Genomic DNA, 105,397 nt, shown 5'->3' with positions numbered 1-105,397 from the left:
TGCTGTTCTACCTGATACTTTTCCCCAGCTCAAGCATCAGCTGTCACCTCTGCAGAGGTGGTACTCCTGACCATTAAGTTACTGCCTCCTCTTCATATTCTATCACATTTTTTTTAATTAAATTTTTTTTGTTGTTTTGCTTTTTTCTTGGTGGGGGGAGGAGATAATTAGGTTTATTTATTTATTTTAATGGAGGTACTGGGGATTGAACCTGGGACCTCATGTATGCTAAGCATGTGCTCTACCACTGAGCTATCCCCTCCCCCACAATAACATTTTAAAACTTTCATAAAACTACCATTATTTGAAAGAATCTTACTGATTTATTATCTGTCTTCTCCACCAGACTAAAAGTACCATGAGAACAGGGGCCTTATTTGTCCTCTTCATTGCCGTATTCCTCAGTTCCCCATAAGTGTGCTTGGCATATAATAGGACCTAGATAAATATTATGAATGCTCAATCAATTCTAAGTCAGATGACTGGGGGAGTGGGCATTTGTACCTCTCCTCCAAGACTGAACAACAGGTCAGTACTGCAGAGACTGCAAAAAACACAGCATGTGGCTCCTGCTTCCCAACTGCAAAGGCAAGGCAAACTATGACCAGGCGCTAGATGTGAGGCACAGAACCAGCGGCCAGAGACACAGGTGGTGGCTGGAACAGAGCTTGAGTGCAGGGATCATCCTACTCATCTTCCTGTGTCAGCACCTAACTTGGCAGCTGTAGAGCAGGTGCTCTGTGAGTGGCTGTTGAATTGCACTGAGTAGACAGCCCACCAGAAAGTGTAGATTGGCTGAGATACAGATAATTTGTGTTTAACTTGCTATCTTGGTTTGCAAATATTCCTACTCAGTAAGTTTTCAATCTATGTGTGTGTTAAGAGAGTCTCTTAAATTTAAACTATTTAAAGATAGACACACATACAACAAGATAATGTTTTGGCTAAAATCCATGTCATTTATTTATTCAACAAAAAAAAACTGAGTATCTTCTATATTCTAGCTGTGTTCCTTGGTGCTGGGAATGGAGATAAACCCTGGCCCTCAAGGAGCTCACAGTTTAGTGGGGACAAAAGATACAGAAATAAATAAGTAGAATGTAGAGTATGTAGAGGGGACCACTATGGGAGGCAAAGAGCACAGGAACGTACTTTATGGTTAATGTCCACAGGGAAGAGCCCTGGCTAGCAGCTACGTTTGGTGAAGAATAGATAAGGCATTGGTTCTTAAAGTGTGGCGGGCTAATTACCTACATCAGAATCATCTGGAGCACATATTAAAATGTAGGTTCCCAGCATCTTCTGCAAAGATTATGATTCAGCAGGTTGTGGTTTGAGACCTGGGAGTCTGCATTTTGAAGTGCTCTTGGTAATTCTACTGCAACTGAAAGTTAGAGGACCTGTGAGATAAGGTTTGCTCTTAAACTGGAAGGAAAAGTGATCTGCACATCTGAAATGCTTATCTGTGCTGGCCTTTAGGTTAGCGGCAGGGGAAGCAGAGAAGAGGAAGGGAGCTGACATTTACTAAGCTCTAACATAGTCTATATATAAGCTGATTTAATTCTGACAACAATCCTATGAGGTAGATACATTCCTCATTTTATAGATGAAGAAACAGAATTAGAGAGTTTAAATAATCTGTTTAACATTATAGAGCTAATGAATTTCAACACTGAACCCAGATTCACTGATCTCTAAAGCCTGTCCACTTTCTATGACACGTTGTTGCGCCAGGGGACTGATGTTAAATTTTCTTTTTTTTCTTTCCCAGATCTTGCTAAGTAAATATAAAGAACAGCCAGATAGTACTCTGATCACGTCCAGTGTGACTGTTCATGGACACATCCTTCTCTGGCTGGTGGGGATTTAGAGCAAAGCTGAGAGGAACAATAAAATGAGGAGCCAGTTCTGATTTCCTTACCCATCATATTCTCATCTGCTGGTGTAGGTGTTATGAAATGTACTATGGCTAAAGACTGGGTCCATCTGGAGGGGAAAGCAAACATATCCATGAAAGTAACTCTACCTGATGTCAAAGATTCCTGGGCCTCAAAACACCCAGACTCAAGTTTCTTAAAAAAATGAGCCATCAGGACCAGAGGCCTGAGTCTGCCTTAGGAAACAGCTCAATCTTTAGAGAAATTGTGGAAGACCAGCAACTTTTCCAGTTTAAACAAACACTATCTGGCTCTCTCTACACAGACTCAGAAGTACAACAAAACAGACACAGCTCAGAAAATAATGGGAAGTTCAATGCCGTTGAAAGAATCTGCCAAGCCCAATCTATAAAAGGTTTCCTGTAATAATGAAAACACACACACAAACCACAAATCCTGGTTAGATTCCACTCACCGTACTTAGTGTCATTCGCCAGGTCATGGCAGGAGTGCAAAGGGGAGCAAGCAGATGGAGAAAAGGAAAGGCGTTATAATAAAGGTGGTCTACAACAACACTGGGGGACTCTGGGCCTCAAGTTCAGAAGGCTGGTGTGTAACCACCGCCCTCTTCTATCACTCAGCCTGGAGTCACAGTGACGTGACAAACCAAATCTGAGTTTCCAGCACTGGAGAGCTTCTTTCTTATTTTTGGCATTTCAAGAAACTGCAGATGAATTTTGATGAAATCAGCCCACAGCACTGACACTATGGACAGCACAGAGCTTAGAATTCACTATTTAGTGTAACAAAGAGTGTAAGCCAGACTCTATTTTATTGCTGCATTTTCCCCACACCCAATATGGGAACATTTGCTTGCACCCACTTTTACTATAATACTGGCATGGTTTAGAGTTAAAAAAAAATGCAAATCTGGATTGATCCTCTCTTTACAAAAGTGTTGATTTATTTACACTGCACTGATTCAGCACCTCTAGATATACAGCTTGCAACAGGCAGAGTTAGAGAAGCAGGTGCCACAAACTATGGTTTAAAAACATGCAGGCACTGTACACGTATGTTTAACTATACCTGAAATCTACTAATACTCCAAACTACACTGAAGGCAAGTCTGGGCACATCTGGATGAAGCCTTAATCCTGATCGCAATACCTGGTTGTTACAGAGTTTAAACAGGCTATCTGGGTTATACGTTTGGCCAGCCAAATGGAACGAGTATGTAACGCCCACATCTAACTACAACAGGCCTTCAAGCTTCTTATCCCATCACAGTTTATAAAGATGAGGAACCAATCACTTGGGAGCTATGCAGTCAAAATGGCCAGAATACAAATGTACTATTACACTGTGTAAAATCAAGTCAACCACCTTGCGGATCCTTGGCGGTCTCTGCTTACGACCTCAAACACCTAAAAAGGATGCTGGGAGATAATTATCAGAATGTTTGGGTACCTTCATTCCTGAATATCAAGTAATAGGGCTCAACTCCATGTTACTTCTTGCAATAAGCACACAGAGCAGCTCACAAGAGACTGCTCACTATAGATGCTGAGCTCCTGAGAGTTCAAGGGGTGGGTGGGCTCAGGACTGTCCAGGGCTGAGAAGACTCTGTAAGCCAACTGTGTAGCTTAAGTCTTATCCTGGTTTTGAGCACATTTCAGTTCTGCTCCAAGTCCGCTTTGCTCCAATTCCGCGATGACAGACATATATTTGAACTCATTTGGTCTGAAGTTAAAGGTCTCCACTAACCCGTAGGTCTCTTTCCGATCAGTGGCATAGAAGAGCTGGACTTGGTTGGCAATGCACTGTGCCTCAACAACATTCTGAAAGGTAAAAAGAACAGTGAGGTCCTTTCCGGCCCAGGGCCACAACGCTCTGTGTCTGAGTCCTGTGGCAGGTGGGAGCCCTCACCCAGGAGCCACTGCTTCCAGAGATTCTCTGACTCCCTGACATCCCAAGTCTAGGTGAGGTGCCCCTTCTCTGTGTACCCAAGTTGCCCTATGCTTCCTATAACATAGTATGTATCATACTGTATTGTATCTATCCTTTTTCCCCTCTTTTTCTTTTCTGTCTATCTTCCCTTGTATGAATTCCTCAAAGTATGTGCTTGTTTTACATCCCTGCACATAGTGAAATCTGGTGAATGTTTGCTAACAAATTAATGCATAGGTTAAAAATTTCCCTCTTCATCCCGTTCCTTAGTAACTGTTAAGTATATCTCAAGGGGAAAAAAAGAGCAATAGTTACCCAGCTCCAAGAACCAGTTTGTGACTAAGTTTTTGACTAACCAGACATACTCCCCAAAAACACCTGTTCCTGATACCACCTCAGTCAGAAAACTAGTGCCAAAGCCAGCTGAGTAGTTTTACAACTTGTCCACAAATTCTGTGACACTCTTTCTTCCCTGAGATGGAGCCTTGTCTCTCTTTTCTTGAGTGTTGGCTATACTTAGTGACTTGCTTCTAACAAATGGACTATGGTGGAATGATGAAAATGACTTCTGCTAGTTCATCACAGAAGACATTGCAGCTTCTGTCCTGCTATCTCTCTTGACTCACTTGCTGTGGGGAAAGTCAGCTGCCATGTCATGAGGACATTCAAGCAGCCTACAGAGAAGCCTGTGTGGCAAGGGAATGAGGCCTCCTGCCAACAGCCATGCGAGTGGGGTCAGAGGTGGACGGTCAAACCCAATCAATCTTCAAACAACGGGAGCCCTAGCTAACATCTTGACAGCAACTTCATGACAGACTCTGAGGCAGAAGCACCCAGCTGTGCTGCTCTTGAACTCCTGACACATAGAAACTGTGAAGTAATAAATACTTGTTGTTTTAAGCCACTAAGTTTTGGAGTAGTAATTTGCTATACAGTCATTTCTAACTAATCCACCAGCAAAGCCCCAGGGGCCACCATCTCCAAAGCCTAGTAGCAGGGAAATGGTGACCAGACCACTCTACGTAACAGAAGTGGGGTCAGAACACAGGCTACACTCTTGAAACCTTACAAAAGAATTACCTCAAAAACTCTTACTTCTGTTTCCTGTACATTCTCTAGGTCTAGCTGATCAGAGGCACTTTATTCACGATTACGACGTTCACACAGCCAAAACCCAACCCCAAAAAGTAATGGAAAATTCCCACTAAAACTGTCAAAAGTGTACTATGTCTAGCTACAGAGTGATGACTACAGGTTTATAAAAACCACAGGCTGCTTCACCTCCATTCTCTCCCATGGGCCTTTCAGGTCATTTCTCACAAGCAGGGACTAACCTCTGAGACTGGATCTTCAATCAAAAGCCATTTTCCAAAATGCTGGATATTTTGAATTAATAGAATTTTAGAGCTGGAAGGGGCCTCAGAGTTCACCCAGTCCTCATTTGCTGGACCAGGAAAACTAGAGCAGAGGGGTCAGGGATGGGCCCAAGGTCACGTGACTAACAAGTGGCAGAGCCAGGACCCGAACTCTGGACTCCCAGGCTGGTACTTCCTCCACTTCACCCTTATACTATTCCTGGTGGGGCAAAATAATTAAGATCGATCAAGGTCGATAACTACTTCATCAATTTTACCTTCCTTATATTCAGACATGCCTCAAGAACAAACTGTTTCTAAAGCAAGGGTGTCATCTGAGGCAGGTATCCCCACTCTCTGAGGCCCTAAACCATACAGCCTCTGACAGTCAACTTTTATTTGTGGCTTAGGATGGTGGAGGTAAGGGTAATTTTACTTGTGTTCATTCTAGAACAAACTGCAGAGTCCCAGGGGCTCTGTGAAGGTGCCGCAGGTCCCCTCACCTTTCTCTCAGCTGTTATGTCCTAGGGCTTTATGTAACAAGATTTTATTTGGATAAAGGGCTCTGACCACTGGTTTGAAGAGCACTAGAATGGTGGGTGGAGAGTTAAGACACGGAGATATGTGCCAGTGTCTCTCATGGAGGGTTATGGAAAGCTCCCCTGCACCCCCCACTTCTGCCCACTTATTCGCCTCCTGACTTTTATTCTCTTAACTCTCAACATGACACATCATCTCTTCCCCTTTCAAGACCCAAGAAGAAAAACATTAATAATTCCCTATGTTGCTCAGCAAGGAGGTATATTAACAAACCTGATTCCTCCCTCTTTTCAATCTTCATAGCTAAAATCAAATTACCAAGTCTTGGCCATTTTATTCCGTATGTATTTCTGAGGTCATTCTCCTCCATCCCTCCTACCACTGCTCTAGTTTAGGTCTTTACTACCTCTTGCCCAGACTATTGAAACTATTCTAAATGGTCGCACTGAAAAAATATTTAGGAAGCAAATAATTAAGATTAATGGTCTCAAAATCCAATTCTTTATGGGTCAATCCCCATTCAAAATCCTCTAATGATCCTTTTGTGCTTTCAGGATAAAGCCAATCCTCTAAATACAACACACCAAACCTTCTTTTTTAATATACAAGTGACAGCAAACTGTAATACCCCAATTCATTTTATGCCTCCTGGCAATTACGTATTCTATTCCCATTGTCTGGAACATTCCCCTCCCCGCTTTACCCTGCTAAACTCCTGCTCCTGGATCTTTCCACTGGCATAGATATAGTATCATGTTTCTCTCATTTAAAACAAAAAACATTCTTAACCCCACTTCTTACGCCGATTCTCTTTCCCTTCACAGAAACATCCCTTGAAAGATGTGTTTATGCCTACTCTTTCTAATTTCTCTTCCCATCCTCTCTTAAATGTGCACCAATCATACATTTATCCTACCATTCCTTTGAAACTGCCCTTATAAAGGTCCCCAAATGACTTCCATGTTGTGAACTCTAGTAAATTCTCAGTCCTCATCTCATTTGCCCGATCAGCAAGCGAGATTTGGTTAGTTGAACACTCCTATTCCTTGAAACATTTTATCTTAGCTTCCAGGGCATCCTAACATCTTAGTTTTCCTCCTACCTCACTGACTCTTCCTTTTTAATCTTCTTTGCTAATGATTCCTCATCTCTCCAGGGCTCAGTTCTTAGACCTCTTCTCTTTTCTATCTTCATTAACTCCCTTGGTCATTTCATTCGGTCTCATGGCTTTAAATAACAATCTGCATGCTGACAATTCCCATATTTATCTCTCCAGCTGGGACCTCTCCCCTGAACTCCAGGCTCATAAACCTAACTTTCCTTGGATATCTAATAGGCATCTCAGATTTAATGTGCACAAAATTGAGCTCCTGATCTTCCTTCTAAACCTAGTCCTCCTGCAGTCTTGTCTGTCTCAGTTAATGGCAACTCCGTTCTTCTGGAGAGAACTTTGGGTGACTTCCAGTTGAATGTGATGGGTAAAAGGAAGAATGTGAGAAATGGGACTGAACATTTATAGGAATAATAGACAGGGAAGTAGAGTCTCAGTCAAGTCCTAGGCTTGGGGGCTTATTGCTAGTATGAGATACTAGCTGAGTACCATCATTTTTCCCTTCTTTGTATGTAGCTGGTAAGAGAGAGAGAGGAAAATTAAGTGGGTATTGTGATAAAAAACCTCAGGAGGAAGAGGCACTAAAGTGCCCACTATCTTGAGGACATCCTGAACTTAAACCCTGCCAGATAAATGACACTGAATGAGCGAAAACTAGACAAACAGGCTGAATGGTAATCATAAAACTGCTCCTGGCCCTGCATAAGCAGAGAACAAACACAATGGACATCATTACCAGGGGGCATATGGTCAATGCTCTATTCCAAGAAATGGGAAAAGGAAGAATGAAAATCACTATGTATGATGAATGCTGTACATGTGAATAGTGTGGAGGAAGATAAAAGATTAAGAACTATTCTAGACTTTGAACTCTTCTCTAAGAAGCCATTTACTTGTCCACGGTCTCTTCACTGAAACCCCTAGGGTCAGATGTGTCTTGGAGTCAGTTGTTGGATTTTAGAAAGGTAATAAGTGCAGACACCATACAAGCTTATTATGTAACTCCCCATAATCAAATACATTAATACTTCTCTAGTAAAATACATCAATATTTCACACCAAGTAGGATTAATAAGGACTATAAGCAGCCTCACATCAGTTTAAGTGAAGATTTAGCTATCAAATAAGTTCAAATCAGATAAGGTTTTGTGACCAAAGGAATTATGAAAAAACTCTGCTGTCAGAGTTTTGGACTTTCAAACTGTGAATAAATAAATGAGAATTTGTACCAATTTCAATTTGGAAGAGCTTGAGCAAGACAAGATTATTATCAGCTTAAATAAGAAACAGGTAAATAATGTAGGTCTCTGGAATTACACCTCTCGTGAGTTTTGGCAGAAGAATAATACTTTCAGGGCCATCAGGTAATTCCAAAAAGGCAAAAGTTGATTCTTACCAGAAATGTGGAATCCATTTCTGCTGTCATCAGTACTATGCCCTTTTCTTCCTTAAGTTCAGGGTAATGATATAAAACCAGCTGGCTGGCTGCAGCTTCCCCTCGGGTCTGAAAGGAGGAACACTTATCAAGGCTCAATAAGGTACCAGCACAACAAAACTGCAATTTCAGAGCAATAGAGAGTCTGGAAGAAATTCTGCCTCTTAACAGCCCCTTGGGTGGCTAGTGAGTTGGAGGACTTGTATGTGGGGGTGGTCAGGTCTGCCAAGGCACAGCGAAACTGACAGTTTGCACAGTGTTATTTGTGTCTTCAATTGAAAAAGGTTTGGCTTTTTTCCCAGAAAATGTTTACAGTAGGCAGTGAATCCTTCATCACGGCCATATATTTAAAAACAAAATGGCACAAGTAGCTACCAAATCAAGTTCTAAAGAAAGCAATATGCCTGTGTAATTGCCACTTTTATGGACTAGTGCATTTCACAGTTGAAATCTACTCCCCTTGGCTGGCTCTGAAGACCAAGCTCTTTTAAGCTGTAGCAAACAGCTGGAGAGTTTGCACATGGGCCAGATTTGTAATGTTCAGTTTTAAAATATAATCTGAGTGGGAGGTAGTGGGGAAAGAAGAATGGGAACATCATAATTTCATGAAGAATGGACAGGGCAGTGGTTACTAGACCTCAGTCCAGACTAGGAAGAGAGACTGGGTTCAAAGCTAAAGCCCTCACATAGTGTAGGAGGAAACAACTATACATTCAACAGAGTTCTGGGTTTCATCTTTAAAATTTCAGCAGAAGTCCTTTTAATTATCAATACCTAACTATTGCTAGGGTACTCTTAGTAGTTCAGCCTCTCAGTTCTGCCGAACATACTTCAAATATACTATCATTTTGATCATAATTATGTTTCTGGATCTTTTTACTATACTTGTATATGAGCTTCACGAGGGCAGGGACCCTCATAGATCCCCAAGCCCTAACACAGTTTCCAACACAAGAGCATAATGGCTAAGTTCAGAGACTTTGGAGTCAATAACCTGGAATCAATGAAACCCAGCTCTACCACTTATCAGCAGTGTGAACTAACTTCTCTACCCCCACTTCTTGTGTGTAAACAGAAATAATATTAGTAACTATCTCGAGATACGTGTGAGGATTAAATGACATAATGTATATAAAACATTTGGCACATAGTAAGTACATCAAATGTTGGTTATTACAGTATATGCCCAATAAATGATTATTGAATTACAGTAGTAAAGTGAAAGCTACCCCCTTATTCTTGTTCTTTTTTTTTTCTTTAACAAATCATATAATTTTTGGATGCAATCATAAGGGATAGTCATGAGCAAATCCTCATTCTATTTTGTGCTCCCTTTACCTCAACTTCAAAGCCGTTATAATACATTCCTGCTTTTGTCAGATTTGGCCTCCAAATATAGTATGTCAATCCTAGTGATGACCTCATTTAAAATAAATTATTTTTTTTGGAGGGCGGAGGTCATTAGGTCTATTTATTTATTATTAGGTTTTTTTTTTAAATGGAGGTACTGGGGATTGAACCCAGGACCTCATGCATGCTGAGCATGCATTCTACCACTTAAGTTATATCCTATCTCCCATTATTTAAAATATTTTTATTTTAAAAGCTTCAAATGCTTTGCTATAGATGTCTAGAGAAGAGTGAGGAGAGAGCCAGAAATAGTCAGAGAACGTGTTTTGGGGTCTTTCTAACTTCTAGGTATTGAGTAGGGCCTAAAAAGCTAGCCCAATGTACAAAGTATGACAATCAATCAATGCTACAGCAAATACTGCTGGGAGTTAGTACTTATTCTGTGTCCTCAAGCCTCAGCAAGGACTCATAGTCCCACAAAGGGGTAGGCCTCTTTCATCTAGGGGATGGGCACAAGCCACCTACCTGAATATTTATAAGTGCAGTGAAGTGGAGTTCAGTACCTGTCCACTGTCCGACAAAAAACTCATAACCTTCCCTTCTTGGTAGTGCACACAGAAACTGTGGGAAACAAATACAAAAGGAGACAGATGAACAAATAAAATCATTTGCTCTATGTCCAATCACCTGTGTCATTCACACCATTTCTTCAGTGTTTGGTTTTTAAAACTTTTTTAAATTATGTAATTCATATGTGATAACAAATACTCATACACTTCCCAAACCACTTAAGAAATAAAGCATCAGACATTCAGTCGAAACTCTCTCTGTAAATCCATTCTAATTCATTTCAGAGTAACAGCTAACCTGCATTTGGTGTCTGTCATTCCCTTTCAGAGTTTTATAATGTATAGGTATATATCCATAAACAAGTAACAGTACTGTTTCCATGTTTAAAAACTTAAATCTTATCAAACTGTATGTATAATTTTGCAACTCACTTTTTTAACTTCACATCATATTTCTGAGATTTATTCATGTTGATAAATATAACTCTTAATTCATTGTTTTCACTGTCCTATGGAATTCGACTCTAGAAATTTACCACAATTTTATTGATTCTTCTATAGATAAACTTTTGGGTCTTTTTCAATTTCTAAACTTTCTAATGCTGCTACATTAATTTTTGTTACAATTATTATAATCAATTCATATTTTATCATCTGAGGTTGATTCTGAAGCAAGGCTCTAACCACCAAGAAATAATTAGTTTATAATTAGCTTCATGCTCAAGATGAGTTGGGGAGCAGTGCTGGAGAACAGAATGGTGCCAGAACAAAACAAAGTATAATCAGCCCAATATGCATTAGTCATGGAATCGTCTCCTTACTGCCAACCACTCAGGCTCTGTTTTATTATTATTAGATGAGATAACCTCGGTGTCAACCTAATGGGGAAAAGTGTAAAAAAGCTTTATTGAAGTATATTTGAAATACAACAAGTTACACTTATTTAAAGTGTATAATTAGAATGGTTTTAATTATATATACTGTGAACCACTGCCAAAATCAGCATAATGAACAGATCTATTATCTCCAAAAGTTTCTCCAAAAATCCTTTTGTAATTCTTACCTTTCTCTCCCCAGTTGTTCCTAAGCAACCACTGATTTGGTTTCTGTCACTACCGATCAGTCTGCATTTTCTAGAGTTTTGTATAAAGGGAACCACCGAATCTATAATTTTTGGTTTGGCTTCTTTCACTCAGCATAATTGTTTTGTGATCTTTCTATGTTGGTGCATATATCAATAGTTCATTCCTCCTTATTGTTGAATCTTATTCCGTCATATATATATATATATATATATGTGTGTATATATATATATACACACACACACACACAAACACACACAATTTATTTATTTATCCACCTGTGACAGATTTGGATTTTTTCAGTATTTGGTTATTACAAATAAAGCTACTATGAACATTTGTGTACCAGTTACTGTACGAATATATGCTTTCTGTTCTCTTGGGAAAACATCCAGGAGTAGAATGGCTGGGCAGTATGGGAGGTAGATTAACCTCTTCTTTTTTTTAAGATTAACTTTTAAAGAAACTGCTAGACTCTTTTCTAAAGTGGCTGTACCTTTTACATTATTACCAGCAGTGTATGAGAGTTCCAGTTGCTTTGTACCCTTACTAACACTTGGTATGGTCAGTCTTTTTAACTTTAGTCATTTAAGTGGTATCTTACTGTAGTTTTAATTTGTATTCCCATTTATGACTAAGATGTTGAACATCTTTTCAGGTGCTTATCTTCCATTCCACTTCACTGATGAATTGTTTGAATCTTTTGCTTCATTTTTTAATTTAGTTGCCTGTCCTTGTAATAAGTTGTAACAGTTTTTAGAATACTCTAGATACAAGTCACTTGTTAATATATGTCTTGCAAGTATTTTTTCCTAGTGTGTGGCTTATCTTTCCATTTTCATAGCAATGTCTTTTGAAAAGTAGAAATTAAAAATGTTTTATTGTGGTAAAATATATAAAACATTACAGTTAAAATTAACCATTTTTTAATGCACAGTTCAGTGGCATTAAGTACATTCATACTGTTGTGAAACCATTAACACCATTCATCTCTGGAACTTTTTTCATCTTTCCAAACTGAAACTCCATAATCATTAAACAGTAACTCCCCACCCCACCTTCCCCGCATCCCCTGGCAACCACTGTTCTACTTTCTGTCTATGAGATTGTCTTTGAATTTGACTACTCTAGATACCTCATATAAGTGGAATCATACAGCATTTGTCCTTTTGTGACTGGTTTATTTCACTTAGCATAATGTCTTTAAGGTTCATGAATGCTGAATGTCAGAACTTCGTTCCTTTATATGGCTGAATAATATTCTATTGCATGTAGATAGCACATTTTGTTTATCCACTTATCTATCAGCGGATACTTGGGTTGCTTCTACCTTTTGGCTACTGTGACTATTGCTGCTATGAACACGGGCATACAAACAGAAAATTTTAATTTTGATGAAATCTAATTTTTTTTTCTTTTATAGTTTGTGCTTTTGGTGACATAGTTAAGAAATCTTTGCCAAACCAAGATCACTAAGATTCAATCTAAGATCATTTTTTCTAGAAGTTACATTTACATCTTTGATCTATCATGAGTTAATTTTTGGATACAGTGTGAGGTAAGAGTAGAGATTGTTTTTTTGTATATGGATATCCAAACTGTTTCCACGATTTGTTGAACATTTGTTGAAAAGATTATCCTTTCCCCATTTAATTACTATGGCACCTTCATTGAAAAACAATTGACCAGGCATATGTTGATTTATTTCTGAATTCTATATTCTGTTCCATTGATCTATTTGTCTAACTTTATGCTATTACCATACTGTCTTCATTAATGTAGCTTTATGAAATCATAGCCATCATATAACGTAAGTCCTCTAACTTTGTTTTTCTTTTTAAAAAGTGTTTTGTTATTCTAGGTCCAAATAAATTTTATCTAAATAAATTTTTCAATCAGTTTGTCAATTTCTCAAAACAAAACAAAACAAACAAAAGCCTGATTGGGATTACATTTTATCTAGAGATCAATTCAGAAAGAAATGACAGTAATATTGAGTCATCTAATCCATGAACATGGTATATCTCTCCATTTACTTAGATGTTTTTAATATTCTCTCAGCAATGTTTCAAAAAAACTTCTGAGAATCCCAGAAATTATTACAGACACCAAGTTAGCTGATCCACCTCACCTATTCCCTTTCTCTTAGGTCTCTGGCAGCCCATTACTTCAGCAAAAACTTCGTAACTCCTTTTAGGCATATATAATCCAGAAAGCATGGCCCAAACTGAAAAGAAACTGCCAATTAAACAGAAACTTAAAGGAGGTTGAAAAGATTAAGGTCTCAGGTATTCTCTCTAATATTCACTTATACTGATAGATTAGGATCAACATCAGAAAGGGCTGAGATGTTTCAGAGAACAAAAAAGCCAGAGACTTATTGGGCCAAACCCACATAATTTCATAAGGCTGAAAATCTCATTTATCAGTACAATCAACATGTGAGCATCTTTGTTAAATAACAGAGCATTATAACATGGTAAGATACTATGGAGTATGAAGAGATGGTTGGAAAACATCCTTGTTTGGCGCTACTAATAAGCAATTCTCATATGGTCACCAGAAACTTACTGTTGGACAAGACTGAGCCCGATTCCAGATCAAGTCAAACTTCTCTTTCTGTAGGTTAGAAAAGAAAAAAAATTCAAAAACAAGAAAACATAAGAGGCCACAATCACATTTAAATTCACAAAGACTGAACTAAAATACAACTAAAACAATGTCAAGTTCCATCATTTATAAATCTCTCTTATGACAGAGAGGATTTCCTATTCAATATCAGAATTACGTGTGAAGAATGGATACTCCAAATGTTCCAAACACTTTAGGGGACTCTGCCAAGTGTCAGAGACATCAGGTCATTAAGTCTGTCCAAGGGAGAGCTAAGAAGGCCTGTTCAAACAATGAGTCAGCATTAGAAATCTAAAATATCATGATCCGTTTGGCTGTTGAACTCATGAAAGGCAAAGGTATATATTTATAAGAGGGAGGGGGAAAAAAAAGATAGCAATGCTCTCACAACAACCAAAAGGCCTGGCTTTATTTTTCCATCTATAAGTTTTCCTCCTTAAACTTACACATGTAAGTTCAGTATATATTTGTGTATTTGATATGAACTTAACCTAAGCTATTTCCTCTTCAGAGAAGAACAATTAAAATAACCAGCTGATAACCCATTACACCAAATGTGTTCTTCTGGTAGAAGTCAGCAGGACATTAAACCAGAAGAAGTCAGCAGCATTCCTTTCCAGTCACAAATCTTAATGGTCAAGCAGTGGCCTGTGACTATCTCCAAGACAGCACTTTTGAGAAGGGAAAAAAACAAGACAATGCATCTTGCTAAGGGGAAATGCCAGAAAAAGACTAGGAGAAGGCTCCAAGTCAGCTCAGGTATAGGTCACTTATAGACAAAAAGGGAAGAAAGCTAGGCCAGAGGCCCTGTCCTCAATTCCAACAGCTTGGCTTGAAAACACCAAAAAGAAATAGAAGACATTTGGAATTGCTCAGCAACATAAACTTGTACCATACTCCCTTGTCAGAGACTTGACTCAAAGAGACATTTCTAAACCAGGAAGAGGAAAAACAAGAACCATAAATATACCATATGGAGCTTCCAATCTTTGGTGCTCAGGGCATAATAAAAAACCTCAGAGCTATAAATGTAAGTTCTCAAGAGGCAATAAACATAGGGAAAGTAAAGGCAACTGCCTGCTAAGGTTAGAGCCCTGAACTTCACCCTATAACACTTTGATTTTCCCCTCCAAACTACTTACAGGAATAACTGCGTAGACTGTATCTTTTGCTGCAAAATACTGCTGCCAGATCTGTACAAAAAAGAGAGGGTGTCGTGACATGTGGGTAATCTTTTCAACCTGCACCAAGAAGTGGTGACAGCTTTCATTGCTCAAAGTAATATGCCATTTGATAACAGGGAGAAAAACCCAACATAATGTTTTTATTACTAGTACATGATTACAAAAGAGATTTAATATCATCTACTCTTCTAGATGATTAAACTGTAACTCTTAATAACAAATTCCTGTCAGAGAAATGGATTTTAGGAAATTGTTAATCATTTCTCCTAAGATGTGCCTTGTGTATAATAGACAAGCTCTTCTTTTCATATTTTCTCTCTTCTCTCCCAAAACCCATACTGCCCAGCCAGCTGTGGGCTTTCTCAGAGTCAGGACATCAGTCACTCAGAACCCAGGGTCTGAAGTCAGGCAGATCTGGATGCAAATCCCAGCTCCTATCTTTTGCTGGCTATGCTACTTTGGGCAAATTACGGAGTGCAGTAACATCAATATAATCATCAATAAAATAACAATACCAACCTCATAGGATTATTGTGGAAACTAGTTACAATAATGTTTGAGCTTAGCACAACAGAATTACAATGCAAACCAGAGCCAAGGTGCTCTGAGGGCAACAAAGAGCACTAAACTCATGTTAGGGAACAAGCATCATAGGAAGGGAAGCTTTAAGCTGTATCCTAAAGAATGATGAGGAGTTAGCCAGGTGAACGGGGAGTCTGGGAAGATAAACAGGTAGGACAGAAGAGAAGAGACACACTCTAAGCAGAGAATGACAGCATTAGCAGAGGCACAGAAGGTGGGGAAGGCATCATTGCCAAGGTGACACCTGAGTGAGCTGGTGTTGAAGAATGGGTCACCCTCCTTTAGAGCTGCTCTGTCAACATTCCCGTTAAAATGGGGGGCCCCAACTGAAGATACTAATCAAAGTGGGATCTCACCAACACAAAGCACAGAATGACTATTACTTCCTAGGACCTGGGCAAATCACTTAATCAATGCAGCCTAAGGTTGCTCTGCCCTTTTTTTTTTAACATGTCAAATACTCTCCTTATTTTAAGGAGAGCATACCCTGCTTGTTTTTATTCAATTTATATTAGTATATCAATACTGAAATTTATGAGACTGATAGATTTTTTTCTAACATAGCTGACCTTGGTTACACAAAACTATTTTATATATATATATTTTTATTGAAGTATAGTCAGTTTACAATGCTGTGTTAATTTCTGGTGTACAGCATAATGCTTCAGTCACACATAAACATACATATATTTGTTTCAAAAGTATTTAATGAACACAAATTTGTGTATAAAAATATAGGTCTAAATGATATTTGTCATATGATGATCAAGTCTCCTAGGCCTAACTTCTCTCTCCCCTAAAGCACATACTTGGTGTCCACTGTCTATTGGCATTTCTTCCCAAATGTAGTTTGAGGTCTCCTTGAGACTTTGCATTAAGCCTCTATTAACAGAAGTTAGACCTCTGCGCTATTCTCTTTTTTTGATTTGTGTCTGTCTTTCCACTAGGCTAAAACTCCCTGAGAGTAAGAGATTCTCTCATTTATTTCTATGTCTGGCACAGAGGCTGACATTTAATAGGTGTTCAACAAATGCAATAAATAAATTCAATAAATGTGAAATGAATGACACAGCACCCAAAGGAAACCCACAGCAATTGGCACAACTTTATGTAAGGGAATGTGATGCAGAGTCAAACAAACATGGTTTTGAGTCCTAGCTCGACCACTGAGTTACTTCACCTCTAGGTTACAGTTTCCTCAGTGTAAATTGGGAATAATAGCACCAACTTTACAAGGGGGTTATGAGAATATAATGAAATAATGCACATAAAGCATTAAGCACAGTATCTGACACACAGTACACTATCTTTATTGTTATTTTGATTCTCTCAATATAACAAAAATACAATTCATGGAACTATAAGGAATATCAATAAATAGCTTATTATAGTCTAATTAGAGAGAAAAGAATCAGATGTGAAAATGTAAATAGCAATGCAAATCAAGATATACAGAATAACTAAACAAGATCATAAGTGCTTGGAAGGAAGGTGTCCAGGAAGCTTCCTACAGAATGTCCTATAGTAATGGAAGACTCTGAATGTCAGACAAAGGAATATGGAAGTCACAAAACATTTAACAGCATGCTACTAACGAAGTATTTATTTTTACTCATTTATTTAAAAACATAAATATAGCACTTACTCTGTGCCAGGCACTGTTATAAGTACTTAACAAATATGAACTTGTTCAATTCCCCAAATAACTCCATGAGGTAAGTACTATTGTTATATCCACTTTACAGATAGGGAAACTGAGGCCCAGAGAGGTCAACTAACTTATCAAAGTCATTCAGCTAAGGAGACAGAGCTAGGACTTAAAACTGGCAGTTTGGTACTAGACTGTGTGTTCCTAACAAACATACTATGCGAAGCAGAACTTTAGGAAGATTCAACTGGGTAGAATATGATAGGGAGATTGGGAGGGGGGAAATGAGAGCAAGGAAACCTATTTAGAAAGGTAGTACAGACATCCAGGTATAGAGTAGTGATAATTTTAAATAAAGATGTGGACAAGAGGAATGACAAAGAAAGGGGAAATTAAGTTGATTAGATATACAGGAGTGAGTCCCCGAAGAACAAGTTTTCTTATGCACTATCTTTCATGTAATACATCACTTTTGCTTTCAATGACTGCCTTTCATTTTGGCTAGAAAGAGATGTCAGGAAATGTATGCTTCTTTCTACTCTCAGATTTGGTTCACGGAGCATACATTTTCATAAAGTATACCAACTCATTTTCATTCACTACCTGTTTTATTTCTTCTGCAGTTTTGTCTTTTACCATCTCAATGTTAAAGATTGAACTGAGAGTCTGAAAGAGAAAATAAAAGGCAATTAACAACCATAATTAAAAAAAATAAAACAGCTTAACTCTATCTGTAAGTGTTGCTGGAGGCAACCTGCAGGACAGTAAAGCAGATCTTCAATAAATGGAGAATGAGTACAAGAAAACCCGCATGCGCAGAGAAGGCAGCCCTCAAGCCCAGGCAGGTTTTCACAGTTCTTTTTCCAGGGAGTACCTACAGGTACTTTCCAAATGCTTCACGCTCAGAAATCAGCACTGCAACACTTTGTAGCTGGTAAGAGGAGACAGTCTGGTTGTTACCTTTAACTGCTATTCTACCAGGAGTGAGTGGCTCATTTGCAAATTAAATGACAGAGTGAACATGTTTTTATTTGATTTTTTAAAATTATGTCCTACAGAAAGGAAGGGTGTCACTACCTTTCCTGCACATCTTCTCTAGCACCCCCAGGACTCACACATGCTAGGAGTCATATCAAAGTCATAACAAAAACAAAACAAAGTCATAACAAAAATTCATAGAACTACTTCCCATTTCCACAGTCACAAAATCACTGAGTCACAGTAAATATGTTCAAATTTGCAGCCTCTTGTTCCATATGACTTCAGACTTGGATATTTAATTAGAAACCTACCTTATCCTTAGTGAATCCTCTGCTCATAGGCTGTTTCCCCAATGTGTCTGTCTGAAATACATGATGGCACAGGATATTAACCTCTACTTGAATTCTTAAGCAAAAGACCACCCAGCTAGGTGAAGTGCTCAATATCTCATTTAGTGATGCTGCATCTAAAAACTCAATTCTCTCCACTCAATACAGCAAATGTACACATTGTTTTACAAGTTATTGTTTGTGAGACAACTTTTCTTTGACTGGTTCTGAGATACAGAGATGAGAAAGGAGTTCCTTATGAGTAACCACCATCTACTAGTACCGAGAGTCCTTTCCATCCCTGTCACTGTGGATGGGTTCCTTCCCAGAATGAGCCTGCTTAGGTTTCTGTGCTCTGCTCCCCAGTGAGCCACAGAGGAGGTAAGAAATGGAAGGATGTATTTCCCAAGCTGCTTCTTATCCGTGGCAGCACTTCTGAAGGCAGGCATCCTCAACAGACTGTTGGGTCTTTTCTAGTACTCAGTCTTGATATTCCCTCCCTCAAATTAGACTCCCTCTCAGAACAGGCCAAGAACAACTAAAAGTGAATATTTTCTCTCCTAGCCCACTCTCAGATAAAGGCCATGGCCAGGAAGTCTTATTTTAAGTTATTTCTGACAGTAGGGATGGGCTGTTCTGAGTCTTCCATTTTCAGTTTCTCAGCTCACAACTATGCCTTGCAGAGAGAACAATCTATAGCTGGGATTCTGAAGCTGAAAAACACTTTCTGCATAAAGCTCTGTTTTTCATTACTCTATGCTTTAATGAATCCAAACCTTTCATAAATGATGTCCATAGAACCAGTGTCCACAAATTAGACAAAAGCCTAGTACAGAAAAACCTACTGGATATACCCTGGTCTTTTTGCTTACATCCTTATACATTGGCAAAATCCTAATGCAGTCTTCGTTTCATATGAAAACGGCCCCTCAAAAGAACTGACTTCATTTTTATACATTCACCTTCAGGTGCTATGTGAAAAAAGAACAAAACAAGCAAAGCCCTCCATGTGCACTGCCTTCAACATGTCAGTCACTAAGCCCAGTGTATTCTTTTTCCACAATGTCTCTCCTATCCATTCTTCATTTCCATTTTTACTTACAGAAATAAAAAAATAAAGCTTCAAGTATAAGCTTTATTGCATTTTACCTAAGATATCATGGATCTTAAGAAGCATCATTATTTTATGTATTGGAAGGTGATGCCAATTAAATGATAACACAATACTTTGATATCACATCAATTTGAAAACAACTTCAGAGATGTTGAAATGTAAAAAAAAAAGTGGGCTTTTAGAACAACTGAAAAATATTTAAAATTATAGTTGAAACTATGTGCCAAAAGTCTCAAGAATAATTAATAAAATATTTAAATGGATACTTTACTGCTCTAGTACAGATGCTGTGGAAATCTGTGGGTACTTGTTTGTTTTTTGTTATCACAACAATTGGATGGTTACACTAGAAGTTATGGGAGGGCCAGTGGTACCAAATGAGCTGCAATTTTGTAGATGAATTCTACACAGTGAAGAATTTTCCCTCATCCTGTACAACTTTTTAATGTCTAGCCAGACATCCTTGTAGGGGAAAAAGCTCATTATAATTGGGCCTAGAATCCAACTCTGTTTTGCCTTGCTTTCTTTCTTCCTTCTTTTAAAAACAGTTTTAATAAATACTAAATTTTTCAGAAATACAACTACTATATAACTTGAGAGGAGACTGTACATTGTGTAATCTCATGAGGGTCCAGGACAACAACACTGCTTACAGTTTGGGAGTTTTTATAATTACCAACACAACATCCCTGTACCAGTTAGCATTTGCTGCTTATGTAATCATCGTGATTTCACATATAGGTGAACTCACAAGTTGTGAAATCAATTTAGTGGATTGTGACCAAAGTCTTTTAAAAAATGAAAATAAAAAGACTGCACTGCATGTAGTAAAAGTAAGCATTGTTCTGTAAAAATTTTGTTTCAGTTATAATCATATACGGATGTGTGTAATGAATTATAATATAAAAGATATTTCTTAATGTGGGTCATGGTCAAACAGTTTGAGAAGCACTGTATTAGATTAATTTTCCTATACAGTTGTCCCTTGGTATCAGTGAGGGATTGGTTCTAGGACCCCTGACTATACCAGAATCTGGATGCTGAAGTTCCTTATATAAAATGGTGTGGTGTTTGCATATAACCTATGTACATCTTTCCAGACGCTTTAAATCATTTCTAGATTATTTATGATACCTAATACGATGTAAATGCTATGTAAATAGTTGTAAGTACAATAAATACTATGTAAATAGGTGCCTGCCAGTGGCAAACTCTTTAAGTTTTGCTTTTTGGAACTTTCTAGAGTTTTTATTCCCTGAAAATTTTCTACCCGAGGTTGGCTGAATCCAGATGCAGAATCTGTGGATGCGGATTCTGCAGATAGGGAGGGCTGACTGTACAGTTTTCAATGTGCCTTTCCCCAGCTGATTCTTGCTTAAGGAGAATAAGCGCTAATATGTATTAAGCACTTTTTGCTCCCTGACTCCTACCACCCACTGTCATGTGTGTCTTGCCTTGACCACTCGACTGTACCCCTGGGAGCAGAGACTACCCTTTTCATCCCCTTATATCCCCACCATGACCACAGTACCTTGCCAGGAAGAGCAGAATACCATTTATGGGTGGAGACTGAGCTGAGTAGAGAGGGTCCATGTTCAGTTTATCCAGCTGACCCCTCAATAAGCCTACTCCCTGGATAAGGGTCAGGGGTGGAGATGCAGATCACTGGTGAGCCAACAGCACAAAAAGGGGGTCTTACCTTCTGTTCCACACATTTGATAAAATCACCTTGCTTGGAGTGCCCCACAGGCTGCTTCCGAAACTCACTGCGCTTTTCTAGTCGGGACTCAAACGCAGCTGGATCAGACCTGAGCAAACGTAAACCAAAGGTTAAGCCACCAGGGCCATTTTGGATGTTAAAATAACAAAGTAACATGTTTTACTTCCACAGAGAGAGGACACAGGCATTCAGAGGCTGAAGGATTTGTCTTCACTTAGGCCTGAGGACAGGCATACAAACCAAGAAAGCAGAAAAAGAAATCCACTTATTCAAATAGTGTTAATCTTCAAGGGGCCTGTGTAACATTCTTCTCCTGCAGGATACTCCCTAGGATGACACAGGGCTTGGTCCCTCAGGTACTTTGATTCTGGGAACTTGGAAATTGAATCCTTAAAATGGGAAGGGTACTCTGGACATCTTGCTGGGTCACCTCCTTAGGCAGGAATCCTGGGTGACAAGCTTGTACTGGAACACATCTAGTTCGAAGACATCTCCCCTCCCTTCCTGACCAGGGTAAATCTGTTTATTCAGATCGGGGCGATTCAGAGGCTTCAGGTAGCCTATTTTGCAGAAGATTTAGCACCTGAGTTCTTCCTGGCCCTCTGTCCGAAGAACTTGCTCCTGCAGATGCAACACCAGAATTTATCCTTTATGTCAAAATGGGGGTGGGTCTTCAGGCCTGAAGTCCAGGTTGGGGCTGCCACCTGTTAAGACTGCTCCAGGCTGTGTAGCTGACAGTATTTGGCTGCTACACTTTGGTGAAGACATCATCCAGGGACTCCAGCTCCTGGGCCATGAAACCTATAGTGTCATGGGTGAGCTCTGCAGGATCCAAGGCCATCTTGGTCAACCCTCTCATAGAGTCCTTCTTGATCAAGGCAGGGTAGGGCACTCCTTTGCCATACAACTCCTTTCTAGAGGTGACATCAAACACTACTTACTTCACTGCCACGTACTTGGGCAGATCTTCCTCCCCTCCATTGTGGGCCAGCTCCTTGATGAAGAATTGCATCCCACTTGGCAGGGTGTGGCGCCTCCTTGGCCAGGGCTCTAAGTACCAGGACCAAGTCCAGGACCAAGGTCAGTGCTGCCAGCAGCAACGGCGGCTCCTGGACCTGCCACGTGAGCGGATGGAGACGGCAAGGGTGGCCTAGGCAGCAGAGTCCCGTGAACTCCCAACTTGGACATCTTTTATTATTAAGATGTTTCAAGTCTAAGTCTAACTGTATCTTTCACCCCTCAAGGAACAAGAGAAAATGTCTAATTCTTTTTATTAGAGTATCTGAAAACTGCACTTACATCATCTCCTGAGTTTCTCTTCTCTAGGTTAAATTTCCTCAGTTTTTTTGGTCCTTCTTCACATATGTGATTTGTAAATCTTTCCTTACTGTGGACTACCTTGTTTGTGCACAGTCTGGATACAGTGGGCCTAAAGCTAGATCAAATCCTCCCAACTCACCAGTACAGTGTGTGAGGCAAAAACTCAGATACTGGACTGGAATGGGGCAGCAGGGCACACAGCCTTGTCCTGCTGTTGGCTCACACTGAGCTTGTGGCTAGTGCTCCAAGAGCCCAGGTTTCAGTGAGTGTGCCCCATCACTCACCAGACAGGACTGTAATTCCTTTTAAAACATCTCATGATATCCTGTCCTGTTTGATCCTGGGCCCCATGGCCAGGCTCTGTCTTGCCTCTTCCCTTAACTTGGCCTAGGTTCTACTGACCCTTTTTTTTGGTCCTGCTTTCATTTCATCTCTCCTTTTTCTTCTGCCTCCTGTTTTCTTTTTTGTAGCCACACAGGTTTCCCTCCCATCTCATTCAGTTTCCTCTAGGACTTATCCCTTCCTCTCTCCTTTTCACTCATTCAACAAAATTTACTTGTTATCTCTTAGCTGTTGGTTAACTTGCTGGGCTTAGGGGATACAGAAATAAATCAGAAAAATGTCCCTAATTCAAGGAGCTTATCATCTGGTGGGACAGAAAGACATGCAAACAAGTACATTAGAGTGCTACAGGTATTATGATGAAAATCTGATCAAATATTCCCAAATGGCTGAGATGATTTCATGCCTCTGTACCTCTGTTTATGCTGTTGCTCCTCTTACCTGGAACATCATCCTCCAATATCAGTCCTTTATTCCTTCATGCTAGACCACAGAACTCAAAAAGTTTTGATATTAGATAAAGCAAGGGAGACTGGCAGGGACTAGAGCATGAGGGCCTTGTATGGAGTACTAAAGATGTGGACATCACCCAGGGGTCTGGGGTGCCTTGGAAAGCCACTTTTCAGGAGACAGGAGTATGTGTAAATGTTGACAGAAATGATCTAGTTGGGGAGGAAAATGAAACCAGTCTTTCATTTGCTTGTGAATAAGAATGAACAGGAGCTGGGAAGTATTCAGAGTATGAGTGGACCACTCTTCTGAGATGCTTGTCTGTGAAAGGGGACAATGAGAAAAGGCTGGAGGAGAAGGTAGGTCAAGAAAAGGTTTTTAAGATGACAAATACTTGAGTATAACTGAATGCTGTCATAAGGAGAGCAAAAATATTCATTTAGTTTATCATTCTTTCAAAGAAAGATCACTATACTAGTAGTGAGATGGATTGGGGATGGAGAGGTCCAAGACTGGAAGTGAGGAAGACTAGTTAGAGAATGATTGCAATAGTCTAGGTGAAGATGATGCAGTAAATTAAGGCTGTGGCAGTAGAGATGGGATAGAACCCCAAGAAGTTACAGCCCTCAGTCTTAGGTTTCCTTTCATAAGACAACTGCCTGCCCACCCTGCCTGATTCTCTCCCTTTAATTTTCCCTTTTTAACTCCTTCAGCTCTTCCCACTTAAACTCTTCAGATCAAATAAGGCCCCCAATACCCACCTCAACCCCCTCTAATCTCCAAGTCCTTCCCTCTGGAAGGTGAAGGGTAGTATCAGGAATCCTGGATTCCAAGTCAGACAAATCCCAACCAGCTATGTGATCTTTGGCAGGTCTCTTATGCTCTCTGATCCTCAGTTTCCTCATCTTAATAACAGGGTTCAATTGAGAGCCAACCGTGACACTATTAACCTTTGATGCCCTGCTCCCACCCCAATCTCCTTTCCTAGGAGTCTGGGAACCCGAGTTCCAGGACAGGCCTCAGCTGACTCAATATGTGACCTTCAGCAAGTCAAGTCCTTTCTCTGGAAGGCTTCATTTTCCTATTTCCATAATGAGAACAGGTCTCTCTGAGCTGCCTGCCTCTTAAGGGCTGCCGTAAGAGTCGACCTCAGCGTTTTGAGAACGAAAGCAGAAAGAAAAACTGAAGCTTCTCAGAGACTCCTGGCTCTCACACTAGCTGTGTGATCTTAGGCAGGTGACCATGCCTCTCTGAGCCTAGATACCCATCTGTAGAATGGGGACAGAAACAGTGGTCCTCTGAGAGAGCTGCTGGAAGGAGTGAAAGTGCCAGATGCAGATACACCAGAAGCGCGGGCCGCGCACCGCCCCTCCACCCCGCCCGCCGCCGCCGCCGCCGCCGCCGGCTGGGCCCGCACCTGCGCAGCTGCTGAATCTTGTCGCGGTAGCGGTCGTAGAAGGGGTTGGCCTCGAGCTCGGCCCCAGCCCCGCTGTCGTCGGCGCCCCCCGTGGGCCGGCCAGAGCTGCGGCGCACGGGGAACACGCGCAGCTGCGCAGGTGACACGAGCCCCAGGCCCAGGGCGCGGCTGCGCACCGCGCACAGGCCCCGGTAGAGGCCGGCCACCTGTAGGACGGCCGGGCCCGCGCCACCCGCTGCAGCCACCACCGCAGCCATGGCCGCCCCCGCCTCCCCCTCCCCGGGCGAGTCGGCCTCGGCCGGTGGCTCGCGCGCACGCTCCATCGCCCTCCGGGTCCGCCGCGCCCGCGCTGTGGCAGCGAGGTTCCGTGCGCCCAAGGTTCCGGGCTCCGGGGAAGGGCGCGGTGCCGAGCAGGGGCTCGCCGCTCCCGCCCCGCCCCCGGCTCCCGCCCCGCGTGCTCTGCGGCTCTAGCGCCCCCGGCCGCCTGCTCCCGGAGCCTGCCCGCATTCACGCTCCCCAGCCCTGGACCAGCGGCCTCTGCGCGCCCAGTCTCCTCCTGAAAGTTGCCTGGCCCTGCTGGTCCTCACCGAGTTTGCTTCCTTTTAAATTCTCTAAGCACTCGCTCAAGTAATAGTCCTTCAGCAGGCTTCATCAGCTGTACTCCACAGCAGCAGCTTCTCTTTCCTGACCCTTTTTTACGTACAGGACAGTATCTGCTTCATACCATGTGAGGCCGGTTTTTATCCCCATGTTAGAGAAGAGGAAACTGAGGCTGAGAGTCATTAAGAGACTTGTCCAAGGGCTGAATTCTTTCCAAGATGCCAGCTGTCTTCGAAGCTTTGTTTTCCTCTGCTTCCTGACATCCACCTTGAATTCCAGCCAAACTGAACTACTCTTCTCTCCAAAGAGACACCTGGATTCGTCCTTGACAAGTCTTTGTTTGGGATAAAGCACCTGGAATGCTCTCTCTCCCTCTCCACCCGATGCTACCATCTTCTTCACCCTCCGAGCCAGGTGTGAGTGAGCTCCTGGGGTCAAGGACAGTGACGTCAACATCTGTACCTCATCTGCTCCCAGCACAGGGCCACCCTGGAGCAGGCTCTCTGTGATGGCACTAATCAGTCTGCCTTCATGAAAGTCTTCCTATCTGGGTCTTACCTGATAGAAACTCCTCTTGAATGATGGACCTCTCAGAGGCAAGGACAGAGCCTTCAACTCTGCTCAGTCCAACCTACAGTTAGGGAGATGGCCTTAGGCCCTGTGCTGGGAGTAGTGTGGTGAGCTGTAAGACTAGTAAGTCTTTTAAGTATGCCAGCCTGTATCTGCCTTAGCATCATTGTACTGGCTGATGCCTTTGCACATTGCTCATCATTTAGGGCTCAGTTCACAAGTCAGCACCTCAAAGGGACTTTTCCTTTCTTCCTTCCTTCCTTCCCTCCCACCTTCCTTCCTTCCTTCCTTCCTTCCTTCCTTCCTTCCTTCCTTCCTTCCTTCCTTCCTTCCTTCGTTCCTTCTTTCCCTTTCTTCTTTCCCTCCTTTCTTCCTTTCTTTCTCTCTCCCTCCCTTTTTCTTCCTTTCTTATGGAGGTGTTGGGGACTAAATCCAGGACCTCATTCATGCTAAACATGCACTCTACCACTGAGCTATACCCTCCCCAAAGGTACTTTTCTTGATGCATGCCCCCCTCCCTCTATATTCTTTATCTAACTACCTTATTTTATTTTCTTCATAGCAGCTGTGACTATCTGAACTTCTTAGATATTTATTTCCTTGTTTACATTAATTCATGGCACTTACACTAGTGGGGTGAAACACAAATAAAGAAATATATATATTTATATATAAAATATATATATATATAAAATGTTAGGTTTGATACATGTTGTGCAGAAAATAAAGTGGGCTAAGAAACACAGAGAGAAGGGGACACTTGAGTAGAGACCTGAAGGAAATGGTGTGTATGGATATCTGGGGGAAGAGCCTTCCAGATAGAGGGATATTGCTTGCCCTGCTTGTGGAACAGGAAGGAAGTTATTGTGCCAAGAAGGCATGGGGAGGGGAGTTAGATGGCTCACGTCTTTGGAAGCTTTGGTAAGGACTTTGGTTTTACTTTTTATTTTTTTTATTTTTAAAAATTTTAAATTGAAGTACAGTCAATTACAATGTGTCAATCTCTGGTATATAGCACAATGAAGGACTTCGGTTTTAAATCTGAGTGAGATGGGGAGTCCCTGTAGGTTTTGAGTAGAGAAGTGCCACTATGTATGTATGTATGTATGTATGTATGTGCATACTCTGTGTGTGTGTATATATATAGTTGAAGTATAGTCAATTTAGAGAAGTGCCACTTTAAAAAAGACTCATTCTGACTGCTGGTGGAAGATAGGACATGGGGAACAAGGATGGAAATTCTCCCAAGGGTGATTAATTTGTCTTGGTTCATGTGAGACTTTCCTGGTTTTAGCATCGAAAGTCCTGTGTCCTGGAAACCCCCTCAGTCCCAGGCAAACGGGCATGCTTGGTCACTCTACAGGGAGACCAAGTGAGAGACGGTGGTACTTAGACTAAAATGGCAGTAATGGAAAAGTGGTCAGATTCTGGGAATGTTTTGAAAGCAAAGCCTAAAGGTTGTGCTGATGGAGTAAATGTGGGAGTGAGAGAATGAAGGGCGTTAAGGATGACTGTCAGCTTTTTGGCCTGAAGAGGTGGCAGGAGAGAGTTGCCATGTACAGAGAGGAGGAAAAGGCTGGAATAGGTTTTGGAAGATGGATGATCAGTTTGGTTTTTGACGTGGTAGTTCGAGATAACTTAATAGACTGGCAAGGAGGGGCATCAACCAGGCTTTGTGGGTGTATGAGCCTCAAGTTCTGAGGAACAGTCTGGGCTGTAGGTAAAGCTGACAGTTGTCAGTGTAGATATTTGAAGCCACGAGTCTGGGTGAGATCACTGAGGAATGGAAAGTAGACAGGGGGCCAAGGACTGAGCCCTAGGGCACCTGACATTTAGAGGTCATGGAAGAGGAGAAACTAGCAAAGGAGACTGAAAAGCAGGAGGCAGTGAGGCAGAGCCAGTGAGGAGAGCCCAGCGTAAGTGCAATTGGAGAGAAATCTGTGCTAAACAATGCCCTGAGCCACATGCTGGGGGCTTAAAGAGGGAAATAAGTAAATGATGCCAACAAGCCGAGTTAGGCCTAGAGGTACAACCTACAGGGAGGCTGATTTGGGCTTAATTAGGGAAGGGCTTTCTAACTGAGCTGCCCATAAACGGAGCAAGCTGCCTTGGGAGGTGTGAGCAAGTCCCTGACCCAAGCGAGTCTCCAGGGATTAGTGCTGGGTAAGAGAGAGCCACCTTGAGGGCTCAAGTATCTGACAGGATTTGGACTAGACAAGTGCCTTCCAACTGGAGATGGTGTGATTCTGGGAAGCCAGCTGAAACAACTGTTTGTCACAGAGTAGAGGGGGCTGAGCTAAGCCTTGAAGGATAAGCAGGTGTTCAGTGCGGGGAACAGTTGGGGAGGCACTCCTAGGTGGAAGAACAATGTGAGCAAAAGTGCAGAGATGTGAATAAGCAGGGTCTGTAAGGGAATCTGGCCTGGTCAGATGGGAAAGGTGTGTGAAGGATGGGGAGGAAGGTGAGGCTGGAAAGAGATATAGGGCCAGATGGTGGGGAGCTCCCATAGGGCCTGATGCCTGGGAAACACTTGCTAACACTGGTTGAAGGAAGGTAATGGAACAGAAGAGAGATTATAAGAGCCAAGGAAGGAGGCATTGACCATATAGTTCCCTTGAGTGGGTTGACTCCTGACAACTTGGCCATAGATGACTTGAGGTGCTCCCTACCCCAGTCCCCAACAGGGACAGGTATCCATTAACTGTCCCTTAAAGCTAAGTGACAAGATAAGCCCTTTACTGGGGGCTGCTCTGTGGGTCAGGGGTAGGGGGCTGACAGTTCAGAGGGTGAGTCAGTCCCTGGTAGAAGCAGCAGAGATGCACTGTGCTCAGGAGATACCACTGATGGAGTCCCTTTCCATTAGCCTTCCCAAGCGCTGCCCCTAGATGCTCAGTGCTCAGAACTCAGTGACCAGCCTTTAGGGAACAATGGGGACTGGGCATTCTGGGGACTCCTATTGGCCAGACAGATGGGTAGGTGAGCTTCCTCTCCCCAGAGCCATTGGCTGGGTACCAAGGCTTGACTTCATGGATTCCCAACAGGAGGACCTCAGCCTCTCTGATGGTAAATGCCCCCCTAATCCCCACCCCTTGCTTTGTGCTCTTAGGCTTGAGGGCAGACACGCAGGGAAGATCTTTTGCATGGATGGCGTGATGGCTGCCTGCATGGAGGAGTGCTAAGACTTAGGGCATGGGTTCCTCTCGAAAACTACGGATTTCTTGAGGGCAGAGGCCATGTCTCTCTGCTCACCCAAGGTGGGTACTATGAATCCCCCAGGACCATCATAGTGAACAGCCAGAAGTGTGGTGGAATGGGGTGGGACACTGGTCAACTGGTAAACTTACTTTCTCGATGAGCTTTGCCTTTAGAGAGGCTTCTCAGTCTGATGGATTGGATGCATCCAGGGTTGCGAGCCAGAGGCTTGATTAAGCCTGGGCAGGTCGTGCCTCTCCAGACCTAGCTTTCCTTTCTGTGAAGGGCTAGAAGTGGCCTCTTAAGCTCCCTGGAAATCCTGCTTTGACTGAATAAAAGAATGATGAGGCTAGTCAATGAGGAGAAAAGGAAGGAATGGAGAGAGTGGCCAAGTGGATGGAACGATTGATGAACGGGTTAGGAGGGGAATGAGAAAGAGCACAAGTCCCAAGCTAGAGCTATCAGCCAGCTCGCTTTCTTCTTTCTTCTTTCTCCTTGCCTTCCTTAGTGTGGGTGTCACTGTACTTTGGATTCCTGGGGCTGTGTTCTTTGGTAGCCGGCAGCTGCATTCTCTTCCTGCACTGGAGGAAGAACCTGCGGCGGGAAGAGCGTGCCCAGGAGTGGGTGGAGGTGATGAGAGCTGCTACGTTCACCTACAGCCCGCTGCTGTACTGGATTAACAAGCGACGGCACTATGGCATGGACACAGTCATCAACACGGGCCCTCCCCCTGCTGCCACCAAGACTGAGACGGACGCTCAGAATCCAGACCATCTGTGGGAGTTGGACACCCCTGAGAACAGGGACCATGCTGCCCAAGACAGTAGCCCCAAGGTGGAGGCCCCCATCCCCTCACTACCTGAAGTGCAGCTGGTCCCACAGCAGCCCCTAACTTCCCCAATGCCACGGCCCCAGGCCAGCTCCCCACTCCCAATTCCCACCTTTCAGGAGGTGCCCTTTGTCCTCTCCCTGTGTAACCTACCCCCGATGCTCAACCACTCGGTCTCCTACCCTTTGGCCACCTGTCCTGAAAGGAACATCCACTTCCAGTCTCTCCCCACGCTGGCCCAGGGGGACCACTGCTTAAATGCCAGGTCGTTTACTTCAGAATTGTAGCCTCCTCTCACTGAGGATGGGAGCTGGAGGTATCGGGGGGCAGAGCAGGAAACAGAGCTGACCTCAGAAAGGTGGTATTGACAAAGAGGCCAGGGCCCATCTGGATGTCACATAATAAAAGATTAAAAAAGTCCAAGGCTTCCTTGTGTTTCACTTATGGTTAGGAGGGTAGTGTCTGATGGAGGCAAGCTGCAGGTCACCGAGTCTCACCAACCCAATGGGAACTGTGGGTTGGCTGTGGGGAGACACACTGAACAAGTACTTCTGATGGGCTCAACATCCCTCTATCCACTATTTAAGACCAAAAACGTGTGCCAGACCCTGGGCTAGGCACCCAAAGGCACTGCCATTCTATGGGACGTTAAGCACAGTTGTGACAAGAATGATAGCCACTGAGGATGCATGAGTGGTGATTCGTAGTGGCCATGTTGTGGGCAAAACAAGTTAGTGTGAAATCCGTGAGCCACACTGCACTGCTGCTCAAATTGCATTCTTTGTTAACGTCTGTGATGTACCGCGTTATGTAGTTGTCTCTCCATTATTTCTAACACAAGAACCGTGCCAAATGGATATCATGACCCTCTTCTTATAGATGAAGAGAGTTTCTGAGGGCATTTGCTATGTTGTTTTCATGTTGCAGAACAAGTTCTCAAATTTGTCTGCCTGGCATCAAAGTTCCTGACCTTTCCACAGTACACCATGGTGTCCCTTCCCTAATGATGTCTTGTTTGAAAACATTTAGAAAATGATTTATAGTGTGTGTAGGATGTACTTAACTTAGTTCATGGATTGGCTTGGGGGAAGGGCTGGTCCGTGAACCCCCTAATTAATCATAGAAATGTATCCATAGTTTATTTTTCCTTTAAACTTTCTCAAAGAGATTCACGGCCCCTCCAAAAGTTAAGATCCACAGTATGGAAATATTATTTTTGTACCTTCAGGAAACTATCCTAAAAGGAGAGATAATACTGGCTATTTGGTCCCAGTTTAATGTAAGAAAACCCAGCTCTGCTGCAGGATACAAAAATTTCCCTTTCATTTGGAAATGAGGAAATCATCTTACCATGTTTGTAAATGAGCAAAGCTTTATGTAGTCTTTCCTGTGGGGAAAGGCTACCCAGATTGTGTGCGTGTGTGCTTGTAATCTCAGAATCTAGCAACCATGCAGAGCTAATATGTAATTTTTTTTGTGTGTGTGTGAAAAAAGCTCCAGCCCCTTCCTATATGACCCTTATCTTGCAATGGATTTCAAGTTTGTTTGTTTGTTTCTTTCTCTTTCTTTTTAAAAGACATTGGAACATTTCCTGTAAACATGCTCTTATACTGAATCTCAAAATTAAAAATAGACTTATGTGAACTTTTCTGGTTGATACAGAGGCAGGCGCTCACTCTTCCCTCATCTTGCCCCTTCCCATCCTGCAGGTGTCAGAGGAGAAGACTTCACTTCTTCAGGCCAAATTCAGCAGTTCTTCAGGCAAATTCTTCAGCATGACTTTATGTCCACCATCTGTTAGGCTTTGTGTTCAAAAGAAGGAAGGAGTCCATAAAAATAGGGATCAAAGCAGATTTTTTTTTCTTAAGTAATAGGGGCTGTGGGGAAGAAATCTGTAATAATAGACGCAGTGGGAGAAAAAAGAAATGTTTTATTTAGATAAATTAAAATGGTTATATTACTGATGTGAAATAAGCAAAGCCCAATTCAAGTTAAGGAAACCTTGAATTCATTCCCTAAACAGAACCAAAATTGCTTAAACATTACCAAAATAGCTCCACTAAAGCAAAGTAGATTTACATTTCTTAATATGAGAAAACAACAAGGTAGGTTAGGTTCGTATAACAAACAATACACGCTCTATAAAGTCTCAGGAACACCCAAATGTGTTCTGGTTTGGATATGAAAGAAGGGGCCACATCTAGCTGGTGCTGGTAAGCAAGTCAATGAGGTGTGTAGCAAACAAAAGCTGTCACTAAAAACAACTCAACAGCAGGCCATTATAAGTATGAGCCCATCACAGTCAAAATCTTCAACTGTGACCGGCAAGGCCAAGACCAGCGGAGTGGGGCGGGGCAGATGGGGTGGCATCCAGCAATGCAAAGAGGGCACGGCAGCGGGAGGGAAAGTAGCCGGCAGCAGGTGAAGGGTGTCCAATCTTCAGCTTTGCTGTATCAGACACAATCCTAAGTGCCAGGCCCCTGCCCTAAAGACGGCACTACAGTCATCCCTAAGCCAAGCTCTCTCTTCCTGTTGGTTCTTCTCTTCCTATGATACCTTCTTGCCTCTCTGATTTACAGAGGGAGGCTCTCAAGGTGAACATTATACCAGATAGAAGGCAGAAGAAAAAGAGGGCCAAGAAGCAGTGTTTTCAGTAACTTAGGAAAGCAGCAGTAGGAGCTGCCAGGCTGAAAAGGTGAAGGTAAAAGCACCTGAAACAAAAACCAACATCAAACTCACCACCACTACCCAGCCTTCCTCTCGGGGCTGAGATGTGGCAGGTGAGGCTTGATTATAGATCAACACAAATCACAGGCTGGGTAAGTTAAGACAATTTTTAAGTAAAAACCCCAAATTCATACCGAATAATAGGTTTATGGGAATTCTTTTTTAAAGCCACAAGTGTGCTCAATTTAGGACAAGGAAGTTTAAGATGTCCCAGTTTCTCCTGAGAGACATGGCACTTTCCCCGGTGGTGTGAGAGGGTCACACAGGTCTGCGAGTGCAGAGGAGCACCTCTGCCAAATTTGGTAGGAGAGAGGATGGTACTATCCATCTGGTCCAGGGATGGCGGCAGGCAGACAAGCTTCAGGTGGGAGTAACAGAGGATAAATGACAAAACACAACTGTCTTCTCCAAGTATAGCCATCAGATGCAAAAGAAGAGTACATACAAAGAGTTAAGGTGCCCTCAAAGTATCTGCCTATGAATAAGAATTTGAAACGAAAAAGGACAAGCTACATTACCCTCAAGTATATTTCATATAAATCGGTTCTCAAAAAAATACCTTCCAGGTAGTCATACTATTTACGGTACAGTATATACAAATATAGCAGTATAATTCAATTTATTGCTAGAATTTTATTTGGTTGTTACAAAATCTGCAAGGGCATATATATTAAAAAAAGGGAGGGGGGCATGAAAGGCAGCCAGAAGAGTAAGTCATCTAAGTCATCTTCAAGTTACCTAAAGTGCCAGGCTAATTTTGTACTATATTTAAACCTTTCCAAGAAAGTAAAATAGCTCGGATAGGCAAAGGAAATGTTTGAGAGGGAGACAGAAGCATGAGCCATAATGAGGTAAGCAGACACATTCATAGGGAGAGACTTCATCCCGCTTTAACTAAATTTTAATATTTCTAGAAAAAAATCAAGGTTAGTCAATACCAAGCTAAACAACATATAAAGAAAAAACTCAGCCCTTAAATATTTAAGGGTGCTCAACTGCATCCATGGCTAACAGGGCAACCTGGACAAAGTTAAAATGGAAGCAAGCTCTATTAAAGTCTATGCCCTGAAAGCTTCTTGAGTTTCTCCCTGACTTGGCCTACAGACCAGTTAAGTTTTGCAGAGAGTTTTCCTTTTGTGTTGCCTGAAGATTGCTTCTAAGATCAACACAACACACACATAGGTGACATGGAGGAATAATTTCTTCTGGTCCAGGGACCTTTAGTACTAGGCCCTCAGAAGTACTTAAAAGGGAGAAGTATTGCACTTGCTTGTATCAGATTTGAAAAAAACTTGCTGCCACCACACGAAGCCCCCTGCTCTGGGCCTGCCTGCTGTTTGGCATCCTCTGGACAGAAAGCCGCTAGCTACTTCTGAAATATAATTGTAAGGAAACCTAATATGATTTCAGGTGTTTTGTTTCACATCCTTTTGGCCTTAGCCCACAGAGGAACACGTTAGGTTCTTGCTTAGCCCCTAGGTAAAATCTTAAGAAATTTCCTGGATCAAAATGAGAGGCATAGCTCTCCTCTAAAGCTCCTGGGTAGCCAGGCTGAGACAGCGGCAAAGGAACTTCAGCCCTGCCGTTCAGAATGGAGACAGTATCAGAGGTGGAAGTCAGTTACAACTTAAAGGTAGACCTGAGTGGGTGGGTGGGGGAAGATAATCTAGTTCACTTAGAGGGGAAAATGTAGCTCCCACTGGATACCTTTTTATGCTCATAAACCCTGAAAGAGGATTAAAAACAAGAAAATCCTCAACAAGACTTCTCTGGTTCACAGGTCGGGATGAGCTGAGAGGACAGGAACAAAGAGTCCAAATCTTACTTCCTGAGCCTGGAGGGAGCACTGTCTCCACAGTGTCTACTTCCCAAGTCTGTTCCCCCAGCACCAGGCCAAACCCCATGGCAGCACCTAAAGAAGATGTCTTAAGGAGATGTGGACATAGCTTCAGCTGCTATCAGATGAGATTAGCAATTTTTAATAACAAGTCATTTGCTCATATCCTGTTTCAAACCATTCTTCCTACTTCCCACAAACTATGCGCAGCTCTTTAAGTATTTACAAACAGAAAAGGTCTATCTGTTAAAGAAAAGACATTTTCTGAGTCTGTATAAAGTGCAGCTAATTTAAGGCAAATTTATGTGAAATATAAAAGGTGGCTTATTCTCTCTATATACACATTTTCCAGTTTTAAAAAGCTAAGGTCTCCTCCCCTCAAAAAAAGGAAAGAGAAAAAAAGAGGGCTTGACTTTTTTTCCTGGCAATTTTAAAATTAAGATCTTACTGGTTTCAGGGAATCATAGATTTCTGAATATTACATTATAAGTAAAATGGTCTTCTTTTTTAAAAAAATAACTATTATATAGCTTTTTCAAACAAGTCAAAAGGTGGCAATGTGTCTGCTACAGTAGTTTGGAGGACTGGAGGACTGATGGGTAGGTAAAAGGGTTGTTTCTGTTAGGTAAGTAGATATTAGGTAGTCCAAGGTATATATCCATTTCTAAAGTAAGCCTGATGAGGCTAGACACCTAAAGCTACTCTTAGCTCCAGGAATGAGTATCTTCCATCTCCATCAGAATCAAACTCTCTCAGACGCTCTGGATCTGGCACAGCAGAACCTAAGGAGTTCCAGATTTCCTGGTAGGTCAGCTTCCCATCCAAGTCCTGGCCAGTCTGGTGGAATAAATCCTGAAGATCTGTTAAAAAGGAGTTATAAAAAATGTATATGTCTACGTAGAGCTAAATTTAGTTAACAATTTAAAAAGTAGTCTCACGTTTTTCACATAATTAGAACAAATAATCCTAAAATTTATATGAAATCACAGAAGACCCAGAATTGCCAAAGCAATACTGAGGAAAAAGAACCATGCTGGATCCAGGCATAACTCTCCCTGACTTCAGACAATACTGCAGAGCTACAATAATCAAACAGTGTGGTATTGGCACAAAAGCAGACATATGGATCAGTGGAACAGAACAGAGAGCCCACACACCTATGGTCAATTAATCTTCAACAAAAGAGGCAAGAGATACAATGGAGAAAAGACAGTCTCTCCGACAAGCTGTGTTGGGAAACCTGGACCACATGTAAATCAATGAAATTAGAACAGTCCCTCATACCATACACAAAATTGAATTCAAAATGGCTTAAAGACTTAAACATAAGACAGAACATCATAAATCTCCTAGAAGAGAACATAGGCAAAACATTCTCTGGCACAAATGGCAGCAATGTTTTCCTAGGTCAGTCTCCCAAGGCAATAGAAATAAAAGCAAAAAGAAACAAACAAACAAAAAGGAACCCAATCAAACCTACATATCTTTGCACAGCAAATGAAACCATAAACAAAATGAAAAGACAACCTACAGATTGGGAGAAAATATCTGCAAACGATGTGACTGACAAGGGCTTAACCTCCAGAATATATCAACAGCTCATATAACTTAATAACAAAAAACCAAACAACCCATTCAAAAAATGGGCAGAAGGCCTAAACAGACATTTCTCCAAAGAAAACACACATATAGCCAACAGGTACATGAAAGGATGCTCAATATTGCTAATTTTCAGAGAAATGCAAATCAAAACTACAATGAGGTATCACCTCACACCAGTCAGAATAGCCATCATTAAAACGTCCACAAATGATAAATGCTGGAGAGGGTGTGGAAAAAAGGGACCTTCTTACATTGTTGGTGGGAATATAATCTGGTGCAGCCACTATGGAAAACAGTATGGAGATTCCTTAAAAAACTAAAAATAAGAGTTACTGTATGATCCAGCAATCCCACTCCTAGGCATATATCTGGAGAAGACTCTAATCCGAAAAGATACATGCACCTCAGTGTTCACAGCAGCAGTATTTACAACAGCCAAGACATAGAAGCAAACTTAAATGTCCACTGACAAATGACTGGATAAAGAAGTTATGGTATACATACAATAGAATACTATTCAGCCATAAAAAAGGAAATGTCATTCACAGCAACATGGATGGACCTAGAGATGATCAAACTAAGTGAAGACAAATATCATATGATATCACTTATATGCGGAATCTTAAAAATGATACAAATAAACTTATTTACAAAACAGAAACAGACCCATAGACATAGAAAGAAACTATGGTTACTAAAGCCGAGGGGGAAGGAGGGAGATAAATCAGGAGTTTGGGATTAGCAGACACAAATTACTGTATATAAAACAGATAAATAAAGTCCTACTGTACAGCAAAGGGAACTATATTCAATATCTTGTAATAACCTATAATGAAAAAAAAATACACATACACACACATATATATAACTGCATCACTATGCTATACACCAGAAACTAACATTCTAAATCAATCATATTTCAATTAAAAAAAAAAGTAGTCTCAATTGAATTTGAAGCATTAAAAGAAAAGCTACTTTGCAGACTCTTCTTCGAAAAAGTAAAGTTTACGATCTCACTAAATCAGAAAGACAAATTCTTGATCTTTTAAGAATGAGAGGAATACTGTAGGACACTACCCTCCCAAAATAGAAGCAGTGACAGATAATCACAGGAGAAACGAATGGACTGGCTTATTCTCTGTCCAGGGCCTTCCTTTCAGACTTTCCAGATTTTATTCTTACGTTGAAAGGGTGAAAAGGACTGCAGAGGCCTAAAGAACGAACTGATAGTAGCTGAGCCTCTAAAACAGACTATGGCAGGTTGCTGGTTGAACAATTATGACCCAGCAATTTCATTCCTAGTATATGCTCAAGAGAAATGGAAACATGTGTCAACACAAAAACTTGTATACAAATGTTCAGAGCTTCATTGTTCTTAATGGCCAAAAACTGGAAACAAACCCAAATGTCCATCAACTAATGAATAGATAATAACATGTAGTATATCCACACAATGGAATACTATTCAGTCATAAAAAGGAATGAAATATTGCTACATGCTACAACATGGATAAACCTTGAAAACATCATGCCAAATGAAAGGAGCATATTGAAAGAAAGAAGCATACAAAAGGCTATGTATTGTTTGGTTCCATTTATATGAAATACCCAGAATAGGCAAATCTAAAGAGATAGTGGTTGAGAGATAAATGGTTGTCAGGGATGGGGATGGGGGATAATCGGGTGTGACTGTTCTCTCTCTGTGCCCCATCCCATCCCCAGCTAAGAGAGGGCCCCATAATGAACACCTAGGAGGGCCAATTATCTACGTAACATTTAGAAAGGGCTTGATTGACTGAGTAACCTAGTAGATTCAGTCTCTAATACCAGAGAACAGTCAATGAAGCTAAAGGATCTTCCTAAATTCCTTTCCTTTTTTCACTCATTCAACTCCACATCTAGATTCAATAGGCTTCCTGCTGTTTGGTACTTAGGAAGAATGGAAATGACCTGAATCAGGGCGGGGAAACAGTCACAGTGCAAGATTCAGTCCATCAAGCAGTTTTGCAGACAAGCTTTTGTACAGTCCCTACTCTCAGTCCCGAGAGAGCCCCAGCAATGCAGCTAAGGGAAGCCTGAAAAGCTCTCTGAAAGCCAGCAAAGCAGTGAGACACTTGTTCTCAATGCCTGCCACCAAATGGCTAGCTGGAAAATGTTTTTGTGTGTGTATATGGGGCATGGGTTTATAGAATGTGCTATGCACTTGTAGCACTATTCAAATAAAAATCTCATTGCTGCCTCAAGTCATTTAAAAAGTGTAGTCAATCAAAAGTGTGTAAAGGCCTATGTTAGAGATTAAAGTATAAATGTTAAGATGGCTATTTCTTTATTTGCTCTAACAGTTCATTTATTCTCATCAATTCTTGATGTAATAACAAAGAGCAGGGGGAGGCAACTTGTGTGCCAATAAACACTTAACACTCCCCTATCTCCCCAGAAAACAGAAAGAAAAGAAATTGGGGATGGGGGGAAAAAGTAATTGGATTTAAATGGCAATACAAATTTAAGTCTTCTATGCTTTAATCATTAATTGTAGCCTGCATATAACGCATTCACTTAACAAATATTCATGTACACTAGGCACTAGGCTAGGGGCTGGGAGTGAAGTTAAATTTTGTATCTCCCCAGGAAATTGCAACCGAGTGACATGTGCTAAACGGATGCAAACACAAGATAGTATGAGTGCACACACAGGAGGAATCTAATCTAGTACTGGAGGGTAAGACAATGTTTCTTGGTGGAAAGGTATCTAAACTGAGGTGAAGAGCCAGGCAAAGGTAGGATGACAAGAATGGGTGATTTTTCAGGCAGTTAGCAAATGTAAAATCAGGAGACTAAATATCACAATGAGAACTGGAACACACACTGTTGGAAGCAAGGCAAACACACTTTTTTGTGAATCATATCCTTTCTGCTAATGTTTATCTTGCTGTTTTTCAGCCAAAGGACCCCTTATTTTGGAGGGCTCTGACAAGAGGGTCAACTCCTACTTTATTTTGCTAATCTCACAGTATTGTGTTTGCTTGTCTTCTCCACTAGACTGTTACAGCCATAAGGAAAGTGAGACTGTATCTTATACTGTATTCTCACTGCTTATAGTAGGTCTATCTATGCACTTACTGGCTGAAGACTAAAAAACATTTAGAGGGGGAGGGTATAGTTCAAGTGGTAGAGTGCATGTTTAGCATGCATGAGGTTCTGGGTTCAATCCCTGGTGCCTCCTCTAAGAATAAATAATAAATCAACCTAATTACCTCCCCCTACCAAACAAAAACACACACACATTCAGAGAGATAATACAGCGCAATGGATAAGAGTGCAGACTTTGGTGTCAGACTGCCTTGGTATGAATTCTGCCTGAATCACTAATTGCTGTGTGGACTTAGGCAGTTTTCCTATCAGTAAAATGGGTGTAATACATGAATATTTATGTTTCCAGGACTGTTACCAGGATTATATGGTATACTGCATATCAGGTATTTGGCCCATAGGAGTGCTCAATCAATGTTAAGATATAATTCTTTACCTTACACAAGTTAAAAAAATTAGAGAGCTGTAACTTTGAGCATTTCTCGTATTACTCCATAATATAAAGTTTACCTTTGATGTTATAAATTCCTGGTAGGGAGATAGGTCTTAGCTGGGCAGCTCTCTCAGTCTGGCCTCCAAGAGAGCGTGAGAATTTTGGCAATGCTGATGGCTTTGATGTGAAATTCTGTACTTGCTCTGTAAGAAACAATATACGGTTTTAGTATTTCCTAATCTGACACCAAATTAAACCAGTATTGAAGGCCATCTTTTAGGGCAATTTTATTATGTACGTAAGAGAAATAGCTGAAAATTAAGTAACATAGTGACTATGTGAAGTTAAAGGCATGGATTGAGATGTTCTGTGGGTAAGCGAAAAATCAATCAGTACTATGTAACATTCAGGTTTGTGGTCTCAGTGCATGCTCTTATAGTATAAGTTAGCATTATGCATGTTTAGAGGTTAAGAGTTTTAGCTGCAAGTGACAAAAGCATTGGATATCTGGCATCCTAGGAGCCGTGCTATAAGCCCCATCTGGGGGCATGTGCCATCAGACCAGCAGGTGCAGAGCGTGTACTGCTATACCATTATGTAGCACAATGTTAGGACAAGGCCTCCCATTGTAGTTTACCTCTCACTTAAAAGAGAATAAGAGAAGTTGCACTGCTTTCCCCAAAATGAAAAATAGTTGTGGGTGGGTAGGGGTCCAAAACAACATAATCCAGTGCCCTGGATAGAGCTTATACCATAGAGGTTGATGCATCTGCTACTATTAACTACGTACATCCCTACCTAAAGCCAAGGGCTCCTCCAACCCAATGATCCCATCATTATTTGTTAATAGTTTTTCAGAAGGACTAATACTTATTTTTAAGTAAATTTTATGCACTTACAGAAATGAAGACTCCCCTAACTGACATTTAGGGCTGGTTTAATATACACTATGACAGTAACATTTTTGCCTATAATTGGATGCAGACAGCATGGAAAAGTCTATTTCCAGCTAAACATTACCCATTCTTCCCTTAATAGACTGGAGTACAAATCATGTGCAAAATGGGCTTTTTCTAAATGAAAGCAAAGTGCAGCAGCTTCATCTCGGTGCGCTCAGGCATCATTCACTCAGTTCGATCAGTCTTGCTGTAACACCTTTCCCCGCTCCTTGTGCGGGAGGCAAGCTGCCCAAGCCTGCGTGAAATATTCAAAAGCCAACCCTGAGTATCTCACCTTCACCAGCAGTCTCCGGAGGCCTGCTGCTCTCAGGTTTGTTTGTGAGCGCACTGATCAGCTGCAGTTTCTCTCTGAGCTTGGATACCTGAGAATCTGAACTATCTTCTTTCTGCCCAAAACAAAGATCACAAATGGTTGAAGGTGGAAGGAAGACGCATCTGATTCTCCATGACACTCCCAGAGCCTGTTCAGCCTGTAGTGCTTGACCCCCAGCAGGCCGCCTCTAAGAGCAATGAAGGGACGAATCAACAATGACCGGAGAATCTTCAGTGCTCAGTGTCAATGAGGGTCTGGCTGGATTTGAGCCCACACCATTAAGGGAACATTATGCGGCAGATGATCTGATTCTCTGTGTGCAGTCGGCTGACGGGGAAGGCATGCATGTGTCAGCAGTAAAGGAAATGTACGCTTTCTCAGGTGCCGATGTGACACTCATTTCCTAAATGAGTAGGAAATTGTTTCCTAGGAACTATTTCACAGCAACTGAATAATTTCCCTGAATATCTTACTGCACTCCTTGTGACGAGATCACTTTAGGCAGAGTTTTATGCTCTTACCACCTTAAAAAAAAAAAAAAAGCGACCAAACCACAAGTATTCTCCTGATCTTCCTTTGTACCCCACCATGGTAATGATTCAACTGGTGGCAGGAATTGTTAGGAACATGAAGGAACGATAGTATTTCCAATTCAAGGCCTTACTTACATCTTAAAAAAAATTTCCCCCCTAAACCTTCCTCATTCCGAGGATAATCTAGTGGCATATAAAAAAATACAATTAATTATAAAAAGAGAAAAGTCTGGTTTCAGTGAGGTCAGTATCTAACTGCTTAGGCTAGTGTGAAAGACCCTGATTCTATGTTTCATTAGAATACTGACCACTACATGTCTCTTTTAGTCAATATGTATTTACTCATTTCTCTTCTATCCTTATTCTACCCTAACAGTTACTGTACAGTAGACCACACTCAGTTTATTTAGGGAGCTAAAACAGCTAAAACTAGGTACTAAATGCTTGAATAATTCACGACAAGGAGAAATTACATTTGGTTAGGATGCTTAGATGAGGAAGGACAAAGGGACTAATACACTGGGATAACAGTTAGAAACACAAAGTGTCTGAAAGTAATGCCAAAAAACTCAGGTGAAAATGTGTACTAGCTCTATTTTATGCTGATATTTACTGTCAAAATCTGAACTGTTGCTGAAATCACTACTATTTTCCAACAGTAACCACCTGTTGCTTTTTTTGTGCTCAACATTTTTATCTGGATCTTAAATTTTTCCTGCCATTCTCTAAGTGAAGTTAAATTTTTTTTTTTGCAGAAGCAGTTATAAAACTCAACAAAAGCCTAGCTTATAAAGCATTAAAATATTGTATATGTGACTTTTACCTAGACAACACAAAACTGTTAAGGAAGAACAAATACAGATGGAAAGCACTACACTGAACACTGCCTGTACTATGGTTCATTCCCAAGTTCATTTCCTGTGAACCTCATATCCTTGAACTCAAATGCAATGTGCCTCTGAAATACTTCAGTCACTGAGTCACAATCTTCCTGGCTTTTCCTGGTCTTATAATATTAAACAACACTCTAGTCACAGAAAATGCTGCAAACTTTCTTTCCTGGGATATCAAAGAGTATCACAGATTGCTTATGTTACCGTAACAATATATCTGGGAAGAACAAAAAAACGGGGAGGTATAAGGTGAAGGGAACTGGCTGAAGTTGAAAGGCACTGTGTATGTATTGAGACTGCAATCTCCCCTCCATCCCCCAGGAGACCACAATCTTGAAAATAAGAAATAATTTTTAGTTTAGACACCATTTTTAGGTTATCTATGCCTCTGTTCCCCATCGTGAGCACAGATAACTTTATTTTAGCTTAAAATTCACTTCCTTAGGAAAGCCTTCCTGTTCTCTATCAATGCTCTGTTATGCCCTATACCTTTCCTCTGTAGCACCTATCATGCTCGTGATTATCTCTTCAATTACGTATTAATGATTTTCTGACTGATGGACTTTGAACTCCACCAGAATAGGTGTCACGTGTCTATCCTGCGCACTGGGCACGGGGCAGGTGCTTGATAAGGTATTTACTTATTTACTAATACACTAATTACGTTGTCTTACGGTTTCAGCAAAACAGACTGGAGTGTATCCTTTGAGAAAGAAGCAGAAGCACTTACTCCAGAGTAAGCCTCCTATTATTTACCTTTACGCTCTGGGATTTTACTGAATCTGTTCTGTTGGTCACTTGATGCAAAGACTCTCTTTTCAAAGTGGCAGCTCTATCATTCATCTTAAAGGGTAAAATGAACAAAACAAGAGAGGATTAAAGGCAAACATCAACACTTAAACAACATCTAGCACTTTTTAAGCAAATTGGCCAAACTTATTTAAAGGGTCTCAACACTATCAATAGAAATACCAGCAGGAGAATGAGAGGAGAGAGGGAGAGAGGCCCCAGAGAGACAAAGCTGAAACTGGTGCTTCTGGTTGTTTCCAACACAAACTGTAAAACGCTAAAGTATAAAAGGTGAGAGAACTTTTACCCAGAAGCAGAACCAGGCTGGGTATGATGCTGTTGGAAGGAACAGTAGGACAGATGGTACTATTAACAATTTCTTCTTCTGGAGTAAAAATTAAAGTGGGAATGGGAGGGACAGTATGGGGAGTTTGGGGGCTGGTATGTTTTCACAATAAGCCTTGAAAACCAACCTTCAAGCCTAATACTCATCAAATCATCCAAAATTCCTCGCTTCTACTGTACTTAGTTTAGCTAAGTTCAAAGGGACTTTTAAAAATAGGGCTCCTTTAATCTTCACAGCTTAGCAATAAATTATATGCCCCTGTAAAGTAGGAGGAGGGACAGGTCTTCTTACTTCACCCTCAAAGCCAAGTCCAGGCAACTTGCCAAGACTGTTCAACTGAGCCAGTTCAAACACTGCTGTCTTTGTGCCAGAGCTTGACTTTATGCGTGGGCTTGCTTCCAGCTTTGGCAGTTACTTGATTTATGGGACAATTTCCTGTATTTAGTTTCCATTTCTATATATGCCCGTGTCTTTGATGCATGACATCTTTAAGGGTGGAGCTTCTAGCTATTAAAAAATAATCCATAAGGATCCTAGCACAATGTATACATGTGAAAGGTGACTAAAAAAAAAAAAAAACCACCACATTTTATTCGAGATAACGTGAAAACCAGTAAACCTACTGTCCGTCGGCATCGCTGATTTAGGATGTCATTCAGGTTCCTCCATGTAAAATGAGAAGAAGGACTCAATGATCTCTTAAGGTGAGCAGCTGGTCTGCCCTGATCTGCTTTATTTTATTTTTAAATTAATTAAGTTTTTAAAATTGAAGTATAGTCAGTTTACAATGTTGTGTCAATTTTTTGACCTGATCTGTTTTAAATAGCTTTCTTGAGATAATCTGCAAGGGGACTCCCCCTCAAATGCAGATGAAAGGGAATAAATCTGAAAGTCTAGTTTGGGCTTAAAAAAATGACAAAAGACTCTCTAGTTATTGTCATTGTCATTACCCTCACCCTTAATAACTTGAAAAAGGCACGATCAAGAAGACCTCACTTGGAAATATGTGCCAGAGCTCCCCTACTGGATGAGTCACTGGTAACATAAAAGGAGGCTTGTCATCTCTGCCAACAACTTGCGGTGAGGCCTTGGCAAGCAAACGAACCTCTCTACACCTCCCTTCTAAATCAGGACTGACACTGCCCGTGCCATGCACATCACAGAGCTAGTGTAAGGATTAAAGGAGTTGAGGATTAAGCACCATACAAATACGTAACCTCTCAAATATGCCAGAAGGCAGTGTCTCAGAAGGAACTGCGGAATGTCATCCATGTACAGACAAAACACGCTGCAACACAGAACATGTCACAGAGGACGTGAAGAGGCTTACCAAGCTGAAGGACAGGTTTGCTCACTTGTCTACCTTGCTCAGAACAACCAGATCTCTTTCTATCAAGTTGACTCTCTGGGTAAGATTACTGACTGTCTCATTCATCCCCTCGAGTTTAAGGTCATTCTGTCTCTGGTACCCCACCAGGGCACTGTTTACTTCCTCTAAAAAGTTGTGGAGGTATATTGGATATCCTGGAGTGGAAATAAATCAAGCTGTGGAATCCAGCTAAAGACATGTACTGGACAAACAGGCCAGCAGCACTGAACACCATTATTATGTCAAGTTACTGAAGTAAACTCCTTTTCCTGCTTTAGACCATCGATCTCCCGACTCTGCTTTGTCCCTCTACTGTGAATTGCTCCCAGTTTACTCCCTCTGGAATTGTCTGACCTCAGTTAGACAGGAGGGGGAAAGAGGGAAGAGATGACCACCATGATTCACTCTCTGGTCCCAGAGAGCTGAGAGCTTGAGAATTGATTTCCCGATGTTTACCTCACCTGCTGGTGGGAAAGCTCGCTGGGTTATTAACTGAAATGCTCATTAACCTAATTCATCAGAACAAAACTACCTTAGGAACAATACCAATTACTGAATCGGCTCATGTAGCAAAACCATAACAAGTAGTGCATCATTCAGTACAAGATTCAATTATTTTTATTGACATCCTCTAGAACTGATTGCTACTTAAAAAGGAATGATGATTATAGATTTTAAAGGGCATTAAACTAAGGACAGGAATTCTTCTTAGTGAAGATTTCTTTTATTCTCTTTAATGTGTTTCTGAACTCAAAATCCTTTTTCCTCCTCTTGGCTTTAGTCTTTAAAAAATCTTGATTTTCAAGGATATGCTTTCTAATGTTCTTAGTATTTACTGTGGCTCAAAATAGCCATCACTCTGAATTAATCTGCTGTCCATCCATCTTTACCTTGCCCAGATTGCTATTTTTCATAGATAGTTTCAGGATAATCTGGTCATTCTAAGCCTCTCAAGCTGTGAAAAGGAACAGACTGTACTGACCATCATGCAGGGAGAGAAGGCAGAGTGCCAAAGGAGAGACAGGGCAGTCTTGGGTCCCTGACAGAGCCATACACACTCCTCTCTGCTCAGCTCTCAGGCAGGCAAATATATGCACATGGTGTCATGGTGTCTGCTGAGGCACCACAACACTGGGCCCACACTGCTCAGGCCACCTCCAGAGTCCACTGTGGTCACAGGGAGTTAAGCCAGAAGTAAAAGTACCTGTTTAAAATTCTCACTGTGGGTTTTATTGTCAAGTTCGGATGTAGCCGAAGGTGATGGAATGATCTCGCTGCTTCCACTGATCTCCTTCAAGGCATGCTGATTCTGTCAACAGGAATAGAGGTTAGTATAGGTAATAAGTAATAACTAGGTCTAGTTAACCAATTGGGATGGTCCCAGAACATTCCAGCTTCTTGTAGGGGGCATCCACTGATTAATCAACAATTATTTTCCAGGAGCCTACAGTGTAACCAGTCCTGTGCTAGGCCCAAGGGTACCAGGTAATTCTGGGGATGCCCAGTCTGAAGCCTAGACTGGATCAGCAGCACCCAGACTACATCAGAGAACTGAGATCCTTAGTCTCTGAGTGGAATGTACTCCCTAGAAACCAGCCCTCCTCTCCCTGTTACCTGTACTCCCAGAGAAACTACAGAATCACTGTCCCTTCTAGGACCAATTCAGTCTGAACACAGTGTCATCATTTCCCCAAGACTAAACAGATTTGTACATTCAAAGAAGAGCTGGTTATGGAACCACTGGCTTTGGGCATTGAGCACAACAACCATACACGTGATTAGTTTTTCAGTTTGTACAGCACGTGCCAGGATTTATGTCTCAGGGTTGCCTTTCCTCTTCCATTCCCTTCCCACTGCTCAAGTCTCTCTTTGCAGAGACTAAAGTATAACATGCTTATATACACTTTTTCCCTCCAGTGGAAAACCTCTATATGGCTTAATCTTTCAGAGCCCCTAACTATGACCTATTCAGTATAAAGTGTGCCAGTAGGAGGATTACCATTGGCAACCATGGAAGTTTAAAAAAGACGGATTTAATAATAATAGAATATGTAATTGATGAAAATAAATTATTTTCCTTGAAATTTGAAAGCCTAGACAGGTCAGGTCAGCCCTGCTTTTATAAGAAACAAAAGGTAACAATAAGGAGAAAAGAAGGAGGAGAAAAAAAAAGAAAAAAACCCCTCATGGTTCTATAAAGTATGAATTTTTGAGTTAGCAAAAAGTATTTTAGAAAATAATTACTCTGAGAAAATCCTCAAGATATTAAAACAGTGATAACAATGATGATGATATAATGATAATAAAAGAATTATTGAGTTAGATACATCTTTATTATTATGGACCACACAGTTACTTAGTGGTAGAGCTGGAATTGGAATCCAGGGTGTCTGGATACCTAGATCAATGCCTTTTCTTCTGGGTCAGCCCCGCTAAATAAAAGTTAGGCGTACTTGTTCTGAAGAAAATGAAAAACCCTCTCTCTAGCCCTCTTACATGGTACAAACTGCCCAGTTTAAACTGGAAACTCCATAGCTTGAAAAGAGCATGTGGGGCAGATCTAGAAATTAGTGGAGAAGCTAGGGAACTTTTGTGTACTTTGAATAGTCCTGATTTCATGTACATATAACTCATCTCCTCAGCAAGACAGTGAGAGCTGTGTCATCCTTTTTCACCCTTCATAAATCTTCCATGGAGCTGAGTACACATTAGGAGATTAATTAAGGCCTCTGAATGACTACAGACAGCTTACATTTGCACAGCATTAAGAGACGACTGAAAACAATTCCTAAGTACTGCAGGGGTTTGCTTCTGTCTCAGAAATCTGTTGTTGCATAACAAATCATCCCAAAACTTAGTGGCTGAAAGCAACAATTTATTGTTTCTCATGACTCTGTGGGCTGACTGGGCTCAGTTGGGGTGGGGTGTTCTCCTGTTCCACATGCCGCAGGCTGACGTCACACACACATACAACTGCATTCGACTGGGAGACTGGCTAAAGCTGGAACATCCAAGACGGTCTTGCATCCTCTAGAGCTCCTCGTTGCTTGGCCTCTAATTATTCCACAGAATGCCCAAATTCCTAATCCACAGAACAGTGAGAAATAATAAACTGTAGTTTTAAGCGACTAAGTTCTGGGGTGATTTGTTATGTAGCAATAAGTAACGAAGACACTTCCCCACTCCCCTTTCCTTCTTTTTCATTTTCCTTCCTACCCATTTCACTCTCAGGATGGTGTCTTATCACTGTATCTCTTCCAGTACGTTTGCAAGAGACAGCTTTTAATCCTATCTACCCCAGTTTCCAGACTGTAGAAAAATCAATACACACTGCTTTACTGTATCTTTTTAAAAGGTGCATAGTAGGATCTGTTTAGATAAGCGAAAAGTTGATATCACATGATTACACAGAAAAGGGTAGGGAGAAGTATGCTGACTTTCTGTAGCATTTGTAGATTTCCTTACCACATCACTTTGCAGTAACTCCATGGTTTTCTTGTGTTCGTCCACAGTTTTCTGTATTGCCTCCACAGCAAGATGGACGCTGTTTAAAGTATTGCCAATGGAAGCTACACTCTGAACAGAAACATGTAGTAGGGTCAGGGCTTTATCCTTTTTAAAAAACTTTAAACAGCTTTATTAAGAAATAACTGATATACAATAAACTGCATACATTTAAAACATGTAACTTGATAAGTTTTGACATATACATACCTGTGAATCCATTACCACAGTCATGACAACAAACATCCATCACCCTCAAGTTTCCTCCTGCCCACTTTGTAATTCTTCCCTCTCTGTTCCCAGGCAAGCACTGATATACTTTCTGTCACTATATATCACTACATATATATCAGTTTGCATTTTCTAGAATTTTATATAAATAGAACCAGTGAGGATGTATATATATATATATATTTTGCCATGGTTTCTTCCACTCAGCATAATTATTCTGAGATTTATTCATGTTGTAGCTACTACTCAGCATGTTGCATGTGCAGCATGTCCATTGTATGGACATATCACAGTTTATCTCTTGACCTGTTGATGGGCATTTAGGTTGCTTTCAGCATTTGATTATTACAAATAAAGCTGCTATGAATATTCATGTATAAGCCTTTATGAGGGTACATGCTTTCATTTCTCTTCATCAAATGCTTTCTTGTCATCGCAACACCTAAGAGGTAAATGGCTGATCATATGGTAGATGTATGCTTAACTTTAAAAACTACCAAACTGGGTTCTAAAATGGTTATATCACTTCATATCTCCACTAGCAGTGTATGAGAGTTCCAGTTACTCTATCTTCTCATCAATACTGCTATCCTCAGTTTTTTCAATGTTAGCCATTCTAGTGGGAGTGCAATGGTACATAATTGTGATCTTATTTTACATTAAACACTGACCTGATGAAGGATTACTTCAAATATCCTCTAACTATGAATTCAATGTAGCTTATACTGACACAATTAACAGGAAACTACACACACAGAGGAAAACCAAGTCTCTCCTGAAAAAAACTACTAGTTTATAAATCTGGGACCCCCAGATAAAGTTCTCCCACAAACTGCCTCTAGCAAGCCCTGTAGGCAGATGGCTGGAGCTAACACTGCGGACTGTGTCAGGAGCAAATGATGACTTTTGAGTAAAAGTGTGTGGAAGCATTTTTGGTTTTGGGAAACCCAGCACAGTAGAGAAGAAGGGAAAATTCCATTTGGCAGCATGTATTCTCCTGCTTCACAAAACCATCAGAACTGCTGAGTAGATGAGGTATGGGTAATAGCTTACTTGCTTTCATTAGGCCTAAGGAGCCCACATGGACTGGAGATTTAGGAATATAATTCAGAAACTATCTTTTAAGAAAGGCCTGTCTTAAGGGAATATCCAAAAAAGCATTACTATTTGGTGTGTTTTGGTCTTTCATAAGCTATAATGATAATTTTATAGTGTCTCATTAGTATTTTTAACCAAGGGTGTTTTTTATTATACTGATAGCCAATAATCTAAGAGAACAGGAAATATTTTCAACATTAAAAAAAAAAGTACATGAGATACACTGAAGATAGGTATCTGAGATGACCTATCACTTCAAAACTGAGCCACGTGTAATGAAAGTAGGACTGACATTATAAACGCACAGATTTGCAAAGAGAGTACACATTGGGTAGAAGTCTCTAAGCTGGGATGTTATCTCTGCAAGCTCTGTTGTTACAGAAGCTACAAACAGTCACAGATATCTACTGTTAGAGAATCCTCACTGACTGGATGTATGAGCCCATCAGGATGCAAGAAGATAGTAAGCTCTTGTTTAAGATTTTTTTTTTTGAAAGAAAGCAGCTGACAGAGCCATGTGAACTCTAGAGCAAAACCCTGAAAATCCAACTGCAGAGTGCCTGGCACGTACTGGAAGCTCCACATATGTTTACTGAATTAATGAATGTAAGAATAAACCAACTTCTTTTTCAAATGCAAGCCTGCCAGAGTTGCTTCTGTATTAAAAGTTACAGATGCCTACCTTTTACTCATTTGGCCCTTGGGAACAACAGCAAAAAGAATTATTTTTTAAAGTTGTAAGCGGATGATCATATTGGACAAACAGCAGACTGTTGAGACTGAGCACACACAGGTGGTGTGGCTATAAAATAGCAAGTTTTGTTTCTGGCTTAGGAATTTCTCACTCCTTTGTGGAAACAATTTATATGTTTATAGAGCCTGGCAGTATAATCAAATCAAACTCATCACACACTAACTTCTAAAAGTCAAAGATTCCAGATTTGATACCCAGTGTTTGGGGTTCCCAGAATCCCTTCTTCCACTTCCTGCTGCAGGGGCTGATGCTGCTTGTGTTTCCATTAGGCACCCTCTTCTCCTCCCATCCCCTATAAACTCTCCCCCACCAGCTCTGAAGATCCCTCAATATTTTTCATCTAGGTGGTCACTGTCTTCTGCTCTAGGTTTGAATCCTAGGGATCAAGTAAACAGAAATTTCAAATTATTGTTTGCCTAGGCTCTACAGTCTAAGGTAAATACCTACAAGTGAACAGCTTAGAGGATGTATCCCTTTACCTTTATAAAGTAATATACATTGTTTTCCAAAATGTTTTTCACCAATTTACACTCTCGGCAGGAGTGTGTGAAAGTTTCTTTTGCTCCACATCCTTGCCAACACTTACCATAGCCTGAATTTCTAATTTTTGCATTTCCCCAAACTATCTTTTGTTAAAAGAACAAACCAAACAAGTAAAAACAAACAAACAAAAATCCTCTTTCTCAACCAAGGAAAATAATAGCAATCTGAGCAACTTTCACGTATAGTTGGTTTGCTCTCATAAAGACATAGTCGATGATGAGCTGAGAAGGCAAGTAATGAAGAGCAAACCCACATATGTTAACATAAGGGTCTCATCAGAGCAATTCTCAGACTTGGAGAGACAAATAAAAAGTGCACCTATGTAAACCACAGCTAAAGTCACCTGCTGCAAATTAAAGGCAAAACTAACCAGACCAAAAGAGAGTTCTGAACTCTTTAGAACAGTAATATGCTCTATGACTATCGTCCTGGAGCAGCTGATTTCAAATGCCAGGCTTTCAGAGAAAATTTGTGAGAAGCTAGAATTACAGTAAGTTAATCGCAGTGCCCATACACAGCACGTACCTTCTGAAGTCCCTCTACAGTGGCAGGCAGGCTAATTAGGTCTGCAGCTGACTTGACATTGGCTTTGAGGTGGTTTACTGCAGAAGTCAGCAGAGAAATCTGAAAGGCAAAGAGTAACAAACAATGAAAACGGAATTTGTAGTGATGCTTCCTTCACACACTCTACAGGTGGTGATGACGCTGAGGTACATTTGGATGTCATGTGATCCTGTGACCCAGGCATTCCACCCTGTCAGTTCCCAGGCCCAGAAGAACGCCACAGAGCCCCTGGATAGACCTGAGATCTGGAAGGTGGCAATAACACCCCTCCTCTCCCTGCCCAATTTAAACAGCAGTGCCAAAGAGGGAAAGGCAGGTATTATTCTTTACCCCACTCCTGGCAGCTACAAGATCCCCAAATCTTAAATTACCCAAAAGATGCAGTGACTACAATGCAATCCTTCAACAACTGAACAGGAAGAAAGCTAATGATCAAGGAACTCTGAAAGATTTCATTTTGGTAAAAAATACCACCTCAGTTATTTACTGAACTTCTGTTCCTACCCAAGTGGGAACATATATCATAAAGTAAAAGCCCATCATCACAAAATACAGTCGACAGGAACTGAACCCTGACAACCTGAATGGCACTTTCAACTACTTGGGGATTTAGTTTTGGTTTAACAATGTGATTAATATTTCAAACTCAATAGCTCAACCAAAGCACTACTTTGTACCCTGAAGGGGCTCAATAAATACCTACTGACTTGCTGGCTGACTGATATACTGAACGTATTAAAATAGGAATTGAATCAAAATAAAATGTATCTTCCCTTCTGCTCTTTAGGGGTAGAATTCTAAATAGCTGGACTTCTCTCTTGAATGGGGACTGGGGGAACCTGTATAATACTCAATTTCAGGCTGCAGAGATCATATTCTAACAACCTACAATGTGGCTGCAAACTTAGTTCCACGCTGCTTTCCCACCCCAAGGATGGGATGAGGATGAGGACACAGATCTACCAATAGCAGTTATATTCAGAGTGGCCTCACAGGGTAACCACGAAAGTTTCTGGGCACTTGTTACACACCTAACCCTGGGGAAGGCATCAGACGGATATAAGATGAAGTAAAGCCGATACCCTATTCTTTTCTTCAACAAGTGTTTGGCACCTTCTCTGTGGTCTGCACTATGGAGAAAGTGGCAAACAGGACTGTGAGATTTTGCTTTCATGAAGCTTCCATGCTAGCAGGAAGTGGAGAGAAAAACAAAGAAGAAAAGTATTAGATAGTAATGGGTACTATGCATAGAATTTAAACAGCTCCTGGAGTGAGTGGTACGTGCTCTGAACAAGGGAGTGCAGCGAGGAGCCCGGGAACTCTTTGACCTCTCCTTCTATGGGGACTGTGTTCAGGGGAGTCAGACCATTTTCTTTTATACAGTCAGCCATTCATTCATTCCTACAACAAATATTTACTGAGCCCAAGTTTACACCAGTGGTGAACAGTATAGATGTTAGTGATCTTTTGGTATTTACATTTTAGTGCAAAGAGACAGACAATCTTATGTGAGAAAAAAAATAGGAGACACTAGAAGAAAATTAAAATAAGGCAATTTGATGAGTGACTGGGTAGTTACTTTAGACTGGACTGTCAGAGAAGGCCTTGAAAAGGAGATGAAATTTAAACTGAGGTCTAAATAATAAGGAATCAACCAGACAGAGATCAAAAGAAGTATATTTCAGGGCAGAGGGAACTGCTAGGGCAAAGGTCCCAGTGTGGGGAAGAGCTTGGGATATTTGAAGAATAGACAGAAGGTATGGGGACAGGAGCATAATATGAGAGTGAAAAAAGGAAAAGGGGAGGGAGAGGGGAAGTGGAGGAGGAGGAGGGAGAGACAGAGGAAGGAAGGAGGGAGGTAAAAGCAGATAGTTAACATTAAAGAAACTAGTACTAAATGTGACACTGAATAAAATTCTGAGAAAGGGTTATTGGTGCAGGTTGAAATAAACAGGCTTCACTGAAGTAGGACTCAAATTAGACTCTGGTAGAGAAGTAAGAGTTTTATATATAGAAATAAATCAGGTATTCTTTCTAGGTTAGAAGGGTAAGCGGGGCATCGGGGAATAGGCAGGGAACAACAGCAAGAATAGGCCCAGGAATACTTTTCCTTCATAGTATTTCTCAAAGTGACAATGATTTATTTCTGTGTTTGATTTCTGATTAAGGTTTCTCTCTTCCACTAACTGTCTGCTCCTGTCATCAAGGATCATGTCTGGTTTATTTTCCATAAGCCTGGCGCAAAGACAGGCATTCAGTAAGTATTTACCAAAGGAATGAATGAATGAACTAAGAATGAATGAGCTAAGAATGAACACTGTATCTGGGAGGGACACTGAGAAGGCTAGCCCAAGCGGAGAGGATTGTAGGGGCTGGGATGTAGGCAATAAGGCTATATAAGTAGTGAACTCATTTTCCTCACTGGTAGAATGGTATAATCACCACCATCCTGTAGGGCTGTGTGATAGTTTAAAAATATGTCCACAAATTCTTCGACAGTCCTTCTTTCAAGAAATTTTGAAAATTAACTGTTTCCCTTAGTGTGGCCTGTGCTTAGTGACTCACTTTTAGTCCACAGAATAAAGTGCAAGTGACAATGGGCAACTTTGGAAACCAGGTCATAAAAAAGCACTGTCTTCCTTTCTGTTCTCTCTTGGACCACTCACTCTGGGCACGCCAGCTGCCATGTTGTGAAAACACTCAAGCAGCCCCATGGAGAAACCTATGTTGGGGCAAACTGAGACCTCCGGTCAATAGTCATGTGAGTAAGGATCCTCCAGTCCCACTCAAGCCTTCAGATGATGCAGCCTTGGCCTATATCTTAGTTGCAACCTTAGAGAGATCCTAGCCAGAACAACTCATCTAAGCTGCTTCTAAATTTCTGACCCAGAGAAACTGTGAGATAGTAAGGGTTTGCTGTTTTAAGTCATTAAAATTAAGTTTTGGGACAAGTGTAACACAGCAACAGATAACTAATACAGACTATGAGGATTAAATGAGATACATACCTAGAGCTCTAAGCACAGTACCTGATACAAACAAAATACCAAATAAGTGTTAGCTCTTTAATAATGAAATTTAATAAGCATGTAAACATGCAATTCTCCGTAAATGCTCAAAAATATTCAGACTAATCAACATTTCAACTCTATCCACTTAAAAATCAAATGACTGAGAAGCCTCAGCCCCAGAGATACTCCCAACAAACTGTAAACCTCTCAAGAGTAGCAATTACATCAAGGAAGTTTTAACCCATGCCTTAAAAAAAAAATAATATTGAGGTTAGAAGAGCACACAAGGAAGCAGGCATTCTCATGCATTGTTAATGGGAATGTAAATTGGAGAAGACTTGTTAGATGGTTATCTAAGAGTATCTGTCAAAATTTGAAATGTTCATATTCTTTAATTTGGCAATTTCATGTCTAGAAATCTATCCTAAAGATTACTTGCTCAATTAAAAAGATTAAAACACCTAATAAATCTAACTAAGGACATAAAAGATCTGTACTCAGAAAACTGTAAGACATTGATGAAAGAAATTGAAGACAACACAGATGGAAAGATATGCTGTGTTAATTAATTGGAAGAATTAATATTGTTAAAACAACCATACTACCCAAGGCAATCTACAGATTCAATGCAATCCATATTAAAATACCAATGGCATTTTTCACAGAACGAGACCAAATAATTCTAAAATTTGTATGGAAACACAAAATAGCCAAATAGCCAAAACAATCTTGAGAAAGAACAAAAAAACTATAGGTATCAAGGTCCCTGATTTCAAACCACACTACAAAGCTACAGTAATCAAAACAGCACAGGACTGGTACAAAAACAGACACACATATCAATGGAACAGAATAGAGAGCCCAGAAATGAACCCACACTTATTTGGGCAATTAAGCTATGACAAAGGAGGCAAGAATATACAATGGGGAAAAGACAGTCTGTTCAATAAATGGTGCTGGGAAAACTGGACAACTACATGCAAAAGAATCAAACTGGACTACTCTCTCACACTATGCACAAAAATAAATTCAAAATGGATTAAAGACTTAAATGTAAGACCATAAAAAAACCATAAAAATTCTACAAGAAAACACAGGTGGTAAGCTCTTTGACACTGGTCTTAGTAATATTTGTTTGGACATGTCTCCTTTAGGCAAGAAAAACAAAAGCAAAAATAAACAAATGGGACTTCATCAAACTGAAATGCTTTTACACAGTGAAGGAAACTATCAACAAAATGAAAAGGGATCCTATTGAATAGAAGAAGATATTTGCAAATGATATATCTGATAAGGGGTTAGTATCCAAAATATGCAAAGAGCTCATACAACTCAAAATCTCAAAAATAAACAACTCAATTAAAAAATGGGCAGAGGATCTGAACAGACTTTTTTTTTTTTTACAACAACGACAGGTACTTTGCAAAGATGTTCAACATCACTAATCATCAGGGAAATACAAATAAAGAGTGCAATGAGCTATCGCCTCACGCCTGTCAGAATGGCTATCATCGAAGACAGCAAATAAGTGCTGGTGAGGATGTGGAGAAAAGGGAAACCTTGTGCACTGTTGCTAGAAATGTAAACTGGTGCAGCTGCTATGGAAAGCAGTATGGAGACTCCTCAAAAAAATAAAAAATAGAACTACCATATAATTCAGTAATTCCATTCCTGGGTATTTATCTGAAGAAAATGAAAACACTAATTAAAAAGATATACTCACCCCTACATTCATTGTAGCATTATTTACAATAAAAAAGATATGGAAGCAATCTTAGTGCTCATCAATAGATGAATGGATAAAGAAGATGTGGTGCATATATATAGGTACACATATACATGATGGGATATTTTTCAGCCATAAGAAACAATGGATCCAGAGGGTATTATGCTAAGTCAGACAGAGAAAGAGAAATACTGTATGATGTCATTTACGTGTAGAATCTAAAAACCAAACAAATAAACATAACAAAACAGAAACAGTTACAGACAGAGAACACACAGGTGGTTGCCAAAGGGGAGGCGCATGAAGGAAGGAAAGAACTAAGTGAGGGAGATTAAAAGGTACAAACTTCTAGTTGCAAAATAAGTGAGTTAGGGGCATGAAATGTACCATGTGGGAAATACAGTCAATAACTAATGTTATGTCTTTGTACGGTCACATACGTAAGGAGACTTACTGGGGTGATCATTTTGAAATGTATAGAAATATCAAACTGCTATGTTGTATAACAGGAAATAAGTGCTATAGGTCAATTATACATCAAAAACAAACAAACAAACAAACTTATGAGATTAGATTTACGGTTACCAAAGGTTGAGGGGGGAAGCAGAGGGGGAACTGGAGGAAAATAAGTCAAAAGGTACAAACTTCTCGTTATAAGATAAATAATGTACAATATGATAAAAATAACACTGCTATATGTTATATATGAAAGTTGTTAAGAGGGAATAAATCCTAAGTGTTCTCATCACAAGAAAAAAAAATATTTTTCTATTTCTTTAACTTTATATCTATATGAAATGATGGATACTCACTAAATGTATTGTGATAATCATTTCATGATGTATGTAAGTCAAAATTATTATGCTGTACACTTTAAATTTATACAGTGCTGTATATTATCTCAATAAAACTGGAAGAAAAAAATTAAAAAAGATGATTTGCTCATGTGCATAAAGATGTGCATACAAGACTACTCCCTGCTTTCTTGTAATAGCAAGATGCTAGAGACAATGTAAATGTCTATCACTAAGGATATAGATCTACTGAATGAACAAAGTTGTAGACCAATATATACCTAGTGACTCCATTTAATTACACTCACATGCAGGTGCACACGCACACACACACAAACCTATAAGCTAATTCATATTAAAAGCTATTATGATTTTGTAAGTGAATATAAAGGGGATGGAAGAATGCAGCCCAGACTATTGACAGTGAACAACTAAGGGGACAGAGAATGTGTGTGTGTATGTGTATGTCTGTGTGTGATGGAGCGCATACAGAGATGGGGGTGAAGGGGTATCTTCATGAAAGTTCTATATTTAACTATTTAAATCTCATATAAGAATACATTCACATACTACTAATGAAATTTTAAAGACAAAAATGGGAGGGGGTGGAGAGCATAGCTCAGTGGTAGAGTGCGCGCTTAGCATGCATGAGGTACTGGGTTGAATCCCAAGTACCTCCGTTAAAAAATAAATTAAATAAATAAATAAACCTAATCACCATACCCCCAAAAAAATAGATGGGAAAGAGATATACATAAAGGAAAAAGAAATCACAAAACTTTGGAAGGGGTGTGACAGACTTCCTTGGCTGCCTTTCTTCTCTGGGCCTTCCAAGACAATCTTAACATGCTGAATCATAAAGTACTCAGAAGGGATCCTCCAGGTGTGTTTTACTCAGTGCCCCAAAGCACGTACACAACTGACTCTACACCAACTTGATAAGCAAGTATATGATTTTCCACCTGAGGGAACACTGACAACTGGTCAGATCTTAAAGGAATAAAAAGCTGTGTTCTGGGTGGAACAATCTGGTAGAAACTATTCTCCCAGGTACTGCATTATCCTGAGGCTGTGGCAGAACTTGATGCTAGTCAGGAATAGTATCTTAAAAATGGTAATGGCCTCACAAATGGCCAGTGTGGCTGGCTGGCAGCTACCGTTTCACCTAAAACCAGAGAAGCAGCTGAAAGCCAATGCAATGTAAGGTGAGGTGATGTTCCATTTCTCCCCATGCCCTGAACACTCTAGGCCAAGGGTATCAGCTCCCTCACCGAAAGAGTACGCTCTGGAGAGCTGACCATTAACTCTCCAATTACCAAACAACACCTAGGACTTCTTACTCACTTGTAAGAGCTAGACCACACACTGGTAATCAGGACTTAGCTACAGTTCCATGAACTACAGACCTTTCAACATTCCTCTCGAGTGGAGTAACGCCAAAATCTATGGAAAACTACAGCAAAGCTACATGTGTAACCAAAATAGAGAGACAAGGGGCATTCTCCCATTATTGCTATCTAGGACTGCTCTGGTCTCTGTTAGACACATTCTGGAACATCACATTGGATTCACACATTATAGAACTTATCTCTAAAAGTCACACATTGCAACTCAAACAATCTAAAAAGTTAAATTACATACAAACCATTAAGGAAAAAAACCCCCAAAAAACCCACACTCTAGCCAAAAGATGAGTCATGACTTCCATGCATATTACCCGACTTTTCATTAGCGAAATCAAAAATAGCTACTGTAGACCATTTGCTTATTAGACCATTTTATACTATAAAGTCTGATATGTTGCTTTGGGTTTAAAATTAAGTGTTCTTTAAATAGTAAGTAAAAAAGTTACTAAAACAATCAACAGTGATGAATGACTATGAGCCCTGGTAGGGACTTGCCTTCACATCCTTTCAGCTTTATCTACTAAGCACCTATTGCATCCTTTAGAAGACACAAAGACAGAAGGTAGAATGGAAAACGGGAAAAAAAACGGGCTCCTACAACCTGAATATTTTATTAGCACTAACACACAGCTGTGTGACCTTGGGCAAACTACTTTACCTCTCTGAGCCTCAGTTTTCTTATCTGTAAAATGGAGACAGCACCTCATACTGCATAGAGCTATAAAAAAAGGAGATCTCATCCTCAGTATATCTAACAGAGGCCTGCATAAGGAAAGCACTGAATGAGTGGCCATTATCTTAAGTGCCATCATCACCATCATCATGCTCAAAGCTCAGAATACAATATATAACCTTCCATAATTGATGCCTCAGTGGTGAACTCCATGACTGGTTACTAGAAAGAATCCACAGTTTGCCCCAGAGAGATGCTAACTATCTCTCAGTACTTCATGAGTGGTTTACTTTCACTTGATGGACTCTGGCCAAACAGCTCAACCGCTTTGTGAAAACAAGCAAGGCCACAATTTACTTTATTCTTCTTGTAAAAAAGGAGTACCTGCTTTCCTCTTATAACTGAGGGTCTAAGGATAAATGATAACTAGTAAATAATAGGTGCTGCAACCCCTCGATTATTTCATGAATAATTTTTAAAAATGAAAGAGATGAATAAAAAATATCATAAAGCAGCATAATATTAAGGGCAAGTGATTGTTCTCAGAATCTTTTATTTCAGTTACATACACGTATGTATGTGTTTACCGGGTAATGATGTAAAACGTTTTTTACTGTAGGTTCCAGATAAAAATCTGAAAGCCACTGCTCCAGGCCACTGACCTCTGGTTCTAAGTACTGAACTGCCCCTACTCCCAAAACTACAGCTGAAAGGAGAGGGTAGCTTCAAAAACACTGGCAAGCACTTTATCCTAGCACAGTGCCAGCTCCCTGCCACTAGCTGACTCTGAATCTGTGACTCCACTTTGAAGAACAGAATATCCTCTTAGCCACAACAGGGGTGACATCTATTTTTAGGCACTATGTGGGTGTACCATTCACTTGGTACTTGAGTTTTCTTTTCAATGCACATGTCTTTCTTAACTAAACCACTGAAACTGAGGACATGGGGCTATAGTTACCAAATGGCAACTGTAGCACCTTATACATATGAGATACTCCATCAACACTGTTTGAATATTTTCTTTTCCTCTGGCAAAGTCCCTCTTTTGGAATCAATGTGAGATCTGGCCAATTTAGGGACTGGGAAGTTTTGGCTCTAGGCCTGCTTTTCTGGTCAAGGTATTTAACTACCTCTGCCACTTCTTCCTACGCCATTCTAGAATAATTTTCATTAGCTGCTGATAGTTTCCAGCTTTGTTTTAGTATAGCAGGTAGCACTACACCCCAAGGCTGCGTCTCTAAGTTTGTAAACTCTATTAAACAAAATAAGCTCTCATTAACTAATAAATAAGCTATCCAATTCTCTCAGGGGTTAGATGATACTGTTTTTAAATTTAATACCTACACTGCTCCTTAGGAAAAGCTGACTCAAAAATGTCTAACTTCCTCTAAACTGCTCTACTTAGTAAAACTCTGTTCTTTTGCAGAACAGGTTAACATTTTAATATTTGGTAAATGCCTAACTATTACCTGACTTTGATGTGTTCGGTCATAGTATGCAAAACACTGTATCAAAAAGTAAAACAATTTGAAGAGAGTTCATTATATTTACAGATGTATACTAAACAAAATGAAACATTTATAGCTTACACAGAAATAAAAATTACACTTTTGCTACCTGCTTATTCATTTCCGTGATGTTTATCCAGACTTTGTTCAAGCCCAGCTCTCCAGATTCAATCTTCTCAAGTTGTTTTTGTTTGCTGAGTAGTTCTTCATTAAGTTTGGGAATTTCTTGGAATGAACTTTTCTGATTAGATTCCACTAAAAGCAAAAATAAGAACAATCATAAATAACCATTAAGTTCTCTCCTGGCTCCAAGATGCAAAAATGATCATACAGCTGGAAAGAAGATAGATTAATAATAGATAATTCTGGGAGGATATTGACAGAATTCATATCTATCAACTTTATTGTTCTTTTTTTATGTAAATGTTGATCTTTAACACTAAAGCTCCATTTTAACTGGGGTTATTTTATTACTGGCAATATAGCTTTTAAAAATCAGGTGGCTGAAAATGATAACACACAACATCAGTATGAAGAGTTGGATTTGAATTTCAACTCTGTAACTTACTGTGATCTTGAGCAAATTACTCAAATTTTTTGAGCTCAGTTTCCTCATCGGTAATACAGAGATAATTCTCACCTTCCTGTGAAGTATATTTTCTTTTTCTTTTTCTTTAATGGGGGGAGATTATTAAGTTTATTTATTTATTAATTTTAATTTTATTTTTTTAAATGGAGGTACTGGGGATTGAATGAAGGACCTCGTGCACGCTAAGCATGCACTCTACCACTGAGATATACCCTCCCCCCAAAGTATATTTTTAGTGAAAAATGGCTGCAAAGCACTACACACAGCTGGCCAGGCATACAATAAATGATAAATAAATGGTTAAGTACTGACCAGCTCAATTCAGGAGATTTGGGATTGTTCAATGAAGATTTATAAAGCTTACTCCATTAATGCTCAAGGTGACATGGTAAATTATATCTCTAAATGTTGAAATCTTTTTTTTCCTATCTTAAATTGGTCACATGCAAGACAGGTTCTTACCACCTTTCAAGAACTTCTATGAGAATTAGGATTTTAAATCTTTTTCATAAATAGCAAATAGTGTTTTCTTAAATCTTAAATCAACCCAGAAGCTCAAAGTGAAATAGTAAGATAAAGGAAAATGTTACACGTAATATGGGGTATTATTTGGCTTTTCTTTTGGGAAACACCTGGATGGTTTAGAGATTTGCCAGTCTGAAGGCAGAGGCCTGAAAGAGTGCTTTCTTTTCTTTCTTCACAGAATATTTTTTCCTTTTCATGGAAAATAAAATATTGATAATGGCTGGTCCTACAGAATAAAACCTACATCTTCCTTTTAAAGCCACAGACTGCCTGATTAGCTAGTACATGCTTCTTTAAAACCAAAAACTTGCATAAAGGACAGATATAAAACAATTACTAAAATATAAGCTCCAAGACTTTTTCTGTTCGTTTCTGTATGGTCAGCATTAGAATACACCTGGCACATTTCAGGCACTCAGTATTACTGACTGAATACATCTGGCCTTTGCTTACCTCCCAACAGTATTTCTCATCACTTTAGCTACCACTTCAAACTACTTCCTAGTTAAGCTGATTTTCCTGACACACCAACCTCTTTAAGCCTCAGTGACTTTGCACACACTATTTTTTTCTGCCTAGGTGCCCTTGGCTTGCCCCTTCTTCATTTCCGTTGCCTTATCCTAGTTAATTCCTTTCAAGATTCAGCACAAACAGCTGGCCCCGAACTTGGAACACCATTACCTCTTTACCACTCCAAATCCTACCAAGCATATAACACATCTGTGTTGCAATTATCTACTTGTTTGTCTCCTCCACAGACTGACAGACAGCTGTCTGAGGACAAGGACCAAGTCTTATTGGTCATGTATTCCCAGGGCCCAGCAGTCCCAGGTACACCGAAGCACTCAGCTGCTTGTCCAGTGAAATCATTGTAGGGTATGGAGTGGAGTTAATGTTATCCTATTAAGGTAAACAAGGAAAACTCAACAACAAACAAATTCAACAACAAAAAGATCCTCATAAAAACTGGGGTGGGGGGTGGTATCCTCACTGTAAGCAAACTCACTAACTGAAAATTCAGAATTATTAAAAGAAATTAGATATTTTATTCACATTTCCAAAATATGTGCCAAGGATTTTTTTTAATAAATAGTAGACTTTGCTAAGTGCTTTTAATGTAACATTTGATTTATAAACAGTTTGCAAGAATTCATCTATCTCTGGTAGTAAGAATATTTTACTAGCCAGTCTAAATTAATGTAGTACTTAGCATTTCACTGAATTTTGTACACATACTCAGTTAGGTTATAAAGAAAAACTTATTCTATGCATGCCTGCCATTCTCAGATGGTCAAACATCCTAAGGTGGGGTGGGAGAAGGGAGAGTCTCTCTTTCCTGCAGTCTATACGAAGTAAGTATAAGAGGAAGTAAGACAAACATATAAATAAGTTGGATTAAAATTATTAACTAATAAACATACAAATCTGACAAGCCCTGAAAAAACTCTGGATCCTGAGGACTGTATGAGCCAAGAAGACATTATATTCATTACCTGATCTGTGATTTTTTAGAAGAGAAAAGCAAAGGGACTTTGATTACATAAATGGAAGGCAGTGTAGTAAACAAACAACTTATGATTACTAATTCATGTTCTTTCAACTCATGGAAAGCAGCTCATTTAAAATTTAATGTAGTAATACTCAAAAGAACTTACTTAGCTCTTTTCCTAATCTTCAAGATCAGGAAATAGAGATTTCTGCACATACTTTTCAGATAAAATATATAATGCTGACAGTCATATTTTATATGTATTTATAGTTTGCAATAAACTTTCATGTACTTACTTATCTTGTATTGAGCCCCTGTGTGCCCAACCCTGTACTTTGCACTAGTACAAACAAAAGACCCTGAAGCTGTCAGTATGGTGGGGAGTGAGGCGTTGCCCCAGAATTACTATACACTGTGATAGACATTGTGGTAGTAGCACAAATATATGTTTTTGGTTTTTGTTTTTAATAGAGGCACTGGGGATTGAAGCTAGGACCTCAAGCATGCTAAGCGTGTGGTCTACCACTGAGACATTACCTACCCCTACATACATGTTTTATGGATGGGAAAAGAAAGCTCAGAAAGAATAAGTGACCTGTCTTTGTTTTATAGCTAGTAATGAGCAAGTCAGGATTCAACAGTCAAATCTTCTGCTTCTACAACCAGTACACTTCCTAGTACAAGTCAGCTGTCACAGATGCTTATATCCTCTGTCCTCATTATTAGCACAAGACCATTTTTAAGTTCTGTACTAAATGACTAAACTGCTGCTCTGCCTCGGTGACCAGAAAAGGAGGTGTCTGACTTATCAATACTGTCCTTTCCTAACAAATTCTTTTCCCTCACTCTAGCCTTGAGTGATAGAGAGGGATAGATGGGAAAAGAATCTTCCTTAGAATGACTGTGGAGGTCTTCTGAAGTACCTGGTTCTGGAAAAAGAATACTGAGTGAGGAGTTTCAAGACCAGCCGGTACTTTTAGTTTAAGAATCAAGTTCCTCCTTGGCCACCAGGAGAAAATATTAAGTCTATCTGCTTTGCTTTCTGTTTCAGATATTTCAGCAATCCAGCCTCCTTTCCTCACAAGTGTCTTGGAAAATTTATTGAGATAAAGAACAAGGGGCTCTGAACTTTCCAAAAGGGTATTTCAGCCAGGCCAGCAGGTAGTCTTATTTCCACTCTCCTCTTGAAAAAACAAGAAATAAAAATAAACTTATTGAAATATATTTAAAGTAGAAACATAATTCAAAGAAAGTTTATTTAAGTTTAACAAGATTAACCTCATTTAGCCAAGAGAATGGTTTTCACAAAAAAACTCTTGCTATGTGGCCATAATGGTTCAGCCTACTGACTGACATACGCTCCAGGCCCCAATCTCTAACTTCCCTCAGCACGTTGTGCTTTAGACATTACAGATTGCAGGTGCTGACGTTTCTACTGTAGCAAACCAAAGCCCACAGAGCAGCTGGGCTGACAACTCTGAAGCTGCCTCGTCCAGCTGGCTGACAAATGCAGTCAGTCCCAGGGGAAGGTCGCTCAGTGGTAGAAAGCAGGTCTCATGGTCCAGGGTACAACTCCTGGCATCTCCTGAATATACTATTCCCAGGGATTCTTATTAACAAGTGTTCAATAAATACTTGTTGACTGACTGACTGCCAGGTCTATTACATGTATATACTTCAAATATGCATTTCTAAACAAAGAAATTTCCTAAAAATGAAAAGCTCAGCTAAGGTATAAATTACACTGGTGTCCTGAAAACACAGGCACAGAGCAGTCAGAGAAATGGATCCCTGGAAGGCAGATCTGAGCAGTGTTTTGAAATGTATAAATAAATAATTGCTATATGTGACCCAAACAAACAAGCTGTAGCACAAACACAGGAGGCCCAATTAGTTACAGAGAGAAGATGACACAGAAGGTGTTGTCAGTGGTTATTTATAGTTCAACAGTGCCTCTCAAAACCTCATTCCCAAGTTAGGATTACTACTTACTAAGAAAACACTGGCCTTAAAAACACCTTGCAATATGGTTGAGGACAACTCATTAAGGAAGAAAAATAAATAGAGTACAAATCTCATTTTTTCTTACACTGTACTCTGATCCCACCAGCTGATAAAACATACAGGTCAGGGTGATTCTGGCAGAGAACTGTGGCCTACCCACTACCATTCCCTGAATCAGAAGATCAGAAGAAAACCAAAGTTAGTATCTCAATATTTTTTTTTTCAAGCAACAACACTAAGAACATCGTTAACATATTAACGAAGGCTTAGCTGTCCCTAGGTCGGGTTTGGAACTTAAATAACTGCAAGCAACAAGAGAAGCTGGGGTGCAGGAAAGCTCGATGTTGTGATCTCCTAAGGCTTAAGATGGGAAGTAAGGAAACAACTCGAATTCTAGTCCTGGAGCCGGATTGCTTTATGACCTTGAGAAAGCCTGGCGGTCAGCTTCCTGGTATGTTCATGCTGCTGCAGTTAGGGTATTTGTCATTAACTTGCAACTAGTTCCTTAGAAAATTAACCCTTGAAACCTAGAACTAAGGATCCCAGTGCTGCTAAAGAAAGATCTTTAGGTTAAAACTGGTTGAAGCTACTATGCAAACACACCTTTCAGAAAAGTACTTTGGATGTGTAAAATACAACTTGACAATTTAGAATACACAACACTCTCAACTTGAAAAAAAAGTCCCGAACTCAAAAACTCACTCGTGAGACAAATATTTATTTGTGACTTGGCACACAGTAAGCACTCAGTACAGGCTGGCTATTGTTATCAGTCCTATGTTTCTATAGGTTTTTCTTAAGGAGGAAACTGTCTAAAGACACTCCCACATTCTTTCTTAAATGATTCCGTGAGGAGGAAGGAAACAGCCCAGTGCTGCTATTGCCAGTCTATGGTTAAGAAATATACAGTGGCAACAGGTGGAGGTTAACCGAGGTTTTAGACTCCCAGGCCTTAGCCCTTCCCTTCTGCACTCTAAGCACTGACTACAATGCCATTATTTCAGATGCTCTCTGTTCTCATGGTACGTAAGCACTGTTTTTTGTTTGTGGATTTAAAAACCAGTAACTGTTACTGCATTCAAGCTGACAGGTAAGAAAGAGTATAAAAATGCTGAAAGGAATATATAACTGCTTCATCAGAGTGGGCAAAACTCTTAATTCAGTGTGGTTCACTTTGCCCTAGAACTTGGAAAAGAGTCCAAAATTATACTCCGAAAAGGGTGACCACTTACTTGTTCTAAATTTTTCCTTGAGGGCATCCAGATCCTCCTTCAGAGCAACTTGCATCCACACCAAACCAACGCAGGCCACGACACAGGCGGCAAGGATGACAAAAGCACAGAGGGGATAACAGATCTTGCAGCATCGTAAATAGTCTCCCCTGATCATAAGAACAGATTCAATCAGAGTACAAAGGTGATTATGAATACAGCTTTGTTTGAAACAGCATTCATTGCGTGTCACCACGCAATTATCTTCCCTAAGTTAATTTACCAAGGAACTTAAATCTGAACAGCAGGTAGAAAATGACTAAAAATATGACCTATGAAGAGTTCATCTACTGGGGACAAAGGTTACAAACTTCAAGTGAAACAGAGGGAGTTCCTGTGAGCTAGAGGAAGCACCTGTGGTCACTGTAGCTCATGGCCATCATCATCAATCCCAGTCTTTGGAAACAAGCTCAGGTTAGCAAAGTGTAAAGACCGAGCTTCTCTGCTATTCCATCACTGTACTGTAATTCATTTATCTATTTCTCTTTCTTAAAGGACCTTGTTTTAGTTTACTGAAACTTTATAAACTTTTGAGCAAGTTTTACTACAAATGGAATGAAAAAATTAGAATGGTAGGTTTAAGTGGAAACCTGGTGCACCCTAGTTTATTGGCTCAGAAGTAAGGAAACATAGAAAAGGGTTAGATTTCACACCAAACTTCAACCAGCAGTCAAGGTCTAAACTAACTCAACAGGGTAGCTATTCCAGTTAACTCTTCCACTTCATTAGATCTTCACAACCCAGACCTAGGATTTCCCTGAACTACCTCATCTGGCAAAGCTCACTAGAAACAAAACTCTTCCTTTAACAAAATAAAAGGACATTCTTAACAAACAAGCAAACAAACCAACCTCAGACAAAAGATTCAGTATCTTTTAGCACCCCAACCTTCTGCTTAGCTCTTGCTTCCACATCCTTGGCAGAATACTCTTTTCTTTCAGTGTGCTCCCTGAGACAGTCTAAGGGCACTTTCAAAGTTGCCTCCAGCCCTTTCCCACCCTAATCCCTGATTTCCAGTGCCCTCGTGCTCACTATTGGTTTTGTCTAGTGGCTGCACCATCTAAAAATGGTTTGGGAAAAGTTGCCTCTTCTTTTTGTCCCCTATCCTCCACTACTCTCAAGGCTCATTCTTTCTACAGTGTGTCCCTCACCATATTCCTCCATCACCAAGATTCAGAGTCATCAAGAGTGCAAAAAATAATTTGCAGTCTTAAGGTTCCTGTCTATCTTACCCTTAAAAAAAGGCCTAGTCCCAAAGTTTCTCTGTTCCTATGTCCCTATTCTTAGCTTCTTTGCTATTCCCACCTTGGTCTCTCTGGTCTCTTGGCACATTCCTTCAGTCCACACTTCTTCCATCCTAGATTAAGGGCTCTTCTTTGTACACTTAGAGACAGATCTCCAACTTATCTTTTGTTCAGAACCTGAGCTCAATCCTCTCTCTCACATATTTTCTCCTCCTGTGCCTTTCAAGGTCCATAAGCTTTTTTCCTCCTGAGAACTTCCTTCTCTTTTCCCTTCATCTGCCCCCTTGGTAGTGCAAGGAGGTGCCTTTTCTCCATCTCACCGCTTAGCACTGCATTACTCACTTGACAAAGCGAGAGCGACTTCCAGTTACACCGAATTCCTCTTCCTCCTCGGAGCTGGACTCAGAGTCTGAGTCAGGAGGCTCAGTGCGAAGCAGGCGGTGGCCTGAGCCTTTCTTGGGCTTCTTTCTCCGGCTGTCCCCAGCCAAGCCGATCAATGCATTGAGCTCTTTGCGCTTTTTCATCTTCTTGTGTGGGGTGAGTGGAGCACCCACTCCTGAGTTGCCAGGTTCGTACCCAACACCCAGTTCTCTCGCTGCCTTGGAGCTGCCTTCCAGGGTGGGGAATACTGGGCCGGAGCCCCTCTGGTCACTCCCACCCAGGGGTGGGACTGACCAGATTCGCTGGGGGCTGGAGACTGGAGCCCAGAGGAAACTGGAACTCAGATGGGTAGGGGAAGTCACATAAAGTTGGCCAGGGAGCTGGTGATCCAAATGGATAATGCTCTGGGCATGAGGTGTCAAATTAGTTGAGTGTAGGGGTTGAGGGGGCAGACTTTGTCTCCCAAAGCAAGAATGAGAGATTCTCAGCCCTGGTAAGTATGAAATATTTCTAAGGGTGCTCCAGAGGTTGGGGAAGGACACACAGATGGGTGTTTCGGCCTTCCGGGGCAGGATTTCCAATGGAGAAGGAAAAGAAACTTGTTCTTGAATGTGAGGAGATGAGGAGGTACAGAGCGAGACAGTGGGAGCGTGCCTTAGCTGGGAATTCGGCAGCAGGAGGGGTCTCCCAGACGCTACAACCCCTACACAGGAAATGCCCGGGTCGAGATAATCACCGGCCTGCGGCCTCTGGCCTGAGTTTGAAGGGAGCCCGATACCAAGGAAGACCCAGAGCCCTGCTCGGAGGGCTCGGCCGGAGAGGAGCCAGTCCCGCGCCAGGGGAGACCCCAGCCCTGCTGTCTGGGCCTGGGGGCGCGGCGAGGAGGGGCGACAGCGGCTCAGCCCACCTGAAGCGCTCCCGCCCAGAGTTTGAGGTGTTCTGCCACGGGCGACTCTCGGCAACTCACACGCGCCGCGTCCACTCCAGCCGCGACTCTGGCCCAAGCTCCGGCTGCGGCCGCGGCTGCTCCGGACTTGCTGGTGGCGGCGGCGGCGGCGGCGGCTGCCGCGGGCTCCAGACCCGGGCCATCGCTCCAGCCCCAGCTCACTTCCCCTTTGGCAGCGGCTGCCCGCACCGCCTGTCAGTAAGACGCGCCCCCATTGGCCGCACTCGGGTGACGTCACACCCGGGCGCCAGGGGAGGCGGGGCGTTAAAGGGCCCAGGCTTCAGCGAGGGCGGGGTCTCGCCTGCCCGTTGAGGAGGCCCCGCCCTCTGGAGGGCTCCCTGGGAAGTGTCGCTCACCCGAGGCGGGGAGGGTTTTGTTGCCGAAGTAGGGACGGGCCAGGCAAAGTTCCCAGCGGCTTGTCCTGCTTGGGGAGTTCATCAGCCGCCCGGGCCCCCAGTTGTGAAATGGACTTATCCAGCCTAGAGGCTCCAACCCTCTGACTCGCAAACTGCTAATTAAAGATTTAGGCATGTTATAGATTAATGATCTATTCGTTCATTAATTTGATAAATATTTACTGAGAACTTACTACTTGTCAGGAGCAGTTCTACCGCTGAAGATAATGCAATGAACAAAATAACCATTGTCCCCGCCTCACTGTGTAGGGTTGCCCGATTTAGCAAATAAAAATACAAGACACGTAGTAAAGTTTGAATTTCAGATAAAGAAGGATTTTTTGGGGGGTAAGTATATCCCATGCAGCATCTGTGACATCTTCATAGTGAAAAGTTAATCCTTTTTAATCTGAATTTCAAATTTAACTGGGTGTCCAGTGTTTCATCTGCCAACCCTATTCCTGCAGCTTATACTCGAGTGGGAGGAGAGCAACAATATATTAAATGTCAGGAGGTGATAAATATTATGAGGAAAAATGAAACATGATAAGGGAACAAGGAGTGCCTCTGTGACAAGGGGACCTTTGATTAGAGACTGGGAGGCAGCGAGGGGACGAGTTGTGCAATGGCTACGAGGAAGGAGTGACTCAGAAGACCTGGTGTGGCTGGACCTGACGAGCAAGAGGAGAGGGTAGGAAACCAGGTCAGATGAGCCTCAGGGCCCAGATCTTGTAGGGCCTACAGACCACTGTGTGGACTCAGAAACCATTGGTGCTTTAAGCTCTGGCTTAGATTTTTAAAAGATCACTCTGGCTACTGTGTGGAAAAGAGAACTGGGGGAGAGTGAGGGACGAATAAAGATGATGGCAGTAGTGGGGATGGTGAGCATTCTAGATACTTCTTGAAGATAGAGCTAACAATATTTGCTGATGGTTTACATAGAAGGAGTGCCAAAAAAAAAATATGAGGAATAATAGATGACTCCAGGGTCTTAGTGTGGAACAGCTGGGAGAAAAGGAATTGTTGACACTGAGATGGGGAAGAGCCCAGGTTCGGGGTAAGCTTGAGAAGCCAATTCAATATTTAAATGGGCTGTCTGATTATATCTGTTTGGAGTTCTGAGTAGAGGTTGGGGCCTGAAATAGACATCTGAGAGTCAGCAGATGTAGATGGTATTTAAAGCAAAGTGCTTTGAACTATACCCACATTCTTATTGTGGCAACCATGCTGTCTTTGTATAGATAGGGATACCCACCCAAAGTCTGGGCCCATCTCTTATTTATTTTCATGTGACTAGCCCAGAGATTAATGATTATATATATATATATATATCTCACACATAAGTGGGCAGAGTTATATAGAAGAATGAGTGGAGTTTTGGAATCAAGAAATCTGGGATTAAATCATGTCTCTAATATTTACTAGCTTTGTGAGCATTAAAACTATTTAAATTCTCTGAGCTTCAGTTTTCCCCTCTGCAAAATGAGTATTAACATCTATTTCACAGGACAGACAAATGAGAAGATGCTTGGGAAAGTGCTTTTGAAGCCCTAAACATGATGCACTTAACTTTGGTTTTTGTCTCCTTTTGTTTCTAGAGCTGTGCTGCCCAATATGGTAGCCACTATCCACATATGGCAATTTAAATTTACATTTAGTTTAATTAAAATCAAATTAAAAGTTTAAGTTAGTTCTCCAGTCTTACTGGCCACTGTGTTCCATAACCATATGTGGCCAGTGGCTATTGGGCAGGACAGAACAGAACATGTCCATCATTATAGAAAGTTTTATTGGACAACCCTGCACTAGAATCCCCACTGAAGGTCTGGGATGAATAGCAAAAGGTCTTGACTTCAGGAATCTTTTCACAAACACATCCTGTGGTCGTGAGAAGCCTCAGACAAGAGGGGAGGCTGGCCCAGGATGGCCGTTCTCACCGCCCTTCTGTGTTATAGAGGCTGCATGCTCACCAAGGGATTAGGGGCTGAGGAAACCCAGGAGATTGAAGCAGGACCAAGGATGCGTCACCCAGTTGTAATAACGTCTGATCAACCAGACTTTGACCTCTCTGCAGGTGGAGACTTCCCCCAGGACTGTCAGCAGACGGATCATGGGTTGAGGGGTTGGAGGAGTGGAATTGACAGCTAAGAGGATATTTCTGCTGGATCTGTCATTTGGTCCCTCTGTCTGCCTGTTTGTCTACTGATCTGTAGATAACACCCTTTCCTGTGTTAAGTAAACAGCCTATGAGATGCTGAGTCATCCTTTGAAAACTGCTGGCCAGATGTTTCTCTTCTCTCAGGAATTCTTGGTACCTCTCTGGCTTCCTCCCTTGGACTTAGGACCCTCTAGGCCAGAGATTAAGCCAACCCTCTCTGACTGAGGGCTTCTGCACTGAGAAGCCCACAGTGCCCTCTCACTCTAGGACTCCTGAAGGTTGTGACCCATCTTTTCATTTGGGGATGTTTATATTATGACTCTGTATCTGTAGCCCTATTACCTGTTCAAAACTTGCCTGAAATGTGATATGACCTTGAGTAAGTCACTTGGCAGCCCTGGTACTTCAACTGTCCTGCCTGTAAAATGGGGATAAAAAAATTTAGACATTAGGTATTTTTGTCTTAATCATCACTGCAATAAACTAATCATTGCTAGGCAAGCATCTTATCTCTGCTCTAACTGAGAAGGAAATTGATGCTCAGAGATGGCAGTAGGCTTGCCCACGGACACACAGCCCATCAGTGGCAGATATTGGGGCTTGAATCTGGATCTGAACCTCTGAAGCCTGAGTTCTGTACTGGTGCCCAAGCCATGTGAGCGGAGTCTGCCACCTGGGGCCTTTGTCTGCAGCTCATCTGAGAAGAGAACCATCAGCTGAGGAGGTGTCTTACCTCTCCTGGGATGGCCTCATCTGCTACCCCCAGCCCCTTCCCCATTCTTCTGGCTGCTGTGCTGGCAGCTGCATCCTGTACCTTGATGAGAGGCCTAAAGACAATGGGAGGGGGTGGTAGGAAAGGGGCCAAGCTCCAAGCTAAACAATGGCTTATCTCCCAGTGGGTCCCAGGCAGCAGGAAGCAGCACTGGTTCCCAGCATTATTGTGGGCAGGAGTGAGGGCTGCCCCCACTGGGATTCTTCTATTCCAGGCATAGCCTCCTCTGAGTTGCTGCAAGCTTTTGTCCCTTGACTGTGCGTTAGCCTCAGTTTCCCCATCTATTGACAGTGTCTTAGCACCCAGGACAGGGTCCAATGCTGGAGGGACCTTAGGGACTGTTTGCTGAATTAAATTATTGGAAGAGCAGAGGAGACTCTAAAGAGTTTCCAGGCATTGTTCTTCATCTTGGTGACCCTATCCATTCATCCATCCATCCATACAACAATCCTGCTCTAAGGGAGCCCCTACCATGTGCAAGTTCCTGTGTATGACCCTAGAATCTACCAATAACATCCAGGCTCTGCCCTGAAAGAGTTCCCTGGAAGCAGACAGTGGTCCCCAGGGTTTATATTGAGAAAAAAAAAAAAAGAAGAAGCAAGTGTGGAGTGAGTGGGTTTATTTTAGGATGAGAACAATAATCCTGGGAGGAAAGAACCTGCACTATGGCCTCCAGCCCACATGTCCCTGCTACTTCCTGTTTCCCCAGGGGCTTGAGCTGGAGAGGGGATTGCAGCTGGACCAGAAGGAGCCCTGGATCAGTACAGTCTGGGTTTGAGTCAGCCTTTTCACCCACTAAGCTGTGTGATCTTAGGTGAGTTCTGTTCCCTCTCTGAGTCTATTTCCTTATTTGTAAATTGGAACTAACAATGCACACCTTTTGGCAGTGCCTGTAGTAAGGATTAACTTTAAATGGTGGGCATTAAAGGGCTTCAGGGGAACTGCTAAGTGTTTTGGGTGGACAGGGAGGCCAGGAAACAGACCTCTGAGAAATCCTATTTAGAGCAGGGAACTTAAAACAGCACAGGCTAGGAGAGAAGGTGATGGGATCGTGAAGGGAGGACTCTTGTAACTGAAGAAGGGCCGTGTGTGTGTGTGTGTGTGTGTGTGTGTGTGTGTGTGTGTGTGTGTGAGATAGAGAGAGAAAGAGAGAGAGAGAGAGAACGAAACAGGGGAGGCTGCCTGGACCCTCCTGAGTCCTTTACTGAGGGACTAGCACCAGCTCTGTGTGTCTAAGTCAAGCTGAGACTGCAGCTCCAGCTCCAGTCCCTACTTACCTGAGAAGACTGGCACTAGGAAGACAATAAAGACATACATGACCTCATGCTGCCCTCTGCTGGTTTCTTGGAGAACTGCAGCTCTTGGATGGGGACAATTTCCATTCAATACAAATGGTAATTCTCCTATGTCCAGCCCTGTGTAGGGAGAATGGGACACACAGATAGACAAAATCACACTACTGCTTTTTAAGAACTCCTGACGTGTGTGTGTGTGTGTGTGTGTGTGTGTGAGAGACAGAGAGAGAGAGAGAGAGAGAAAGAGAGAGAGAGAAGGAAATAGACATATGAACAATAAAAATGTGATCAGTACCATGATACAAGATGCAGAAAGGGTAGGGATGGCATTAAGGAAAGACTGTGAAAGGAGTTAAGCTTTCATCCATCCACCCATCCATCCATCCATCATATATTTATTGAGCACTTCATGTATTCCAAGCCCAAATCTTTGTGCTAGAGCTGTAATGGGGAATGAAATACACAGAAATCCTTGTCTGCATGGAACTTACATTCTAATGAAGGGAAACAATTCATAAGAAAGATGGTAAATATATATAGTGTTGGATGATGAGTACTAAGGATAAAAATGAAGAAGGAAAGGAGGACAGAGAGTATTGTTGGAGAGATTACAACTTTTGAAGTGAAATTTGAAAAAGACCCAAGGGAGAGAAATTTTAGCTTCTGAACCTGATTGGGTACATTTTATTGGACTTCCTCTCCTGCATAAATAACTTGAAAACTGGGCAAATATACGATACAACTTTTCAGACATTAGACAACATTTATTATAAAACTATGGTCCCTGAGAGAAGGAATACAAATAAGGTGAGCCCAATGATTACCCCGAGTTTTATGCCTGAAGGCATTTTCTGGCAGAGTATGGAGAGGAAACCCAGGCAGAACACAGCGGTATTTTTTGTGCTGAGGAGAAGGATATTGGTGTTTGGACAGGCTGACACTTAGAATTTGCTGAGAAAGAGTACCAGAGAGGAGATAGCTACTCATAAAAGAGCTCAAGATATCTGTACAAGGGTCTCCCTTGAGTCCTTGTCTAAAATCAAAGTTGTGCATGCACAGGATGAAACTCCATGAGTTGGGCAAATAACTACCGGAGAGTTGTACTTTCCAGAATTCAGACTGGGCTGGGAGACATTCACATTCCAGCTGACTAGAGTGGAGAGAACTTGCTGAACACTGAGAACATTCAATAGAGACCTCAAAAGGGTCACAGTAGTAGCATTAAAGTGTAAAAGCTACTCTAGAGCTACCTTAATAAAGCTTAAAAGATGATAGAACTGGTCCACAAGTTACTTAATTACCTGCCCAAACAAAACAAACTTCAACATTCTTTAAAGGGAGGAAACAAAATTCAGACTGTCAACAGTGAAACAGTCACAATGTCCAACATCCAATAAAAAGATTAGACATGCGGGGGAGGGTATAGCTCAAGCGGTAGAGCGGTAGAGCGCATGCTTATCACGCACAAGGTCCTGGATTCAATCCCCAGCACCTCCTCCAAACACAAATAAACAAATAAACCTAATTACCTCCCCCTCATAAAACAAACAAAACAAGTAAAAGAATAGACATGAAAAGAATCAGGAAAATATCATCTCTTACCAGAAGAAACATTATTCCATAGAAATAGAACCAGAAATGATAGAGGTGATGGAATTAGCAGACATAGACTTTAAAGCAGCTATTCTAAATACACATTAAGAGATTTAAATGGAAACATGAACATAATGAGGAAAGAAGTCAAAGTTGCCAAATGCAACTTTAAGAGTCTAAAAATACAATATCTGAGCTAAAGAGTATGTTGTATATTTTCATAGCAGATTAGATACTGAAGAAGACACCAGTGAATTTGAAAACATAGTAATAGAAAATAGTCAAACTGTAGCACAGAAAGAGAAGACTTTGAAAAATAAAAAAATGAATAGAGTCTCATTACCTGTGGAACACTACAAGTGATCTAACATGTTTGTAACTGGGGTCCCAGAAAGGATAGGGGTGGAAAAATATTTGAAAAAATAATAGCCTCTTTTTCCCAAACTTGAAGACTATAAACAACAGATCCATGAAGCTCAACAAATCCTAGCACAAGAAACACATTAAAAAATACCAAAGCACATGGTAACAAATTTACTAAATAAATAGAAAATATTCACGGCAGATGGAACAGAAGCTATGTATTATACAGAGGGGAATAAAAATAAGAATTAACATTGATTTCTCACTAAGAACAATGCAAGCCCAGAGAAAATGGAATAAACTTTTTAAAGAGCTGAATGAGAGAGGGAGAAAGAAAGAGGTATCAAACTAGAATTATACAGCAGTTAAAATACTCTTCAAAATCAAAGGAAGAAAAGACATTTTCAGACAAACAAAAGCTGGGGGGAATTTACACAAACTGTTTTGCACTAAAAGAAATGCTAAAGGTAAACTTTTAAGCTGAATGAAAGTGATGCCAGGTGAAAATTTGGACATATACAAAGAAACGACAGGCACACATTTAACGACATGTTAAATACAGAGTCCTTTCATCTCAGTTAAAAAGAATTTAAATTAACTATTTAATGCAAGGTAATGATAAGATACTGTGGTGTTTATAACATATGTAGAAGTAAAACATATGGCAACAAAAGATAGGAAGAAGAAATGAAAGCATGTTATTATTTCCTTCAATATATGTGAAGTGGTATAATATTGTTTGAAGGTAGATTGTGGTTAAGTTACAGATGCACGTTTTGAACCCTAGAGAAACCAATAAGAATAAAAGATGCACAACTAATAATAAGCTAATGGTGGATATAAAATAGTAAAACAAGCAAATAAATAAACAACAGTAAAACTCTGTCCAAAAGAAGACAGAAAAAAGAGAACAAAGGACATCACAATTTGAGGGTAGTGGCTAGAATTACTTAAAAGGAAATCTGTAATTTTAAATTCCTGTGTTGGAAGAAAACCAAAGGTTAAAAAGTAATTATCTAAATATTTACCTTAACATAATAGGAAAAAAGAGCAAATTAAGTTAAAAACAAACACAGTTGACCCTTGAACAATGTGAGGGTCAACCTGTGAATAACTAATACTGGCCCTCCAAATCCGCGGTTTCTCTGCATCCACAGATTCAACCAACCATGGACTGTATAGTTCCATGGTATTAGCTGCTGAGAAGTATCCACGTGTAAGTAGATCCAGGCAGTTCAAACCAGTGTTTTTCAACTGCAAAAGGAAGGAAATAATAAAGATATGAGTGGAAATCAGTTAAGTAAATAACAAACAATTAGAAAAAAATTAAACAAAAGCCTGGTTCTCTGAAAATATTAATAAAATTGATACCTCTCTAGTTAGACTGATCAAGAGAAAAGAGAGAAGATACAAATTATCAATATCAGAAATAGAAGAAGGAACATCACTACATATCCTTTAGATGTGAAAAGGATAATAAGGTAATATTTTGAAAAACTTTATGCCAATAAACTCGACAACTTACATGAAAAGAACAAATCCCTTGAAAAGTACAAACTGCCAATGCTTACTCAAGAAAAACATGATGTCTTGAATAACCCTATATCTATTAAATAAATTAAATTTGTAATTAAAATCTCTCCCCACTCCTCCCAAGAAATAATTCAAGAGAAGAAAATTCAGGACTAAATAGCTTTACTGGTGAGTTTTATTAAACACTTAAGGAAGAAATAATACTAATCAACATTAACTCATTAAAAAATATGAGGAGAGGGAAATCTCTCCAACTTATCTTTGTTATCTTTGTCTTTGTTTCTCCAACTTATTTTTTGAGATGAACATTATCCTGATAGATATTAATACCAAACAAAGACATTACAAAGAAAATTAGTCATTCTCTCTTATGAAAATAGATGCAAAAATATTTAACAAATGTTACCAAATTTTAACCAGCTACATATAAAAAGCATATATCATGACCTTAGAAATGCAGTGTTTATCTTAGAAATGCAGGATTGTTTTAAAATTTGAAAATCATCATATTATAAAATAAAGGAGGAAAACAACACATTTATCGTAACATATGCAAAAATAAAAGCATTGATAACAGTCACCATCTATTCATAAGAAAAGCGCTAAGAAAATTAAGAATAGAACATGACAAAGAGCATCTGTGAAAATTCTATAGTTAATAGCACACTTAATGCTGAAGGATAGAATACTTTTGTTCTTAGATTAGGAACAAGACAAAGATTTCTATTTGACATTATAATGAGGTCCTAGTCACTGCCATAGCCAAAAAAAAAAAAAGGGGGGGGGACATAGATATGAAGAAGTAAATTGTTTTTATATGCAGATCAAATGGCATGATCACATAAATAAAAAGTCCTAAGGAATTTACCAAAGAGCTATTAGAACTAGTATATTAATTTAGTAAAGTCACAAGATAAAAGGTCAATGTACAAAAACCAGTTGAATTTTTATATACTGAGAATAAACAAGTGGAAAATAAAATTTAGAAAGCACTGTTTACAATGACTTAAAAACATGCAATATTTATGGTTAAGTTTAACAAGTAATGTGTAAAATCAGTGCACTGAAACTATAAAATATTGCTGAAAGACCAAAGACCTAAATAAATGAAGACATGTACCATGTTCATAGATTGGAAGACAATATTATTATGATATCAGTTATCCCTAAATTGATCTATAGATTCAATGCAGCCTTAAGAAAAAAGCCAGCAGACTTTTTTATTATTTGGATAAAAATTTGGATAAAAGATTAGGGTCAAACAAGCTGATCCTAAAATACATATGAAAACGCAAAGAACCTAGAATAGTAAAAAATTTTTGAAAAAGAAGAACAGAGTTGGAAGATTTACACTATTTGATTCTAGGACTTGCCCCAAGATGTGAGCACATTTGCGCATTTGAGGAAAAGTGAGGATACCAGCAGAATGATTGATGCAAAGAGAATATGGATTTTATCCTGAGTTAAGCTATTAGAGGATTTTGATAAGAGGAATTATATGTTTTAATAGGATCACCCTGGCTGCCATGTTCAGAATAGAATGAAAGGGTCAAAGGCAGAAGCAGGACATCAGTTTTGAGGCCACTGCAACAATACAGAGGTGATGGCGATTTGGACCAAGGTGGAGGTGGTAAGAAGTGGTTGGTTTATGGGCACATTTTGAATCTAAGAGCTGACTGAATCTCCTGATGAATTGGATATGGGAAATGAAGGAAAGAAAGAGAGAAGTTAAGACCTGAGCAACTGGATGACAGAGTGGCCAATTACTGAGATGGAGAAGCTGGTAGAAGGATGAGATTAAGTGTTTTGTGTGCCCGAGCCACACTGACTCCATTTTGTCAGCTCCATCTTAGGTTCACAGTTGTACCCTCTCCCTTTCTGCATGACTGAGCTTTATTTAGCCTGCTCACAAGAAATGCACCCAAACCAGGTAAGTTCTCTATCAACTTTTATCTTTGCCTTCATCTCGTATGAAAACTGGAAGAATGCCTTTTGCTGATACAGATGGTGAATGGTCATGAGACCCCCAGAGGAGAGGAAAAAAACTCAGTTCTATTTGGTGCTGACTTGCTTCTCACTTGGTAGTCAGATTCTATTTTTAGCTTTGTCTCATTTAAATCCCCCTGTACCCCTTTTAGGCACAGTATGAAATGCAGCTATGAATGTCTCTGGATTGTAGTCTGCCTGATCCTACCTGAATATGTAAGTTACCCACAATAAACATCATTATTGCCTTTTATGGAATTGCCTACTGAATTTTTTTGGTCTTAAAATTCCTTCTTAGTTCAGAGGATATTATTCACTATCCCTGCCTCCCAACAATTTTGTTAGCGGTATGGCAAGTTTGAGATACCTATTGGATATCCAAATGGAGCTACCAAGTAGGTAAAGATGTGGATCTGAAGTCCAGGGTAGATAGAGGTCTAGGTTAGAGATATATTTGAAGCTATGGAACTGGATGAGATTACTAATGGGATTAGTAGAAATAGAAGAATTCCAAGGACGTAATCCTGTGGATCCTCCAGTATTTAGAGCTTGAGGGGATAGAGGGGATCATTAGAGAAGAAAGAGGGAAAATTTTGTTAGGAGCAGAGGTGTGTAGGAACAGAGGAGATGGATAATGTCAGATATATGGGCGGGGGAGTCATGAAAGACTTTCAATGCCAAGATAGTGGGCTCACTGAAGGGTTTCTAGAAACATAGAGTCATTGTCAAATTCAAGATGTAGAAAGATTGCTTTGATGGCACTGAGGGGATGAAGCAGAGGTTAGGGTGGGTTGAGACTGCAGTCAGGAAGACCAGGGAGGAGGCAAGAACAGTCATGAGGTCATCCAGTCAGGCTAGATCAGGGCTGATGGTGTCCTGATCTGGGATTTCCCTGTCCTTGGGCTCCTCAAACCTGGAGTGTCAAAGTCTCCAGGGATTTATCTGCCAACGATTCCAGCGGAGTCTTCCTGGCTTGAGGTGAACCCTGAGAAGAAATGAAACGCTGATGCCTCTGTCCGTGGTGCTGATTTGTAAGTTCCTCTCTCCGCCTCTTGAAGGCACTTATCTGTGTTCCCACTTCAGCTCTTAGGGCTGGCACAGAATCAACCACCTATGGCCAGAGGTTCAGAGCCTTGGGTTCTGTTAAAAGATGTTTTTGGGCTGTGTGTCTGGCTCCACCTCTGTTCAGATCCCCCAGGTCATAGCTGCTTTCATAGAGTCTTGCTGGCTAGACAGATTGAGAAAGGTTTCATATCTAGGGGACAGAGGGCCCTGACCCAATCACTTTCCTACATCCCACCCCACCCCTATGGTTGAGGTTGTTGGACCCACACAGTTCCTTAGTCTTATTTCTCATAATGGCTTAGTTCCCATTTCCCCCTGTAGTTATCCTTAGCAGCATGTAGGCCCAAACTTTCTGGCCTTTTGTCTTTGCATGTTAACTTTTCCTGAAAAGCCTTTTTATGCCTCCTTCATCTGGATAAATCCTACGTGCTCTTCAATGTTTAGCTTAGGGATACCTGATTCCAGAAAACCTCCCCTGATCTTCAGGTTGCAGAGGTGTCTCCTTCTCCGCCTCCTCTTCCTTCTCTCCTTAATTGACACCAGTTGCACAAATTGGCTTATCTGTAATCTTGGCTCATGACACTGTCATCATTAGTCCTTACACAGACCTCTTTTCCTTCTTCCTTCCCTTTTCCCTTCCTTTCTCCCTTTCTTTCTCTTTCCTTTACCTCTCCCTATCCCTCCTCCCTCTCTCCCTCACTCCCCCTCCACACGAACACACACACATGAACACACAATCCAACCCAAGAAGCAACATAAACAATAATTATATTTAAGCGTCCACCCTCTTTCCCTATCCCTAGGTAGACACCATCCTGAAATTTGTATTTGTCATTTCTTTGATTTTCAACACACACACACAACACATACTTTTTTTTAAGTTTTAGTTGTTTTTTGAAATTTTCAAAAAGAGTATCATGCTATATGCAGTCTTTGGAGGCTCGCTTTTTTCTTTCAATATAAATATTATAAATATTCATCTAAATTCTAATATTGGCTATAGTTCATTCAATTTTGCTGCTACATAGAAAATGTTCTTTTATGCAAATATATCACAGTTTATTATTCCGTTTTCCAATCAGTGGATGATAATGGTATTGTTTCCATTTTGCTATTACAAACAGTATTGCTAAAAATATTATTGCACATGTATCCTGGTGCATCTGTCCTTGTACATACTCATGCTTACACACACTCGTACATATCTTGAAGTGGAATTTCTGGGTTGTAGAGTATCTGAGAATTCAAATTTATAAGGTAATGTTAAATTGTTTTTCAAAATGGTTGTGTCAATTTACATCCCACAAAAGTATAGTAGAATAGTTGACCAACATTCTCTCTAACACGTGTTATTGTTAGACTTCTTAATCTTTGTAAATTGAATGGGGGCAACTGAGACTTCATTGTAGTCTTTATTTTATCTGATTTCTAATGAGATTGAGCAAATGTTTATTAAAGACATGGTTTCCTTTTCTGTGAAATTCCTAACTGTGAGTTTAGTTCATTTTTCCATTGTTTTTCTTACTCTGAATGATTTGAGATATTTTATCGGTTCTTGATATAAACCCTTTGCTGGTTATCTGTTGCAACTGTTTTTTTCCCCCACAGTTTGTAAACTAAGGCTTATCTTTGTAAAAAAGTCTTTCAATGAACAGAAATAATTATTTTAATATTGTTCAAGTTATTACTCCTTTTCTTTTAGAGTTAGCTCTTTTTTTGGTAAATTGTTTAAAAATTATTTCTCAGTCAAATTTAGAAAGATATCAACCTGTATTTTATACCAAATGCTTTAAAGGTTTATATTTTTCATTTTTTTGGTCCTAAGTCCACTTTGAACAGATTTTTTGTATATGGGGCAAAATATAGGTCCAATTTCACATTTTTCATTTCTGTCATATTCCATAATAGGTCAGTTTGGGGATAGTCTGTTCTAATTCTTATTGGCCAGTTTGTACCATCACACTGTCAATTACCACGATTTCATAATACATTCTGATAACTGGTAGGCAAGTCCTTCCTCTCTTTTCTTCTTCAGAAATACATAGGATATTCTTGGCTCCTTCTACTTCCATATTAATTTACAATCAACTTGTCAGTTTAATTAAAAATTCTATGGGGATTCTGACTGGGATTGCATTGAATCTAAAATTAACCATATTAAGTATTTCTATCTAGAGACATGGGATAGATATTGTCTCTATTTATTTAGATCTTCTTTCATATTTTTCAGTAAGGTTTCTCCCCCAACTTTTAATTTTGGAACAATTTCAGGGATGTATAGAATAACCACAAAAGTAGTAAAGAAACACCCATATACCTTTGTAACATTTGCTTTAGCTTTATTTATTTATTTACTTTTTTAAGTTGAAGTATAGTCAGTTTACAATGTTGTGCCAATTTTTGGTGTACAGCATAATGCTTCAGTCATACGTGAATATACATTTATTCATTTTCATATTCTTTTTCACCATAAGCTACTACAAGCTATCGAATATAGTTCCCTGTGCTATACAGTATGAGCTTGTTTACCTATAGCTCTCTATATTTATAGAAGTATTAATATGTCCTTTTTTTCTGAACAATTTGACAGTGCCTTTCAAATTATGAAGTTGTACTCCCAAATATTTCTGAATATAACTCCCAAGTACACAGGAAATTTAACACCAATGTATTATTATTTTCTAATATAAAGTTCTTATTAAAAATTCTCCAGTTGTTCCCTTAACGTCCTTCATAGCTGATTTTAAAAAATCAGGATCCAATCAAAGATCTCATACCATATTTAATTGCCTTGTCTCTTCTCTCCTTTAATCTAGAACAGTTTCCAGCCTGTCGCTGACCTGTATGAATTTTTGTCTTTTATGATATTTTTAAAAGTACAGGCTAGTTGTTTTGCAAAAATATCCTTTAACTTAGATTTGAAATGGTTGTGCCAATATACACTCCCACCAGCAATTGTTGGATGATTGTTTCTTCAAGATTAGTTTCAGTTTAAACATTTTTGGCAGGAATACTATATTACCGAGATGCTCACCTCAGTGTAGCCCATCTGAGGGTACACAATGTCATTTGTGTAATTACTGGTGACATAGATTTGATCATTTGGTTGGGGAAGTATCTCTCAGTAAAGTATAATTATTTGCATATTGATCTTACTTAACTTTTAGTTACAATTACGCCTAAGTGCTTTGTACTTTTGTTGCTATTATAGATAGAATCTTTTAAATATTATGTTTTCTATGGCAACCATTTGCTGCTGATGTGTAGAAGTGCAATGCCCTTTGTATGTTGCCCTTATGTCCAATTGCTTTGCTTTCCTAATAATTTGTGGATTTTTGTTTTGTTTCATTTTATGTGGACAATCATACTATCTGTACATGACAGCTTTATTTCTCCTTTTCCAACCATTTAAGTCTGAAAGTCTTCTTCACTTATTAGGGCTGAAGTTTATCTTTTGTATTCTCCCAGCCCTTGTGCTCCCTTGTCTTGCAAATTTTTTTTCTCCTGAAGCTAAATTCTAAGGAAGAGCCAAAGAGATGTTTCACTGACAGTTTGTCCCTGTCTGTCTGTCTGAACCTCTCCCTGTCCCTGTGATTCTTTGTCAATATCTATGTCCTCAGAAATTTCTATAGGTTGTGGAAACCAGGATAAATCACCTATGGTGATCTCACAAGATTAGCGAGGTGACGTCAAAACAAAGCTTTGGAGGTGAGGACAACTCCCTCAGGGTTTGTCCAGGAATTTCAGGGAGAGGGAAGTGTAGCAAGATCTTGAGAGCCTTATCTTTATACAGGGTGGATTTCTACTCAGAGAAACAGCTGTAGTTTTAGCCAGTTGACTCTGATGACCTCCTACCACATTTTCCTGTTCATTGCTTTGGGGGAGAGGGGCTTGAGGAGCAGAAAAAAGGCTTATGCCAAGAGATGCAGTGATTGGAGACCTATGGGTCATCCTGGGCTTGGCTTTATCCTCTGCCTTTTCAGGGCTGAACAACTGGGTCCTTGTAACGGGCTCACAGAACAGCAGGGATTTCCTTGACTCCTCCAGACACACACAGTCCCCATCCCACCCCATCAATACCTGCCTGAAGCATGGCTGTCTGTCCCACTAGACTGGAGCTCCTCAAGGGTAGATCCAGCTTTTTACATCTTTCTGGGGTCCCTAGCGCCCAGCACAGTCAGGAAGGGACATCAGAAAGTGCTTCATCATTAAAATTTGTGGGGTAGCTCAGATTCTATCTGTCCACAGACTTTACACAGATATAATCTCTTCTTCTAAAAGTCACAACAATGAAACATGGGAGGGATCATCCCCCCATTTTATAGCCAAGGAAACAGGCTCAGAGAGGTGAACTGATGCAGCCAACTTCACACTGCTGATAAGTGGCTGGCGGTCTTTATGCTGCTTCACATCTGCTGCTTCTGGAAGGACCCACATCTGGAGGGAGGCTGGTGCCCTCCCAGCAGGGAATGTTCAATGTTGGGGGATTTCTACTCTGGGTGGGGAGATGGGGAGCTCTGGCCTTAGCTTCCTGTGATTCTCTCCTCAGTGGAATCTGCCCTTTCGGCCAGCAGAGGGAAGCACTGAAACACAGAACTTTCTAAAGCCCAGGACTGGTTTGGGTTTACCTTCACTTTGAACTGTCAGAGCCTCAGCAGAGTGCTAGGCAAATAATAATGACCGCCATTTACTGAACACCTACTATGTACCACTATTGTTATTATAGATACTATTTCTAATCCTTAAAACAACTGTGTAGAAGGGATGACCGTCTTCATTTTCTGGATGGAGAAACTGGCTCAGAAATTGTCACTTGCCTGCGGCCATGGAATTGGTAAGAGGTATACCTGGGATATGAACCAGGTCTGCTGGTTCCAAATGATTGGTGTGTCTCCCTCTGCAAGCCCAGGACAAATGTCTGTTGAACAAACTTGTTGAGTAAAGTCAAGGCAGGGTCCTCCTCCCTCGCAGACACCCTCCTCCTCCCAGACATCCTACTTCTTGTGTGGCCCCGGGAGCAGAGGATCTCATCCTGCTCCCTACCGTCTCCCTTCCGACTCTGTCACTGCCCAAAGTCTCCCATGATGTCTTCCTCTGTCTCTTTTCTTTCTGAAGCTGCCTCTAATACTTCTCTTCCATCCAAAGCTGGGACAGGGAACAGGAGCTTGGGGCTAGAGTCTGGGACACTGGACTGGACTGGACCTCTGGCCTCTGGTCTTGCTGTTTTCCTGGTCTTGCTGCTGCTGGTGTTACATCCAGGTGGTCCTCAATGGCCACTGCCCTCCTGGTAGAAGCCTCTGCCGTCTCTGGTCCACTCTCCTCATTGCTCTCTGACCCTCCAGGACTTCCCACCTCCCTGCATTAATCCCCACATCATAGCCAGAGAGGCCTTGCTGGCATTGCCTCAGTTCCCTTCAAACCTTCAGCACTCCCCATGGCCTCTAGGGTAAAGCCCCAACTCCTCCACCCGGCATGCAAGGCTGGGCACGATCTGGGTCTGACCTGCCTCTTCAGCCTCTTCCCTCTGTCTGCCCCAGCCTCATGCCCAGTGCCCCAGTGTTATCCAACAACTGACTGGCTGTCCCCTGTGTCTGGGGCCTGGGCCATTCACATTACTTCCTCTGCTAGAGAATGCTCGCTTGTCTTTACAGACTCAGTTCTAGTGACCCCCGTTCTGGGAAGGCTGGACAACTTCTTTTTCAACCCCAGCTGGAACCAATTCCTTCTTCTCTCCTCTCCCTATGATTCCAGCACAGAAAACATGTCTGCCCTAATTTGTTCTATGTCTTTCTCTGCCGCTCTTCTGTGAGGTCCTCCATGTCTGAGATGGCTCTGTGTCCCCGGCCCTCAGTACTGGGCCTAGGACATAATAGTAGCTTTGTGAGTGTCTTCTGAATGCATGAACTTGACCTTGGATGGCTTCACTGCTTAGGCCCATGGCTTCAGGCTCCCGCTGTTCCAATCTCCTCTGAAGTTATGGAAAAACTGTGCAAAGTTTTGTGAAGAGAGAGCTGGCCTCAGTGTCTCAGCTAGTCAGGATCTCCCCTCCTCCGGACATCCTCCCACAGTTAGGGAGCATCCCCACCACATCCCACCAAGGCCAGAGGGAGATCCTGTCCTGGAGACCTGCCCTGGCACAAGCTTTGAGGCCCATTCCCTTCTCCCTTCTCCCCCAACCACTTCCCTCTCTGAAAGTCTGCCCACTGTCTATAAAATCTCTATGCAGCACCTGGTCTCCCCTGTTGCCTTCTGGTGTTACTCGTCCCTTGTTGTCTTTTATTAGGAGAGAGGGAGAGGGAGCAGGTGGAGTTGGAGATAGGAGAGAATGAAGTTGGAGAGGGTGAGTTATACCTTGATATTCTAGAGCTTTTATCTTCTCAGTGAAGGGGCAGCACTGATTAAGCAGAATTAATTCCTCCTCTTCAAATAATTCCACTTGCTGCAGGAAAGAGGATGAATGATTTAATGTCAGGAGCCCCAGGATCCTCCCCAGGGAAGGTCCTCAGAGGCTTTTTTTCTCCCTTGTCTTCTTTTGGTAGAACCTGATCCACATTTTCTATCCTGATCTTGTCCTCTCCCACTCCCAGACATGTTTGCAATACAGATGGTCTGCTTAATCTATTATTAGAACTAACCATGTTGTGGAGGGATTCATTTTTTCAATCCCTCTATGATGATTTTAACTGTCTGGTTTAGTGCATGAGTTTTGATCACTGGAGGAACTATCACCCACCTCTGGTTGTGTCCTGGGAGTCCTGGGCAGTCCCAAAGTCAATTCCAGATACTCACCCCCAAGTCTGCAAAAGTCCTCTCTGGTAGCAATGCTTGCAGTGAGTGTCACAAACTTTACACAGTTGTCAAGTTCTAAGCAAGCACATGCATTTTATGAAAACAGAAACCCTGAATAGTTTCGGCTGTTCTGGGTTATTCATTCACCAACGCAGTCCAATGCCCAGGGCAGCGGGTAATGAGATTACTGTCTACTGGGGGGAGCCAGGCAAACTGGTAGCACTGCCATGGGTTTCCCAGAGTCCTCTAGCCTCTGGGGTCACACCACCCTTTGCTACTCAAATAGAATCATCTGGGGTGCATTTCCAGATGGGGGAAAACCAGCATGAGTCACAATCAATATTTTCAGAGATTCTCAGGGGCTTGTGTTTCTCCCAGTGATTTCTTGGTCTTTCTGGTGGTCTTTTGGGGGGGGGGAGTGGTAATTAAATTTGTTTATTTACTTATTATAATGGAGGTACTGGGGGTTAAACCTGGGACCTGGGGCATGCTAAGCATGCAATCTCCCAGTGAGCTATACCCTCCCTTTGTGGTGGTCTTAAACTCAGCTACAAATTCTTCCGACTGAGCGGAGTCTAATTCCCTTCCTCTGGACTGCGGGCTGACCTCCGTGACCTGCAGCTCATAAATAGAAACAGGTGGAAGTGACGAAGCTTGATTCCTCAGACTAGGTTATACAAGATGATAGAGCTTCTTTCAGGCTATCTGGATATTTGCTTTTGGAACCCAGCCACCATGCTGTGAGGAAGCCCTGACCACAGGGAGAGGCATGTGCGGGTGTTCTGGTCCACAGCCTCAGCAGAGGTTCCAGATGACATGTGAGTAGAATGTGAGCAAGGAAGCCTTTAAGGGGACTCCAGCCCCTGCCACCATCTGACTGCCACCACTCTATCCTGGCAGTACTATCTTCTTTCTTTGCCGCTTGGGTCCACATACACCATTGCCCCTCCTCCTTCATCCTCTCTGAGCATCACTCATGCGAGGCTGAAGTGTGCAGCGGATGACCCTGAAGGTTTGGGGTTGCAGAAGGGAGCTGCAGCAATGATCAGGGCAAATGAGAACTTGAATTTCGGTATTAGCCTCCCTTTAGGGAAAATTCACAAGCTCTCCATTCCATGGGGGATTTTTGCTGGTCCTGTCCACCCTGGGTCAAGGTTTTCTGCCATCATCTTGGGTCTCTCTTTCTCCCTCCACCCTCAATCCTCCTCTCCCTCTTTATTTGCATTAATTCTTGTTTTCATATGCAGAGCCATCCACCCATTAGAGTCTTAGTCCATGAGTAGAGGGCTGCAAGAAATGAAAGATTATTTCTCCGCATTTAAACTTAATTTCTTTTTCCAGTGCCTTTCCTGCAGGTGGCAGGAACATATCTCAGTCACTTCCGGGTCTCCTCACTCCTCTGCCAGGTGTGTGTCAGGTTCTAGGAGTCGCGGCAACAGTGGTGAGGCTGGGATGTGGCCTGTCTGTTCCCGGGGGCATGCCCTGAGTGTACACGGTTCTGTCTTACCCTTATTGTTAATTTGCAAGGGTGGCCACTGTGTCTTTTCTCATGTCCAACCACAAGGACTCTCCAGGTCCAGCTCCCTCCCAGCTGCCCCTGAACCCACTCTGGATGTACAGAACATTCATCTGCTCTGGGCTGTGAGGCTGTTAAGACCCATCAGCCTTGAAGCACCATACAGCCCCTCCCTCAGCACCTTTCCAGAGCCACTTGCGCTTTGCTGCTTCCCTGGGCTTGACCTGTCTTCTTTTTGCTCTCCGAGTTCCCACATATATAACACAAGGACTTTCTCAGGGAATCACTAGTGTCTCATCTCTTCTTCACTCCTGCCTCTTTCTCCCTGCCGCCCACATTCAGTTTGGTTGTGGTCTCAGCTGTGGGAAGGTGGCCCTGATTGGCCATGTATTCCTTTAAATCTATGATGTCCAAATCCTTCAGGGCTTAGGCTTTTGAAGTTAGAAAGCCTGGGGTTTTGCAACTCCATGTCTTGGCTTTTGAATCCCCAAATCAAGAATTTCATACTATTGTAGTTACTACATGATCCAGCAAACCTGCTTCTGGGAGTATATCTGCAGAAAACTCTAATTCTAAAAGACACATGTACCCCGATGTTCATAGCAGCACCACTTACAATAGCCAAGACAAGGAAGCAACCTAAATGTCCACTGACAGATGAATGGATAAAAAAAATGAGGTGTATATATATACATACACACACAATGACTACTCAGCAATAAAAAAGAATGAAATACCATTTGCAGCAACATGGATGGACCTAGAGATTATTATACTGAGTGAAGTAAGAAAGAGAAAGACAAACATATGATATCACCTATATGTGGAGTCTAAAAAATGATACAAATGAACTTATTTACAAAATAGAAATAGATTCATAGACATAGGAAACAAATGTATGGTTACCAGTGGGGGAAGGATAAATTAGGAGTTTGGGATTAGCAGACACAAATTACTGTATACAAAATAGATAAGCAACAAAGTTCTACTGTATAGCATAGGGAACAATATTCAATATCTTGTAATAACCTATAATGAAAATGAATATATTTATGTATGACTGAATCACTATGCTGTACACTGGAAACTAACACAACATTGTAAGTCAACTGTATTTCAATTAAAAAAAAAGAATTTTGTTCTATTACAAAGAACTTCAGGCCTAGCTTCCTGGGTGGACACTGGGAAGGGGATGGGGAGAGCAGCACATAGAGACAGCAGAGTACCAGGGAGTAAACATCCTACACAGTGTTTTAGAGTCTCTTTGTCCCTTCAGCTCACATCTAACCTGTGGCCAGGGGCGCTTCATTAAAATTTACTTCTTATGATCTTCCTCCAAACAAGAGAACATTCTTTTCCTAAGAACAATTCTACCTTCTTTTTAAGCCAATTGATCAGACTACAGGTGAATTTTAAAGTAACACTTTCCCCCTTCCTGTTATATAATTATAAAATTGTGTCACCAGAGCAATAGTGGAGGCCAACACTGGGGATCTTGAGACAGAGAGTAGGGAGAGATGAGTTACAAGGGTGGGACATGGAAGACTTCCTGGAGGAAGTGGCATTTGGGCTAGCAAAAGTATTCCAAGTGGGGTAACAGCCCAAGCAGAGCTGCTCGTCTGAGCATGATGAGCAGGAGGTGAGGAGGGAGCTTCAGGGTGCAAGTGGGGAAGGGACACCAGGGTGAATCAACTGCTGTAATCAACTTGTGCCAGGCCTGGGTGGCAAAATATTTGGCTTCCATCTGGGGATAAGAGGTATAATCTCATAAGCAGCTTCTAGACAGGGCAGTGCCATGATTCAAATAGTTTTCTCTCTGCTCTCTCTCTTGGAATTTCCTCATTCCACTATCCCTCCTTGAGGTCCTCAGTACCATTCCCTTCCTTGTATGGGAAGGATTCCTGGCCTGGCTCAGCCCTGCACCCTATTTACTGCCTCTCCACCGAACTCTGCATCTCATGGCACCTTCAGTACAGTGACCCTGAACTTGCAATCTGTGAATATCGTCTTTACTCTTCTGCCTCCAGGCCTTTGCTCTTGCAGTTCCCTACCCCTAAAATACCCTTCCCTTCCCTGTCTCTGTCTGGCTACCTCTTACTCATCCTTTAGGTCTTGGCTTTGCAGCTGCCTCCCCAAATCATATCCAGGCCCTTTACCATAAATGTTTCTGATCTGCGTCTTCTCTACTGTCCCAAAGTTAGCCCCAGCCCCTCCCTTGGCCTGTATGCTCAGCCCCCACCTAGACCTGCCCAGGTAGGGGGCTGAGTTGTTTCCTGGTGACCTCCTTTGGCAGCAGAAGCAGGAAGGTGGCATGGGCAGGGTTCCTAGGCCCCAGATCTTAAGTTTCAGGGCACATAGTACATAATAGGATTAGTGGGTAAATAAATAGGCAGCTACAAGGGAGGATGTGGCCCCAGAGAGGGGAACCAGACCTCACACTGGGTTCTGCAGGCCTTGCTCTGGTTTCAAAGTCAGAAAACCTGTGTCCTAAACCAGCACCAGTCTCGATTTGCTGTATGACCCTGGTGAGTCCCTTCTCCTCTATAAAATGAAAGGGTCAGACCAGATGATCTATCTGGAGCTGTCTTCTCAATAAATATTCTCAAGTACCATGCAGGGTCTGCGGGTGATGCAGGGTCTGTTCTCACGCAGTGGCAAAATGGAAAGGATGGGCTTTGTGGTCATACTGACTTGAGCAAATCCTGGCTGAGTCATCTTGGGCAGGTATCTTTACCTTTCTGAGCTTCAGTGTCCCCTTTGGTAAAAGGAGGATGATAATTCCTGCAGATGGGGTGTTAAATGAAAAAACAAATGAACGTATCTAAAGAACCTGGTGATCCAGGCATTATTTCAGGGATTGCAATTGTCAAGAGAGACCTGTGGGGACTCTCAGAAGGGAAGGGGTGGAGGTGGACTGGAGAAGGTCCCCAAGCTGGACTTTTGAAGGGTGAGGAGCTGCCCCTGGGGAGGAGCCAGCTCGAGCCAGTGGCCAGGTCCTGAGCCCACCCTCCCCGGTCACAGCACTGTGCTCACAAGCTCTGCTCACCTTGCTCAGGGTGGATCTGCCCTCCTTCAGCTCCTGCTCTGTCTGTGTCTCTCCTCTGCTCCTGACCTTCTGGCTGCCCACCATTTCCTATGCCTCCCTTTTCCTCAGGGCAGCCTCCCTGCCTGAAACCTGGCTCTCCTGGCTCTGAGAAGTATCCAGCCACCTCCTAGGTCCCCTCAGAACCCAGCCTTCACCCCACCTCAGTCTCATGCCCTTCACCCCCTGGGGATAGTCCATGCTGCCCCAGAGTCCTTAGGTCTCCTGCCTGCTTGGGAGCTGAATCATCTCTTATTCTCCCATCTGTTCTGCGTTCTCCACCAGCATCTTCCCTTCAGCATTAAATAACACTCAAGTCTCCCCAACAGCTTCCCCTCTTTAAAGTCAGGCTCAGAAGTTTATTGTGGACCCTCACTGTCTATGTTCTTTCCCTTCCACTCACTCCTCCATCCACTGCATTCTGATTTCTGGTCCAGAGTTGTTCCCCTGATGTGACTCTGGCCCGGGCCATCAATGCCCCCATCCCCTCTGCACTCCATCCACAAGCTCTTTCTCTAAGCACTGCCCTTTTTCTAATCCCTCTCAGCCCCCATCAGCAGGGCTGAGGATCAGGCAGTGTTTGCTGACCACCTGAAGGGAGCCGTTCCCAGGGCAGGGCTGGAGACAATGGTACTTAGTGAGCTCTCTTGGAGGTTTTGGAAACTGTCCTAAGCTTAAGTACTGTTTAATTGCCTGAGCTGCCGCAGGGCAGGGTAGGACCTGCAGGATGGTATTAACTGTAACCTGAGCCAGGTAACTCAGTCCCTTGCCTGACTTGCACACGCTCCAGTGATCCTTGGTTGTCCTTGCTGGAGGCTGGGCTACCAACAGGCCACTTTGGCAGGACTGGAGTCTGTTCCCTGAGCTAGAGAGGAAGGAGTTTCTGAGGACACTGATTCAACCCCTCTTCCTTTCCCCCATTGACTAAACCCCAGGCCTGCTTGCTCACTTCCAGTAATAGGGAGCTCACCATCTCATAGCTCAGAGGTACCTGCCTGGCTGGGGCTGGTTATGTGACCAGGTCTTTCACGGTAGGGGTTCTGTAACTGTGGGTTCCTGCCCGCTTGTCTTTTCCCTGTCTCCAGGCAGTGCTACAGGTTGAAGAGTTTTTGCCTCATTGGGCCTGATACCAAGCCTGTCATATTTTTTATGAGTCCCTACAATTGGCTCAGCCCTGCTTTGTGGCTCAGGAGAAATCCAATGAAAGCTGTCTGCTAACAAATGGGGAGTCCCTTCTTTCTACGCATGCGCAAATTAAATCAACACCTAATCGTCACAAGAACCCTGGTTGGAATGGGTGGTATGTTTGGGGAGTGGAGTGGGAAACACCTAGAGCACTTGTTTTCTGCATTTCCCTAACAAGTGCTTTGCTTTTACTTAAATTGTATTTCTGGGGGACATGTTGGTGGGAAACTCTTGAAGATTATAGGGGGAGGGCTGGGGATGGGCTAAGACAGCCCAAATTGCGTCTGGGGCATGGTCGCCCGGGCACTGGTCACTGGAAGTGCACTCAGTGTGCACCTGTAAGACTTCCCCACTCTCCCCTGTCTCGGCAGGTGCAACATTGCCCCATCCCCCTGCCTTCCCCCATGGAGTCGTATCATCTTCCTTCCATTTTATTTTGTGCTATTTTCTATTTCCATAAAAGGCAGCTTCCCCCTTCTTCTCTGTATTTCTCATTCTCTCTTTTCTTGCTTTCTTTTGGATTGATTGAACATTTTCTCTCATTCTGTTTTACACATTATATTCTTAAATGGCTACCTAGAAATTCTAACATGCATACTTTGCATTTCAAAGTTTAAAGTTAGAGTAAAATGAATACTTATGCCCTCCTGAAAAATTCAAGGACCCTTGGGCACTTTAACGCTCATCTTCCCTTCCTCTTGCCTATAAATTGTTACTGTCAGCCTCTCTCTATATATATATATATTTAACATCCCACAGATGTTATTACTGTTGTTTTACACAGTCAATGTTTGTTTACAGTCATGCGTGTATTTGCCCCTTTCTCTACTCTCTATTTCAACTCAGACCTTCACTTCCAGGATCTACTTTCCTTAGTTTTGAAGTATATTCCTTAGACTTTTCTTCAGTTAAAGTCTGTGGGTGACAAACTTTCGGCTTTTGTTTGTCTGAAAATGTCTTTGTTTCCTCCTCATTGTTGAAAGATAATTTCTCTGGGTATACAAATTTAGGTTGATAGTTATTTTGTCTTAGACTTTGAAGATAGTATTCTATCTTCTAGTTTCATTTTTTGCTGTTGATAAGGCAATCATTGATCTAATTTTCTTCCTTTATTGGTGAGTGTCCTTTGTCTCTGCTGTTTTGCTGACTCAGTATGATGTGCTGAGATGTAAATTTCCTTTTCATTTGTTGCACATAGCATTAATTAAATTCCTGGTAGAGGCAGATGGCTTGAGGTGGGGGCAGCTGCCCTTACACCTGAGCTGTTGCAAGTGGAATTGGAAGTCAGAGTCTTCAAGATGTGTCCTGGAAGGTCAGGTTGGGATGCTAAATCCAAATAATGGCCCATCAAAGAGGCGTAGAAACCAAAATGTGAAGATGGAGGAATCCGGAAAGATGAGCATGAGGGGAGCAGGCCAAGGAAGAGTGGGCCCCAGAGCATAGTCCTGATGGAGTGAGCAAGGTCCATTTACAGAGGTAACAGTGGGATGGAGCAGAGTGGGCTCAAGAAGGCTAATAAGGTCTGAGAGGGGTGAGGGGCTTTGAGGTGATGTTTGCATCAGGAAGAACTGGGTGGGACAGGTCCCGAGTAAAGGATGGTAAGAGCAATGGCTTCACAAAGCAGAGGGATGAAGGCAAAAGATCCTCCCTGACTTCCTTCCATCTTCTCTGTCCAGAAGAGGGGCTCTAATTTGGACTGGATACCGTTGACTTCATAGAGAGGCTACTTCTCATCCTTGTGGATTTCTTGGTGGCTCTGGACTCAGTTCTCTCCTTCGTTTCCTCTTCCATTCAACTACTATTGACTAAGTGAGGGGAGATACCAGTGGGAGAAGGCAGTTCATGGTTCCTCCCTTTGTGAAGCTTAAATTCCACTCGGGAAGACACACAATGAACAGGCAAGTGAAAGTGTGCTGAGAGTTAGGAGAAACAAGTGGAAGGCCCTGTGGACATACATAGAATGGCTACACCCAACTTTGTGCAGAAGTTCATAGAAAGATTCCTGGGGGCAGTGATGTTTAAGCTGAAAGATGATTAAGATTTAGCAGAGAGAGGGGAAAGAGAATTTTTGCCCGAGGGAAGAGCATGTGTGAATGTCTGAAGACAAGGGGGAGCAGAGTGCCCTGGGAGACCTCAGGGAGGTTGGTGGCAGGTGCATGGGAAGGAGGATGTGGACAGAGAGTGAAGCTTGGTTGGGGGAGCAGGAGCTGGATTGGCAGTTCCCGGAGGGCTGCATTCCAGACTTAGAAGCCATAGACGAGTTCTCTCTGGGGAACTCTATACAAAGTGCATCTCTGCCATCACATCAGGGTGATGTGGTTAGTGCTGGAAAAAAAGATAAAGCCAAGGGAGTGGCTAGCCACTGTGAGCATTCCTACCAGACTCTCTGCTGTGACAGCCTCTTAGCAGCTTGTGGAGTCGGCCATGTGAACTCTTGCTGGTTCAGGCCCTGCCTCACCTTTGCACTGTACTTGCCTCGCCATTGCTTTGTTGAAGCTGAAGGCTTACTTTTCCCTTCTGGCCCCAGGTTAGAGAGGGTCCTGGAGTTGGTCTCTAGGACCCCCACCTTCTGGGCCACAGAGCCCAGGACCCTCTGGCTATCCCAGTTGCCAGGGACATTGGCCAGCGAACTCTTTCCTGACCCTGGACCCTATCCCCTGACTAGCCAGACTTCTCCCTTCCCTGGGAATTCTCCCTTGGGGCTTCCGGCTCTGTCAGAGACTTTCAGTCTCAGAGATGACACAAATCTAGAGGCTGAGGTTGTCTTTCCAGCTCTTTCAGAGCTCTTTCCCCTCCCTTCTCTAGGACCCATCCATACACTGAAGGACTTACCTCAGAGGTTCCCAGCTCTGAGCTCTGTAGTTCTAATGGCTGGAAGCTGATAAATTGACCAGTGGCCAAAGAGCCAGGGGTAAGGATGGGGAGGTTTTCTTGTGTGTTCCTGAAGACAGAGCAAATTTCATGGAGGGATCTCAGATTCTGAAGGACTGTCAGGGACTTCATGGCAGAGAGAGCTGTCTTCATTCCTCAGCGCTGTTCCTGATAACTGTAGGCAACAATCCCACCTCACTGCCAAACTGGAACCTTCCATGATGCTGGGGACTATGGGATGCTGGGCATTGGCTGAGCCAGCAGCAGTGGGTCAGCTGGGGGTCAGGACTCTGAGCTCTATTCCCAGCTCTGCCAGGACCCACTGGGTCATCTCAGTCAGAACCACCCAGAACTCAATGCTTCTCAGCCTGAGGCCCTGAAGCCGGGAATGGGATCTTCAAGCAACTTCTGTTCTGAATACAAAATGGAAGCTGCACTATTTCTTTACATTCCTTTTTAATATTCCAGGGAAATGGCTGAATTTCCCATCTCCTCAGTCCCTGGGAATGCCTTTTGCTCCTCCCTGGGGTTTCTGCTTCTGTGACCATCTCAGGAAATCTCCACGAGCTTGCTCAGGTCAAAAGACTACTTCTGGTTATGTTTAGCTCACACTGGTCCCCCTGGAACCAAGAGGACACCATTACTACCATCAGAGGCTCAAAAGACGACCTCCTCACTGCACTGACATGGCTGCTACTGACACATGTCACCTCACCGTGTTCTGTCTGAGGCTGCTGCCACACAACCCAGTCCCCTCCACCGAGCTAGTGTGTACATCGCTCCTACCAAGGAGATGTTTTAAATTTAACTTTTAAATCATGAGACAAGATTTCAAACACACTGCAAATAGAAATAATAATATAGCAGAAACCTATGAACCTGCCTCCCAGATTTAACAGATGTGAATATTTTGCCATAATTGCTTCTGATGCCTCTCTCTCTTTTAAGAGCAATTAAATGCCAGATGTGGCTAAAATTTTACCCTGATCATCCCTCTTCTCTCCCTCTCTCCACAGAGTCTAACTGGAAATTTAAGCAAGTTTCCATACACATTTTATACTTTTTAACATGATATGTGTGTAATATACAGTATTTCCTTCTGTGTTTTAAAATTTTACATAAATGGCTACCTGCCTTGGCAATGTCCTCCCCACCCCCAGCTCTGTTTTTGAGCTTTATCTATATATGTAGACCTGGTTGATTCATTTTAACTCTGTATGGTGTGCATTTTGTGAATTATTCAGTTTACATATCCATTCTCCTACTAGGGAAAACTGGGATGTCTTTCGTTTTCTTTTTTTTTTTTAACAATTATAAGCAGAACTACAAGGAACATTCTTGTGTGGTCTCTGGGTACAACTGTGGAAATTGCTCGGTGGTGAGGTTTGCACTTCTGCAACTTTGCCAAACATTGTCACATTGCTCTCAAATTTATACTCTTCCTATAAATATATGAGGGTTTCCATTTCTCCACATCCTCACTGATACATGGTATTATCAAACTTGAAGATTTTTGCTAAATTGTTGGCTGAAATGGAACCTCACTGTAGATTAAGTTTTCATTTCCCTGATTTCTAGTTAGGTTAAACACGTCCCCATGCTTTTGGCCATGGATGTTTCTTCTTCTGTGACATGCCTTTTCATAGCTTTTGTCCATTTTCCTATCGCGATGTTTGTCTTTTACTTGTTATTTTTAGATATTTATATGTTTGGGAAACTAATTTTTTTGCCAGTTACATGCTTCGTAAATATCTGATTCAGTCTGTGATTTGTCTTTTAATTTTGCTTATTATATCTTTTGTTATGCCCAAATTTCAAATTTTAATGTGGCCAAATTTACTACTTATAAAACCCTTATGATTTGATATTCTTCTAAAAGTTTTAAAGAGTTTCGAAAGATTGAATGCTCAGGTCTTTGATCTATTTGGAATTTTTTGGTAAGACATAAGATAAAGGTCTAATTTTCCCATTTCCATGGGGACAGTCAGTAGTCACAACACCATCTACTGAGTATTTCATTTATCCCTACTGATCCGTAATGCTGCTTTTGTCATAGATATTTCAGTATCACTCTTTGTCTTTCTGTTCCATTGTATCAGTACCATATTTTAAAAAATATTACGATAGCTTTAAAGTTCTTGATATCCTGTGGGGGTAAATCTACTCTTATTCTTTTTCAAATTCCTCTGGCTACACTTAGCCCTTTATTCTTCCATAAGAACTTTAGCATTAAGTGCTATGAAAATTCCTTTTGGGATTTGTTTGGAATTGGAGTTACAGATTGCTTTACGAAGAAGTGCCATTTTGTGATATTGTTTTCTCATCCATGGATTTGGTATATTTCTCCATGCATTACCTGTCTACTTCAGTGGCTAGTGGGATGGATATTAGGTTTCCTTCTTTAATGAGAAGGCACCTGTGTGTTTATCACCATAAAATACTGGTTTTGTGAGAATCAGTGGAGATTATGCTCAAGAAAATCTTTCCAAAGTCTGCAGTTCTGAATGTGTATGTTGGAGACTTGGCATATTATTAAGACCAATCAATTTCTGGCCCCTATCTCTGTGTGATTAAAATTCACAGAAATGGATCACCCCTATTGCTGATAAATTTCCTGTACCTTTCTTCTCACCCATTTAATTTAATTCAATAAGCTCTTATCTATCCAACTGTGGAGCAACAGTGACAAACTACTGTGGTGTGCCCAAGAGTTTCTTGACTTTATCACCGAAAGTTCTGTTCCTTGGGAAAGCTCTCAGTCCTGAGCACACCAGCATGATTGGTCATTGGGTTCTGTGCTGAGCCACGGACCATCAGAGAAGTGAATTGGATGAATCTCTGCCTTTGAGGAGGGGGAGGGATGGAGGATGAGAGTAGGGAGACTTGTGAAAAAACACACTTAAATGCAACATTCTAAGTGCAAGAAGGGAATGACAAACAGCCAAACACAGTAGTTTGGGGGTGGTGATGGGCTCCAGGAGGGCTTCCTGGAGGAAGTGCATTATGTACAGAGTGCATGGAATTAGGTAGGCAAGGTTAGGGGTTATAGGAGAGAAAAAAAAAACAGTTTTGTTTTTCTCCCAGCTGCCTCCAGACTCTTACCCATAGCTTTGGCCTAACTCTGCTCTCTTTCCAGCTGTCAGACTCTTTCAAATATAATGTCTTAGACCGAGATGGGACCTTGTCCAACTCTCCCATTGAACAGATAGGCAGACTGAAGACCTGAGAGGGAACCTTCTTACCTGGGATCACACAGCGAGTCCATGGCAGAGGTTGTCCTGGAATTCAGCTTCCCAGCCCAATAGGCTGCCCAGCACAGCCCAAACCATTTATTCCAGGGACCTGATCCTGGACCCTCAGTTCAGAGGTAGAATCCTGCCTTGCTAGTGCCTGAATGGAGCATGGCCAGCAGGCAGGCCTCCTGATCCTGCCCTGGCTTGCCCACATCCTATAGTTCGAGCCATCTCTCTCTACCTTGCACATACCCAAGCCTGGACACCAACCAAGGTCAGCTGGAATTACTTTGAGGCAAGTCTGTTTCAGCAGGACAAGCTGTCTGGGAGACAAAGAAATCCCATAATCCAGGTGAGAGGTTGTCTTACCCATTTTCCTTTTATTGTTCACCACCACCCAAAAGTAACTACCAGATATTAAGTTTAAATGGACTGAACACTCAATGTGGGAGGTGGGTGCTTTACACATATTATCTCATTTAATCCTTCAAACAATCTTATTAGGTGGATACTATTATCATATCAGACAAAATAGTCTTTAAAACAAAGGCCATAGAGATGAAGAAGGACACTATATAATGATCAAAGGAGCAATACAAAGTAAAGATATTACACTTACTAACTTATATGCACCCAATATAAAAGCACCTAAATATATAAAACAAATACTAACAGACATAAAGGGAGAAATTGTTGAGAATACGATAATAGTAGAAGACGTGACCACCCTACTAACATCATTGGACAAGTCTTCCAGACAGAAAATCAATAAGCCAATGGAGATACTAAATGACACAATAGAACAGCTGACTTGGTTGATATTTTTATGACATTACATCCCCAAAAAACAGAATATACATTCTTTTCAAGTACACATGGAACATTCTCTAGGATAGACCACATACTAGGGCCCAAAAAAAGCCTCAACAGATTTAAGAGGATAGAAGTTATTCCAAGCATCTTTTCTGATGACAGTGGCATGAAACTAGAAATCAACCACAGAAAAATAAATGAGAAAAAAACAACAGCATGGAGACTAAAAACATGCTACTAAAAAAATCAATAGGTCAATGATGAAATCAAAGAAGAAATGAAAAAATATCTTGAGACAAATGACAATGAAAGCACAACCACACAAAATCTATGGGATGCAGCAAAAGCAGTCTTGAGAGGGAAGATCATAGCAAGACAGGCCTTCAAAAAAGAAGAACAATCTCAAGTAAACAACCTAACCTACCACATAAAAGAATTAGAAAAAGAAGAACAAAAAACCCAAAAATCAGCAGAAGAAAGGAAATAATAAAAGTCAGGGAGGAAAAAAATAAAATACAGTTTAAAAAAAATAGAAAAAATCAATCAAACCAAAAGCTGGCATTCTGAAAGAGTAAGCAAAATTGACAAACCTCTGGCCAGGCTCACCAAGAAGAAAAGGGAGTGCACACACATAAACAAAATAAGAAATGAAAATGGAGAGATTGCAATCAACACCAATGAAGTACAAAAAAATCATAAGAGAATACTATGAACAACTATATGGCAATAAATTGGACAACTTAGAGGAAATGGACAAGTTTCTAGAAACATACAGTCCACCAAGATTGAATCAAGAAGAAACTGACCACTTGAACAGACCAATCACTAGAAGTGAAATAGAATCAGCAATAAAAAACCTCCCTGCAAACAAAAGTCCAGGACCAGATGGCTTCACTGGGGAATTCTATCAAACATACAAAGAAGTGCTCATACCAATCCTTCTAAAACTCTTCCAAAAGATTGAAGAGGAGAGAATACTCCCAAACTCATTCTATGACACCACTGTCACCTTAATACCAAAGCCAGACAAAGACACTACCAAAAAAGAAAGCTATAGGCCAATATTGTTGATGAACATAGATGCAAAAATCCTCAACAAAATATTAGCAAACAGAATCCAACAACATAAAAAAGATTATACACCATGATCAAATTGGATTCATCCTAGGGACAAAAGGATGGTTCAATATATGCAAATCAATCAACGTGATACACCACATCACAAGAGAGGAGACAAAAATCACATGATCATCTCAATAGATGCAGAAAAAGCATTTGATAAAATTTAACACTCATTTGTGATAAAAACTCTTACCAAAGTGAGTACAGAGGGAACATATCTCAACATAATAAAAGCTATTTATGACAAACCTACAGCCAGCATAATTCGTAATGGGGAAAAGCTAATAGCTTTTCTACTAAAATCTGGAACAAGACAAGGATGCCCACTCTCACCACTTCTACTCAATATAGTATTGGAATTCCTAGCCATAGCAATTAGACAAGAAGAAGAAATAAGAGGGATCCAAATTGAAAGAGAAGAGGTAAAATTGTCATTATATGTGGATGACAAGATACTGTATATAGAAAGCCCTAAAGGCTCCGCACAAAAACTACTAGAGCTAATAAGAGAATTTGCCAAGGTAGCAGGATACAAGATTAACATACAGAAATCAGTGAACTTCTTTACACTAACAATGAAATATCAGAAAAAGGAAAGTAAAGAAACAATCCCTTTTAAAATTACACCCAAAACAATAAAATATTTAGGACTAAATCTCACCAAAGAAATGAAAGACTTTTCTGAGAAGAAGTACAAAACATCCACTAAGGAAATTAAAGATGACTTAAAGAAATGGAAAGATATCCCATGTTCTTGGATTGGAAGAATTAATATTGTTGAAATGGCCATCTTACCCAAAGCAATCTACAGATTTAATGCAATCCCTATCAAATTACCCATCATATTTTCCACAGGATTAAAATAAATAATGATAAAATTTATATGGAATCACGAAAGAGCAAGAATTGCCAAAGCATTACTGAAGAACAAGAATGAAGTTGGAGGAATAAGCCTCCCAGATTTCAGACAATACTACAGGGCTACAGTAATCAAAACAGCATGGTACTGGTACAAAAACAGACATATGGATCAATGGAAAAGAATAGAGAACCCAGAAATAAATCCACAACCTTTGGGTCAATTAATCTTTGACAAAGGAGGCAAGAACATACAATGGAGTAAAGACAGTCTCTTCAGCAAATGGTGTTGGGAGAACTGGACAGCTGCATGTAAGTCAATGAAGTTAGAATACTCCCTCACACCATATACAAAATTAAACTCAAAATGCCTTGAAGACTTAAACATAAGATAAGACACTTTAAACCTCTTTGAAGAAAACTTAAGCAAAACATTATCCGACATAAATCTTAGCAATGTTCTCCTAAGGCAGTCTACCCAAGCAATAGATACAAAAGCAAAAATAAACAAATGGGACCTAATTAAATTTATAAGCTTTTGCACAGCAAAGGAAACCATAAGCAAAACAAAAAGACAACCTACGGAATGGGAGAAAATATTTGCAAAAGATGAGACTGACAAGGGCTTAATCTCCAGAATATATAAACAGGTCATATAACTTAATAAGAAAAAAACAAACAACCCAATCCAAAAATGGGTAGAAGATCTAAACAAGCAATTCTCCAATGAAGACATATGAATGGCCAATAGGCACATGAAAAAATGCTCAATGTAGCTAATTATCAGAGAAATGCAAATTAAAACTACAATGACTACAGTCAGAATGGCCATCATTCAGAAGTCCACAAACTATAAATGTTGGAGAGGGTGTGGAGAAAAGAGAACCCTCCTATACTGTTGGTGGGAATGTAGTTTGGTGAAGCCATTATGGAAAACAGTATGGAGATTCTTCAAAACACTAAAAATAGACTTACCCTATGATCCAGCAATCCCACTCCTGGGCATGTATCCAGAGGGAACATTTTTTCAAAAAGATACATGCACCCCAATGTTCATAGCAGCACTATATGCAACAGCCAAGACATGGAAGCAACCTAAATGTCCATTGACAGATGACTGGATAAAGAAGTTGTGGTATATGTATACAATGGAATACTACTCTGCCTTAAAAAAGAATAAAATAATGCCATTTGTAGCAACATGGATGGACCTAGAGATCATCATTCTAAGTGAAGTAAGCCAGAAAGAGAAATAAAAATACCATATGATATCCTTCATATGTGGAATCTTAAAAAAAATTGCTATGAACTCATCTACAAAACAGAAACAGACTTGCAGACACAGTAAACAGTCTTATGGTTACTGGGAAAAGGGATGGGAAGGGATAAATTTGGGAGTTTGAGATTTACAAATGTTAGCCACTATATATAAAAATAGATTTAAAAAAAAGTATCTTATGTTCAGTATCTTGCAATAACCTTTAATGGAAAAAAACATGAAACTGAATATATATATGTATATGCATGACTGGAACATTGTGTGTACACCAGAGATTGACACATTGTAATTGACTATAGTTCCATTTTTAAAAAAGCCAGTTTCCCCTTGGGGAAAAAATGGTGAGCAGAGAGGAAGTGGGATGGGGCATAAATGCTACTGGAGCAGGGGGACCCCAGTTTGCTGGCTGAAGAGCTCAGAGCACTTCTATGCTCTCAGGATCCTCACCACAACTGCTTGAAGAAGGCCACATGAACAGGGGAGACAGATGTGGGCAAGCTCACAGGACAGGGATGTGTCCAGGGCATCAGATTTTTCTAAAGCTCTCTAGTTGATTCCAATGTGCAGTCAAGATGGAGGACTTTTATTCTAGACACAACTTCTCTTCCCCTGAATGTAATCTGAGCCCTCCTCTCCCCTATCAAGAATTCACACTTACAAATAAATAATTACACCTCCTAAAAAATAAAAAGTTTAAAAAATGGGGAGGGTATAGCTTAGTAGTAGAGTGTGTGCTTAGCATGCACAAGGTCTTGGGTTCAATCCCCAGAACCTAAATCAAAGAATCAATCAAGAATCCAAGAATTCATACTTGCCACTCACTCTCTTTGCCTGACATCTCTGGGAAATTGAGGTAAGCATCAAGTTGAGGACAGTGGTGAGTTCTGGGCTCCCCACTGGGCAGCAACCACTGGGGTCCAGCCACAAGAGGTGCCAAATTCACGGTCCAGAAGGGCACCAATGTAATTTGCGTTGGCTAATCAACCTTTTCTCACCTTCTTTTCCACACATCCCCTACTATAATAGCCAATCCCTTCAAGTCCATTCAACGCACAATTATTTAGTAAGTGCCTACTGTGTGCTGGGTGCTGGGGAAGCAAAGAGGACCCTGACACGCAGCTTTCTTTGAAGGTTTATGGAACTGTGAGTAAGAGCAAGGCAGTGTAGTGGGTGCACACTTGCCAATATTCTGTCAACCCCTGCAAAACCTGGTGCCTGCAGAACCCTCTAGGGTGTCCATTCTTTCATTCATCCACCTGCTTACGGGTTCACTGAGTGCTTGTGTCCTGTCTGTCCTGGCTCAGCTCTGCAAATGAGAGAAAAGACAAGCTAAGACTCCGACTTGTAGCAGAATAGGGAGATTTGATGCTAAGGCAAGCATTCTAGATAAGACAAGATAACTGCTGCAGGGGAAAATGTGAACAAACCCAAGAAGAGTTGCAGAGTAAGCGAGAAGCCTGGCTCTCATTTATGTTTCTGAAGTGGAGGAAAGCCTTCTGGAGGAGAAGAGATATTGGAAAGCATTTGTATAAAGGCAGAGTCTCGTTGTCTCCATCTCCTTACTGCACATACTACACTTTTCTTTACAATTGACCTTTTCTACTGTGCCCTTGAGGGCAGAACCAGTTGGAGCTCAGGGTGGGGGCACATCTTGGCTCCCAAGAATCACACAGCCAAGGTAGCCCTGAGGGGTAGCTGATAGGATCAGGACCTGGGAATTGACTGTTTTCCAGTCTTTGATTCTGACAACATGGTGACCTATCTTTGGCTCTAGAAGTGTAGATAGCTGCCAGATTTCAGCCAGGGCATGGACAGCAGGATATGTGACAAACAGACCGTGAGTGCTGGGTCTTGCCTTTGGCAGGAGAAGATATGCAGCTCCTCTAAGACCATAATCAACACCCTGTCCTGCTGGTCCTCCCTCGGACTTCCTCTTCCTGATTGCAACCCGGGCTCCAAGTCCCTTCCGCACTGGACTAGCTCAGAGCCACCATACACACACACACACACACACACACGTGGACAGGGGAGTTATTCTTGAAATTCACCTCTGAACACCCTTTCTCCTCACCCCCTCTGTGGCTCACAGCATAGGTCACAAAGTTCAGTATACTTCCTCCTTTGTCCCAGGCTCCATGGTAACCCTGGTCTTGACA

The 105,397-nt window shown here is 41.3% G+C and overlaps 3 protein-coding genes across 6 annotated transcripts; 1 reads left to right on the top strand and 2 right to left on the bottom strand.

Annotated features, from left to right (window-relative positions):
- Positions 1-3,334: 3,334 nt before the first annotated feature.
- ATPAF1 (ATP synthase mitochondrial F1 complex assembly factor 1) lies at positions 3,335-25,382 on the bottom strand. Of its 2 annotated transcripts, none has more exons than XM_072974505.1 (9): positions 24,988-25,382; positions 21,438-21,546; positions 18,607-18,657; positions 17,918-17,980; positions 15,043-15,093; positions 13,841-13,888; positions 10,144-10,239; positions 8,230-8,337; positions 3,335-3,718 (listed from the first exon to the last, which is right to left on the bottom strand). In XM_072974505.1, exons 1-9 carry the CDS (start codon positions 25,308-25,310, stop codon positions 3,524-3,526), a joined length of 1,044 nt encoding a protein of 347 aa, XP_072830606.1. In that variant the 5' UTR covers positions 25,311-25,382; the 3' UTR covers positions 3,335-3,523. The 2 variants fall into 2 exon arrangements, with proteins under 2 accessions (XP_072830606.1, XP_072830607.1); XM_072974506.1 differs by lacking the exon at positions 24,988-25,382 and adding an exon at positions 22,400-22,526.
- Positions 25,383-29,113: 3,731 nt separating this feature from the next.
- Positions 29,114-30,597, top strand: TEX38 (testis expressed 38). 2 transcript variants are annotated; one of them, XM_072975790.1, is made up of 2 exons: positions 29,114-29,220; positions 29,858-30,597. In XM_072975790.1, the coding sequence occupies exons 1-2, from the start codon at positions 29,184-29,186 to the stop codon at positions 30,463-30,465; spliced, it is 645 nt and encodes a 214-aa protein (XP_072831891.1). In that variant the 5' UTR covers positions 29,114-29,183; the 3' UTR covers positions 30,466-30,597. The 2 variants fall into 2 exon arrangements, with proteins under 2 accessions (XP_072831891.1, XP_031540081.2); XM_031684221.2 differs by lacking the exon at positions 29,114-29,220 and adding an exon at positions 29,250-29,411.
- Positions 30,598-31,851: 1,254 nt separating this feature from the next.
- Positions 31,852-69,517, bottom strand: EFCAB14 (EF-hand calcium binding domain 14). 2 transcript variants are annotated; one of them, XM_072974504.1, is made up of 10 exons: positions 68,349-69,517; positions 66,724-66,872; positions 60,994-61,139; positions 51,725-51,823; positions 48,535-48,645; positions 46,274-46,378; positions 43,322-43,408; positions 41,101-41,212; positions 39,945-40,070; positions 31,852-31,980 (listed from the first exon to the last, which is right to left on the bottom strand). In XM_072974504.1, the coding sequence occupies exons 1-10, from the start codon at positions 68,528-68,530 to the stop codon at positions 31,976-31,978; spliced, it is 1,122 nt and encodes a 373-aa protein (XP_072830605.1). In that variant the 5' UTR covers positions 68,531-69,517; the 3' UTR covers positions 31,852-31,975. The 2 variants fall into 2 exon arrangements, with proteins under 2 accessions (XP_072830605.1, XP_015091616.2); XM_015236130.3 differs by lacking the exon at positions 31,852-31,980 and adding an exon at positions 35,164-35,602 and having other exon boundaries at positions 68,349-69,515.
- Positions 69,518-105,397: the final 35,880 nt, after the last annotated feature.

The sequence above is a fragment of the Vicugna pacos genome, chromosome 13 (genome assembly GCF_048564905.1).
Source record: "Vicugna pacos chromosome 13, VicPac4, whole genome shotgun sequence".
In the NCBI taxonomy this organism is placed as follows: domain Eukaryota; kingdom Metazoa; phylum Chordata; class Mammalia; order Artiodactyla; family Camelidae; genus Vicugna; species Vicugna pacos.
Note: the sequence above shows the minus strand (reverse complement) of the source record. Positions and strands in the feature narration are given on the sequence as shown.

Excerpts from the sequence above, each read along its gene's own strand:
- TEX38 (XM_072975790.1), top strand. The coding sequence starts at position 29,184 with ATGGATTCCCAACAGGAGGACCTCAGCCTCTCTGATG. Across the intron at positions 29,221-29,857 it reads GGACCTCAGCCTCTCTGATG|TGTGGGTGTCACTGTACTTT; the intron begins GTAAATGCCCCC and ends TGCCTTCCTTAG.
- EFCAB14 (XM_015236130.3), bottom strand. The coding sequence starts at position 68,530 with ATGAAAAAGCGCAAAGAGCTCAATGCATTGATCGGCTTGGCTGGGGAC. Across the intron at positions 61,140-66,723 it reads CAAGGAAAAATTTAGAACAA|TGGAATCTAATCAGAAAAGT; the intron begins GTAAGTGGTCAC and ends TTTTGCTTTTAG. Across the intron at positions 40,071-41,100 it reads TCCGGAGACTGCTGGTGAAG|AGCAAGTACAGAATTTCACA; the intron begins GTGAGATACTCA and ends TGTTTCTTACAG.
- ATPAF1 (XM_072974505.1), bottom strand. The coding sequence starts at position 25,310 with ATGGAGCGTGCGCGCGAGCCACCGGCCGAGGCCGACTCGCCCGGGGAG. Across the intron at positions 18,658-21,437 it reads TCAAATGTGTGGAACAGAAG|ACAGACACATTGGGGAAACA; the intron begins GTAAGACCCCCT and ends CATGTATTTCAG. Across the intron at positions 8,338-10,143 it reads CTGCACTTATAAATATTCAG|ACCCGAGGGGAAGCTGCAGC; the intron begins GTAGGTGGCTTG and ends TCCTCCTTTCAG.